This window comes from Lemur catta, chromosome 8, assembly GCF_020740605.2.
Source record: "Lemur catta isolate mLemCat1 chromosome 8, mLemCat1.pri, whole genome shotgun sequence".
In the NCBI taxonomy this organism is placed as follows: domain Eukaryota; kingdom Metazoa; phylum Chordata; class Mammalia; order Primates; family Lemuridae; genus Lemur; species Lemur catta.
Genome location: NC_059135.1, coordinates 59,599,959 through 59,708,268, shown reverse-complemented (window position 1 = coordinate 59,708,268; position 108,310 = coordinate 59,599,959). Strand labels below are relative to the sequence as shown.

Here is a 108,310-nt window from a genome sequence, read left to right as displayed (position 1 = left end):
CACACATACAGGCTGAATTTCCTCAGAGAGTGTTCCAAGATATAAGAAATGAGAGCCCAGGTGCAGAAATTGTCATAACATACCTTCTATTGTAATTTATTGGTCAAAGCCGTCACAGAGCCCATCCCGACACAAAGGGAGGGAACATAGACCCACTTCTCAACAAGAAGAGTTAAAGGAGTTTGTGACTATCTTAAATCTGCCACAAATAGTGTGACCTTACATTTCCCCAAATCTTACAGATTCATTTTCCTTGTCTACGAAGTGGGTGTCATAATAGATCTTACCTTATAGGATCTCCATGAGGATTAAATAATTTAATTATACAACCCCTAACATTGTGTCTCTTAAAGAGTAGAATTCATTAAGTGTTAAAAAGCATAATCATTTTTTACTTTTATTATTTTTTATATTATTATTTCATAGTAGGCAAAAATGAGCCACTATTTCGTATGGTTTCAATTCAGCTTATCCTTTTAGAATTTCCCCAGTTTCAGATTTTTGGAAATAAATTTTTCCTTCCTTTGCTTAGCTATCATATTCGAATGAGTTTTCTATACCAGTTATTCCAACAGAAATATGGAAGACTGCTGCAATGCTGGAAAACAGGCTTCCTTCCAGGCTATACTTCACTGCTGGTGTCATTGTATTTGTAGTTAACAGCAAGTAAGTCTCAATCCAGAAATTGCTCAAGGAGCTGGATGTGACACCTGGGTCAGGTCCCAAATCAGAAACTCTGATGTATCTTGGTAAACTTGCAGTAATGACAAGATCTTGTATATGATGGCTCCTGCCCTCCCGGGTCAACCCTCCCAAGAATACTTTTATCATTTTTTTTAAAATCCTAATTTCTGCTTTACTTATTAGTGTGCCATTTGACAGTGATGCTAACATACCGCAACTTGGCAGCCCCTTCCTAACTTTTACTATGGAGCTCTAAAATCAAAAGTGGAAAAAAAAATAAGTCCTGTTCCATATATGAATAACAAGTCAGAGATAATGAAATTTCTTCCCCAAACTGACAAATGCAGAAAATAACCCACTTAAACTTCCCTGTCTTAGATAAGTCACTTATATCACTTTACTTAGCAAATTTGAGTACTTCATCTCTAAGTACAGAAAATTTGTGTCTTTTCTTTCACAAAAAGACGAGGACAGGATAGTGAATACTGACAAAATGTTCAAAACTAAATTTGCCATTGTGTTACAAACAATTAAAAACCTGTGTAGAATAAACGCATATTGCTACCCATAACAAAGCATGCCTCAGTATATTTTTGCCTTCACTAACCTTAGTAAAGGATAGAGATGGATTGGCCTACACCATGCCCTCTGGGTCTCATTCAACACTTATTTCCAAGGTTAAAATTTTTAACTTCTCACCAACTAGCAAGGTAGCATCCAGCCTCTACTGCAAAATTCCCTTTCCAGGAATAAGATTTTATTGGAAATACTACAAATACACTTGTAAGTATTTGTATTATAGTAACAATTTTCAAATTGGCCTCTATTTAGGTAGTGAAAGAAAACCACAGGTGTTCAACAAAACGTTCTATTGTCACCTTTTAAAAATATGTTTTCAGAATATATAACCTTAAGTTTCCTTCTTAATAGTCTCACCAGTTATGATACTGTCTTCCAGTATTTAAAAAATGGGTAATAAATCTTCTATTTAGATGCCGACCTTTCCACATTCACAATTAGCCAAAATCATCTGTAGGTGTGTATCTTACTTCTGTTGTCCTCTCACACTCTTGGATGCTTAAGTCTCTTACCAAGAGATCCTTCATTCTCAGGAAGGTGCTAATTAGGATAATAGGGGTAATGAACTTGAGCAAATCAAAGTGTTCTCTTAGAAGATTGGTTCTACTTCCCTAGTAGCTTGGAGTGGACTCAACTATTGTCCAAGACTATGGTTTGGTCTTCACTTAAAATATAACAGACCTTAGATGACTTCATTTTCTGACACTGGGTACCTGGGGGAAAATGTTATCTGGTTGGCTAGTTGGAGTAGTAACCTCATGTATACACTGTACACAGAAGGGTGAATCTGATTAAAACAAATTGACCTAAACTGAGATTTAAGTCTCAATTTTAAAAGAACATTTTATCTTATTTTTCCTTTCATATATTGCATAGTTAATTAGTAATATCTTAAGGTACATTCATTAAGATGCAAAGATAAAGTAGACATATTTATGAAGACATAAACTAGCACTTCAAAGCATAATTTGTTTTACTTTATATTTTGTCAAATTATTTTTATAGCATTATGAGAAACCTGAACGATACAGTATAGTCTGGTGATTAAAACTATGGGCTTGGGAGTCACCTGGGTTTAAATACGGTGTCTGCACTAACTTCCAGTAGTCATGTGACCTCTGTTCATTTTCTAAACCTAAACCTCAGTCTCTATGAAGTGGGGATAAAAACATTGTCTCCCTCATAGGGTTGTTGTAAGAATCAACTGACATATTTTATACCAAGCACCAAGTATGTGGATTTTAAGCCTATAAATGTTCACTATTCATACTTAACAAAAATTAAAACACTAAGTTATTTTGAAGTTGAAAATGGAATATCTCCAGCTTAGTACAATTACCAGTGATGTTTTTTCCTTTCTTGTATACTATAAAAATAATCATTGTCAGAACAGGAGGCACTTAAATTATTCAATATAACTAAAACCATAAACTTAAGTACCCCAAATATATTTTTCATCAGTACATTGTGCATAATGATTCATTAAAATCAGCATGCATATTTGAATACTTGTTCCGTGTATGTGTGTGTGTGTGTGTGTGTGTGTGTGTGTGTGTTTGTGTGTGCTGCTTGAGGACACATTATAGGAATTTTTAAAAATCAGAAAGATGAAAAAATCAAATAAAGAAATAACCATTGCAAACGTATTGGTGCTAATAGTACCAATTTATTTTAAACGTATACCCATAAAAAATACCCTCACATACATGTGTAGTTATGTTTATGTACATGTTTCTATAATGCAAAGGTATAAATTACTTGTATATTTGTTTAACAGACACTGATCATAGAGTAATATTATTTTATATCCTGCCTTTTCTTTCTTTCTTTTTTTTTTTTTTTTTTTTTGAGACAGAGTGTCACTCTGTTCCCCGGGCTAGAGTGCTGTGGCATCAGCCTACCTCATAGCAACCTCAAACTCCTGGGCTCAAGCAATCCTCCTGCCTCAGCCTGCCGAGTAGCTGGGACTACAGGCATGTGACACCATGCCCAGCTAATTTTTCTATGTATATTTTTAGTTGTCCATATAATTTCTTTCTATTTTAGTAGAGATGGGGTCTCGCTCTTGCTCAGGCTGGTCTTGAACTCCTGAGCTGAAACGATCCACCCTTCTCGGCCTCCCAGAATGCTAGGATTATAGGTGTGAGCCACCATGCCCGGCCCTGCCTTTTCTTAATGAACAATATTTGCTGCCAGGAATTTATACTATAAATATCCTGCAAAAGAACATTACATACACAGACAATTAATCATTGTGACATTGTTTGTAATAATGGAACAGTAACTCCTTATTTTAAGATTTTAAATATCAAGAGTAGAGTTAAAAAATAACCATTTAGCAACCTCTTCTCAAATGTACACTCTTACATTGGCTTATCATTCCTGCCTTCGTTGGATTGAAAATGATCTTCCTCTTCTTTCACTCATTCGATCAGTTTGGCAAGTCCAAAATATTATATCTACCGTTTGCCAGGGCTCTATGCCAGGCCCTGTGGCCTTAGGTAATCTGTTCCCTCAAGTAGCTCCTTTTCTGTTCCCATAGCACTCTGCACTTCATAGCCTTATCACACAGCATTGACATTGGCTGCTTGCTTCTCTGTACCTCCCAGTTGTTGGTAAACTCCACGAAAGCAAAGAGTATGTATATGCTTGGTCAATATTGTTTTCTCAGCATTTAGCACAGTGCCATGCACAGCAGATGCTCAATAAATGTGTTAACTGTGAATCAAAGGATTATTTTGCCTGAATTTTGCTTTGACCCCTCCACTGTCCTGATTCATATACTTTGTCTCATTTTTTTTACTGTATGTGTTTATTTCTTCTGTGTGTGTGTGTCAGTGCTGCCTGACCCTAATTGGGTAAGACATTGTCTATTTAATCAATCTTTTTCCATGCCCAGAACAGAATTGTTCGTGTGATTAGGCCTTTAACTTCAGAATAAATTGTTCTGAAATTAAATTATTTTAAGCTCAAGGGCAGGAAGTATAGAGTTTTATATTCTCTTGCTCATGATTTCTACATAAAAAGATATTCAATAAATATTAAGCAATGTAAAATGTGACTTCAGAGAAAATGTTGACTAAAGATACCAGCGGAATAGCTAATGTGCCTGATAGTTTTAAAGAAGCATTATGCTAAACAGGGTTGTAATTTGAACAGGTTTGGGCACCTGCCAGACCTGCATTTGAATGTTGGCTCTGCCACTGACTTTGTGGTCTTGAGTCTCAGTTTCTTCATTTTTAACCTGGGGTTAATAAAACTTAAATAAACTTAACTCATTGGAATCTTATGAGGGATAAACAGGATAAATTTTATAAATATTTGGCACATAATGCAGTGGTCTGTAATAATTGCTTTACTATTTTCCTTCTTACCAATTTTCAGTCATTATTAATGTTAGGTAGGTAGAGAGGAATTTGGGTCTCCTAGGGATGAAGTTGGTCCTGCCCAACCCTGATTCTCCATACCTGGGGGAGGAGGGAATACCCTGTGAATCTGCCAACCAGAACTTGGTGTGCCAGCTGCAAAAGAATGCGGAGGACTCTCTAGCCCAGAGGCCAAGCCACATGGGTACCATAAAGTCTGGAAAGTGACCTAAAACCCACATGCCTAGTTAAGGCTCAGGTCATGTGACTCCCAACTGTCTAATCAAAGTGGTTGCATGGTGACCTCTTAACCACAAGGGAGATCCCTATCCGGACACTATAAATTAGGACGCAGACCCTAGCCAAGCCCTCTCTCTCTTTGCCCTTCCTTTTGCCTGCCCTGCAGTGACAATGGGTCCAGTCGTCATCCATGGCGTGTGTACCATGCTCTGTAAACCTATATCTTGCTCTTGCTCTATAATCCTATCTTTCTCTCCTCAATAAACCTCATTTTTGTGCTCCTAACTTCGGCATGTCTGGTCATTCTTTGGCCATGAGCATGCCAAGAACCAGTGGTCTCAGACTAAAACCTAACATTAAGACAAAATAAGAGATCTTTACATTTGCAAATTATGCCTGCATATCTATTGGCTTATTTTCTCTACAACAAAAGATATTCTTAAATAAATGTAAAAGTTTCCAGGCCTATATAATTCCGGACAAATAAAAGTGCATGCAGTAAACAAACTTTATACTGCAGCTTCCAGAGATGGAGAGATTTAGAAACTGAACCGGAATGTAAGGAGAGGATACGACTCTGCAATAAATCCCCGGCTGGCCAGTAAATTGGCTGGCCAGTAAAAAGCTCAATTCTACGATGTTGTAAAAGTACTATTAAGTTGAGGAGGAGGGTTGACTACCTTAAACCAGAAGGCAGGATACACCATTTTATTTTATAGGAAATGATGCTTCTATCATATGCTTTTCAAAGCACAATGTTTAAAGTTGAAAATGAAATCTTTTAAAATATGTATTTTTATTTTGAAAAAGGCAGGATTGAAATCGTGTTATTTGGAGTGAAGACTAGAGTTGGGAATGAGTTGTCCTAAAGTCTGATTCTTGACCTCTATCACTATCTCTCTGTGCAAATGAATTATAATTCAAAATAATTTTGCATATAATATACACAAAAATGTAGCCTAAATCCAGTGTTCAGATTTCTATGGCATTCTCTGTTTTAGAATTACTTAAAAATAGTATCTGAGAGAACTGATTAATTTCTGTTATTTTATTCCTCATATGATAAATACAAATTAAGAAACCGATGAATATTTGAAGCTGGGTTAACTTCTTGGAGTAAAATTTGAAAATAAAAGAGGGGAAAGTTACACACACACAAATTTATGCATATATTTGAGATGGGGGGGCAAATTTATTCACTTCAATCACAGACACAACTGTACAGTTACAGTCCTTTGCTGGAGCAAAACTGATCTACAAAGTTCATTGTAGCTCATAGCAAATCTGAATGTCTCTTTGCAGGCAGTCACACCCAGAATTAGAGCATAGAAGGTGGAAGACAAGTTTTCATAGTCCCTTTTACTAAAACCCCTATCAGGGACTTCACTCCCTCTCCCCTGGGAGGAGTAAGAAAGTAAACAGAGGACAGAAATATTCTTTTCATACTTTTTCCTCTGGGAGAATGGGTTAGACATTTCCTCTATGAAAACATGATGAGCTTCTGTGTGCAGGTGTGGGTGATATTGCCTGATGCTATCGTGTAATAATTTTTTTGTTTGACCTCTCTCTATATATACAGATGGGTGTGTATGTATGTGTGTGTGTGGGGGTATTACATACACACATCTTCTCTTTAATGTCTGTATATACTTACATATATATTATATGTATACATACCCACACACATAATCCTCATGAGAAAAAAAGGGGGAAGGAGAATAAAGAGAAAACAGAAAGGGGGAGAGAGAATAAAAAGCTTCAAGGTAAAAAGTCAGAGTAGTCATAAAGTCCAGAGTGATGGAAAGCAGTATAAAAGAACATCAGCTGATTTATTGATGATAAATTGCCATCATTTTTATTTGTCTTCCATCTTTTATTGTTCTGATTAACAATATTGTGATAGGTTACCAAAGTCATGAATAATTTAAATATTGATTCATGACATCCCTTAAAAAGTGCATTTTTGTCTTTTCATGTAGTTTAAGATCCATTTTTATGTAACATTTATTTATTTCTGGTTTGCAATCCATATTTTGTCCAGAAAGGATTGGGTTGGCATTATGTTATAAATTCCTATATTTATATGCTTAATTGTGGACTCAGAAACTAGAGAGATAAATGTCTTCAGTGATAAATATTTGTTTCATTATTTAGAGGTCAAAAATTTCGTCCATATTTATCCATCTATTTTTTTCAAATACTTTGGTAACTTTAGTGTTGTATATAACTCATGCTTACTGAATAATATGTAAACTAAGACATTAAGAGTATTTGTGTATAAGGACTTAAAAAGATATCCTACAATGTGATTGTGTTAATTTTTTTTGGAATTTTTTTTCAAGGGAAGTAGCCTGAAGTAATTAAATAATAAAAATTGTTTACATATAAATTTATCATTTATTTTATTAATTTTATTAACTTTTTGCATTTACATACTTTTTCCTGTTTGCATTCTCTGCTGAAGGATACAGGATGTCAACATAAATTGAAGATGTCACCATAGATTTTCTAGACAAGTAGCCGTGTTTTGAATTTAATAAGATACAGAATAAAGGAAAAAACGTTATTTATACTTGTCCAGACAAATGAGATACATAGAATACTATTAAATATCACTGGCTTACATTTTCATTTTTAATTACTTTCAAAATTCTAGATTCTAGTTGAATTAATTTGCCATATTTTGTAATATAAACAAGGCATATTTATAAAATGAAAGAAAATTTTTTATAAGCACTAATAGGTTACCTATTTGTGTTGTATTTGTTTTAGTTATTCTGAATTTTAATAAATTTGTTAGCTCGTGCTTACCTTTTTGTACACATTACCGGTATTTAATGATGGAGGTATCCCAGTTACCACACTGGTATATAACTTTCTTAAAGAATTTAAACATTCTTCTTATATGTTATTTGTTTATTTTTATTACTAATAACCGTTTGTTTTCATATAGAAAGATTGAATTACATTGGAGTAGTAGTAGAGCTTTGCTTTACTGGACCTTAAAAGAAATAAATAGCTTTTCTACAAACAGCTTTTGATCTATTTAAATTTTAGCTAAGTAAATAGATGATTAAAGAATTTCCTATTGTCCCTAATGCTATTATGTCGTGGGGTGCGTGTGGCGGAGGGAGTTGTTTGTATTCCTTTTCTTCTCTGTCTTTCGGCGGACTGGGTCGCTGCTCGGTGTCCCCGCCAGCAGCAGAAGGGCCGCCATTGTGTTGGGCGGCTGCTCCCAGCCGGCGCGGCCGTTGCTGCTGCGAGCAGAGAGGAGGCGGCCTCTCCGGTCTCCATGACAACCGTGTGTCCCCCCCCCCGGGAAGCGGCTCAGAGCTAACGACCTTCGGAGAGCGGGGGGAGGGGCCGTTTCGGAGGAAAATCTCACCTCCTTTCCCCCCTTCCAGCTCAGTTTGCCAAACTGCGGCTGTTTTATTGTGTGTTTTTAATAATGCTGTTACCCACAAACCACACGCCCCAAACCTTATTTCGCAAACAAAAAAGCCACATCACTAGGATTTTTCTGGCGCCTGGCGCACGGTTTCATCTTCCCCTCCCCCCTTTTGTGTTAACTTTAACTTTGTCTCTAGTTTGCCAATTCCGTGAAATGATTTAAATATTAATGACCACTTGAAAGCCAAACACCTCCTTAGCCTGGCAATACTGTAGCATACATTATGAATATTGAAAGGAGAAAGTTTCTTTCTTTGTGCTTCAACAAACTTACTAGCATGATTTAAAATTGTTGCATTAAAAAAAAAATGTTTTGCCATTAGGTAGTATTATGCCATATATATTACAAAAATCTAAATTTACCAAGTTAATTCATTAGGGGGTGAGCAATTGATTTATAATTGCCACAAATTCTTAGCAATATTTTACACATATACTTTTTTTTGTAAATAAGCTTTCCTCCCAGAAAATTAATATTTTTTTATTTTGCCCCATGGCCATACCTGGTAATGGTTGTGCTGGTAGAGTTATATTCCCTCTGTTCTCTATACTTTCTTTCGTGGCCATCTCTTCAGTCTTGTGGCTTCAACTAGCATTCTGAATCATAATTTGTTTCAAGGGTGTTTTGGGCCCCTCCCTAGCCTTGTGTTGTAACCAGCTCTATGAACAAAAACGTCAGTGGCCCCTGTAAGTTTTTTATAATGCTCTCCCTCTCATGTTTTAGATTCTCAGAACAGTAGTAGGCCTTGATGACCAAAACTCTGTAACTGTAACTACTTGAAGTTTTTGAGTTGTTTCCCAGAAATGGTAGAAGTTCTACAAGACAAAGAGTTCAGATTCCAAAGGCCCCTGGCAGGCTTCCTGACACCAACACTCACCATCCCTCACTAACCTGCCCCAGTGCACATAGCCCCTACGCATTAGCTGGGGAGACAGATTGGAGGCTGCTTCCCTGTTCTCCTGACTAATGTCTTTTGTATTAAAGTTTCCTTTCTTCCTTGGCAATCCTCTTCCTCTCAATAACTGGCTATCTGTGCAAAAAGTAACCAGACCTAGGCCACAGCACTTTTGGGTTTGGGAACAGAGTGGTGGCTTTATGGAGTGAATTTAGATAGCTAGATCTACATTTCCCAGGATCCCCTTTCTGGTATGGCGTTGGCTTGGCCTGGTCCATGGGACAGAACGGAAGCAGCAGCCATATTTTCTTAACCCCCTGAGAGTGGCTCTTGACCCCAGGCAATGTGCTAAATTGCCTCTGTCAATGGAAAAGAACCCAAATCCATAAAATAATTTAAAAGTTTTATTGTGAGCCAAATATGTGCTATGATAGCCCAGAGAGCCACGCCCCTCAACCCTGGAGGCCAAGGAGGAGGTCAAGCCCTGACGGTTATGGGTGAACAGGCCTGAGGGGGCCTGGGTTCGACACAGCTTCTGTGTACACCATTCACATCACTCATGAAGAACCCTGGGTAACCTTGGATGTGGCTGGTAAGCAAACACTTTTGCTTATAGATATGGGAGCCATGTATTCAGACATGAAAACCCTTGGCGGGCCTCTCTCTTCCTCCTCCTGTGTGGTGGTAGGCATTGATGGATGCCCTGTGAAGCGGTACTACACTCCCACCTTGTTATGTAACTGGGAAGGAATATTAGTTACTCATCAGTTTCAACTAATTCCAGAGGTCCCAATTCCATTACTGGATAAGCACTTCCTCATGAAACTGGGCCTCCAGTTACCATTACATCCTAACACTGTAGATGGGAAATCCTTGAGAAGAATTTGAGGTAAAACAGGATCCACCTCCTGGTCTAGCAGAGGTGAACCCAACTGTCTGGGCAAAACAGGAACTAAAGGAACAGTAAGAGTACACCTGGTAAAAGTAACCTTAAGGCCTAGGGTCCCCTTCCCTAAAAGGGAAAAATACCCACTGTCCCTGGAAGGAAGGAAGGAAGGTGGAGGATAGCCCCCATCATAAAACAACTATTAAAAGTGGTGATGCTGGTAGAGTGTTTGTCACCTTGTAATTCCCCCATCCTGGCTATAAAAAAAAAAAAAAGGGAAGTGGAGACTGGCCCAGGATTTAAGATTACGCGGATTCTACCGGGATCAGCCTACTACTTCTCAGTCCTAAATTCCAAGGATTGGTTAAGCATTTATAATATCACCCCTTCTGAGTATTCAGCCCCAAAGGATGAACCTATTATATATGGGTGGTGGTTCATTTGTAAAGAGATAACAAATACTACTTGGGCTCTGGAGTGTGTTAAACCAGGACAAATAAATACATCACATATAGTAGGATTACTAACTCCATCAGACTCTTATTTTACTATTTGTAACAGTACAAAAACAAACCCCCATCATGCCCACTCTGCGAGAGCTAGTGTTGTGTTGGCTGCCCTGGGCCTCACGGCAGCCTTGGCATTTATTTCTGGTCTTGGAATGGGCATTTTCATTACCCAAGCCCAACATACCAATCTTTCCAAAATAGTACAAATCATAGCAATAGAAACCAGTCAAACAATAATGACAGTGCAAAGGTCTTTAGATTCACTAGCTAATATTGTTCTAGATCATAGATTGGCTCTTGACTCCATTCTTCTTAAAAGAGTTTGTGCTATACAAGGTACCACCAGCTTTTCCTAAATCAATTCCTCTAGAGAGGTTGATGTGAGAGTTAAACAAATATTACAACAGGCCACATAGTTAACCTCTACCCATACAGGAGGAGCTGAAGATCTGTGGGACAAAATTAAAACATATCTCCCCTCAATAACATAGTTTCTAGGACTGGCAGTAACAATTTTATTTCTCTTAGTCTTTGGACCATTTCTTTTTAACCACCTGGTCAAGTTTGTCTCTTTTGGGCTACAACAATTCCACATAAACCTACTACTTGCCCAGGGATTCCATCAGCTTCCTGCAACAGACCCTAGAACCCCCAAACCTTCCCCTGGAGCCATTGCACAAGAACACCAGAAACTTTTATATTCCTCACACATCTCAAACTTACCCTACCTGCCCCACACTGAATCCCCTTTAATAAAGCTGAGAGGATCCAAACCCTTCCCATATAAGAAGGTAGGAGGAAGCCACGAATCAAATAGTTAGGGCCACCGATCCTGGTTGGCAGGAAGTAGTTATGGAAGATCAACGATGCCCCTAACCCTGAAAGAAATCGGGTCCGTGTGTGCTCCTCAGGGGGGAATGTTGGGGTGCAATTAGGGGAGGAGAACAAGGAGGTGGGTAAAGGGTGAAGTTTCTTTCAGCCTTCAATAGTTGATTAAACAAACGACTCGGCCAGGCGCGGTGGCTCACGCCTATAATCCTAGCACTCTGGGAGGCCGAGGCGGGCGGACTGCTTGAGCTCAGGAGTTCAAGACCAGCCTGAGCAAGAGCGAGACCCCGTCTCTACTAAAAATAGAAAGAAATTATATGGACAGCTAAAAATATATATAGAAAAATTAGCTGGGCATGGTGGCACATTACTGTAGTCCCAGATACTTGGGAGGCTGAGGCAGGAGGATTGCCTGAGCCTAGGAGTTTGAGGTTGCTGTGAGCTAGGCTGATGCCACTGCACTCTAGCCTGGGGAACAGAGTGAGACTCTGTCTCAAAAAAAAAAAAAAAAAACTCCAGGGGCTTAAACAATAAGAAATGGAGTGATTAAACACAACAATGGGAATTTGTGACTTCCCCTGCGCAAATCATACACACCAGTAGGAGAATGGTGACTGAGTGTAACCTTATGACGTGGCTACACTGTGGTGGTCCCCCCCCCACCCCCCACCCCCGTCCCCCTCCGCCCCACCACACACACACACACACAGTGGGTTTTCAGAGAGAATTATGGAACACCATGATGCAGGGAGCAGTTTCCACCCCAAAAGCTAAAACTTGCCCATTCATAATAAAAAGAGCAAACCTTATATTCCACAGGATCATCTCCACTCATGGGGTCTGACCCATCCCTTCTCCGGGACATACATTTGCTTTGCAAATAAAGGCTGCTTGTGTAACTTGTGTGTTTGTGGCTTGCTAATTGCTCTGTCTGCTGTTCCTTGGGCCATGATTCTTCAGGTTGGAGATTAAGAACCAGTCATGGCCCTGACAAGACAAGCCACTTGACATATACTGAGACTCAAGTGATCTGTTAAGTACATTGATGACTTGCATGTGTGGTTTAACCTCTGTCTTACACAGCCTTAGGCTTGTTAGTGATTTTGTATCTTATTTTTACAAAGAACAACTCCAGGGCATAACTGCGTGTGTTTGATACCCCTGCTTCTGGCTAGCAACTCAGCTTTAAGTTTTATTTATTTATTTTTGATTGGGGTGGGGGCATCCCCTTGGCTAAGAAGGGCACTATTTAGTTGGCTCCGGTGCTTAAGATTTTATTTGAATTCACACTTCTGTGGCTGCTCATCTTGTGGCACAGGGCCACCATAATCAAGGTTGTGTTTTTAATGAAATTCATTTGTAATGCTATGAAGGGAGTAAGATACAAAAGATGAAAAAAGAAACAGGACAAAATGCAAAATTTATTACATCTGAGTGCTTGTTTTTGAGACAGATTTATTTTTGCACTTGCATTTTGGGAAGTCTAGCATTTTTGTTCCCTTAGCACACTGTATAGTCAGCAAGGGAGACAGCAGGCAATATGATTGGAAGTGTGGTGGAAAGGCAACATAGAACTCACAATTTACCACGGAAAAAATTTGATATAAAGGATCTCCTTTGACCTCAGCCTGGTCAATTAAAAGGAGATAGTCGTTGGCATACATTTATATGAAGATCATGGCATCTTACTGTTACAGCTGTACTTGCATCTCACTGCACACTGCTTACTACAACCATAAATAACCCAAGGCATTGTCAATTTGTTTTGCCAGGGATGGCAGCCAAGCTTACCCTCCTCCACAATGACCTGCACTCCAAAATTATCCATATTTCCACCTGGCCCCTAAACCATTTCCTCACCATAAATCAGCTCAAGTTTTAGAGGTGCAATCCTTGAAATAATCTACTGAGATGGAGGGAATAGAGGGGTTTTTAATCAAGATCTTTACGACTTTCACTTGCTCCAGCCTGACACTTGATCTCCCAGACACTTTGAAATCAAAAGACTTTTGCCTCTGCTTCTAAAGCATTGTTAAATGCTGCATATGCACTCTTTCTTTTCAACTTGTAAACAATAACATTAGTAATAAAAGTAGTTGCCATTTTTGGAATATTCATCCTAGGCCAAAAACACATTATCTATTATCCTTCCACAAATTCTAGTAAATATTATCCTTATTTTACTGATGAGAAAATTAAGGCTCAGGGAGATGAAGTAACCAGTTTAGGGCCACTGAGGAATTCAAACCCAAGTCTGTTTCAATCTTTATTTTTTGCTTGTATTCATTCTTTAAACTGTAAAAGAAGCACCAATGTCTAAATTTAAAACATGGCAATTCTAAAATATCTTGGGAAACAAGGCTTTGAATACTGTCCTTGATGTATTTTTCAATATAAATTATAATGAAGCAATAAATACATTTAATTTTTCTTATCACTGAGATGCTGTTATATGGTACTATTTTCTTTGTTTGAATGATTGTAGCACAAATTTTGTTCTAGCAGTGATAGTGTAAATAATGATAAATTCATGGTAAGACAATTTAGACCATATGCTAACTAAGCATTGTTTTGCATTTTTTTTTTACCTTTGGCATTATCTACTAAAATAAACTGTTTATCAAATTAACTTAGAAAATAAATTAATGTGTATTGCTCCAAAGTACCTAGAAAGATTATTAATTATACAAATTAGAATTGTGTTTTAGAAATTAATAATTGAAAGTGGTTGGGGGAGAGAGGTGGAGAGATGTTGGTCAAAGGATACAAAATTCCAGTTAGGAGGAATAAGTTCAAGAGATCTATTGTACAACATGGCAACTATAGTTAATGACAATATATTGTATTCTTGAAAAATGCTAAAAGAGTAGATTTTAGGTGTTTTCACTACAAAAATGACAACTATGTGAGGTAATATTTAAGACATATGTTAATTAGCTCAGTTTAGCCATTTTGCAATGTATGTATATTTCTAAACATCATATTATACATAATAATAATATATAATTTTGTGTGTTAATTAAAATATGAGAAAAATAAAACATTGAAAAGAATACCTATTCTTTACAAACTCAAAAAAAGAAATAAATAATTAAACTAATAATTGAAATAAATAATTTGTATTATTGTCTGGTGTAACTTGCTTTTAGTCTAAGGAACTTTGTTTAATATTTTTTGTACAGCAGTTATGCTTACAAAAAATTCTTTCAGTTTTTTGAGAGATAATTTTTCTAGAAATATTATTGTTTTAACAAATTTTTACCTTTACTACTTTGGATATGTTGCCCCACTGCCTTCTGGCCTCATTGTTTCAAACAAGAAATCAACTGTCAATCTTATTTGAATTCTGTACATGACAGGTTATTTCTTAATCTTGCTGCTTTCAAGATTTTCTCTTTGTTTTTTGGCTTCCAAATTTTGATTATATGTTTGGGCTTATAGTTCTTTGCCCTTATTTTACTTGGAAGTCATTGATCTTCTTAGATGTATAGATTTTTTTAATCAAATTTGAGAAGTTTTCTGTCACTATTTTCTCATATGTTTTTCTTTTCTTTTCTTAATCATCTCTCCTTCTGGCATTCCCTTTGCACCTAAGATGGTGTGGTTAACAGTATCTCTGTTTTTTTTTAAGTTTTTCTTTTTGTTCTTCAGATTGCATAATATCTATTGACCTATCCTCACATCTGTTGATGCTCTCTTTTGCCTTCTCAAATTTGAACTCCTCTAGTAAATTTTTCACTTCAGTTATTTTGGTTTTTTTAAAATCCATAATTTCTGAGCTCTCTTCCATCCCAAAGTTGTTATTGCTTGCTTGTTTTTGTTTTTCTATTTGTTTAACTATTTGGATGAACTAATTCTGTAGTTTATTTCCTCTACAGAGTGTAGCCGCTGATGTCCCCACTCATATTGGTTTCCTTTGTTTTTATCTCTTAGCCTGAATACCTTGATTTTGCCTTTGGACCAGTGTAAGGCACTTATTAGTCAAAGGTTGTGCAAAAGCCACTTTAGACAATTAGATTTTTACCCTTTAGCATCGGATGTGCATATGGCTTGGAAGCAACTACCCCAGACTGGGGAGGTTAGGTTTTTGGTCCCATGTCCAGCCAGGGATTAGTAGCTTGGAGTTTTCCTCTCTGATAGCTCCAGAGGAAGCACAACCTTGGGCATGCACACGCTGCTGAGGATAAGTCTGAATTTATTTTTAATCCTGACTTACGAGATCAGATAAACTTCCTGGGTCAGAATAGTTTATTGTTCAGCCAGTGTTTGGTCAGAGGTTGTGTTTAAGCCTCTTATGCAAGTGAGCCTCCTAATCCTGTGTTGATGGCTTTGTGTGTAGCTTGGGGAATGCTTTCATGTTTGCCATGTGTCTTGTTCTGATTTCTCCCGAATGGGTGCAGCCTATTGCATGTATATAGCCTTCCTGATCACAGAGTTGCTTGTGAACTCAGGAAAGGCTCTTCTTAGTTGTCTATTTCCCTGGTTTGCTCTATTAAACATCTGGCTCTTCTGCTGTTTTGCTTGTGTCATGAAACTAGCAGCCCCTCTTGATGTCCATCAAGATCTCTATTTTTTTTTAATTTAAATTTAGGGGTTACAAGTGGTTTTCGCTACATGAATGAATTGCATAGTGGAGTCTAGGCTTTTATTATACCCATCATCTGAATAGTGTACAGTGTACCCAATAGGTAATTTTTCATTCTTCATCCCCCACTCATTCTCCCCCTTCTGAGTCTCCAATATCCATTAAGTCATTCTGTTTGACCATACATACCCATTGCTCATTTTTCACTTATAAGTGAGAACATGTGGTATTTGGTTTTTTGTTCCTGGGTTGCTTCGCTTAGAATAATGGCCTCCTGTTCCATCCAAGTTGCTGCAAAAAACATAACCCCATTCTTTTTGATGGCTCAGTAGTAAAACTTTATTGTTTTTGGAAACATCTTTAGGCATGGAGTTCTGTACTTTCTGTTCCAAACAAAATCAATCTCCTCAAGAACTACTGGGGAGCTCTTTATCCTTATGTCCTGCCTCTGTCCTGGACAAACCCCCCACACCACTGCAACAGAATTGGGACAGAGTCCCGCTTTAGGAATAGGCGCTATACAGTGGGTGGCAGCCCCTGGTCTAGACTTTCTAGACTTTTCTGGTGTGAAAACTCTGTCCTATGAACCAGTTGGGGCAATTGGGGCCCCAGGATTCTTTGTCTTCCATGTCTGGGGTAGCACCTCTACTCTACAAATGGGGGCTGAGTGGAAGAAGAGACACCCAGTCCTATTGGTTGTACCTGCCTTTATATAACTCTTGTTGTAATATGTAGTTGGGGGAGGAAGAGATGATGATGAAAAATGAAGTCATCTTGTCCCTCCCCAGACTGGATGCTAGGGTCAGAAGGAGTCCCTCATTTTTAGAGTGCCCAGGATAAAGCTTCTCTAACGTAGAACTGGAGGGTGGAAAGGGAGTGAACTGTGGCTTAAACGCCACAGACCCTCACTTTTCTTACTGATCTTTAGTAGATTTTCTTGAATGAAAATCTGTCATATGCCCTTAGGACACTCTCTAGAAAACTTAAATAATTGTAATAATTTCCACCTCTTAAATTGTTACTTTGCTGGTGAGAGAGTGTCCTCTGAGTTTCTTACTCTGCCATTCTAGAAGACCTGTCTAGTTTATATTTTTTATGTGTTGCTTGATTTGGTTTTCTTATATTTTATTTTTTTTCCATTAATGTTAAGAGTAAAATTGTCAGTAATTTTTCTTTCTATTCCTGTCCCTGTCTAGGTTTAGTATCAGTATTTATTTTAGCTTCTAGGATGAGTTTGGGAATGTTTCTTCCTCTTTTAATTTTTGGAAGACTTTATATATGATTCTTTTTTCCCTGCCTACAAAACCATATGTGTTTTATCTCTCTTTTTATGGGGGAATGATTTTAACCATTGATTAAATTTCTTAAAAATTATAAAATTTTCAAACATTTTTCTTGTTATTTTATTATACTTTCAATGTTGGTGGGCTATTACAAGAAACTCATCTAGTACCATTTCTTTCTTCCAATTTTCTGGCCTTTTTTTTTTTTTTTTTGAAGTGACTCTCTAGTACTTTCAGATAATTGTATTTTGTTCAGGACTTATAGTTTTTATCTGTCAAAGGATTGGTCTGATATTAGCTGCCTTACCATTTCCAGGAGAGGAAACTAGAATTGCATTTTTAAGACTCCAAATACATTTCAAAAAGTTAAATTCCTAATTTAACTGCATTCAAATCAGAGAACATAGTGTGGTTCATATGATACCAATTCTTTGAAATTTCTTGACATTTGCTTTTTAAATTCACTCTAAAATGTAACGTGTTTTTTAAAAATTTGACATGTGAATGTGAAAAAAAATCAGTAGACTTTTTCAAATGTTGTTGCAGGGTTCTTTATGTGCCTAATAGGTAAAGTTGTTAATTGTAATAATGTTCAAAGCTTACACATCCTTTTAGGTTTTCTGTCCACTTGAGCTGTCAGTTATTTAGAGAAGTATGTTAAAAGTCTTTCATTGTAAGGTAGATTTGTCTGTTTCTTCTTGTGATTCATTAGTTCTTTGCTTTATATATTTTAAAGATAAGTTTACTAGGTACATGCAATTAAAAATGGTTATATCTTGGAGTTGTAAGCCTGTTTTGTCTTTAATAATATAAACGTGTGCTTATTTTATTAGTATTTTCTGGTATTTTTTCTATCCTATTACCTTTGTTCACTTTGGTGTTTTAGGTTTATTTATGTTTTAAATAGCTGGATTGAAAAAAATTAGCCTGACCTTTTTGCCTTTCAACTGGACAGTTCAACGTATTTAGATCTTTGGTAATTACTGACATGTGTTTTACAGATATCACCAATACCACGGCATCGCATTGCATTCTGTGCTAGAGTTGTTCTCCAGAGTAGACCATTATTATAGAATATAGTGTGATTTTTCCTCTGGAATTGTGCACAACCATCACCTGGGTATGAAGCATTATGATGGAATGATGAAGAGATTGGCTGTAGAACCAGATTTCCTGGATTAACATCCTTGTTGTGGCTCTTCCTAGTAGTCCATCCTTGGGCGAGTTAAGAATACTCCTTGGGTCTTGGTTTCTTCATAAGTCTTATCTTTATAGGGACAATGTGAGTATTACCATACAAAGGATTTGAAAAATGATTAGAACGAAGCAAGCACCCATTACATGTTGTTTGTTTTAATTTCCACCAGGTTACTTTGGACTTTTTTGTCTTACATTTTCTATTTATCTCTTCCTTCCTATGCTTTTGAATTTAGTGAATGTCAGTTTATTCAATTTTTCTCCTCCATTACTTTTTAATCATTTTTATTGCATTTCTTGTGTTTCTGTGTATACCCTTGACATTTTAGTAAGCATTTGTAGTAAAACTTAAAGTTAATATTTTTTGTCATCCTCCTGAACAAAGACCTTAGAATTCTTGAACTACATCAACATCCCTCAGAGCTTACATAAAAATATTTCACTCTTTTAGTTCTTCTAGTTTTAACAAACAGGTAAAAATTATTATTTCTTTTTGGCATTGCTGTTTATGTACATTATCCTGTTAATCACAGGTTTATATTTTTCTTTTAACTTTCCTTTTTACATATTAGAACTTTTTGATGAAATAATTTTCCTTTTTCCTAAAGTATATTCTTTAGATATTTCTTTTGTGAGAGTATGTTGGTGATAAAATATCTTTTTGTGTTTATCTAAAAATTTTTTAATTTTTCCCTTATCAATAAATATAGTTTTTCTGGGCTTAAAATATTAGTTTAAAAACCATTTTCTTGCGTCATTTTTGTTATTGCTGTTATAGTCTAATTGTCCTTTTGTTTGTCTTTATATTCTATTTATTTTTAAGATTTTCTCTTGGTCTTTGTTGTTCTGAAATTTTATTAAGATGTGCCTAGGTGTGGCTTTGTCTTGATTGGAATTTTTGATGGTTTCTGAATGTTAGGCTTTATGTCTATTATCAGTAATGGAAAATTCTTAGTCATTATGTATAATATATATTGAATTCTTCTCTTATTTTAATTCTCCTTTTAGGATGTCAATTGTGTTACATCTTCTCATACTTGCTTTATTTCTCAAAGTTTTTCTTATATTTCATATTTTTGCCTATGCTATTTTGTTTGTAATTGTTTCAGATCTTCCAATTCACTATTTCTGTCTTCAGTTCTATGTAAACTGCTATTTAAGTTCTCCATTTTGTTTTAATTTCAGCCATTATATTCTTTGTTTCCAGTAATGGTATAATATTTCCCTTCAATTGTGCCTTATCATTTTTTATTATCTCTCACTCATACTTCATACTTTAATCCCTTTTTTATTTCTCTAATACCATGAAACATTCTTAGGTTCTAGATCTGAAAACTTTAGAACTGTATATGTTCTTTCCCTCTCACTCTTTAGCAAATTCTTCTTTGTTTTCTTACTTATTATTTTTCTTATTATGAGTTCATGTTTCTTGGACTTTGTGGGGAATCTTTGAGGACCAGCTTGACGTGTGGCCTCTCAGAAAGGATTTCAGTTTCTTTCTATTAAGAGCCTGGGCTAGCAACTGGGGTCCACTTTAAATTAAATTTTTGGCTTGCAATGTTTTATACTAGGCTAAATGTAAGCTTTAACCCAGGTGAGTTTCAGGCCTATGGTTAAGAATTTTAAGAAAGACTTTGTTTTCCATAAACCCAGAAGTAAGACAAAAGTTTGTTGTCAGGTTTCCTGGCTGCCTTTGTATGATTGATTTTTAAAAATGCTTTCATTGAGTTGGGGAGGCATATACCTATAGTCTCAGCTACTTGGGAGGCTGAGGTGGGAGGATCTTTTGAGGCCAGGAGTTCAAGTCCAGCTTGAGCACCATAACAAGACCCTGTCTCTAAAAAAAAAAAAAAAAAAAAAAAAGAAAAAGAAAAAAATCCCCAGCTTTTGTCAAGGTTGTAGTCTTTTGTAGCTCCTGAATTAATTCAGGATCTCTAACTCAAATGTGATATCAAATCATTGTCTTCTGTTACCTGTATGCAGGCAATCAAAAGCAAGGGAGGTCACTGAGATTAGTAGAAGCTCATACAGCAACCTCTGACTTGAGTGTTTACCTTTCTTCATCAGCCCCAGAGAAATTCCTTTGTTTTCTTGTGGGTTGAACCATGCATTAAAATGGTCATTTAAAAATATTTTCTTCTCTGTTTTTAGATATTTTATGATAGGAAGGTTTTAGGACAGCTGTTTCCTTATATGTTAGAAAAATACATTTATCAAACAAAATCCTAAAGTTATCAGTGTATTACTAGCATACTTGTGAATTATTAAAGTGAAGAATACCTAGATGATTACGGTAGGGAAAGAACCTGAGTATGTTTTTATGTATGCAACATAATTCTAATTGAGGACAACTAGATAAAACTATTCTTTTACTGACAAGATTAATTGAAATGAGTTTTTTTGTTGCAGTCATTTCTGTTAGGTGATAAACATTACTTATAAACTACAATTACAAGGTATAGTTATTTCCAAAATATTTGTATATCTTTCAACTGATATACAAAAGTTGGATTATATGAATAGAGATGATAATAAATTTGAGAGTCACCCTCAGCAAGGACTGAAACAAGTTATTAGCATTTTTGCTTGATTCTTAAATATTTTTTGTGTGTTTCTGCAAGAGTTAATTCTACAAGCAATGTGTCTGAATACTGGCAGTCACACACTCTGCTAGTCATTACTGATAAAGAAAAGAGAGGTAATAAAATTAATGAAATGTGTCCCATACCTTAGATGCACTACAATCTATCAGAGAAGATAAATGTAAAGGAAGTAATTATAACACAGTATAATAAACACCATCATAGATGCCCATTAGGAACACTGAGAAGAAATGATGTACTCTACTTGGGTAAATCAGAGGACACTTCCTAAAGGATAATGACATTTGATCCACTTGAAAGATGAGCGATAATTTACTAGGGGAAAAAAGAGAGGGAAGAACATTCTAGGCAAAAATTGTAGCATGTCTAAAGACAATAGAGATATCAAAACACTGTGTAATTGGAGATATGATTTAGGGAGTGGGAAGGCATGAGTTGTGAAGTGGTGGTCAATAACAGAAGATATTAGTGGGATATAAGAAGCATTTTTCATATGGCATTTCTTCTCCCACAATAAGAAGGGGAAATTGATTCTCTGTGCAATGAGGTGCCATCAGGTTTAGAAGGTTTCAGATATTGACTTCAGTATATTAACTGGCAGAATTATGGAGGAAGACAGAAGGATTCTGGAGACAAGTGGTGGAAAGAGAAACACTACAGTCAAAATGACCCATGGAAATCAGTAATTTGGCAAGTTTGGATGCATCAAATCATTAATTATTTTCTCTGCAGTGCAATTAAATGTTATAGATGTTATGAGATAAAAGAATGATATACATCTTTTATTCTTCCGTAATATACACTTACTCTAGAGAATATAAGACAAGTTCAACTTCTTGAAGTACTTTGACAAATGTTATTAATGACAAAGGTATCAGTACACTTGTGGTTCAAGACAATTTTACAAATAAATAGTGATTTCTTGGTTTTAATATCTTCTGTTACATATCAGATATTATCTTTTAGAAATCTGTAACATCATAAAGAAAAAATAATAGCTACCCTTTCAATTACGTAAATCATCCTTCAACTTTGTGGTATAAAATCTTTGGGGCTAAGATGACTTTTTTCTTAATGGGGCTAAAGTCAATACCAAATGTGTTTCTATTTAATGTTATCTGAGGAAGGTTTTAAAAAGTATATTGATAGTAATACCAGAGACAACATCCCCAGTTTAACACCCCATTTTAATAGAGGAGGAACTGAGAGTCCAAAATTTGATTTGCTTGAATTACATAGCTGTGATACCAGAACTGAAACTAAAAGCTAAGTGTCAGGAGGATAATTGGTCCAATCCTTTTTCCATTTCCACAAAAATGGTCAACATGGACTTTCTTTATGATTACTGCTAAATGGTTTGAAATACATACAAATGGTTGTCATATTATTTTATCATATCCTAGTTATTTGAAAATTAGCAAGATACATACAGGTATATAGCCATTATCTTTCAGCTACAATATTTGAAAGCCAGAATATCCATTTTTCTCTCCATACAAATGTTTTCTCTTTACTAAAAAGCAGCCATTTAGTATTGCTTGATTGGTGAATTTGAGTTTCTTTAATTCCATAGTATTGTTTTTTCTATGGCCAACTTGATTGATTCTACCATTTTTTTCAAAACAGAATTCTATCATAGTGTTTAATAATGAGATATTTTTCTTACGGATGCAGTTATTCCAAAAATCTATCAAATTATATTAGCAACTATATATTCTGAACAGTATTTTCAAAATATCCCTTAGCTAGGTAGGTATATTTTAAAAAGTATTTTCTCTTTTCAACTGAAGCCTCTTCTGACTATTTTGGAAGATAACAATTTAGATATAATGCATACCAATTAATAGAGTGCTTGGCTAATGATTATGTAATAGGATGCATAAAAAGGCTAAGGATTTTGCAAAGCAATACTTGGCTTCTCTGTGATGTCACTTAAATCTATAAATTGACCTGAGCAGAAAGAAGCCAATGAATTCCAATTGGTCACCTTACATAATTTATTTTGGGGAAATTGTGAAATACATATTTAGACCCAAGTTGCCTTTAAAAATACGCATTACAACTGGAGTTTTCCATTGAGACTAAAAGTTTGATTTTGACCTCACATAAATCTGAGGAGCCCTGAACAAAATATAAATTCTCAATCACTATATCATTAATACCTTATGTATAAATAGGAATTCATAGCATGCATTTAAGTAACAAAGAATGTAATATTTTTTAGCCAGTAAGAAATTAGGAGATAGCATCAATTATATTGAGAGAAATTGAGATTTGAATGCTAATAGCCAAGGGAATTAATTGGAATTAACAGCCATTGTAGGTAGTTACTACTGTTATCAACAAGCCTGAAAGTCGGAACATGTAGCCTTGATTCTTTGCATAGACAGAAGTTCACAAAAACAGCTCTTGATTAGCCTTTATTCTGTAGTTGTAGTATTGCTTGGTGGATCACACATTGGATTGTTATAAAATTCCTGTGAACTTTTATGAATATAAGTGTCAGATCAAGTACAGTTTTTTTTATTTATACATAGTTTAAACCGCCAAAAAAAAAAATCAGAGGCCAATAAATGAAATACAATAAAAAATGAAATATTTATTCTTTTGGCTCAATAATGACGTAGCTCACCATTCTTTTTAGTAATAGCAATTCCCTGCATGCAGTTCATCAATACACTACAGTAAATAGTTTTGTAAAAGGAAATAACATTAAACTTTTGGTTTGTGAAAAAACAAAAATTTATATCATGTTAGGTAATTGCACAACTTTGCCACTTTGTTCATGGCTAAAAAGAACAGAGCCTATGTTTTATCTGTAGTAGCTTTAGTGTAGTAGGAATTAAAAAAATAAGACTAGTCTGCATACGTAAATACTATAAAAGTTGAATAAAAAAAACTTTCATGAATAAAGGGCTATATTGAAGCAACCATAGTTGGTAGAAAATGATCTAGGTTTGAGTTTTTGACCAATGCATCACCTATTAAAATGGTAGAAAATAATATTGTAACAAAGAAATCCACAAAATCCATTGTCTAACTTTTATTTTAGGAAATTACCCATTGAAAAGTCTTATGGATTCAAAAGTTTGGAATTGTGATTAAAAATAAAAAGCAAAAGCATAAAAGTAAAATAAGTTGCCATGTGATCAACCTGAAAATAATTTTCTTATGTACAAAATGCTGACAAATAAAATTGGTCATATTTTTACATTATTTATATTTAAACAAGTTTTAGACATATTTTCAGCAAAATTGACGTGTAGGTTTTGACAATAGGCAGTATGCAGTGTGTTTCTTTGAAATCTAGAGAGATACTATGTGATACTCAAGTTGAATTAAAAATGCAAAAGTAAAGGTGTTTTTAAATAACTTCAAACTGTTCTGCTGGACATAATGGACAGAGAGCTGGTTGAATTCATTCTACCATCAACATGTGACTTTTTCTAACCAAGACTTGTGAAGAATGGATTGAGTAAAATAGAGCAGCATAGGCAATATTAACATGCATTAGTGATAGCCTTCAAACTATTTATGTTTAATGAATGGTACAGGATATACCCCTGTTGGAAGCTCGCAAAAGACACATACACTGTGGTACATATTTGATTGAATAGAAGTTGTTTATCAGGCTATATATATATATATATTTGCCCAAACATGCACCACAGGATAAAATAACTATTTACATACCAGAGGGTATTTGACGTAAACTGTCAGCTTTGCTGAGAGCAGAAGACTGCAAAGAAATACTGCAGCAGAAAGTGGAACAACTATTCTAAAGTGATACTTTAGGTATACTTTTCTAGAACAGATTTATTAGATTACATTTTTGGAAAGCATTTAACCAAAATTAAATATAGAGCTCTGGAACTTAGAATAAAATTTGCACTTGCTGAAACAGAATACTTTGCATAAAAATAATCCTTTAAATATCAGAAGAGACTTTACAGGCACATAACTGTTCAGATATAAACAAACATAACAGACTCAACACTTTCAAAATTAAAGTCATCTAGAAAATGGAAGTAATTGAAATTATAGACATTAGAATTTTTTTTCTGGTTTGAGCAAAAATTTTATCTCTCAGGTAAAACACTTTTGTCTGATTATTTGAGAGACTTATGGAGTAGGAACACAGGGTTCTTATATACTTTTTCCTCAACGTAAACCTCATTTACAAAAATAGTAACATAGTATTATGAATAAACTATGAATTAGGGGCCATGGAAATCCACTAGAACAAATTTTGTAAAAATATGGCAGATATGGAAGTTAAAAATAGAGTGGATGCAAGTACTGAAGATGTTTGGTGTAGTTACAGCAATCACTTTGTACAACTATCCCTATAGTCTAGGTAGCCATTAAGTTTCTTCTCAGCAGTGTCAGCTGGTAATAAAAACAGCAACCTCCTGTCAATGTTGATACCCTGTCTCACAGAGTTGCAGTGACAGAGGTCACTGTCTTGTATAGGCACTGACCATGAGTATTTGTTAGAACAGTCAGTTTGGCATGGACCTCCTCAAGAAGTCCAGTTGACACATATACTTTACCTTCATAGGCTGTAAACAATTGATCATAAAGATAATTCTTTGTTTCTTTTCACTTTTGATTTTCTCTGACCTCTTTCCCTTTGCTTTCTTTTTCTGGTTTGTCTTTCTCAAATTTTTCTTTGTCTGGTTTTGTTACACTATCATAGGAAGGAGGAGAGGTGGTAGAGGAGCTTCCATCTGTTTTTTCTGGGGTCGAGTTACCGTTTAATTTGTCAATAATCATGTCTGCTTTAATAGGTAAGTCAATCCTCCCTCTGATTGTCTCTTTATCATATTTACTTACTAGCTTTTTTAACCTTTGCCTTAAAAGATAACTTCTGAAATTACGCTGAATGATAGCAGCAGACACCTCCTCTTGTTTACGTTTCAAAGTGGTTGTGATGGGCTCATAAGAGACTTTGGAGGGGTTCGATGCCATGAACCGGTCTTCCATCTGTATTCGAAGGGCATCCATCTCTCCACTCTCACCCAAAACACGCTTTGTAAAGGCAAATAAAATATCAAGGCAGTGGATCCGGTCGCCACTGACCATGGGCAGATCCATGGCAATGAGCTGAACTTTGTTTGGTTTTGCTATGAGAAGAGGAGGATCCAGAGCAGCTGCAAAATCTGAGAGCTTGCAGAACTCTATAAACTGGGTTGCATCAGGATCAAACTTCTCCCAAACCTCATAGAACATCTCAAAGTCATCCTCACTCAGGGGCTCTGCACTTTCTTCAGTAGCAACACTGAAGTTCTCCAGGATGACGGCGATGTACATGTTCACCACAACCAGAAAGGATATGATGATGTAACTGACAAAAAAGAAAATCCCAACAGATGGGTTCCCACAGTCTCCCTTGACTGAGCTTCCAGGGTGAATTGCGTCAGGGTCACAGTCGGGAGGCGCACTGTTGAGAATAGGTGCCAGCAATCCATCCCAGCCAGCAGAGGTGGTGATTTGGAACAGGCAGATCATGCTGTTGCCAAAAGTCTCAAAGTTGAACATGTCATCAATTCCAGCTTCCTTTTTAACATAGGCAAAGTTGGACATTCCAAAGATGGCGTAGATGAACATGACCAGGAAGAGCAGGAGGCCGATGTTAAACAACGCAGGAAGGGACATCATCAGAGCAAAGAGCAGCGTGCGGATCCCCTTCGCTCCTTTGATCAGACGTAGGATTCGGCCAATCCTGGCAAGACGGATCACACGGAACAGGGTCGGGGACACAAAATACTTTTCTATCAGCTCGGCCAGAAACATACCTGTGGAAAAATATAGAACACAGGTAAACTGTGAATATCTTGCACATATTTGAATGCTTTATCTTTGCAAAGTCTGTGAAAACAACAAATTTGTTATGAATACAAACCTTTACTAAATATTTGGACCCACTCTCTGATATTAGCAATTAAAGATTACAGAGTTTTATTCAATGATTCTAGAATGTCATCAACCAGTATAGATTTTTGCAAAATCCAAATAATCTCAGATAAAAGCATGGTAATTTAAAATTATATACACCCAATTACTATGAATAGTTATCCCCAAATTTGTTTGTAAGTGTGGAAATTGCAGCAAAGATTATTTCTGAAATTTCTGAATATATTTTTTCTATTTTTAATAATGATATTCTTCAGTTAAAGGAAAATGGACAATATTTGACTTGAAGGCAAAGCTAAAATTTCTAAATTTGTGTTCTATAATTCCCCATCTTCCCTCTTCTCTTATTAAATCTCAACTTTTCTTTAAAGACCTAAGATGTCATCATTCTTACCTCTGGAAGCCTGTGTTAACTCCTTCAAGCAGAGGTGGTCACCTTCTCTTCAGTGTTTCTTATAGTACCAACTTTACTGCATTATACTGATTATTTTAAAGCTGTCTGTCTCCTCCTTTAGCCTGTGACTTTAAGAGAGTGTCTGATGATGTTTGTTTCCTGTTTTCTTCTCCCATTCCCCAACCCAGTATTTCTAGCCTGGTTTCTAACTAGTAGCTTTGTCAATAAATCCAGGTTTCAGAGTTTTTATTCAAATGTGTTAGTATTGAACTTTAGATCTATAAGAATTATTATTCTCAAGCCTAATTTCCATGTTTAGAAGCCAGCAGGTCTTGGGGGAACCATTTCCCTACAACTGCACCTTTCTGTAACTAAACCATTCTTACCTACAATGGAGAGAATCACCACCACAAAATCAAAGATGTTCCAGCCTATAGTGAAGTAGTAGTATCTGAGAGAGATAAGCTTTAGCACAAATTCTCCAGTGAACAGGACTATGAATACGAGGTTGATCCGGGACAAAACTAGGGTCATATATTTGCCCTGGTCATCAGTTTCCACCATCATGGTGACCATGTTGAGGCAGATGAGGATCATGATGCTGATATCAAAGACTTGTCTGGTTACAAAATCAAAGACCATTCCTTGGAATTTGTTCTAGGAAGTGAGAGAGGAGAGAGATGGTGAATAAATGTATTTCATAAATAATGGTTCAGTAAAATTGCAGATAAGTTTCTTCCACATATGGCCATGAATGTGTACACTCCTTACATTACCCCAAACAATTTTATGTGCTCTGTTTTTCATGTTAAAAGAAATGAGAAAAAAATCATATGACAAGAGTCAATCACGCACATTTGGTTTATTTAGGTCCCATGGGAAGACAAAGTGGAATAACACATAAATTCAGGCAATCAACTGATAATAAAATATGTTAGGCTTTGCTTGATTTTAATAAGTGTGATCATTTTTATAAAAAATGACAGCTAGTAATATTTACAAAGTAGATTAATATAGACAGACTTTTAGATAGAGAAAAACTCCAACTGATTTATCAATATTTTAGAAATTTTGGTTTATACTTTATTTCCCTCCTTCAAAATATCTCATTCACTTTTCTACTGAATTTTACTTCTCCAGCTCTGTGAGTGTGTTCGTTAATTTATCTGTCTTTCTCTTCATCTGTTTTTCTTTACCTCTGTTTTAACAAAAATGAATGACTTAGAAAAATTTTTGTGTTAGTACAAACCATATCAGGAACCATATGCTTTTAAAGATTCCTATATTAATATGGCTGTTAAATATAGTCTTATTAGGGAAGTAAAATTTTAATTATTTAGAGTAAAACTATAAATGAATTGACGGTGTTTCCACATTTAAATGACCCTCAGTAATGGTGGTTCATTTCTTTCTGTGTACTGCACTCTACCTCTCTCTTTTCCTTGCCACCTCCCAGCTTCAACTACCTTAAAAATATGGTAAAGTGAAGTCAGTTATAGGATTCGTGAGACCTTGCCAACTCCCAGTTCTGGCAATTATGGGCTTTGTGACTTGGAGCATGATACTTATATTCTTTGGGCCTCAGTTTCCTTATTTACCTTACCTATTTCAGAAGATAGGGGAGTTATAGTACAGCTCCACGAACACAGTCATTATTATGCCATTCCATTATTATGAAACCCTACAAAATATGCATTTGGTGAAACAATAAACAATTTGGTGACACCCTTTTCCATTCTGCACAGATTAGGAATACTGTCTAGTCTTAAGAATGGAGAAAAACAAAGAGCATAGAGGGAGGCCACGGAGGATGGGATGTGAAGCCAGAGGAGGAGGAACCAGGTATGTTGTTGGCAGCAGCAGGGTGAAACTTGCTTGGAAGCACTTATTGGGAACCCTGAGTTGGAAGTTTTCAACTCACAAACTGTAAAGACCATTAATTCTTTTTTAAGAACTGGTAATTCATAATGAGTGTAGAAGTTGTGAACTGTGCTACTCAATATGGACTTTATAATTAGGTCTATATATTGGTGACATCACCTAATATGTTCTGATCCAGAGCATTGCCCAATTGGATCATATGGAAATACGGCTTTGGAACATTAAAGAAGATAAGTAATTCTTACTGCTGGCCGAGGTATGGGTTTCTGAGGTTTCTTGGATCCAAGTTTCTTCATTGCATTGTAATATTTTTTCTGTTCCTCTGTCATAAAAATGTCTTGACCTCCGAAGTAAAGATATAGTATAAAACTGGTTACAATCCCATACAATCCCAACATGTGTTACAATAGCATTTTTACAAAAAATATTTGTCCTTCCTTTAATCTTCCTCAAATTTTTAAGTGGATATTATTATCCTTCATAAGATTTATTCTGCTCTTCACATTTCTCTGAAATTCTTTGCAAAAATTTTTTTAAGTGAGACTGAGTCTCATTCTGTTGCCTAGGCTGAAGTGCAGTTACATGATCATAGCTCACTGCAGCCTCGAATTTCTGGGCTTCAGCAATCCCCCTGCCTCAGCCTCCTGAGTAGCTGAGACCTCAGGCATGCACCACCATACCTGGCTAACTTTCTTCATTATTTTTTAAGAGACAAGGTCTCACTATGTTGCCCAGGCTGGTCTCGAACTCCTGGCCTCAAACAATCCTTGGGGGGCCTCAGCCTCCCAAAGTGCTGGGATTATCAGTGCGGGCTGCTGTGCTCACCTAAATTCTTTGAAATTCTGAATTCTTTAACACTTTTTTCTTTCTCTTTTTTTTCTTGTTTTTTTTTTTTTTTTTTTTGAGACAGAGTCTCGCTCTTTTGCCCAGGCTAGAGTGCCGTGACATCAGCCTAGCTCACAGCAACCTCAAACTCCTGGGCTCAAGCAATCCTCCTGCCTCAGCCTCCCGAGTAGCTGGGACTACAGGCATGCACCACCATGCCCGGCTAATTTTTTCTATATATATATTTTAGTTGTCCAGCTAATTTCTTTCTATTTTTAGTAGAGATGGGTTCTCACTCTTGCTCAGGCTGGTTTCGAACTCCTGAGCTGAAACAATCCACCCGCGTCAGCTTCCCAGAGTGCTAGGATTACAGGCATGAGCCACTGCGCCCGGCCTGAATTCTTTAATACTAATGAAAAATTCCTAAGCACATAAAAGTCTGACTACTACAGGATCCTAATTTGATTATACCATGTTTAGAAGTGGGCACAAGGATCTCAAATATACTTTTTTAAAACAAAAAATGTTTCCTTAGTTCAGATTACTGTTGATAGTTTTACTTCTTCATTCAACAGTTTTGAACATTTTCTGTGTGCTAGACAATGTAGTGGCTATCAGAATTACATAGATATATAACATATAGTATCTTACTCCTAAATGGAGCAGGAAACTGAAAACATAGGTGGAGAGTGTATAGTGATATGCTAAAAAAATAAAATGCATTGCAGAGGCAACAATAAATTCAGGGACAGGCTTTACATAGGTGGGTGCCCTTAAGCTAGGCCTTAAATGTGATTAAGGGTTTGCTAGGCAAAGCATTCCAGAAAGAGAAAATATCACATAAAGTCCTAGAGATACAAAAAAATGACTTGTTCAGAGAAGGGCAGAAAACTCACAGAGCTGTATGCCTCGCAAGTGACAGTGGTGATAATGGGTGAGTGATAATGGGTGGTGACTGGGGAGTAGGGAAGTAGATATACAGGATGAAGCTGGGAGAAGACGAAGTTGGAAGACTGGGTGGAGGTAATTCCTGCAAGGCTCTGTAAAACAGGCTAAAGTGTTGGAAACCAATTGGATGAGTGTGAAGCAGTGGTCACAATTTGGGGTCAGAAAGACACTACACAGCTCTTTAGTGGATAAACGTGGAGAGGAGCCACTGACTAAAGGCTCAAATCCTTGTAGCTGAACTGACCACGTAGTAAAGTGAAAATAATCCAAACACCATCTAAGTCTGTCATGGCCACAGGTATCCTGGTTATTTGGTTGTATAATGGACAGAACCTCAGAATGGAAAAAGGCAAAACCTGGGGAATACTTATCTTCTTTTTCTGCTGGTTGAAGTTATCTATGATGACACCAATGAATAGATTCAGAGTGAAGAACGACCCAAAGATGATAAAGATGACAAAATATAAATACATATACAGATTTTCTTCATATTCAGGCTGAAGTTTAACCTAAATGATATTGAAAATATTAAATAATATTAAACAACACGATGAATACTTAAACTAAACTAATAATGTGGTGAGTGCTATTACTTAATATAGTGCTACTTTTGCCTTGCTCTGAGGTATTATTCTGCAAAAGCTATTCTTTTGTTGAAACTACCATGATCTAATATAAAGAAAGTTTACAAGTTTTATGATTGTTCTTGAAGCTGTTTTCCCATTGTGTCTTACAGGTAACATATTCTTTAACATCAATAACAATGATATAAACAGGGCATTTTAAGCCTCTTATTAGTCTCATTACTATAATTCTTTTTCAATATTTTCCATTTGGTTTTGGAAATGCTAGCTCTTGGAAATATGGCTTTAATAGCAGAACATCAACAACTAAGAGCATAAACAGATATATTCTGAGGAATCATTTTTATTTCTATTTTCAAAATTGAGTTTCCCTGAAACTTTCTTGCTTTTCTGTATCATAATATTAAAATATTCTTGGAATCTCCTTCATAGACTCTGGTTTATCATATACTCCATGGATAGGGAGAGACAAGTTACTCTCCCAGTGAAAACTTTCTCACTTATTTACTGGACCAATCTGATGTGTCATGATCCATGCAGTTAGATACATTTTCATATTAGCTATATATTATATATTAGACATATATTAACCAAAACATCATCTGTATTGAAGCACATTGGCATAAAAAGATCATTTTTGTATGCAATGGTAAATGTTACAATCCCATTATTGGGCATATACCCAGAAGAACAAAAGTCATTCTTTAACAAAGACACCTGTACCCGAATGTTTATAGCAGCACAATTCACAATCACAAAGATGTAGAAACAACCCAAGTGCCCATCAATCCACGAATGGATTAGTAAACTGTGGTATATGTATACCACGGAGTACTACTCAGCTATAAGAAATAACGATGATACGACATCTCTTTGGTTCTCCTGGAGAGAGCTGGAACCCATTATACTAAGTGAAGTATCCAAAGAATGGAAAAACAAGCATCACATGTACTCACCAGAAAACTGGTTTCCCTGATCATCACCTAAATGTACATCAGGGAAGGATACCAACTGGATATCAGACTGGGATGGGGGGTGGGGGGAGGGGATGGGTGTATGCCTACATGATGAGTGCGTTGCACACCCTCTGGGGAATGGTCATGCTTGAAGGTGCAGACCTGGGGAGGTGGGGGGGGGAGGGGATAGAGGTATGACTACATGATGAGTGCCAGGTGCACTGTCTGGAGAATGAGAACGGACGCGCTTGGGACTCTGACTCGGGGGGATGGGAGGGACATGGACAATGTATATGACCTAAACTTATGTACCCCCATGATGAGCTGAAATAAAAAAAAAAAATTCTGAATGTTTCAGTTAAATTATAAGCAGTGTTTACCATGAAAAATCTAGTAGCTATAAATAATTTTGAATGATACTTACATCTCTTGAATCAACAGCTGCATACATAATATCCATCCAGCCTTTAAATGTCGCCTGTAAACAACATATATTTCAATTGTGCATAAAAACCTCATGCAAGAATGTGATATTTTACTGCATGAAAATCTGACAGTATTATTACAAATAACTTTTTGTATAATATTGTGATATTTCCTATGAAGAGATTGAAATGAAATTAAAATAGAAAAATATTTGTATTTAGAGTCTGGAACTTGTTTTCTTTATTTCTCTTGGAAGGCAGTCTATTTTTTTTTTTTTACACAATTTTTTTTTGTGTTATTGTTGGTACAGGATTTTGCTATGTTGTCCAGGCTGGTCTTGAACTCCTGGGCTCAAGCAATCCTCTTGTCTCAGCCTTCTGAGTAGCTATATACTAAAATTTTACTAGAGACTTGATTCATAAAATTCCCATTTCAGTCTCAGCTCCCTTTCATATCAAAAGGTAAGCTCTATGATTCAAACCTAGGGTTGTGTTTAAACACAATTCAATCATTTTCATCAACTAATTATTGACTAGTTAATATACTATCAAGTTAAAAAAATTAAACATTACATATTTTGAAATCTACTCCATAAGATTTGCATTTTCACACATACTAGAATCACACTTCTTAGACATTGGTATAATAAATTATCTGGCTAAGAATTCATACATTTTAATTCATCAGTACAAATATATATTGTCAGTTTAATACATGAAATTGCTCCTTTGGCAATGATTGCTACAGAAAGCTAAAAATGACAATAGAGTTCAATAATATGACAAGAAAAAATAGGAAGCAGAAATATCAGACTGGGATGGGGGGTGGGGGGAGGGGATGGGTGTATGCCTACATGACAAGTGCGTTGCACACCCTCTGGGGAATGGTCATGCTTGAAGGTGCAGACCCAGGGAGGTGGGGGGGGAAGGGGATGGAGGTATGACTACATGATGAGTGCCAGGTGCACTGTCTGGAGAATGAGAACGGACGCACTTGGGACTCTGACTCGGGGGGATGGGCAGGACATGGACAATGTATATGACCTAAACTTATGTACCCTCATTATGAGCTGAAATAAAAAAAAAAAAAAAAATCACATTAAAACATACTAAACACTGAGGAACACTGGGGAAAATATAAAACAACTGCAACATCTTCTTAAGTCAAGCTGCTATTATAGATGTTATAATCAACTACTCTTCCACTGTCACATATTAATCATTCAAATAAAGAACATCAGAGAAAGAATCTTACTTGAATCACTTTGAAGGTGTTTTCTAAACTCATACAGTAGCCACTTACCACTTGAAGCAATGCGAGATAGCCAGCACCAACATTATCAAAGTTTACTTTCACATTTTTCCACCGAGCTTGCTTGCCAAGAGCCTGACAGTCGCTAAAATTGTTGACTTCACTAACTTCAAACATGTCACCCGTTGTCGTGTTAACACAGTGGTAGAACTTGCCAGCGAACAAATTCACACCCATGATGCTAAAGATTAGCCAGAAAATGAGACAAACCAACAGCACATTCATGATAGAGGGAATCGCTCCTACAAGAGCATTCACCACCACCTGAAAGAGGGAATGAAGAGAAAGCAGCTTATGAATTGTTAAAATGGAAATAATTTATTTATTTAGTATTACTTAGTACTAATATGCATTTGAAACAGTTAAATAAAAAGGTAGGTAGACACATTGTTTCTTCTAATATTTTCTACCACATATATCATAAGGGAAAACAAACAGTGACACAACTAAAGAGCTAAGGACTTAAGGAAAGCAAAATATGCCAAAGTGTGAAAAGAAATAAACAGAAACCTGATATAATAAGATGGAGTCAGAAAATGTTTGCATGCTGGAGGAAAAAGAAAAAAAAGATGCATTAAATACCAACAGAAGAAACAATCATCTTTCTGCAAAACTTTTTAATTTTCTAGAATGCTAATGAATGAATGATGATTTGAAAGAGTAAACAAACCCTTCACAAATGAAGTATTCAAAATGCCTTAAATCTGTTCCCTCAGATCAAATTAACTTTTTATGACTATGAAGAATAAGACTAGGAATTTAAGTTACTTTTTTCCTATAGCTAAATCCCAACAAAAAGTATATTACATTAGGAAAAGAGGTGGAATTTATCTCTGGACATAATAATATTGAATATGTCACCATTATTATTACTCCATAATCTCTTACATGTTCACTTTGGGGCACATGCTAGTTTATCAACCCAAGCTGACCTATTTTGTGAAAGGGAAATTTAATCACTTTGCCTCTCATTAAATTCAGAAAAGATTAAAATGTATTTTGAAATCTTTAGGGAGGGTTACAGTAATTTTCTTATCTAATTTAAATGTAGTTCATATTGGACTATTCTGTTAAGCATTTATATTAAATACAACTATTATTTTAAAACATTGTAAACATTATTTTAGAAATCAATACCAAGGAATTTTAGACTGATATCAAACCTCGAATCTAAAATTGTAAAAATTTCCTATGCTACTTGAATTTTCTTTCTTTTAGAAATTAAGCCATATATATAATATTTGCCAGGATTTTTCCTACTGTGTAAAATACCTATACAAGTTCTTTTATCTTCAAATAAATGCATAATGCATTATCATATTTTATAGCTGAAATATTGGTTCTGCTATATTACTGAATTAAAACTTTTAAATTTAAGGATATTTTCAGATTAGAACAATTGATAAGTTTTAAATTTTGTTCAATTCCTATCTCCCCTCAAATATGAACCATCAATATGAAATCATGAAACTGATGAGGGCTTACATAACATCAGTAATGGTAAAGATTGGTTTGAAAAGAACTTGAAATTGTATTGTAATTTTTATGAATTTTATCTTGTAACTCTCTTTAGCAGTAGCAACAAAATGAAACTACAATGTAACCATCAAGTATTTCTTGGATTACAATGCTTCTGGAAAGTCTGGAGAGTGGTTTCATTCTTCCTGATGAGTGAATTTTGAAGTCAAGGCTGAAGTGTTTTTATTGCCCCAAATGAATTGCCTCCTTACAAAAAAGCCCTGTGGCCTAGAAGAAACTCAATATCCATGTGTATTTGAGAGCCAGATTAAACAAAACTGGCCTTTGTGCAAAATAGTATTGAGAGGGGTGTGGCAAGTGGGTGTGTATCTATACAAGTGTGTATTTTATGTTTACATACATAATATACATATGAAGGAAGAGAGCTGGAGAGAAAAATACGAGTGCTATGGAAAAAGTGAAGCTCATTCAGCATGCTCACTTAAAAGGGAGATCCATAAAACAAACTCAGGGGGTTGCCTGAAATGCTTACTTAATTATCCTAACCCCCTGCTTTGGTTGCTTAGACCATATAGATTTTGTTAGAGGCTACAATTTTTATTACATTTATTATATTAATCTAAGAAGTAAAGCACACAAAAACCATTTTACCTTTCATTCATTACTACTAATTTTGGAGAAATCAAACTATTGAAAGGAAGAAAAGTCCCCTTCTAGGATGAATGTCAGTAGTCAGTAATCATTTCAATGTGTGTAAGCAACAAAAAGAAATAACTGGAAGCACACAGTTTTAGGGTGTTGTGTAAATAGCCTTGAACTGTGACCAGAAGACTTGGATTCTAGTTTTAGTTCTGCCACAAACAATTTCTGAGGGCCTGTTTAAATAAACTTTCGTTTCAGGAGGCTAGGCTTTGTGATCCCTAAGATTCTTGCTCTAATTCTGTAATTCCATGAAGTATGTGTCAGAAGAGTATGGCACCCTTCTGTATCTAAATCAACACCTACATGTAATTTTGACATGAATAATTAGAAAGCTTCTATTCTTCTTACCCTCATGCCTTCAAAGCGGGATAAGGCTCTTAGAGGTCTTAAAGCTCTTAGTGTCCGTAGGGATTTGATGGCACCAAGTTCTGAGTAGCCAAGAGCAGTGGCTACCAAGCTAACCAAGGAAACCTACAAAAGGAAAAAAATATTAATTAGTGCACCAAGGAATAAACTGTTGACTAAAGGCATAGGATGTGGTGTCTACTTAGTACTGACCAAATAAAGGTTTGGATATACCATGGCAAACTTCATCTTCCACATAGTGGGATCATCTCACATTGTTAGCGTCAATTCATATTCTTGCTTTTCTTATCAGTGAAACTGGCATACCTGCCCATATTTATAAGCATTTATAAACACTTCCAGATAGATATTTTACACGATGGATCTTTTTTCAACCAACAATTTGGGATTTAGTTCAAAGGCCAGATCCTTAATATTATTGATTATAAATCATGTTTCTTTCTTAATTGGTTAGATATCTTCTCTTCTAGGTCACATAAGCTTTTTATCAGCTAGAATGAAGTATTCTTCTCTTCACATGTCTAACACTGTCTGGTTGGCTATCAATATGTGTTGGATAAATAAATAAGGGAAAATTTTTATCTAGAAAGTTTTTATCCAAACTACTGGACTTATGATTTAGAATATAGTATCTCTCGTTCAGAGTGGTCATATATCTCTCTGATACAGGTTGAGCATCCCTAATTTGAAAACCTGAAATCCAAAATGCTCCAAAATCCAAACATTTTTGAGAAACAAAATGATGCTCAAAAGAAATGCCCATTCAAACATTTTGGATTTTTGGATTAGGGATGCTTAATTAATATAATGCAAATACTTCAAAATCTGAAAAAAATCCAAAATCCCAAACACTTTTGGTCCCAAGCATTTTTGATAAGGGATACTCAACCTGTATTTATACATTTGCTGAATTTTACTTAAATTTGTGAAAGATTAAACAAGACATGTCTTTTTGAGGGGAGGGAGGAGGTGGGTTCTGAAATTATTTGCTTTGATTTTCTTTATATAAATCCAAGGAAGTACTGTCACTATTGCATCTTTAATGGGGAGGAAGTTGAGTGTCATCCCCCCACACACACCAAAAAAAAACCCCAAGGTTGCACAGCTAGTAAGAGGTGGAGCTGGCAACTTGAACTCAAATGATCTGATTGCAAAAGCATATCTTAACCTTTTTGCATCCATTATAAAAAATTTGTTCTTCATTTGAATCATAGAGCATACACAATAATTTTAATGATCATCTTCTCAGGGCTTGCAAGGATGGTAAATAAGCAGTGCTTTCCTTGATGCATAGGAGAGAAGTTAATTCATTATATCCATTGGATGGCTTAAGGGCATTAGGGTTTAATTTCCTGTGAAAAAGGTTATTGAAAAATGGACCTAAGTGAATTCTCCCAACAACCTTGTGAAGTAGGATGAAATCAATGATCTGCTCAAAAAGCATGATAAAAAGGGTGACACCCAAACCAGAACCTAGGCTTTAAAGGCATATGAAGCCACTGTCCCCTCATTGTTTAATTTAGCATATATCTCACAGAATTGAACAGAATAATACATGACTTGAATGTTAAACTTGATTAGTGGCAGGATAATTTATTAAGCTATTCATTTCTGTCTTGGATTCGCTGGTACAGAAGACTGGAAAGATTGGAAAGGTTATTATATTAGAGAACATGCAGGCTTCTATGTTTTGGGCTCCTTTTCCTCAGGAGGCATTAACAACTTCTTTATGTGTCTGGAATTACCACCTGAAGACTTCCTTCATCCTCCCAACCAAGTCTTTTATTTGAGAACTGGGATTTTAAAGAGAAGTGGCTAGAAATTTCTCAGAACCTTGAAGCAAGGAAGTTCATGCTTTGAAAAGAAAAGAAAGGTAATATCCAGAACCAGTGCGTGCTGGACGGATAGAAAGTTGTGGGTTCAAAGGCTGGGAGGCATCACCTGTTTATAACCACCCTACATGGGCATGGAACTGTGTGGTTTTAGTGAAGCGGGGCATTAGTGAAACTGCACTTTTTTAATGGACCTCACATCCCAGACAGCAAAGTGCCAAAGTTGCCGCCATGATATATTGAGGATCGAAGGAACTCACGACCATTTTTCTAGATGGCATGTGTCCTAGAGTTTCTACAAGCTCCAAAAAGGAGACCATAAAAACTTTCTGACATTGGATTTCCTAAACTTGTGCTGGGATCTGCTGCATATTTGATTTATTTAGGAAAATAAAGGGACTTTAAAAGATATTTTAGGATTTGGGGAATATTCATTGCAGATTGGCTTAATTAAGTAACCTAAAATGATTATTTTTTCCTTGCAAATTACTCAATAAGATTATCAAAATCTGCTCAATCATATACTTTTTTTTTTTTTGAGACAGAGTCTCTCTCTGTCGCCCTGGCTAGAGTGCAGTGGCACCATCGTACCTCACGGCAACCTCCAACTCCTGGGCTCAAGCAATCCTCTTGCCTCAGCCTCCCAAGTAGCTGGGACTATAGGCGTGAGCCACCACATCCGGCTAATTTTTCTATTTTTTGTGGAGATAGGGTCTCGTTCTGGCTCAGACTGATCCCGAACTCCTAACCTAAAGCAATCCTCCTGCCTTAGCCTCTCAGAGTGTTAGGATTACAGGCATAAGCCACAGCACCTGGATAATATTTTTTTCTGGTTTATATTTGACTTGTAAAAGACGTAATATACTTTAAGGCAATTTTGAAATAAGACCTTTCAAATCTATTACAAGCAGAGGTAGCTCCTTGCAAAAATTTTAAAGATTTGCAACATACTGAAAAGTTAGGAGATAATTTCCTATATTGCTAGGGTGATTTACAATTTATAATAATCTTTTTTACTCATTATCTTTGTGTCAGAATGGTCAAATGACTAACCCAAGACAAGACAGAAATAGGGAAGATATAACTGGAATTTAGATCTTCTTTTTTTAAAGTCTAGTGTTTTCACCTCAGCAAATTTGTCCCTTATCTTTCAATACAGAGTGTTTTCATCTTCATCTCTTTTGTGCTAAACACAAAAGGAACTCTTGCTAACATGTACAAAATGCAACAGACACCCATTTTAAAAAACTGAACTTTTAGTATTAATTTACATGAATCTAGGTACTGTACCGCACTACACAGTAAATAAATGAAAAAGTGTGTGGTAAAGGTTTCAGGGGTGATTCAGTTGTCATTCACACCTTTCCACATTCCTATGGCAACTGAGACTGAGAAAGAAAAGAATAATGTAAGTAAGGGAGTCCATGGTTCTGAAGAACAGCCTGGAAATCCTGTGATTGGTTCATGAGCCAAGCAATAGGAATGTATTTCCCTTAAAAATGGCTAAAGATAATTTTTAAAGTTAGACACGAACAGTTAAAAGATAAAAACGACATATCACCCCTATACATTCTAAAGATACATTTCAATCTAAAAGCTTGTAGAATTCATGATAGTGAAATCTAGAAGCATTCTCATGAAAAACAGATAAAAGAATATGCCTATCACTGAGATTATTATTTAACACTTTCTGAAATAAAGAAGAATTGTAAGAATTGGAAAAGTGGGAGAAGTCATTATTTGTGGATATATGGTTGTTGACCTCAAAAAACCAAGAGAATCAAGTGAAAAACTATTATAAACAGTAAAATAAATTATTTTAGGTAGCTGACTAATGTATTTTTTGTATTAACTTTTCAAGTTTGTGCAGAAGTCTCTTTGAACTATACAAACTTTAAAAAAAGTAACATGAAAAAAATAAAAGTATAAGAATAATCTGAAACATTATTGTTTTAAGAAGAAAAGCAGAGAGGGCAAATTCCACCAGATATAAAAATCAATTATAAATCTACAGTAAGTAAAGCTATCATATTAGTAGTAAACAAAGAAATGAATGAAACAAAAAATAAAGTTCAAATTAGACCCAACACATCCTGGGATTTTGCATGTGGTAAAGGGGAGGGTTTTAAATGAGAGGAGAAAAAAAACCCACTGATTATTCATTAAATGAGAAACCATTTAGAGAAAAATAATATTGAAGCTTTACCTCACCTCTCACACCAAATTAAATTCCAGATTGGTCAAAAATTAAAACATAAAAATGAATGGACAAAGAAACAAGAAAAAGCCCTTAAACTATAAAAATGGAAAAAAATTAGAGAATATTTTTCATAGTCTTGAAGTAGGCCTTCATAAGCATGAGAAAACCAAGGAAAAAAAAAGGCCTGATAAATTGGACTAAAATCCATATGAAAAATTTCTGTATGACAAAAATAGTCAAGAGACAAAAGCCCAAGTATGGAAAATATTTATACCACATGTGACAAAATATTAAATTTCCTCAGTGTAAAAAGATCTCCTGCAAACCAGTAAGTAAAAGATCATTAACCAAATAGTAAAATATATATTCTTTCTAAACTTTCATTGTAATCTATCTGTTTGAACTACATATTTATACTTCCTATCAAAATTCAACTAGAAGAAAAGCAAAGGAATACAGAGAGAATGAAAAAAGGACGATAAGGAGTAAAGTTTTAAAAAAGCTTGAAACTACAGAAAGCACAAGGAATGATTACTTTCTCATCAGAGAAAAAGCAGCAGAAACTCTGGTGCCTCTAGAAGCGAGTCTAATTGTCTCAATCAATACTCAAAAGGTTCTGGACCAACTGGCACCTGGTTCCTTTAAAACAGGGAGGTGCTGTGGATGGAGCTGGAAACAGAATTGACTGAAAGTTTGTATACAAGAAAGCTGGGCACTTTTGAGTCCCTTCGCCAAACCTCTCCAACCCTGCAGGAGAGCAGAATGAAATACATCATCATAGCTTACACAGTAAAATCTGTACTTACTACAGAGGTCAGAACGTAGAAAGAGTAATCCACATTGTGGCAGGGCTTCCTTGTCAGACCACAAGAGCCCCTTTCAGTATATCCTGCAGTTGAAGTACCATATTAAATAGCATATGCATTAACTCAGTATTTCTTAGGGCAAGGGAACCTGGATTCAGATTGCCGTGTGCACACCTCCCCACTTCCACCCCAGAGCAACCCTATTTCCTATCTGCTAAGCAGCTCCTAAAAAGGGGCTCAGGTCATGGTGAGGAACAGGTACAAAGCTACCATGGGAATGGTGGCAGAAGATTCTGGTGAAGATGGGAGCCTGGGGATACTGGTAATGGAGGGATTTGGCCAGCTGGGGTGGGTCAGGTAAACAGCAGGAAGGGAGTGAAGATTTCCAGTAGCTGTGAAAAGTAGAGTATTCCCTTTGCAACATCAGTCAGAAATGGGACTTCATTTTTATGTAAGCAGAGTTTGTAACTCAGGGGCTGCCTCTTTGCCTTTGACATCTCTTCTACTTTATCTTAGATTTTTACAGTTTATTTATTGATATTTAACTTTGTACAAGATCAGAAAATCCACAACGCTCATTGCTGTAGAAGAGCATCTTGGTCACTGTGACATTGTATGTGGTAGTGGGAAGCCAGAGATCTAAGCGTTCGTCTCTGAGGAAAGGAGGAGTCAATTCTGGTGTGCACAGCACTGGGGACCGCTGTGTGGCACCTTGAAGCCATGGTTCCACAGGAATTTCACTTAAACATTTCAAAACATCATTTTTGGTTTTGGTTTTCAAATAAGGACTTTGAATCAGATGACCTAAGTTTATTCCTTTGTATGGAATTCTTAATTTAGTAATTTCAAGATGATTAAATCAAAATAACACTACATGTTATTTATGCTGAAAAGAAAAATCACAGTATCTTTGTTAGTGGATGCATCATCTTTAATCAAGGACACTACTAGAAAAATATTTGAAGTGCTGGTTTGATTGATAATGAGCATGATTGTTTCTGTTTATGGAGTATATAATTACAACTCTATCCTCAGGTTTAATTATTTCTTCTTGGACAGAGGTGAATTGTTGTTGACATTTTACATAACTAATACATGTTACATATTCACTTACCAGCTAGACAACTACTCTGTGCCTCAATTTACTCATGTAAAAACTGGGATAATAAAGTAGATACCTCATAAGTTGTGACGATTAAATGAATTAAGAGGCATTAAAGACATAGAACAATTTATGGCTCAATAAAGGTTAGCTGTTAGTATTACAAATGAAACTCCTTATTTCCCTTTACTGTCACCATTTAGAATACTGGCCTATGAATTGTATCTCATGGAGAGGCCTTTAAGAAGAAAAAGGGTCATGTGCATTTTCTTAAAGAATATATTTGAAAAGGTAGTGACAGGAGCCAGGGAGAACATTTAGAGCCACTGCTTGGTCCAGTTAGTTTTGGTGGTGTTGATGTGGTGTTGGAAAATGGGATGAGACTCCTAACTCATTTATTAGTTGTTAACACTGAGGAGAACTTGCTGATTGATTGGCTGTGAGGGTAAAGGAGAGGCTAAAGATGATATCTGGTTTGGCTTTGTAGAAATATTAACACCAGACTAGGGAATTTAGGAAGAAACACATGACTGGAGGAGAAAGATAATGAATGTACACAGATAGGAGATGTGTCACCAGGTATTACCTAGGAAGAAATAGAAATTTGGGTTGGAGTTTCAGGAAAGACCAGAATTAGAGGTTAAAAGTCTTTATGTGCTGAAATTCATAATCTTTCAAAGAATGGGACATAGAAATTTGTAGTTAAATTAATAGGACTATCTTTTTAAACCTGGTCAGTGAGAAATGTTTCTTATTAATAAATTAATAATGGTAAAAGAAAGTTTCCCAAGAAATGGACAAAGTGAATCATTCCTACTAGGAGAATTTATCGGAAAAGTTAAACCACATTCTAGACTGTTTCCATAGAAGTATGTCTAGAGAGAGATCAGAAATTGATGTGAAATGACCATTATAGTTATTCAGTTCCTTTCTCTCAAAGTTCTTTTAATTTAATCTAATTCGCTCCATAAGAGCTCCAGCTAAAATGCAAGGCAGGTGTGTACATATTAGCACAGCCCCATCTCATAGTTTGCATCCACTACCACTTACAGGCAATCACCTTTAGAGTGTCAGGTGGGAACTCGGACTAGTTCAACACAATATACCAAACAGATCTGTGCCCTACTGCAAAATATGGAGCAAAGAGCCTAGTGCTAGATAGAGGTAGCTCTGCCACTTACTAGCTGTATGACATTTCTAAACCTACAAAGTAGAGATAAAACCTGTAGCAAAATAGAGATAATATTAAGACACATCATCATAGGATTGTTAAAAGGATTAATAAATACTTTATAATTAAAAGAGACATTTATAACGAAGTTTGGAATGTACAGGTTAGAAAGACAGTCATTAGAGCCAGACTACGTAGGTACAAAATCCAGCTTGGCCACGTATAAGCTATGTTAACTTGGGAAAGTAACAACTTCTCTTTGCCTTAGTGTCTCCATCTGCAGAATGAGAATACTTACTGTTTATAACTCATAGAATATTGAAGATTAGGTGAGTTTACATATGTAAAGTGCTTTTAGTAGCACCTGTACACACTAAGCATTAAATCAGGAATAGTAATTTTCATCATTATGTAAGGGTCTTAATTAGTGGCATTTCCACAGTAAGTGCTTAGAAAGTGGCAAGCATCATATCATGCTACTAATACTGCCACTAATAACAACCTAGCTTCTTTGTTGAGGATGCCAATGTCAGCAATAAATGTCAAGAACTAAGGAAGGAACCATCAGATTCTAGAGTTTGCTGGCAATTGGAAATACATACTGAGATCAGAAAGTGTCCCTGTGCTGCTTTTGTTCACCTCAACAGAGCAGCTGGTCGGGAATCTAATGAGCCCTTGAGTAAGCCGGGAACAGGATTCCACAGCTGCAAACACTGAGCATCTCCATTCAACCTGTGCTGTTTGTTAAGTGGAAATCACCTGTGGGCAATAAATATTTCATGATGGTTGAATCTTTTCCTGGAGTTTGTTTTGAACACATCAGCACTGTAGGATAGTTTAGAACCAAATTTGAAGTTGTTATGACAGATGCTCAGATAAATTTTCTCAGGGATGACATTTGTGCAAAAATGCTTAAGGACCACAAGAAATATGATTTTCAATAAATTTTAAATAAATAAACTGGATTTAGTTCATTGTGTGGCCAAAACCAGCATCTATAGTATAGTTTATGTAGTTATAGAATAGCATATATATTTAGTTTTTTATATAAAGATAGTATCTTTTTGACCTTCTGAAAAGTTTAAGAAGATTTAAATGCTAAATCTCAAAGCCAGTCTGATACACACTCATACATACACACACAATTGCCTATTACGACTAATGCATTTATACTGGATTAGACAGGCAATCTTCAAGAGTGCTGAATTGAGAATTAGGAAATCTGGACACTAGTGTCAGCTTTGTTATTAAGAAGCAGTGCCATCTAAGGAAAATTATTTAAATTGAAACTTCAGTTTCCTAATGTTTAGAATAAAGGCTAGATATTCCTTAAGGTCCATTCTAGCCACAGAATGTGAAAATATTAAACTTCCGTTTGTAGATAGCTTTTCAGAGCAATATTAAAATTCATCTCTATTATTCATGAAAGGCCAGCCATGGAAATTGAAAGTCATTTCTGGTCTATTAAAAGCTACTTGGCAGCAGATTTCTTATCAATTTAAAGGGTTAAACACATTTTGGTTATAGAATTATGAGTATGTATGCATGGGAGGAAGGCGAGTAGAATTTGGATAGATCCAGACTTGTTAAAAATGATAAAAAGAATGAATGCACACATGTGGCAATCATTGATTCATGTTGGCGAGTGTTAGAGCTAAAAATAAAGTGCTTTATGATTGCTAGGAAACAGCTAGAGATAGTGCTTGAAGCATCTTGTTTTGTTGGAGACTCTGAAGCCTGGTGCAATGGAATATCACAGACTACAAAGAACCAGAAGACTGTCATTTTGCTCCAGTCCTTTGTAATTAAAAAATAGGCTGCAAGTCAGATAGATTCCATAACTGGCAACATTCCTATGACTGCTCACCCCAGGGTAATCAGATTCAGAACAGACCTACACCTAACTCTTTGTATGGTAAGTATCTGATTAGCTACCAGGATATCCAACAACAGATTTAAAAATGTAAATGCATTTTGTTGTCACTGTGGGTATGTGGCAAAATGAATACAGTAAATGGGTTCATTTAACAGTATTTGGTCATGTGTACTCTAGTAAGGGATTAAAGTGCAATTCTCACAATTCCTGGCCCCAAATCTGTCTTGATTTTGCTTCCTGGAGGCTTTTTTTTTTTTTTTAAATTGAACTGTTAATAAGCTAAGTGCTTAGATTTGTCAATTATAGATTGTTTAGCTATTCCTTAGCTTGAGGTCCTTAACTTTCAGAAACAAAGAGCTTTCTGCTTGTGGTATAGAACAATTCTCCATGTGTGTTTTCTCTTACCACTGTCCACATTTTTAGGACCTCCCTTATTCTTTTCTATGAGCCATTCTTCATTGTTGCATTTATTATAATTTTTTTAAAAAACAATGCTTAATTATGTCAGCATTAGTGAAACCAGGTACTCAAAAAGTCAAGGTCTTAATCATAGAAATATATAAAATGTCAACTTGCTTCTTTTAAAAATAATTTCATAAACATCATTCAGGATACTTACATCAACGATCAAAAAATCTAGCCAGCACCAGGCATTAGTGAAATATGTTTGAAATCCATAAGCTACCCATTTGAGAAGCATTTCCAGAATGAATATATAGGTGAAGACCTTGTCAGCATATTCTAGCATGGTTTTGATAGTCTTTCGCTGTTCAATGTATATATCTTCAAATGCCTGTGAATCAAGAATATTTTATTTTACTTGAATGGCTTGCCTCCTCTAAATATTTGGGAAAAAAAATTCTTAGTATCATATTGAGTACAAAGCAATAATTTGACAAATATTACTATTTCCCACAAACAATAACCATCAGGCAAAATTTAAAGACTAAAACTAGCTGTGAAAAATGCTGGCAGGAAAATGTCACTGTCTTTATCGATTTAGTATGTGCTTTCTTCCCTACTTTTAACCCAAAAGTCTGTATCTCAATTACTGCACAAAGATATGCTTTTAGTAAAGTAATATGAACTCAAAAAAATAACTAGCAGTTCTGTTACTGAGGGATAGCATTGGCCTATTCCAACATTACGTTCTGTGATTCCCTGAATGATCTGGCTTATTTTGAAAGAATAAATTGATTACAGATGAAGAAAACAAAAAACAGTTTTAGTCCATAAATGTTAATATGATTATTAGGGAAAACTGGATGGGTTTGACAGGGAAGGTAACGTAGTTACAGCATGTCTCTGAAAACGGTTGTCTCAGTGAGGAAAACATCTGTTACGTAAACACTAGATGAGAAAATCCATCTGGCTGTTTCATGGTTCTGATTTGTTCTGGACTGAATTTTGTACAGTTAAACCCTGGGTGCCAAGCTCTGCAAGGCACAAATATACCTCCTCTTTTGATTCTTAAACTCAGTGTATACTGTCTGGTATTTTTGGAGAATAAGTTATTCCGCTAGAACCTGATTCTTGCCGAAATGCAGTTCACTTACCAAAGCACCACTACTGAGAAGGATCATGAAGACAATGAAAGTCTCAAACCAGTTGTGCTCAACAATGCTGTAGCAGGTTTTCCGAAGATTCCACCAGATCTTTCCTTTGCCTTCTTCTGTACTTACTTGACAGAATGGAAATTTTTTAATACATCCTAAATAAAAACATCAAATACAATAAATTAGAAAAATATATTTTAATCTTAAACAGGAAAAACTAAACTTGTTCCCTCCCCATCCCAGTCCCAGTTCATCATTTTGTGGGGTAACTGGCTACTTCTTTCCCTAGTTATCTTCAGCATCCCTCCTATAAAATAACTGATTCTCAGACTTACAAACTCAGCAAGCTACTTAGAATTCAAGGAAATACTTTACCTAGATTTGCTCAAGTAAAAATAGTTTCATTCTTCAACATCAGACAGGATCTCATTACCTCAAGGCCATTGATGGAAACAGTGTCCAGGTACATCTCTCAGGTTTGGGGCAAACTATACGTTCGTGTTCATTCATATTTTGATGTGATCTTAGATTTTTACTCCCTTTCCATGCACAGAAAATCCTGCTGTCTTCCCAGGTATCAGCCACTGTCAATTTTCCCGAGCTAATTTATTTTCAGCCTCAGTGCTTTTCTTAGTCACACCTATGACTCATCTTGTCAGTCATTGTCTCCTATTCCTTTGTCCTCTTCCTCCTTGCTTTCATATTATTTCTAACTTCCATCTGCTCTTCTGCTCTCTCTGAGCTACTACTCATATTAGATTAAAATTGCATTGAATTAATAAGTATTTATTGATTTGTGTACAAGACACTGTGCTGGTTGCTGTGAGGACAACTATTGCTCTCCCTGCCGAGGCTCTACAACACAGCTACGTCGCAAAACAGCTCTGGCCACAGCACAAATTAACCATATTTGAAACTGTAAGGGATGAATGTAATTACTGCAGCATCTGTAAATCAAATTACACCATTGCCAACGAGTTCTGAAGGGATTGCAATATCAATGACATGACATTCCAGAATGCCATTTATCTCATAGGGTCAGCTTCCTCACATTCTGGGAGATGAGACAAAAAAAAAAAAAAGATATATCACATCATCTTAATTGTCCAGGCATAGTCACTGCTATAGTATAATCTGGAAATATAGATAGGTTAGCTTTTTAAAAGAAAAGAGGAAAACAAAGATAAATATGCCTTCACCATTTCTTTTAAACATTTTCTTTAAATGAAGTATATTCGGTCTCTGTAAAGAACTATGGGAGATTGCATTTAATCACCTCAGAGCTCATTTACCTTCAGTAAAACAAGCTTCTGGTTTAAGGTCTTCCTCAGGTTCAATTTCAGCTTGTTCACCTTCTCTGGGTGGAGCAACATCAACTGTGCTTCCTTCAGATGAGCTGGTTGCATTTAATTTCTGGAAACAAAATTCCATTTTAAAGATGTGATTTTTCTCCCCTTTTGTTCAACTAATTGGGAAACACTCTGTCACAGTGTCAAAAATGATAAAAATGATAGATTTGACTCTATTAATGTTACTGATAATTATGTACTAAAAATTGAACATAAAGTCCTACTATTCATGTGGCTACTGACCTGATTCAGACAAAAAAGGTTAGATAGCATTCAACGTGGGTAATTTGGAAAGTATGGATTGCACCTGATTAACTTGTTTTATGATCTCTGTTTTGTATATGAAAATAACCTTAGGCCAAACCAAGAATAGTTTGATAAAAGTAGTATGCTGACATCTACTAATGATTATATTAATTAAAATGCATCCAATCAAATTGTAATTTCCACCTCTTCAGATGGAAATTTTCAGAAGTCAAAGCACATTACCAGTTGTTTCTAAGTACTGTCCATGTTTCTGTAATTTTAGAAAGGAAGAGCGGCACATTAACATTAGTCACAGTCATTATATTTCAACTTTGAGCTATATTTTTCACTGGCTTACATAATTTTCTTCTTACTTTACTAGCAGAAAAATGATGGATCTCTGTCTCTCTGTCTTTTTTTTTTTGAACTACATAACTGAGCTCAGTACTTGCCAAGGAATTTTAAATGAAATGGAAATTTCTTCTTAAATGGCATTGTCCATAATCTGTATAGACTTTCATTAGGAGCACATTCTGAATTCAACATGTGATCAGGCTGTGGATTTTTCCTTTAAATAAATCATTGTGACATGCCACATTGCTAGAAGAGCCACTTTAATGTTATAAGAATAAATATCTAATAAGTACTCTGAGATCACTTGGGAAGACATTATGAATGTGCAATGTTTGATGAAAATTGATACAAAGACATGACATACAGCACAACCTAGATAATGTAAAGCTTTTATGATGAAAGAACAGTGCATGGATATGCTAATGGTTTCAAAGCCCCACTAACTTTAGGAGCTAAGTGTTAGGGTCACTATGCCCTAGTCTTCTGAAAGAGTTAATGTGTTATTTTTAAAAAGACCTAAATGACTCCCTAAACTCAGGTCATTTTGGGGAAATTTGGCTCAAAATTCCTGATTTGCAGAAGTCATAATGCAAATATAATTTAATAATTTATAATGTGAACTAATTGAAGAGTAATATCCAGATGATACTTTCTGTGGTGTTACTATGAAGGTGGCATTAACCATATCCAATTAAATATGTTGTGAAAATTACTTTAAGTCAAACTATGATTTTATAATATAGTACCTCCTAGTATGGGATATGCTTATGACTCATGGTTCTTAGGATCATCATAGAACAAGAATTTTTACCATTAAATTCCTCTACATTTTGGAGACACGGAAAAGCCAAAACATTTTCTCCTCCTAGGATTTTCCTTCTTACCGACAGGATATCTTTATTATTTTAAGAAAGACATAGGAAAGCTACTTCTGGGTAGAACTGTAGCAGCTTCTGGTATAACTAAGAAAACCCTGGATAATTGTTTGGTCTCAGCAACTAACTTTTCCCCTCTGATTTCACTGGTAGTTTACGGGTTGAACACCATGACTTTTGATGAGTGACAGCAAGAACATCCACTGCATAAATAACACTAGTAAGAAACCAAATTATTTTGAGGTTATAAAAAGTTTCCTGTTTCTTCTTCCTCTTGGCTAATCCAAACTCAATAACTTTTTCTGAAATTGGTCATGGTTCACCTCCTCCATGAAGCCTTTTTTTCTTGCATGATTTCTACATGCTAAATTTCATAGAACATTTAGTTCATTATACTTGTTTCCTTTCACCAAATCCTACCATAATGTATATATTTATGTACATATACATATATACATACATATATACACACACATATATCAAGTACATACACACACTCACATATATATACACAAAAAGATCCAGTATATCACAAAGCGTACAATAGAAAATAAATATTTATGTTGTGTTCATGAAGAGTGAATAAATGATTAAATGTATTTTTGTATTACTCTTATAGATAGAATTCTGGTGTTCAGATAATTTCATTGCTACATTTTATATATAACTCAATCCTAGCCCTATCTAATCTATCTAATTATATTAGAAAATGCATTTTCTTATTGAATAGAAATTATTTAATTAATAATATTTTAATGATAAAAATATTTCTAAAGTGTTTCTCTAAAATATTAACATTCAATAAGGAAATCTGAGGGAAGAACGTAATAAAGTATATATGTCTACACACACGTACACATATACTTTCCCATGTGAAGACTTCAGAAAATATACTCACCCTTCACTTATCATTTTACCACTGTCAATATAATTGTGTAATGTTTTTCACATAATTTTCTGCTATATATTCTGCAGCTGTCTTATATTTAAATACAAATACTACTTAAAACAATCCTTCACAGCATAAGTCATAATAGCCACTAACCTGAATAGCAATTGAATTAATTATTTACCAGGTTTGGACCTCATGGTATATTTTTGTTATTTATATAGTCTTTAGATTATAAACCTCTTTGTGAATGTGGTTAACAGTTTGTGTATAAATAATCTCAATATTCCAATAGCTTTGGAGGTTATGCATTTATACATCTTAAAGTAGAGAAGGACAGGGTTCAGTTAATTCAGCTCTCTCTCCCTGACATTATGAGGCACAGGTCTTTTGAAAATAGACAAGGAAAAAAATCCTGCCCTCTTTCTGCTCTTCTCCGAGGAGTAGAGTCCATTTACATGAAGAATGCTTTACGGTTCCCCAGCTTTTCTGGTTATAAGGATAAGCTTTTTTAACGTAGGCTTTGGAAAGCTTCTCAAGGAATGTTCAGAGGGGGTCTTATAGGCAAAGTGTTTCCAAGCCCAATGACCCTTGTGAACCAAAGCTTAGACGATGGTAAGCCAGTGTTCATTTTACTAAAAATTGTTTTATGGGAGGCTTCCTTCCCTATGAAGGTTGACATAAAGTCAACTCTCCCAAGTTGGAGAACCAGGCTTAGTCATGATTTAATATGATTTGTCAGAAATGGTACTACATTATTTTTCAACTCAATAGGCCACATTTTTATCATAGGAAATCTTTTATTCTATGAAGTTATGAAAATATTATATCAACTATGTAACATTTCTAAAATTGTGAATTTACCTACATCTAGAAATTAAAATGTGAATTGTGCTCTTATTAAATTACACAACTTACCAATATGATATACTGCCTGACATGCTGTAGTTACTGGATACCTAAAGAAGTTTACTGCTGCATTTTTTAAATCACTAATTTACACCCGGGAAAACTATTTAAGCATTTGAAATTTTATACATTCATATAATACATATCTATACTAGTTCTATACATTGATATAATCTAAATAATCTAAACATTTTTAAATTATGTTCAAAACTTTGATATTCACACTCTAGTCAAGGGAAGTTTGTGATACATCTTATCATAGCCATACCAAAATGACTTCCAAATTTATTTGAAAGCATGTAACTGATTTAAAAACAAGTAACCAATGATAAATATGAAGAATAACTTACTTTCTTTCTATTGCCATAGCTGTGATACTACGATATAAAAAAAAGCAAAGAAATCTGAAATAAAATTTACCATATTAAGAAACTTGATGAATATACTAAATAACCTAAATTAATACTTGTTGTGAAGTACTTAGAAAAATATAATTGGGAATATAGGCATAACAATAGAAAGCTTCCATATAAAACCACATAGTACAAGTTCAAACTTGTTTTCTTGTACTCTTTTCTCCCTACCCTTCTAATATTTTACGGCACTTAGAAGTTAGATTCTTCCATCCCTTGTAGAAACTACTAGGTCTACAGAGGGATGATGGCTTATGCTCTACAAATGCACGCTGGAAAGCAGGTTTTAAGATGCAACATTCTCCAGGCCTAATTCAGCCGCAGAAAACATGCCTGGCTGTAGCGGAAGCCCGGCGCAATGCTGTGGAAGCCGCACCCTGATCCAAGAACCATGTTCTCAAAGACATGGTACCTGAATATGAGGTTTTCAAGAAGGTTAACTACAAATACCACTCAGAAGAATGGGTTATCTCAACATAAGAAATGATAGAATTAGCACCCAAAAAGGCCATGAGACCATTTCCCCCCCCAATAACATGACCTTATATAGACATTCCCCCATATGATGAATATTGCTCTTGATTTTTATCCAATTAAATAATGAAATTTAACTTTCAGAGATAGAAGAGAATGTTAGCAACTGGCCTACTTCCACTGAAATGCGCTCACATTTCATTTATTTTCAATCAGCTATCAAATGTGTGACTCTCACAAACTGCTGTGTGACTCAAGAGGCAAAACAAAAGATTCAGCCATTACAGATTACCTTTAAAATCTAGCCATTTTTTTTTTTCTCAAAAATTCTGGATTTTATCTTGCTAGTAGAAGACAGAATGTCTTTTGGTGCCACGTACTGTCAGGGCCTTAGTCTGATCTTTTGGATATGCATATCCATATCTTGACTCATGACATTTCACTTGAAGAACAGGCAGCCACACAGTGAGGCCATTTGGTTGCTTGTCCAAGGCAGGAAGAACAAGACTAAAACCAATAGCTTTTTTTTTTTCTGACCACTTATCAAATAGTTAAAAATATAAACCACCACCATCTAGTTTGCCTCAATATATGTTAAGTATACAACACCCCTGATGCTTTTTTCATTTTAAAATAGCCTTAATATTAACAAGAACATTGTATGTGAAACTATGAATAATTATGTTGTAGTTGAAGAGCAGGGTAAAAGGGCATCAAGAAAGTGAAAGAAAAAGGCCATTTATCTGGAAGAAGGGACACAAAAATTCCCATCTGAACTAGCCTTAATCAGATTTTTTTCAGCAGAAGTACACTAAAGCACCAAGATTGTTCTTTAAAGGTCAAGATGGGTTTAAAATGGCTATTCACACACTCATCTGTGTTTCTAGAAGAGTAGCCTTGCATTTAATTTCACAAAGAGCATTTGGAAGACACTGGCAGTGTAATGGAGAAATTCAAAGCTAGAGCCTCTCTCTCATTGCTTTCCAGATTCTGAAAACAGAGCACGACACTTTTTCCAGAAAGGCACATGCTCAGAACCTTAGTCAAGTATCTACTTTCAAATTTCCATAAAGACTTTGAAAAGGAGGAGGGAATCCTGTTGTAAACATGGTGTAAATCAATAATTTGCCAGTACTATTTAATTCTATTCTGCTTGTGAAGAAAAATAAATCAGATTTTCTTCAATGACTAATAATGTTGTTTTACTCCTAAAACTAAAAAAGTTAGTACTAAGTAAAAATTGCAGAAATCACCAGGGACTGTATATTTTTTTCTATTTTTCATTAATAATTTAATTCCTGAATTTATTTCATTCTACAGCTAATTCTCAATAATCTTTAAGGAAGAAGAGAGTATGTATAAACTAAACCTGGAGACCATCCCAAACTCTAATTAGATATTCTTTGCCACCAAAAGCCTTGAAAACTGCTCAATACTTATGAACTTTTCACTTTGGCTTCCTGATTTCCCTCCCAGAATCTGCACTCTGGCTGAGATTCCAGTAAGCAGTGAAATTAACAGGAGAAAGTTGAGTTAAGAAAATAAACTAAAAGCTTAATTAATCCACAAATCTATAATAATATTGGGAGATGCCCTTTACTCCTCATAAAACTATAATAATTAATAACCAAAAATTGTAAATTTTCCAAGTCTCTTTTTTGCCTGCTCAGTTTTGGGTAGAATATTTAGAGAGAAATTAATGTAGATCATGAAAATTCCAAATCAAAAGTGGGTACACTAGACCAACAGCTTAATGATCAAGATGCAATAAATTTTTCCTAACCCATATGATGATGCTTTCTTTGGATTACTTTACAATGATGACTATGGTTTTGCAGACACATGACAACTTTCCTAAGCTATTAAATACATAAAAATCCAAGATATGTGGTGCCCAAATGCATACAGACTATGGCCCTTCATCTCCAAAAACTCATGATCACCCTACTCTTTTTTACAGAGCCTTTCCCCCAAAACATGAAAGCAAATATTTCCATCTGGATCACATGAATTGGATAGGTTGAAAATTATATTCACAGATCTGAATATAATAACCTGAAAATGGCAGTACTATCAGAAAAAAAAAACCACTGTGAGGCTCATTTTGGTAATAAAATTTACTTATATAAGGGCTGAATCAACAACAAAAGGTGTGGTCTTATTGTAATGAAATAAAAGCAGAAAAATAAAAAATGCATGCTCTCTTAAGTCCTTCACTATAGTGAACCTTAAACATTCCTACCATGTTTTAAAATAGGTATTACAGATCTTACAGAGCATGCAATTACTGATTTTAAAAGGCTGAAAGCCTAAACTGAAAACTCATTAGCAGAATTAAATACGATGTTGGGACTGTCCGTCTCGCCTGACCATGCTGTGATGTGTCACACGATTCAGCAGAGAGCAGCTGGACAAGTCTAGCACTTCCTTGCCATGGCAGGGGAAGGAACATAGCTGAGTAGCATGCAGGCCAGTCAAAATTCATTTAGAAAGTGATTGTACATGTACAACTTGCTTGGGTAACCTGGGTAAAAGTGGTGGCCTCTGGCTGGTTAAAAAACACCAGAGCTGCATTCCTGATGGCTCCAGCTTGATTTTATCCCTGTGAGAAGTAAGAATGGTAAGCAGTGAAGGTCACAGTATGATATTGCTAGATTGTGTTTGGAATTCAACTTCAGATATGATTGTTAAAAGCATTTATTTTATATTCTTCACTTAGGAAGACAAACCAATAATCTTTTCAGAACTAAATTGTAAAAATCCATAGTTATAAAAAAATTTCAAGAAGTCATGATTATGTGAACTTTAAAAATATAAAAACAAACAAAATTCTACATTGGAGCTTGTCAAAAGATTAGTATAATTCCAAGTTTTTCCAAGATAAAAATATCACTATTTTGAAATCCATGCCTTCAATTCCCTTCCATTTTTTCATGCAAAGGTTTACATTTGTTTCTGCATTAGCCTGCTTATGTTAGTGATATCTGTATACACAGATATAATATACACACATAATATATATTATATAATGTAAAATAATAGCAATTCATATTTTTATCTCTAAAAACTTCTAGGGATCATTTCTCTTTAGCTGCACTAGTCAGGTATACTTTTTATGAAAATAAATGGAAGGAATTGAGTAGCTACAGTTTTCAAATACCATCAAAATTAATGATTAATTTTCTGCTTCCTTTTAAAACAGAAATTTCATGCAGTTTTTTTTTTTTAAGTGAAAAACGTATAACTCTGGTGGGTTTAACTTACATGAGTGCTCACTTTATCCCCAAAGAGAAAGGACACTCTGTGCTCTCCAAAGCAGAGCTCAGTGTTCTTTTGCTACTTGTGATTACGAAACATGAACCAAAATGTCACTTTATGGAGAGGATATCTTTTAATGTGGGTGCATATGTGTGTGATAGCTATTAAAAAAGAATAGCCCAGCCAATATAACTATGCATCTGAAATGTGACCAGTGTTCAATGCCAGGAGTTTTTGGAAATTTCTGATCAAACTGCATTTTGTTAGAGTTTATCTAAATCTGTTCTGTAATATTAGAACTTGCTGATATTTGCTTTTATTTTGAATAACTGTTTACTTTTTATCTTGTGTGTGAGCATATATGAGAATTGCTCTATTTCTTTTTTGAGGACACTAGTTTTACCAAATCATCCACATAAAATTTATTATTGAATTTAATATTACTGTGCAAGATAATTCGAAATTTTATTCTAGATCTATAAAATATATAATTTTATATTTAATTTGATGACTTTCCCACTAATCTATCTGCACATTTTAATCAATTTCATTACATTCTGTAGTTATATTCAAAATTAGCTTGAAAGAAGATAGAATGGTTATAAAATATCACCCAATAAGGAATTTTTGTTCAGGTAATAAAATGTTTTCCAGGACTTGATAATGAGGGAGAAATTGTATCTCATTATTTCAAATTTATGATGTTTACATCATTTAAAACAAATGACAATGAGGTAGTAGTCTTCTAAGCAGTTATTTGAAGTATCTGTGGACATTATGAAATTTTTGAAGTATTTTGGAAATGAACCACTTGGCAAAAGGAAATTAAGATGTTTACTTTCTATAAATCTGATGTGATACAATCTATGGTATTAATCTAACAAAAGTTTTTTTTTTAACCTCTTTGGCTTTTCAACCTCTTTTTGATCCCAAGCTGTTTATGCTACTTTGTTCCTAGTCTTCTCTTATTTTCATTTTATGGTTACTTCTTCGGTGAGCTCCTCCATTTTCAGGGAATCAGATAATTGCAAAATCTGCCTTATCAAATCCATTTTAAAATCCTGACCTCTCACCCAGACTCTGGGTCCCAGCACCGCTACTTCTATTTCAGTATGTCTCATTTGAACTCCTCTTACCACATAAACCTGGTAACTCTTTTGAGAAAGCCTTTCAGACAATCACATAACCGTTTTTCCAATTTCCTAGATTCTTTAGCAGGCTTGTCAAATTCCCAATTAGTCTTAGTTCCCATTACTTATTTCAGCAGCCCAGAATTTCATCACCTCATTGCTATCAAATGGTTATTATTATATTCCCCAAGATAATCTTTCTTATCTTTCACTCTAAACTGTTTTACTCTTTGATATCAAATAGATGTTCATAAGACATCACTTTCCTATTGCCTTCCCCTGCTTCGGAACAAGCAATAGGTCCTTATTGACTATGCAGCCAATTCCAAGCTCTTTGACTTAATTTAAAACTTTATAATCTGAAACTACCTTACGCATTCAAATATATTTTCCACCATCTTCTCAACCGATACTTTACTCATGCTGATTATTTCATTGCCTCCCCTTACTACTAAGCTCACTCTCAACTCTGGCTTTCCTTTAGTAGGTTTCAGTTTTTTGTTTTCTGTTCATCTGTATAGGACCCAAACTTTGAGGCCTATTTCAGTTTTATCCCTTCCATTTAGCAACTGCTCTTGCTGTTCTCAACACGTATACCATGCAGTCCTACAGGATTTAATAGGTCTTTAATGATTTTGTGAGGTAGTGTTAGCTTACTCAAAGATGTTGAGATTTCCCTGAAGGGGAATTACGTTATGGAGATATCCTTTAACTTTTTCTTACTCCTAGTGTCCAGTAGAGTGCCAAATTCACAAAAAGTGCTCAATAAATGCTTGTTAATTGATTGGTGTTGCTTCTTAAATAAATCTATGTCAGGTGATGGAAAATAAAATTAGATTTGGATTCTTAGTTTGTCAGAATGAGCAACATAAATTAGAATTGAACTCACTAAGCAGACTTTGAGTGGAATTCAGAGAAAGAATATTACTACCTCATTTTGTATGTATTTTTACCTTTTTCAAAATATTTTCCAATTTACTATTATATTATATCTCAGCAACTCTGAAATTCCTGAAAAAACCCAGGAAGCTATGAGTTATTGTCAGCTACTTATTATAAGGATTTCAAACCAAATTCTGTTGGTACATTTATTAAAAAAAGAAAGTTCCAAAATATGCTCACAAAATCAACCATGATTGGTCTGATCCCATGGTGTCAACGTTATACTCTAAAGCTAAAACATATCTTCTATAAATCTATCTGTGCTAGACTTACTTCCTGCTAGTGTATTTAAAGTCCATACATAAATAATAGTAAAAAAATGTGATCCCATTCTCCACAACACAGAATTGGAGAATTAATGCCATTAAAGTTACTATTATGGAAACTTACGAATTCTAATCATATAGTAGGACTAATTTCCTATTTTCCTTCTTTTTTCTTTCTTTCTCTAATTTAAACAAATAGTAATGCCAGTAAGAGCATGTTTTCCATCTACAGTTTAATTATAATTTTCAAGTGGAGCTTTTCTAAATAGTTCTTAGTATTTTCAAGTTAATCTGGAGGACTTTATGGATTTTTTCATCCTTGACTGGGCAAAATATAATCAGTCCTACTTGTACTTTTCCAATATGGATAACACTTTCATAAATGAATCATAGTGAATAAAACTCTATCATAGTGAATAAAACTTTCAGGGGTTAACAAAAACTACACAAAACTTTCACATTAAAAACATCATAGCAAAACCTAACATGTTACAGAGAGTAAGAAGATGACACTTCACAGTGATGAATATAAATATAGTTCATTGATTTTTTTTATAGTAATGTAGTTTCATAGTTTAGAGTAGAATGTATTAAATAAATCTTTTTTTTGAAAGCCACACTTCTTACTCAGATGTTTTCAAACTACCAAGAAAATGAATATATTAATTATTCAGAATGATGATTTCCTGTGGAAAGCTGGAATTTCTATAAACAGATTTACCAGTAAAGACTATCTCATGATTCTCCAATATCACTATATATATGATTTTCAGTATTACTTTTTAATGATGCATATATACCCAATAAAAATAATAAATGACCATAGTGTATAGTTATTACAGTAGATCCAAAAAACTTTAAAAGCATTCTTACCTCTTTGCTTTCTTCTAGTTCCGATTCACTGCTGAACTCTTCAGTATTTAAGTTTTCAAAGTCAGACTCTCCAACAGCAATTGGCACTGTTACAGTGAGGCTGGGGTTGTTTATGAATGACATATAATCATTTTCATCGATTACATATTTTTCAACACTGCTTCCGGTACCTACACCACTGGTGGTTCCATTCCCATCTTTAAGATAATTAAGTTCTTTGCTTATTTCAATTCCAGTATTATTGGACATGCAGCTATCTATTTTGTTGCCTTCGTGGATTTCTATAACTTTTGGCTTTCTAAAAAAGGCCTTTTGGAAACACTCCCGTATCTGATTTTTCACATAATCTATTCCCTTTTGCATTCTTCCTACTGCAATCTGGAGATTGTTCATTTCATTATCATCATCAGTAGCAGCAAGGTTGTCTGAGCTAAATGAACTCAACAATAAGGCCAGAAAGAGGTTCAGAACCTAAAAGAAAAATTTCTGTATTAATACTGAATTATGCATTAAAGTAACAGCCTAAACAGGGAACTCACAGATCTTTGCTAAATTATTTCATGCTTACTATGTTTCAGACAATATGTCTAAATCACACAGTATTTAAAGAACCCAATATTCTATTCCAAGGGCAAAATGGTACAACAAGCATCTCTTCTTTCCTGCTGAGGACACTAGGAAAGCAGAGCTTCTAAGATTTAAATTGTATCTGCTCAGACTTGCTGGTGAAAAGACAAAACCCCACCTTTATGGTTTTTGCCCATGAGAAAAAAAGAGATACTTTCATCTTAATCATTTTGGTTCATCTTGTCAGCTGGTCTAGGGAATTTCTAGCTTCATGTATGTAAATAATGAATTCATTTATTTAATAACCTGATGATAGGTATAAAAATAACAATACAAATTCCTTTGGTCTAACAGCCACAAACTTTTATAACAGCAGAAGTTTCTAAATCCAAATTATATAAGGTTTAACATCAAATATACTTGGAAATTTATGTGTTCAAATAGCTCAACAGATGGAGAAAAATCTAAAATTATTCCAGGGTTTAGGCCAGACCCATATAATGTAAGTTGCTTTTCTCTTTCCTTTATTTTGTGGAAAAATATGAAGAAATCTTCAATCTTAGAGTATCATTGGAATACATGGAAAAATTACCCAATTAACTGATGAATTATGGTTATTGCATAATAATTCACTATTTCTGATATAAAAGGAAATTTATTTGTAAGAATATTTTTAGCTTGAAATGTAGTTACTAAGCTTCAGAATACGTTACATTATAGGAAGACACAGGCAAAGCAAAAGCCCAAGTTTGTTTCCTTATTTCTGTGTCACATTTTTTTTTTCAGAATCTAGAGCTCCCTAAATTTACTATTCTGGAAAAAAAATGCATGTTCATAGGTATCCCACTAGCATTCTTTTGAAAAATTTCATTTGAAATGTACCCCTGAATGAGAAGGCCCAATATGATGACATAAAGAAATGCTTTGCCCACAGGTGATTGAGAAACTGAAGCATTAAAACATGGAAATATACACATTGTGCTTTTACGTTAGTGCTTTTAAGGCATAATTAAAACTTAAGCCTTTTAAATATGTACAGTTTCTACAAATATGAATAATTTAAACTGCAATAATTTATTTTCCTTTAATAATACAAATTAAGGGAAGAAAATATTTAGTCCCCTTCCAAGTCACCTGGATAATTACAGTACCTAGCTAAAATATAATGCCCTATTTCACTGAAATTTGTCTTCAAAATTTGGTACTATGCAACCTATGCCTCTGAGTAAAGCAAGCCAATACGAAATATGAACATGTAAAGAACATTTGTGATATAGAACAGACAGTTAAAGTTAGTAGAGATTATTATTTTGTAAAAATTGTATTAGAATAAAATTAGTCTTGGTGATAAAAATATATTTTCTTTGAAAAAAAAGGAAACTCTAATATTTATGTCCACCCATCATTCAGAAATATACCTCATTTAATTCTCACATCAACCATATGATTTCAGTTTTCTTATTCATTTCAGTGTTATAAATGGGAACCTGAGCATCAGAGAAGTTAAACAACTTGCTCATGCTCAGAGTGCTAGAAGGGGAATTTGAGTCTACGTCATTTACTACAGAACCAGACATACGTTTTCAGCCCACGTTCCTAGCTACGGTCTGATCTGATTCTAATTTATGAGTGTTTGTAAAACATACATACCACTAGATTTCCAATGACCATGACCAACATGAAAACAATAAGGCACATGGTTTGTCCAGCGACTTCCATACAATCCCACATGGTCTCTATCCACTCTCCACACAGCACGCGGAACACAATCAGGAAGGAGTGGAAGAAGTCGTTCATGTGCCAGCGTGGAAGTTGACAGTCACTGGAGATCTTGCAGACACATTCTTTGTAGCTCTTACCAAACAGCTGCATGCCAACCACGGCAAAAATGAAGACAATGATGGCCAACACCAACGTGAGGTTTCCCAGAGCCCCCACAGAATTGCCAATGATCTTAATCAGCATATTTAGTGTGGGCCAGGATTTTGCCAACTTGAAAACTCGAAGCTGTAATCAAGTGGAAAGATACTCTTAGTAGTAATCACAATATAATCTTAGAAATTAGACGTTATTTTATTAGTGTACCACACTAATATACCACAATAATATTGTAGAACCACACCTGAGGGATGTAAAAACTCAAAATATACTAAACTAATTCAATTTCTAATACAGAAAAAGTAGCGTTAATATTGGAATTTTAAATCCAATCATAACATTGTTTAAATGCAAAAATAAAAATGATAAAAATTTCAGAAATAGTAGATAAAACATTTCTGATTTATCAAAAGATATACCCATGAAAACAAATTAATATTTTGATTGGAGACATTTTCAAATTTAGCAAACTAATGTCACCTTCAGATTCTATTTTAGAGAGTAAAAAATATTAAAAGTGTCAGTTATGTATTTTTAATGAGCCATTATAAAATAAAATTAAAACACTCTAATTTGATTAAAAACGTATAGAAAGGCTTCCCTTCAATTTGAAAAAATACATATTTTTAAATAAAATTTTTTGCTATAATTCAAAAAGTTGTTATATAATTGTTTAAGATGCTAATAACATCAAATAATTTCCCAAATATTACTTCGAAGTAGTCTCAACTAATATAAGTAGAATTAATAAAAACCTAAAATTAACTGGGACCTAAAGTTTTTATTTGCATTTCTTAATAGACTGTAAGGCCAAAAAATATTTCATAGGTTTAATATAATTTTAGAAAGCACATGTGTTTTTTTAATGTGCCCTATATATCTAATCATGATAAAGTGTCTCAACAGTTTTATCATTCCTAGAAAATAGTTTACATTTAGCTCTAAAAAGAATGTTTATATATTTTCTTAGAATATCACATATTGATGTAAATTTAAAATATCATTTAAATTAATAATTATATAAATACACATTTGTTCAATTTCAAATGTTATGAAATGTTAATAAATGTTATGCCAATGAGAGGCAGGACATAAACAGGGCCAATGCAGATACCAGTCTGAATGATCGCAGTACAGACAATCCTTCCACATTTGACAGACCAAGCTCCATTAAACTGAGGCTGACAATAATTCCATCAAAGATATTCCAGCCCTCTTGGAAATAATAGTAGGGATCCATGGCAATGATCTTGAGAACCATTTCTGCTGTGAAGATCCCAGTGAAGACCTAAAGCAAAATAGTTCTACTTTTAAAAAAGCACTGAAAAACCTTGGTGCTGCAAGAATTTATTTAAAAAGAATATTAAACAGCCATGAATAAAAATATCTAAAATTTAAAGGGACAAATCAATTCAAGTTTAGCAGTTTTCCCCCAGGAAAGTATTTTGTTACGTGGATTTGTCTTAATTAATTAATTTGCTGGATTTCCAGGAAAAGCACTAATTTTAAAACATTTCATTGTCTGCATTTTAAATCTGATACTGGATAATAGCTTCTAAATTATTGCTCTTTCCGGTACACTATTCCTCTACTATAATCACAGCCAAATTTATTTTTTGTACATTATTACATCTGGGACAAATCTATATATTATTGAAAGTTATTAAAAATTACTTGAAATTTGGTAAAAATCATATTGTGTTCTCAATTTTGTGCTTATTTTAAGGAACATCATCTCATTTCTATAATTTTATAAACATTCCTGAAACAAGAGTAAGTTTGCCACAAACGGTTTATAATTATGGTCTCTGGATGCATGCCTCAGAATTAAGGTTAATGGATTAATAGAGTAAGGAACTGCAGATTTAATTGAAACCAGCAGGAGAACATTCTCAGTATGTATATACCTACAATTAAGATTAATAAATCACTCGAGTGGCTAAATAAATGTGTATTTGACAATAGAGAGAAAAACAATGAAGCAAACACAACATTTGCTTTTTAACTCAAAACTGCAGCCTAAGAGACACAAAGACACGAAGAGTAATGAAATCACTCTTGCAGAAAGTCTTTTAAAGCAATTCTCTTAACATACTATAGTTAAAAGCTGCGTTTTATGACTATAAAGTCAAGATTTTACCAAGATAAATCAGCCTTTACTTTGAAGGAATTCTGTCAAAATAACAGTATTAAAATTACCTCGTTTCCTAAAACATCATATTCATTAAAAGAAATCTTGAGCCACTCTTACAAATGTATAAATTCAACTAACACCTCATTTTTTCAATCACAGAAAGATCTAAGGGAAATACTCATTCCAGAAAAAATAGCTGAACTGCAGTTAGTCATCCATTCATTCAGATAGAAATAAAATGTATTTTAAGCAAGTCTAGTACGTGAAGATCCACATATATGGCAAAATGCACATTGAAAAATAATTTTTTCATTTTACAGAATAACTCACCATGGAATTTTTCTCAAATAATGAGTTTCCCTGGTACATGTAAAATAAGTTCTAACTTATAAAGATTTTATTTCACATATAAAACTTTTATAAGCAGCTGTTATTTGAAATAGGCACTCTGATGACAGAAATATATTATTTAAAATGAGCTAGAAGACATTCAGGTTAGATCTACAAATATCTCTTTCTACAGAAAATTATAAGGTCATCTTTTCAGCTCCTCTGAAATGAGCAGATCTCCTGAATTTAAAAATCTGTACTCTAAACTTACACTCATCTAAAATATAATCTCACCCTGAAACTTCTCTTTAAAAATAACATCTTAATTACAATTTGCAATTCAAAATCACAGCTATATCTCATTAAATGTTTTCAGTTTAGGCCCTAAAAATCAGTGAGAATTATTTCTGGTACATTTTAGTCTAGTTTTAGCATTGTTGAATTAGTTGGAAATGTTTGTTATGATGAAGTTGTCTAGCCTATTACGGCTGATGGACTGTTTCTTGCTTATTGAATCTCTAAGATGGTTTTATAATGGTTAAAAGGGTTAAGCAAAACAAAAACAAAAAGTACCCCATAAAACAGAGTATATTAGAGTAACTCAATGGAGATTCAAGGTCTCTTGATACTCAATTTAGTCAATTCAATCAACAGAGAAGTGATGTAATTTTTATGTACCACAGAAACAGGATACAAAAAGGGTCACATTGATCCAAGTCAAGACTGAAAATTCCCCAACTCTTTTATAGTCTTTTATTAATTCAACTAAAACCTTGATGTTCTCATCTATAAGGCAGTATACAGTAATTTGAGGAATAATAAACTAGTCCATAGAAATTCTAAATTTATCTTAATGAGCAAATTATAAACTCCCCCCAAAATATGACATGCCACCATCTATGGTGTATAACATAGTCCAAAGTTAGCTAAGTGCCTGTTAACCTAAAAAATTCTCTCTCTCTCTGTCTCACACACTCTCTCTGCATATGTATTAAATATATAGGTTATTTTTCATATGTATAAATATTTATTGTAAAATTGCTATAGGTATCAAATAAGATATTATATAAGAAATTACTTTGTAAACGATGCCGTGCTTTATTGGTATAAGACATTATTATTAATTATGGTAAGGAGGTTTCAGCTGATAGAGACAGTCAGTTTATATATTCTCTTATTCTTGTGGTTAGAAAGAAATAACTCAAGTCTGCTCCCTGTCATGTATGCTCTGTATTGTGATGAGCCTTGTTTTCCCAACACTAACCTGAATTTACCAATGATTCCCTCACAATCAATCTACCAGTCATGAGTCTCCCATTCTACTTTCCTACCTCATTATTTCGGTCACTACCCATAACATAAAATTTTAGAACTGGGAGGAACATAAAAAGTCATATAGTCCAACAAACTCATTGTTTATGTGTGTGTTGGGAAAACAGACCCAAGGATCTAAGTAACTTTTTCAGGACCACACAGATAGTTAGCATGAACACCTAGACTAGGGCCAGGATTTAGTGCTTTAGTCTAGTGATTTTCCACTCAATCATCCTATAATCCAACCTCTTATCCTGTGCTTCCATATTCAACTGCTTCAACATTGGAATTCTATAAAACTTCAATTTCCTGTTTTACTCTGTCAAATTTCCAAAATCTTCCTTCATTTGTTCAACTTCCCTAACTGTCCAATATCCTGGGAAAAATACAAGAACTACAGCAGAAATATTTTCCATCAATATTTCAAAGAAAGGTCCAAGAGGTTAATAGCATATATGTATGAGGAAGGAAACTGTTTATTGAGCACATGCTAGATGTTTCACATGACCTCATTTGACTTTCACAACAAGTCTGGGAGATGGGTATTATTATACCCATTTTAGTAATAAAAAACAAAGACTTAGATTGTTTATCAGACTTGGCTAAAGGCCATATCATTAGTAACCATTGGCAACTGAGGTCAAATCCAATTTCACCTGACTCCAAAGCCTATAGTCTTTCACAAAAACATGCTACCCGAAGCAGGCTTTTTGAGTAGGAAACAACCAGTGGTTTTGTATTGAGTGACCACCATGTAAACACTGGGAGAGACAAGAGAAAAATGGGACACAGCCTTTGCCATTGAGTCATTTATAAAGGATTTGAAAACCAAGAATCATACAACAACAAAAAAATGTTTAATATTCAACCATTTTTTGTTCACAAATACTTTAGGAGTTAAGAAAAGTATGTTCAACATGGGTTGAGTGTCATGTTAGATGAAATAAGGCTGGAGTTGGACCTTGAAGAATATGAAGAATTGAGTGAGGTGAGTTGAGTCAGGATACTCTAAATGTGAATGTAGAAACAGTGAACTGAGAACTATTCTCTTATATGTAAACAAATAAACATTTGTGTGGTATTTGTGTGGTACAGTGACAAGGCTGTTTTGGCAAGGCTGATGGTGGCCAATTAAGAAACAATGAACAATAAGATGGTATAGGAAAGATGGGATCAGGTGAGGAGTCTTAAAAACCAGATTAAAGAGTGTTGAACCACAAATGCAGACAATAAATATTTTAGTAAGGTGAACGCATACTGAATGAAGAGTACTAGAAATATTTTAATAGTAGTTATAGGATTTAAAAACAGGTATCTTCAGAGAAAAATAATGGGTCTTCGTATCAAGCTGTGTATAAGAAATAAAGGAAGAGTAAAGCAAAATGGCTGTACTATTTCTATCCTTGAGGCTGGAAGGCCACTACTAGAGGTAACATAAGACTTAAGTTAGACTTTCAATAAACTATGGGAAAGATGATCTTTCAGTTGTGTATATGTTGTGCTTAAAATACTTCTTGAGCAATGATCTATAACAGTTGGAAATATAGGCCTAGAACATAGCTTATACCACTAGAGTGAATAATTCCTACAGTTGTTGAGTATATAAATATAAAATACATTGACTCAAAAACATGATCTTACTAGGCTTCAGAAGAGAAGTCCAAAAAAGGAAGCAGATGGAGTGATTAGAAATATCAAGGAAACAATCAGGAAAAAAAATAATATTACAGGTGCCAAAGATGGAGAAAATCTCAAAAATATGGTGAGTGCTCTACTGAATCAAATAATACAGAGAAGTTGAAGTTACTTATTAGGATACACATTTATGCAATCCTATTGGCAATTGCTCCTCCACCTGCACAATTGCTCAGGACAGCCATATTTTCATGTGATCTCTGCCCACACTGATTAAATCAGAGGTGAGCATCTGACCCAAATGATGCCAGATGAAATCCTATGATGAGAGTCTTTGAACTGGAACCCAAAAAGAGATCCAGTCTTTTTCTAGTGCAGAGGTTGTAATAGGTAAAACAAGTGAGTTATGACTGAACGTTTCTTGACCTAAAGACAAATGCTGCAGTGAACTTCTGAGCTATATCTAAGCCCTTGATTAAAGTTGTTCCTGAAACCTGTGATATTATCCTTTACATGATTTGGTAGTCCACATTTTCCTTCCATTCCATGAGTCAGTCTTCCTACTACCCCTTGCCCTAAGTTTGTTTGAGTTGGTAAAGAGAAAGGTCTTGATTAATAATCCAGGTAAAACAATTTTCTCACATGTTCATGTATTTTAATTTTTCATATAGATTTAGGAGGAAATGTAAATTGGTATGCACAGATACAGACACATGCTCAAGTAATTTGAACCAAAAGTATGGCTAAATTACAAATGAATTTTTACCAACTATTTCTTCTCTTGTATGAATGTCACTGAAGCATTTTATTAAGTAATTCAATTAGAAATAACTATGCCTTTTTTTAATAGAAATCAATCCTTGGATTGTCCCTTTAATGAATGTGATTTCTTTAGAAGCTGTGTGGGTTAAAATTACATGTTTGTGGAGCAAGGATTAGATCTCACGGTTTCCCTGGATCTACATTTCCAGCAAGAAGAACTGTAAAGATTTTGAGGAGTTTACAATAACCAAACACCATGATCAATCAACACAGACATTGGCCTAAACAATCAGCATCGAATTATAGACCGTATCTCTGAAATTCCCTGCAATATTCCCTTAGACATTTCCTCCTATGAAGAAAGATAATGTAATTTTTGGGTTCAAAACTGTAAAAATGGATTTTTCCCCTTTGTTCTATTTCTCCCACCCCTTCCAAAGGAAATAAATAAACTTCAAATGAACTTACCAGGTTTCCTACAGTCAGCACACTACTGAATTGATCAGTCATGGGGTAGTGCTCCATGGCCATAAACAGGGTATTTAAGACAATGCAAATAGTGATGGCAAGATCAACAAATGGATCCATAACAATTAAATTCACAAAATGTTTTACTTTTAACCATGCATCACAGCAGTCCCAGATCAAGAACACATTGGCAAATCTATACCAGCATGGTGGACATTTCTGTCTAGATTCTTCAAGTTCTAGGGGGACAATAAAGAGGAATAGTAGAAATTACAATAAAATGAATTACTGTTGCTAGTAGCTTATACATTATTTGATAAAATTGATGCTTACACCTGCAAATAGACATTCATATTACTCATATTAACAAACTCAAGAAGACAATTGCATTAAATATTTTCAGAAAATGCTCATTAAAAATGTCATGTAGACTGACTTTTTTCTCTCTCAAATATAGAAAGTAAACACTTTGAATTTAATATTTTGCTTCAAAATAACTAGGTTATGATAGATTAAATTACTATATTCTATTTCTCAAAACAAATTTTTAAAATAAGCTTTATAGGACTATTAAATTTATTAAATATTAGTAATTATTGTTTCTTCTAAAAGTACCTTTTATGAACACTGTCTAAAGCTGTGATTCTTATTAATATGTGTGACCCATTCTCTCCTCTGATTGTTTCCATATCAACATTGATCTTACACACAACGAATGTGGTATATCCTCCTTTTTGGTATAGATTCAGACCCAAATCTACTTCTGTGGTTCACTCATATCTTGTAGAATTTTAGGTCATATATAAAAACATTACTAAAAATTTTAATGGGTGAAGCCTATTATAAAATAATTATTATGTGACTGGATATCCAACACAACAAGAGGACATGATACAAAATGTAACTGATGAATCTAAAGAATGTATGTCAGAGTTGACATATAATTGACTTACAAAATTGCAATACTAATGTAATATCTCCCCCAACTTCAGGGAGCATGGACTGTTTAATGCATGAACAAGGAGGTACCAAGGAGGTAATAGTTGCTGCCCGTTCATGTGTGTCAAAATCAACAAGCATTTGTGTTAGTGGTCCTTTGGAGCAATGTAATGGTTTCTATGTAGGTAGAAGATGGAGGAAAGAACTTTTTTAGGGTCTCTGTTGGAGTGGATTACAGGTTTTGATTTGTCCAACTCATTCATAGCCATCGTCCTTCTCCACCCTCATTATCACTTCTATGCCTGGAGAACAGACTAAAGCCTGAAGGAGATGTTTCCTTGTGTTCTGTATACCAAGACTTAAAAAGGGAGGAGTGTTTACTCTATTTGCACATGAGTAAGGTAACATAAGAATAAATATTCACTGATAAAATATCAAGTAGTGAAATGTCACTCTGCAGACAAGATAAGGACCCAAGTTAGAAAGAAGTAAGGCCAATATTAGTTTTTGTAACCTATGTGATAATAATATACTCTATCATGTACTTAGGTCTATTATACAGTTCTGATCTTAGGTAGTTCTGATCTTTAGTAATTCTATGAGAAGAGGGTCTAGTTCCACAAAACACATAAGCATAGAAGGTTGACTATGCTATGGCTTGCTTCTTACCCTCCATTGTGTTGGTCAGAATGCTGGCTATACTCATGGCTCTTTGCCTTCCAGAGGAATCCTCCAGCATCTCCATTGAAATCTGGTAAGAACTTAGCCTTCTCTTTCTGACTTCCGTTTCAGTGGTGGTGCCCTGCAAAGCAAATACTGATAGCTCAAACCACCCTTTTCAATGAGTAACATAACACCACATAGCATTTCTTTGGAAAATCATACTACATGCAATTGTTCCAAATAACAATTTCAAGTAATAACAAATGTTGAATTATTGTTAAGTTATGAACTTAAACTTTTTTAAAAAGTTATCACAGGTGATACTCTTTAAGAGGAATTCACCAGTTGGATGCAATTGTATAACACAATTATGCTACACAAATGTTTTAGTCAAACTGTCAGAATTTTTAGGAAAATTTTTCATAAATATGCTAAAGTCATTTATTGTTTTGTTTCATTCAAACAAAAATTATTTTTTCCACTTCTATCAATGACTAAATAACCAGATCAACTTTCCCCCCAAATAAATACTATGATTATATAGTCTCAAGGCTGAATTATTTTTTTTGAGGCTATATTGACAATATTGACATATATGGGCCAATTTTTTTCCATGCACAAACACAGATGTACAATGAAATGTGTGTGCTTTCCTGAGATTTCTTTAATCATTTTTGTAGGCCATCCTATAAGAAATCAACATATTTTATTTTAAAGTCATTTTAAAATAGGACTGCAATATTGACAGTTGTATGAAACTGCCCATTATCAATAAATTGGTTGTTACAATATTTAATTTTAAGAATATGAATTTTTCAGAATATGAATAAATAATCATACAATTCTGGGTGAATATACACCTATAATAAAGATTTAATTGTCAAAGTGCCCATTATTTTGTGTTGATAGGTCTACTGAATTTGCAGATATATGTTTCATACCAGACTCTAAAAATTGGGCCCTTTTAACCTAAAGCATTTGAAAGCTAATGGTCCCACACAATTTTCAATTGGTTCTCAAGATTCTATTGTTTTCCATTTCATTAATTATGTATTATTTTTAAGGACTTTCACTTTGGGGAAGTAGGACATATATTAGGCTAAACTGCCCAGGCTTTATTTCAAATTTGTGCATACTGTCAGTAGTAGCTAGGTTATCTATTATCACCTCTGGCTAAAGTGGTCCAGTAGGTGACGTTAGAGCTGAAGGTCCACCCACCAAGGAAACCACACCATTGCAATCCACAGTGCTGTGCATCTTCCCATTTGCTGGAAGCCCTGGCACCATCCTGGATGACATACTGGCCTGACTAACGTTACTGTTGCGTCGCTCTCCATGTCTGTGCGGCACAAACAGTGAGTCTCTCCTGCTTTCGCTGTCTTCAAATGTGCTGTGCTCATCATCAGCAAAGTCATTTTCAGACCCAACATCCTTTGCCCGACCTCTGAAGCTGAAAATGCTTGTTTTGCTATTGCGTCTTGGGGAAAACAGGGAGCCACGGATACTCAACAGAGACTGAGGAGAAAGCAAGGAAGAAAGGAATTGGGGGGTTGGGAACACTATTATTTAATAAAAGTCTTAATATGGCAGAATTGATTTGCTTTTGGGTTAGAATAGTCTTGCTCTTAAACATGGGTAATCAAGTATATAGAGAACACGTATGTTTTGATATTTTTATTAAAGCAAATTTAAGTATAAAAAGTGTTTTTCTGACTGAGAATCCTGGTTTGCAATTTACTAGATACACAGCCACTTCATTTAATCTTCACTTCCATATTGTGAGGTAGATTGTGTTACCATAATACTACAGAGGAGGGGCCAGAGGCTGGAAGGGATAAATCATTCTTTTTGGTGGGAGTGGTGGTTAAACAACTATTAGGTAGCTTCCACTTCTCAGTGCTGTGATCTGAAGGGCATGCAACCTGGACAATAAGTTTCGGCTCAAGTGAGACTGTTGGCTCAAATTTTAAAATATTTGTAGCAAATAGTTTACTCTGAACAAGTATTTTTAAAAACTATCATCTTTTCATTCTCTTCTTTTGGATTCTGAAAAGAAATTAGTTTATTTTTTCTCTGGAACTGTTTGTCTCTATACACATGAGAATTAAAGTCACAAAACTTACCTGTGATGTTGTCTTCCCAATTTGCTAACAGTTTTCCAAATGGCAACTGTCTTATTTGAGAGACTATAAGTCATAGCAAACACAACAGAGAAGATTTCTAAACTGCTACATAAATTACTGTTCTGATTTGAAAGTTAACACAAGCTTTAAAATGCATGACATATAACACGACTTTAGCACAGAAGATGATGTAGAAGACAGCTTATTCTTCTAATTTCATTTTAATTTATTAAAAAGAACTAGAAGATTCAAAAATTTTTTTATTACAGATATTCACAAATAAATCAAGTAAACTGTTTTCTAGTACCAGAAAATGAGGATTTAGCTTGAAGCTCCTTCTTTCACTTTCTGAATGAATTTTAAACTAGCAACGCCAAATAATTCTGTGTTGTTCTAGTCTTGCAGATAGTTTTTAGAAACATCTCTACTCAGTCTCCAGAGTGTTTGTTTTCTCCCCTCATCAATAATGATATTCCTCCTTGCTCCCTCTCCTTGGTCTCTCATTCTCTTTCCTACCTATCTTCACAGCCAAGGAAATCTACATCCCTACATGTACATATGCATATGTGTATACATGTCAGAAGTAAACATTCCTGGACCTTCCCTTTCTTCTTTAAGCTTTAGTGTAAAACCAAATAAAATAATCTTAGTGGGAAAAAAACTGGGAAAGGCAGGCTCTAGCAAATTTATTTTTGGTTCCTCTGCCTAATTAGGTCATGCCGATTTTCTTAGGCCCCATTTTTAGCTTTTTTATGGCTTTTCCCAAGACCGTAAGGTACCAGAATAATCTGTGCTGCCCTCTGTCTCAGTGATATTCTGGCAAGATATATATTCATTAAGAAGTGCACTGCTCCTTTGGATTTGGTTAGATGCTCCACAGGAACTACTGGCTACCCGGCTTGTCCAGCCTGAGGCTGTGTCTGTGAGACAATCAATTCTTGTACCAAGTCTGTCTACTCTGAATGCCAGACAGTAGACTGATTTCTCAGCAAAGTGACCAAGAGATTAGACCACGTGAAGAAATTAATTCACCCCTTCATTAATAAAGAATGCTAATGCTTTTAATTTCCTTAGACTCAATTTAAATTATCAATATAATATTGGTTATATTCAGAACTATTAATACTATTTTGCAACTTTAGTGTGTATGTGAATCACTTTGAGAGTTAAAAATACATATTTTTAGGTCTCAGCTTTTTGGAATTGGGATTCAGTAAGTAGAGGGTAGGATACTGGAACCTGAATTTTCCACACACATTCCAGGTGATTCTAATGCAGGTGAACCTCATCCTACACTCAGAGAATACTAACTGGGTCATACACTAATCTGTAGGATCATTCAATGTAATCGCCTTACTATACCTACGTTCTGAAACTGTCTCTGTAAACTGAAAGTCTGTCTACACAAATTGGTTGGGGTTCAGTGGTATGTGTGTACATCAATAATGTATTTGGTACGTGCCTTTAATTTGCATGTTGTTATGCCAGGGTATTTTCAAAAGCGTTCCAGATCTTTGAGCTTATTTGAAACTTCTATTCACTCTCTGGAATGTATAATAATGGGTGTGAGCACAGCTTTCAAGGCAACAGAGACCGAAAAAGAAGATAACAAAAATAGTATTCAGAAAAAATAAACCAAAAATAACACACTAGAAGATGCAGTGGAGAGGAGGGAATACCCACAGCTGTGGCAACACTTTCTCTAGGGAAAACCAGCTTTTATACTTGAAGGACTGAAAGGCCTATTTCTTTGCCTCAGACATGCCAAAACTTATGTCACAGGTATATTTTTTATCTTGTTCCAGGAAAATAAATACAGGCTTTTTTTTTTAATTTTCAGTAACAAAAGGGAAAATAGAAGAAATTAAATATGTAAGACTCAATCCTGCATGTAGGGCTTGACTAAAAGTGGGTTGGGAAGAGTCAAGATGCAAGAAGATGCAGGGAATTTTAAGCTGTTCTGGTGGAAATATATAAAGCGAATATTTGTTGGAAATACTTAGTATTTTCAGTGTTCACTGTATACCTTTAAGTACTTTTTTATTTTGTACTATTAACTTGTATTATCCATTTAAAATAAAATAATGTAATAAACCTAAAATAACATTTAAAATTTAAATTTATGCTCTCTGCTTTGACGTTTTCAGAAGATGCATTTTTTTTGAGCAGTATTCCGTGTCTATTTTATGCTTCCTGTCCTCACCACCTTCAACTGATTCTCTTTCCTGCCAGGGAGAGTCCTTTTGTGTTTACAAAACCAGAAATTGGAAGCTGCTTCTGGCATATTTCTGCTTGTTTGTTGCATTAATGCTCTCTGCCTGTCTTTACTGAGATATGCAAATTGAATGCTAATAGATTATTTCTTTTACTTTTGAAATGATCTATTTATCATCTATCTACAAATATAAAATGAACTACCTATAACATATGTATGTGCTGATTCTGTTTTTAGTATTAAAACTCTGGCCATCATCTATCCTCCCTCTTCTTTGCCTCTCTGTTGTTCATTCAGCTCTAGCGACCCAGGCCTCCTAGTTGCTCCTTGAACATTCCAGCCATACTGCCATGTCAGGGCCTTGTACTTTCTTTATCATCAGCCTGGAATGCTATTCCATAAGATAGCCCTTTCCCTTGCCTCCTCTAAATCCTTGACAAAATGTCTCCTTCATAGTGAGACCTTCCTAAAACATTCTATTTAAAATTTTATCTCCAATTATGGTCCCTGTTCCCCTTTTCCTACTTTTCCCCCCCATAGCACTTATCACCTTCTAACATAGTCTATAACTTATTTATATTGTTTATTGTCTGTACTTATCACCTTCTATCATAGTCTATAACTATTTATGTTGTTTGTTGTCTGTCTTTTCCTTCAGAAAAAAGTTCCACGAGGTCAGTGAATTGAATCTCTTTTGTTCATTGAGGTATTTTCAGCATCTAGAACTATTTCTGTCATGTAGTAGGTGATCAATAAATATTTGATTGAATGAACTAATCTACAAGTTTTCCTTTGAGCACAATATGAAATAATAAAGGAAATAATACTATTGTCAAACTCAAGTAAATATGTTCATGTAAATATTGCTACTATGCATATCCATTTGTGAGAAATTGAAGCTATTCAAAGTTTTGTTCACCCATTTAGAATTCATTCACCCATTTTAACCCAATAAGAGACTTATTCTTTGTTACAAAGATTTTCTATATATTGCTTAGTCCCTCAAAACTCTGTTAGGCATTATTATGTTATCTTACAGAAACCTTACAAAGTACAAGTGACTTGACCAAGGTCACAGAACGAGTTTGGAGTTGAGATATGTATGCAAACTTTTGTGATGTCAATCATTATGCTACAGTACCAAATATTCCTAATCCTAATAGTTCGTAATAGTTTTAAGAATGAGAAAATATCAAGGATGACTGGGTAAGCGAAAAGGAAAAAAAAGGTCTGAGAAACTGAGTTGCCCTCCAGATCTTCAAGTTAATCCCAAATATGTTATACTGATATAATATCATATTTTATATTTGTATCATGCAAGATAGTAGTAGTTGAATCTCTTGATATTGATATTATCTATAGGAAAATGGTTTTTATCTTTAACTCTTTGTGTGTTCACATGTATTTTGTGCTAACATGAGAATACTAGCTTTAAGTTATTAATATATTTTCTTTAAAAATTTGTATTTACATATTAAATATAAATTATCAAATAAACAATCACTGATAACATGCATACCCCGTTTCCTTCCAACCAAGAGCTAAATACTATATTGAATTTTGTGTTTATCACTTCTACAAAAAATTTTTTTTCTTTATAAAATGGATAGCGTACCTTTTGGTTGATATATAATTTTTTTGATTTAAATTAATCAACAGAGTATCTCTCAAAGCATTATTTTTAGGGTATAACTCTGAATAAGACTAATATGATTAGAAGAGTTTGTAATTCATAGCACATGAAATTTTAATGAAACCAAATAGTATTCAAGGTTTTAATTATGCTTATCACAGATTTTATAACTATTTATTCTTTACATCATGCAAATGTAAAGAATATATTAACTTACTAACCCATAACACTTACTAAACAACAAAAAGTTGAAACTCATCTTTCCTCTTTTACTTGAAAATATATTGAAAAATTGGGTAGTTGGCATTAAATCAGAGCAAAAATAGACTGCTTTCAATGTTGTTCTCTTAAAGAGCATTAAGGTCATAATTTCATTCCAATGTATCATGTTATGACCCTGTACCAGAAGAATGGAGACTCATCACAGCACAGTTCTCATATCAAAGGATAAAGGCAAAATCCAAAGAGGCATTTCCTTTCAAAATTTATACATAGGTTATAGCTACAACCTCAGATGATAAAGGCAGTCACCCACACACAAAGTAGATAAGTTTATCTGAGGTTTCAAAATGAAAAATATAAACACAAGATCCCAGATCTGTCTCACTGAAAAATCTGATAGGTAGGTTGTACCAAAAAGAAAAAAAGAAGAGATTAAGAAACATGGTCTCAAAATAGTAAAACGTATAAAGCTGAATACCTTAAATTAAAAGTTATTAACAGTTTAATAAAAAATCCCTTTTGATTTAAATTCTTATCACAAGTTATCACAAGAATTTAAATAACCATACTAAATGTTAGTCCCTGTAGCTCACTGAAATCAGATATTACAAAAAGGTACCAAGACAAACTACAGCAATTCAAAAGCAATAGCAATGACAACCCAATCAGAACGCTTACCTGATGGGGGGAGCAGAATTTCTTATCGCCACTCAGTCGGTTTCCATCCATGGAGAAAAGGAAGCTTCTTCTTTTGACACTGTCTTCAGATTCAGATTTGGGAAACCTGTCTCCCTCTCCTTTGTTGTTCCCTTCTACGTGTTCCCTCTGTCTTCTTTTCTTCCTTCGGTTCCTCCACTCCTTAGCACTTTTGGAGCTTAACTTTGATGCTTCTGAAGAACTTTCCAAGAGCTCTCCTAACCCACCCATTCCACTGAAATCTCTTGAAGCAGCTGATGCTGCAGCAACTGCCTGTTGTAAAACAAAGCCAGGCACTCATTAGAACATAGAACTCTGAAAATAGTTGATTATGGTACAAATGTTGCCATTTAAGACTATTAACTGTAAGTGAAAATTAAGTCTTCTGGTCTTTATTTTGTCTTACCACAAGAGTTTATACATCTCACAAACGGCTGATAACTAGAATCTGTATAGAACTCAGAAAAATCAGCAAGAAAAAAATCAAACAACCCCATTAAAAAGTTGGCAAAGGACATGAACAGAAACTTTTCAAAAGAAGATAGACTAATGGCCAATAAACATATGAAAAAATGCTCAATATCTCTAATCATTAGAGAAATGCAAATCAAAACCACAATGAGATATCACTTAACTCCAGTGACAATGGCTTTTATCAAAAAGTCCCAAAACAACAAATGTTGGCACGGATGCGAAGAGATAGGAACACTTATACGCTGCTGGTGGGACTGCAAATTAGTACAACGTCTATGGAAAGTAGTGTGGAGATAACTTAAGAACTAAAAGTAGAACTACCATCTGATCCAGCAATCCCACTACTGGGTATCTACCCAAAGGAAAAAAAGACATTCTATAAACAAGCCATCTGCATTCTAATGTTTATACCAGCACAATTCACAATTGCGAAGATGTGGAAACAACCCAAGTGCCTATCAGTACATGAGTGGATTAATAAAATGATGTGTGGCTTAATAAAATGTGGTATAGGTATACCATAGAGTACTACTCAGCCATAAAATGACAAAGTACCTATTGTATTATCCTGGAGGGAGCTGGAGCCCATTCTTCTAAGAGAAGTATCACAAGAATGGAAAAACAAACACCACATGTACTCATCATTAAGTTGGTACTATTAATAATTGATCAATGCTAACATGCACATATGGGAAGTAACATCCATAAGGTGTTGGGTGGGTGGATGGGTAAATCCACACCTAACGGATGCGGTGCTTGTTGGGCAGTGCAAACAAAATTTACGTAACCAAAGCGTCTGTACTCCCGTAATACTCTGAAATTTAAAAAAAAAGAATCCCCCTTACATTTTAAATAGCATAAAGCAATATGCAAGTCTATACATTAAGGCAAGAAAGGTTCTGGTTTTATATATCACCTGAATTGCCTTTTTTAAAAAACTATGTTGAGATTAATTTTGTTCAGGAGACAATTGTTCTCTTAAAATTATCTTCTATACTTTAAAAAGCAAAACTTACCCTAGTGGTGGTTGCTTCATCTGATTACCATTCTAATTTCAACCACAGGATTTTTCCTTCCTGTACAATCATGAATAACTGAGTGGTATTTTTCCCCTCTAAATCTGGGGCAAAGGGTTTTTTCTTTTCTTTTTCATGAACTCAAAACATTTAAAGTCTATTATTTTTACCTCTAGATGGAAGTAGTGGGAATGAACTGGCTACTTTATCCTTGTTTTCCATTTGAATTACATTTAGGACTATAGTTCACATCTCTGGGGTCATGTTATTCCCAGAGAATTTATTACAAAGCATTTTTAGTTTTAAAATTTTTGATGTTTAAAAACTATTATTAAAAATAGTAACAAATGATCAATGAATAAATTTCTGAAATAATAATTCAAGGTGTTATGAGAACTTCTTCAGATTTCTTTTTCTATATTTCAGACCTAAGCATTTTTAAGCATTTTGAGTTTCTGTACCTATTCATGAAACACAACCAGCTCTGAGGTGTTTTGTACTTTCAGTTTTATGAATAGTATTTTTAGACTGCAAATGATCTAACCATGACATAGAAAGGATATGAAATAACAATATGGTACATATCAAAGCTGAGTTTTCATTATATATTCCTGTTTTTAAACATAACTTCCTGTATATTCCTGTTTTTAAACATAACTTCCTGTATATTCCTGTTTTTAAACATAACTACAGAAGTGGAAATAATTAAATTATGAGAATATTGATTAAACTTTTTACATATGTCATTACTGGATACAATCAACCCTACTTTATCTACCATTTTGTCTATCTTCCCCACCAACTATAAGCTAGATCAGAATTGTGTCATTGTTTGTATGTTCAGTGCCTGGTATGTTACCTGACATAAAAAGGGCTCAGTAAATGATTGGTGAATAAAGATTTAAAAGGTATTTTACTGTCAACTGTCTCAGACACTGGAGTAGAGGTAGGGGGAGATCAAGACATGCTTGGATCTCATAAAAGAGTCTATGTCAAAATGGTCTCTATAACAGCAACATATTTTAAGAGGGAATAAAGATAAAACCCATTTATAATGCTTTGACAACACTTTGTGCTTTGTGTTTCTTCCTTATTCAGAAGAAGAAGCAAACCCTCCTAGTAGCTTTCATTTTTGAACCTCATTAACTAAATTTTTTTAAAAAAGTTTTTAAAACTAAAGGTACTATGCTACAAATTCTCTAGGATTAAAATGACCTTAGGGAGCGAATCATAGTACTAAATTTATGTGTTGAACTGTGTAACACGTAAAATGTGACACAGGTATTTGTTGATATTGAGCATTATATTCATTATGGGAACCCAGATCTAAAGCTTGATATAAGACAACACCCAGCATTTAAATGAAACACTAACCAGAATTTAGATATTTTTAAAATTTCATATAGTCATATAGCCAGATTTTTTATTGCATTCTTGATCATCAGTATAACCTCTAATATAATCCATGAGAGATGAAAAATATTAAGGACCCTTTATAAGTATGATTATATATGTAATATAAAGTGAATAAATGAAGTACTAATGTGTAGCAAGTTAAATATAGTTACACAGTGCTTGGTACATAGGAGGTCCATAATATGTATCATTTGTTGAAAGAAAGAATACACATATATCCTTTTTTATCCAAATAAAGTCCTTAATTCTCGTTTCCATTTTGTATGGATACAAACACTCAACACCCAGTGTTAATTGTTTATTGACTTGTTTGTCCCTAGAAACAAAGGAAGTGGTGATAATATTCCCTTACCATAATCCTGAAACTTATGTTCATTTAAATCACTTCCGAACTTTGTTTTGCATAAGACATGATTTCCCTACCTATTCTGAATAACAGTTCAAATAGCTCAAAACCAAAACAGTTTTCTAAGGCAACAAAGGTAACCTCCGACACAACACATTTTATGTGTCACTCATCAACTCAAATCTGTCACTTGTTCCACTTCCAGTGATTTGCAGATTCCCTCAAAGGCAGATGTTTCCTGTCATCTCTCATGTTTGTGTACCTGTTTATACCCAACTCCGTGACACTGCCAATGTCCTTCTTACTCAGAATAATAGTGTTACTTTCACAGCGGACTTGCTCAATTCCTCTTATACAAATAACAAATATGTGCTTAATATTTACATAGAGAATAACATTTTCTTACAACATTTCTGTATGATTCAAAATAGGGTCTATAACTCACTGTATCTGTTATGTGCTTAAAAATATAACCACATGACTAATTTTCCACATAAAGTCCAGTTAAAATCCTATTCAAACCTACAAGACATTGACTATACCCGTTTCAAGTCTATCCCCAATTATATTAGATCTTTTAAATGCCACTATTTCTAATTTTGTCCTAATGTTTACTCCTAAACTTTTTCCTATAAGACCAATATAGACAGCTATGGAATATGCTAAGCTAAGATTAGCATTTAAAGATCACAAGTTAAATGTCAAACACAAGATGATCCAGGACAAAACATTTTTTCTTTGTAGAGTTTGTCTTTCTCCATGTCATTTTTTCATTTCTACACAATGACTGGCACTGGGAGGCCCCACACAGACATTAAATAAAAATGGAAGTGATGCTAGGCTTCATGAAGTCACTGGCTAGACAGTAACTTGTGAAGAGTCATACGTGGTTAGCAAGGCTTAAGCTATACTGCAGCACAAATGATCTCATAGTTGCACTATCTCTCTCTCTCTGCCTCTAACTCTCTCCTCTGTTTCAACGTTGCCTATTTACCAGTCATCATTACCTGTGTCATCAATAAGAAACTAAAATAGATTTGGCACTGTGCCATCTCAATCATTATTAAAACACTGTACCTTGGATCAATTTAAAATTTGTACATATAAAACTAAAGCTGAGTCCAGTCATGATGATTTGGTCACTGGAATCCAATAACAGACTATTAAGTAACAGAACTGATGTTTTCTAGCTGACCTAATCATGATATGGATAATTAGGTTCTTTAAACGTTTATTAGACATAGCGTACTTTCACTTCTAAATTCAGAATGATTATACTCTTTTGAGTATAATCATTGATGCCATATTTTACTCTAAAGTGGCTGCATTTCACAATAAACTTATTCCTATACTATGTTATCTGTGTAGGATTTTCAAGCACAATACTTTGTCTGATTTGACAAATGATAATAGAATAACCCAGTGCTTTAAAATACAATTATATGTCATTTATAAATATTATTTCCTATAATGTTTATTTAAAACTTTGAATTAAAAATTGTTTTTGCCCTGTAAATAGCTATTTTATTTCATTATTTTACAAATGTGCTTTACTTATAGTGATATGAAATGAAAATCCTAAATAATTGAAATATAGTAGAACTTTCTGGCAAGCATGGGGGGTATTTTATAAGATTTTTAAGTATCACTAAATTTGTTTATAGTTTTTCTTATAAATTCAATAAAATATAACCATGTTACTATTCTATACCCAGTGGTAAGATGAAAATAGCAAAGCCAGAATATTCAGTAAATGCTGTCTATTGTCGAGCTCAATAACTAGCTAAGCAACTCATAGCTATATCTCTGTTTCACCAGCAAATGCCTCAAAGGACCTAGTGCTATATGTTGTGCATCTTCAAAGTAACTCAGAATTGTTAAATTTTGAACCTACAAATTCCAAGTATATACTGTCATTCAAATAATACTTCAAGTATCTGGAACCATTCATCTGAAAAAAAAAATTGCAAACAAGTATGTAAAAAAATTATTTGGACTTTTACTTCTGGCCAATATAGAGTAACAGGAACCAGATCTGCACTCTCTTCTGAAATAACTAATAAAACAGACAAAAATACATGTAACAATGGTTTTGAAGAAACTGAACATCTGATCAGGATGTGATGAGATACTGGGAAATGAGAAAGAAGGAAAGCAAGCTTCATGATCTTCTCAGCTTATGGCATTGAACTTCCAGACTATGGTGTGGAGAGAGAGTATCTCTATAGACACAGAGTTTACAGAGAGGAGGAGATGAAACTAAGAGTCCAGGGAAACCAAGGTGGCTTGGTTCACAGGACAGGGTACTATAGACGACAGAGCTGAACAGGAAGAAAACTCTGGAGATCTTCTGAGGTCCCCCTTGAGTACTGAGAAGAATATTCATCAATATATGTATGTTAGGAAACTACCTGAGGCCAAGGATTAGAGGGAACACCACCCAGCATGCACACTGTGCCCAAATATTGTCTGTTCCTACCAGTTACACTTGGAAGGCCTTCATTTTAAGTGGAAATTGGGTAGGGTATTTGGAAGGGTCTTCACTCACTATTGGGGCATAATTAGCCTTAGACTAAATGCTACTCTGGTCCTAACAAATATTTAAAGGTTTGAAGGTATAAAAGAATCAGACTGTTTATAAATGACATAACTATATCCCAAAACAAAGATCAAGAATTTTTATAGGAATACAAAAATATCCAGCACCCAAAAAAGTAAAATTGACAGTGTCTGGAATTCAATTGAAGACTGTCGGGAATGTAAAAAGGCAGGAATGTATGACCTATAATAAGGAGAAAAATTAATCCAAACTGACTAAGGACTGACAGAGATGTTAGAATTAGCAGACAAGGAATTTAAACAGTTGTTATAACTGTTTTCTGTATGTTCAAAATATTAATTAGAGACATGGGAAATATATAAAAAAGAAGCAGATCAAGCTTTTAGGGGCAAAACCCACAACGTCTGAGATGAAAAATATACTGGATGGGCTTAGTGGCAGATCATAGACATTGCAGAAGAAAAGATGATAAACTTGAAGCCATAGCAATAGAAACCATCCAAACTGAAACTGACAAACTGATTCTAAAAGTCATATGGAACTGCAAAGGACCTAGAATAGCTAAAAGAGCTTTGAAAAAAAAAGTTGGAGGGCTACACTATCGGATTTCCAAACTTGTTGTAAAACTACACTAATTAAGGGAATGTGGTATTGGTGTAAAGAGAGACAAATAAATCAACTGAACAGAATAGAGTCTAAAAATAGACACCTACATTCGGACAATTGATTTTTGACAAAGGTTTAAAGGAAATTTAGTGGAGAAAGGATATTTTGTTTTACAAATGGTGCTGGAATACTAAGATACTCATCTATCAAAAAAAAAGTGAATCTCAACACATAACTTGTATCTTACACAAAAATGAACTTAAAATGGGTCATTGATCTCAATGTAAAACATAAAACTATATAACTTTAGAAGAAAATATGGGAGAAAATCTTTATGGTGTTGGTTTTGCAAAAATTTTTCAGATGTAACAACAAAAGCATGATTTAAAAAAAAAGCCAAAAAAACAATTAGCTTCATAAACTGTACCTCATCAAAATTTAAAACAACTTTTGCTCTTAAAACATACTGTTAGGAGAATTAAAAAGTAAGTCTCAGACTGGGAGATAATATTTGTAGAGCGCATATATGATAACTAATTCATACTCTGAATATAAAAGAATACTCCAATCTCAAGAATAAGAAAAAAAAAACTTAAAAATTATGGGCAAAAGATTTGAACAGCCACTTCATAAAAGAAGCTATTTGGATGGAAATACAAGTAGGAAGAGATGCTCAACATCATTAGTAATTAGGAAAATGAAAATTAAGTCAGCAATGAGATAATTAGAATGACTAAAATTAAAATAATTGACTATACCAAATATTGGAAAATGTAGAAGAATTAAACTGATATGAATCAGATTTTTACTATGTCTCCCCAAGATCACCTTTCAATATATGGATTTTTTTCCGCTTTTAGTAAAATTGTGGGCTTCCCTCTCTTCTCAATACATGAATATCCCATTCACTATACCCCTAACCCAAACAGTTTTTAATATTAATAAAAATCTATAGTTGGCATCTAACTTCAGATGCCTTCCTGATATCCTGATATGGGCTGTAGCAAATACCTTTTGTACTAGAGAAATCCCAAAGAATGGTTAAACATACGTATGCATACAGTTTTCTTGTTAACATTTGAGATCAATTAACTTCAGAATAAAATCTCAAATGTCATAATTAGGGGTGAAACACTAATACTTGGAAATATCACTTATATTTCTTTTCTAAATTGAACTTGAAATTAAATCCCTCCCTTAGGTTCCATAAGACAATTACATAGTAAAACTTATCCCTGATGTATTCTCTACCCACCAGCTGATTTCTTCATGTATAATGTCTGAAAAGTTCCTTTGAATCCAACTTCAGAAACAATTTTAGGTTTGAATAGCTTTCTCTTTTCTAATGACAACGCTTGTAGATAAAATGAAAAGCCAATTCCAATTTGACCTCTACAGTACAACAATATTCCCACATAGAAACTAAAAATAATAATGAACTTTTGTTATTACCATTCCGTACCTGAGCTTCTTCCTGTTGCTTTTTAAGCTGTTCGAGCATCTGCTGAAATTCAGCCTCTTTCTGTTCTGCCTCTTCCAGTGTTGCCTGGTTCTGTTCCTCATAGGCCATGGCCACCACAGCCAGGATCAAATTCACCAAATAAAAAGAACCCAAGAAAATAACCAGGACAAAAAATATCATGTATGTTTTTCCAGCAGCACGTAACGTCTAGGGAAAAAAAGGGATAATTCTATAAGTATATTCGTATAATGTACCCAGACAAAGATCTGATTATGACAGTCAGAAAACTGATGCTTTTTAGTATCCAATTTATTTTGATCAAGATATTTTTGGTGTTAAAATGCTCAACACATGAAAATAATAATCAAATTATCTAAAGCTTGATTACAGTCTCATTTGATATAAACATATTTCAAATTAGTATTTATTGGATATATATTTGAGCCTCACTAAAACACTTTTTTGGGGTTCATAATGCAGAGCAATATGACAAGTGAAAGCACTATATCCTTCACTGCTGCCAATGGAGTTCCACTTACATTGCAGCCCACTCTCCGCATCATCTAGAGATATCTTTTTCTTCCTCTTCTAGACTTGATTAGCTATAGCTTTAATTTGAGATTTTTATATAATTTGTTTTAAAAATCTTTTAACATGTTGTTTTTATCTCCACAACTGGATTATAAACTCCTCAAAGTTGTGAACATGCTTTTCATCCCCCATACCCCCTAGCAGAATGCCTTTCATATAATCAATTAGGATTGATTAGGATTCCTAATGATCAATTAGGATTCTAGGCATAGCCCCTCTGGATTCCAGAGTGTTATGGGCAAGTATCCACACTTGTCATTTCATATATGATCATAAAAATAAATCCTATGCATGTTAATTTGGACCTTACCAACTGGTAAAGATTCTCCCAGTAGTCTTGAGTCATGAGTCGAAATAGTGACAAGAAAGCCCAGCTAAAGGTGTCAAAGCTTGTGTAGCCATAATTGGGGTTTCGACCAGCCTTCACACAGATGTATCCTTCTGGACACTGGCTGTAAGAGAGAGAAATGGAGGTAGGGTCAACATAGAAACTATAGCAATTTCAGTTGATTTGATTTATAGGAATTTTCAAAACCCAGAGTTGTTATCTGTGATGAATTATCTTCTTTCATTTCTAGAATATTTTAGGCTGTTGTTTACAGTGAAATTTATCAGATTAAATTTATTAGGAAAAAAACCCAGAAAATTTAGGTGCAAAAGAGTCAGATTCACAGACATTTACAATGGCAGAGAGTTAGCAATCACATACTTTTGGCTCTGACACCATCATTATTCTACTCTTTCCAAAGTGGTAAGAATAAATAATTAAAAATTAAAAGCCAGAAAACAGCTCATCAAGTGGGGAACCACTTAATAAGCTATTTTATCAGCCAGATAAGTTCTGTAGAATTTTCTAAAATAAAGTTTTTATTTTAGAGAAATTTTAGATTTACAGAAAAGTTGTGAAGATAATATAGACTTCCCATATATCCCATGCCCAGTTTCCAATACTGATACATTATTACTAACTGAAGTCCATACTTTAATCAGATTTCCTTAGTCTTTTCCTAATAATCTTTTTCTGTTCCAGGATCCCATACAGGATACATAGTACATTTAGTAGTTACGTCTCTTTAGGCTTCTCTTGTTTGTGAAAGTTTCTCAGACTTTCCTTGTTTGTGATGATTTCAACAGTTTTGAGGAGTACTAGTCAGGTATTTTGTAGCATGCCCTTCAAATGGGATTTGTCTAATATTTTTCTCATGATTATATTTGGTTTAGGAATTTTGGGGTGGAAGGCTACAGAGGTAAAGTAGCATTATTATCAAATCATGCCAAGGGTATATACTTATTGCTATGACTTATCATTATTGATGTTAACTCTCATCACCTGACTTGAGGTAGGGTTTGTTAGGCTTCTCCACTATAAATTTATACTTTTTTCTTCCTTTTCCATACTATACTCTTTGGAATAAAGACACTATGTGAAGCCCCCATTTAAGGAAGAGGCAGTTATGATTTCCTTAAGGGTAGAGTATGTACAAAAATTATTTGAAATTCTTCTGCATGGGATATTTTTCCATTATCCCTATTTTATTTATTTATTGAATCATTTATTTATATTAGGTAGTCATGGTTATTCATTTTATACTTTGAATTATGATCCAATGACATTTTATTTCTTTTCTTGCTCAAATTGCTGCATCTTTGGTCATTAGAAGTTTTTCAGCTGACACCTGTATCAGTTTGACATACCCCATAGTTGTGTGTGCTTTGTTTTTATTTGTTTGTTTCCTTTTTAGCACTTTCTTACTTTGGGACATTATAAGATGCTCCAGGTTCATCTTTTATATTTTCAACCCCAGTCCTAGAATCAACCATGTCTCCTAGGAATACAGGTTCCTTTTATTGGGGAATGGTATGAGAAAAAAGATCTGGGTATCAGCTATGTTTGTTGCTCCTGAGGTGTCACTGTTCCTAGGCCCTCTTAGCTGAATGAACAAGGAGAAATATGTGTGTAAACTTAATCGTTCAATGTCAATATACATACATAATGTTTTCAAGATTGTTAATTCATACTGTCATGGAAAACAACTTTATCAACTAGAGCACTGTTCTTTTTGCCTTTAGTCTTACAGACTCATTTCCAAAATTACTTAGGTTAGCACGTTATTACCCCACCTGCTGGGGTGAAGTTGTTTTGTACATTTGTAATATATTTAGATTTTTTTGTCACATTCTGTCTTTCACCCTGTGATCCCCAAACTTCACAAAAGATATTTTTAAAATTTGTACACATTAAGATCAACTCTTTTGTGTTACAAAGTTCTATGAGTTTAAAAAAAAATACTTAATGTTTCCTATTCACCATTTTAGAATCCTAGAGAATAGGCTCTTCAGCCTAAAAAATCCCCTGCACTTTACCTTGTCAACCCCTCACCCTGAACTCCAAACACCGATCTTATCATCTCCACTGTTTTCTCTCTTCCAGAACATCATGTAGTTGGAATTATACAGTATGCAGCTTTTTGAGGTTGGCTTTTTTTTCAATTAGAAACATGCATTCACGATTCATCAATGTGTTTTTGTGGTTTCATAGCTCATTTCTTTTTATCACTGAATAATACTTCATCATATGAGTATACCAGAGTTTATTTATCCATTCACCCATTGAAGGACATCTTGGTGATTATGAATACAGCTGCTATAAACATTCACATGCAGGTTTTTGTGTGGACATAAGTTTTTAGAGTGGTTGGCTAAATACCTAGCAGCACAATTGTTGGATCATATCGTAAGACTAGGTTTATTTTGTAAGAAACTGCCAAACTGTCTTCCAAAGTGGCTGTAACATTTTGCATTTTCACCAGCAAAGAATGAGAGTGCCTGTTGTTCTGTAACCTCACCAGAAGCTGGTATTGCCTACTTTTCTTGGATTTAGTCATTTTAATAGGTGTATAGTGGTAATTCGTTGTTTTAATTTGCAATTCCCTAATGACATATGATCTTGAGCATCTTTTTATATGCTTATTAGCTATCTGTACTATATACTTTTGTGAGGTATCTGTTCATGTTTTTTGCCAGTTTTAAATTGGGTCATTTGTTTTCTTATTGTTGCGTTTTAAGAGCCCAGTCTGTGGCTTGTCTTTTCATTCTCTCATGAGTGTCTTTGTAGAGCAGAGGTTTATGATTTTAATAAAATCCAACTTATTATTTTTTTCTTTCATGGAGTATTCCATTGGTTTTGTATTAAAAACTCATCACCAAGTCCAAAGTTATGTAGATTTTATTATATGTTTTCTTAAAGAAGTTTCGCATTTTACATCTAGGCATATGATCTATTTTGAGTTAATTTTTGTGTAAGGTACAAGATCTGTATCTAGGTTCATTTCTTTGCATATGGATCTCCACTTTTTCCAGCACAATTTGTTAAAAGACTTTTCTTTCTCCATTAAATTGCATTTGCTTCTTTGTCAAAAATTAGTTGATTATATTTGTGTGGGTCTACTTTTGGGCTCTTGGTTCTGTTTCATTGATCTATATACCAATTCTTTCACCAATACCATACTGTCCAGTTACTGTAGCCTTGTAAGAAGTCTTGAATTTGGGTAGATACATTTAGAATTTTATTTGACATTTGACATTAGAGGACTATTCATTTTGCCATGTAAATTACTTGACCCATAAGAGAAACTCATTAAAGGGAAGTGATTATTATGCTTCAATAGGAATAAAGTATGCACTGTAACCAAATTGATCCAAAATTCATCTGGGCTTTTATAACCATAAAAATAAAAATAATAGTTAACATGCAATAAATTCTTATGATAAGGCATGTGCTAGTATAAATGCTTTATGTGTATTCAAAAATTAATCATCACAACAACTCTAAGAGAGAGGCAATATTACTCCCCCCATTTTTAAAGATGAGTAAATTGAGGTACAGAGATCCTAGAACGCTTTTCGAAAGTCAAAGAGTTTGCAAATGGTAGAGTTAGGGTTTGAACCCAGGCATACATGAACTCTAGAACCTATGCTCTTACCCACTACACTCACCTCACAAATGCTGGGAAAACTATTAGGAAATAATTTCCCTAAAGCTCTAGCTATATGACTAGTATACATTTTCATTAACACTTAGATTTTTATGGACACACCAGTTTCCTATATTCTAGGATGATTCAAAATTTATTTAAGTTCTATGGCCTAAGAGTCACTTACTATTGCTATCCTTTGGCTTTTAAAAAAATTCTGTCTACCTTGATTTAAATTTAACTTAAAATAATCTTGGGAAAATATGTTCAAGGTGAGAGACTAGCAGGATGGCTAAGATATTACATCTCTTATTGTAGAATGTGACTGAAAGGAACTATTAAGTATGCAGACTCAGATTTGGACATGCCTTTGGCATACATGTGCCATTGGCTTCTTTGCACACAGGGATTTATGCTATTTCAAGAATACTTAAATCTTTCAAAGCAGTTCCCCAGGTAGGCTTGCACCCTGAAGACCATGTTATATTTTGGATCTTTTCCAGTCATAACAAAACTCATCTCATTAGTAGATACCCACACCAGTAAAATTGTGCCCATCTTGTGTTCCCTTCCTGGATTTTCTAGAGTTCTGATGGGTTTACAGAAAAGACAGATTATGGACCTTTACACATTGGAGCAATAATTTAAGTACAATTTTAACGGTGAAATTCTGGGGAAAAGGTCTTCACAAAGGGATGTAGTGACTGTGAGTTTAGGACCAACAGCAATCCAGTAAGTCAGACAAGCACTTCCCAGGTAGGCAGCACCACTCTTCATTATATACATGTAAGGCTACACTTGTATATTTTTCCCTACCTACTCTTTTGCAAAGAGTTCTATATCTTAAAAAAAGAAATTGCATTTCTCACCCAGCATCTGAGCCATTTCCACAGAGTAAAGGGTCTTTTTGTCCATCCAAAACGTAAAAGTGACCTGTTAATATAAAGAACAAATTATTTTATTTCATATTAACCCTATTCACATTAGGAATAAATCAGTTTGACTATCTCAGTTATTTCCAAAGTGGATATCCATAATGCATATTTACAAAGGTGGCTTCACACCCAGTTTATAGCTGAAAACTCATTCAACACTAGGGTTAATGTAATGAGGCAATACTTCTTACTTTCATCTCCAATGTAATCCTTCCAGTTAAATGTGCTCATTGTTACATTAACAAATGTCCCGTTTGAATCCATTGTGCCATTAAAGTAGGAAGTAGTGTTGGTTTCAAAAGCAGAATCGCTTGGGGGCCATTGTAAACATTTATTCCTCAGGTTGCCCATGAACAGCTGCAGCCCAATTAGAGCAAACACGCTCAGACAGAACACAGTCAGGATCATGACGTCAGACAGCTTCTTCACCGACTGGATCAGGGCCCCCACAATGGTCTTTAAACCTGAATAGAGAGAACTATAGGTCAACAAAGGAAGAGTACCAGAAACTACGATTTCTTCTTGTCACACACATTCTCTTTCTCCTACAAACAATTATTTGGCTATTAAGACACTGAAGCTGTATGGATAGCCTGATGGTTTGGAAAATAGATGAAGGGCAGATTTTATGTATGAATGATGTGCTTTCTGAAGGTTTAATATGAAAGTTTAAATAACTAGGCAGGAAGTTTTGTTTGTGTGGTTTTACGTGCTGAATGCACATGTACTGACAAACTTGCAGTTATTTTTCATTTCACATTTTATGTTGTGTGAGGCTGTTTTCCTCCATCCATTCTTTACACTAGCCTCCAAGTAACAGTAATTTAGAGGAGAAAAGAATTTTAAGATAATAAAAATCCCATGACATGTGCATGCTGTTCAATAGCAATCTTTTCTCCTTTGTAAAAGGAGATCCATTTTTGAAATAGATCTACAGTGAATGGTAAAATCCAAGTCAGTTAGTAAAGCCATGGTAGCAAAAGAAAAAAAAAGAAACAAAGAGAGTGACAGAGAAAAATTAGTATTTTTAATAGATGTCTCATGCAATTTTCTGTTAAACTCAAAGGCTGACTTTATAAATAAGCATGTAATTTCTAAAACTTTAGAAACTGAACTGACATTGAAATATCATTTGGCACTCTTGAAATGCGGTGAGCAAGAATAATAAGCAACAAGCTATTATAAATTGATTTCAAACTCAGTAATTAAAGTCAGCCTCGGTGTTTAACCTAGCTCTCACCTGGAATGACTGAAATTGTTTTCAGTGCTCGGAGAACTCTGAATGTTCTCAACGCTGAGACATTGCCCAGGTCCACAAACTCTGTCACATATCTGTAATAGGGGAGTTCACACACAAACACAATAACACACAAGAAAAGTTGGAGATATAAGGGGCCTACTACCTTACACCAGTTTCTTCTTACCTGGAATTACAGAAATAGTTTTCAGAGCTCGCAAGACTCTGAAAGTTCGAAGGGCTGAAACATTGCCTAGGCTTACAAATTCTGTTACATACCTGCAGAATTAAATCAGAGTTACTGATAGTTTTGGCAAAGTTGATACTAAATAAGGAATCAATGCTGGGTTTGGCATATAGAGGCCCTTTGGTGTAACAAATGGAATTGCTATAGACCTCAGGGTGCTATATGCTGAAAGCTGCTTTTAAGAAATAAAATTTTGCTGCTTTATAACAATGTAATTTTCACTAGTATGAACACATTTGTTTGCAAAACTAATCAAAGTACAGTTGTTGCTATTAAATTGTGGTCAATGAATAATTTCATTTTGATGAAGAGAAAGACCAAATGAATGAAAGTAATCCCATTTCTTGTTCATTTACCAGCTACATTTACCTGCAACATACATTCTAATATGTATTTTCAAAATATATGAGGTATATAGTTAATATAACTAACAAGAAAGCTTTAAGTTTAAAATATGTCATAATCTGGTTTATGGTATGACTATTTTCATTCCTTTGAGCTTATCAAATTTTGAAAATTACTCACGCCATCACAATGACACTGAAATCCAGCCAGTTCCATGGATCACGAAGGAATGTAAAATCTTCTAAGCAAAACCCTCTTGCCAAGATTTTTATAAGTGACTCAAAGGTATAGATTCCAGTGAATGTGTACCTAGGAAAAGCACCCAAGCCAAAATTAATAATTTCATTTGTACTGTTAAAATAGATGTTTATGAGCATAGCAAATCCTATCCTTTTGTGAATTTTCCATTCACTAAGGTCTTGTTTCTTATTTCTGCTTGCCAAAGATTCTATTAGTCTAATTAATCTTATAAGCATGAGTAAAAGGTTAAACTGAAGAGAAAATATATTTTCCAAGAATCTGATTCTTTTTAACTATTTAGGTTTTAGAATGATAGTTTCATCTGTTTTATGGATAATCATAATCAGCAAGCTTGACCCTCTAGAGCAGGAGTGTCCAATAGAAATGTAATACAAGACACAAATGTAATATTCAAAATTCTAGTAGCAAATAAAAAAGTAAGAAGGATCAAGTGAATGTAATTTTTACAGTATATTTCATTTAAACTAATATATCCAAAATATGATCATTTCAACAATTAAGACTAGCCAAATTTCAAGTTTCTATAGCTACATGTGGCTAGTGGCTTCCTCATTGGACAATACAACTTTAGAGGCAACATAGCTTGGATTCATTTACTTAAATAATAAAGTATTTTATTCAAATTTCTTAATGATTAAACTCATTTTAAGGCTATTTTGCATGTCTAGTAACAAAAATATATTTCATTTTTTTTGATCCTTAAGAGTCAGGCACAGAGTTACAAGCTGCTTCTTTCTCTCTCTCCCTCCATCTCCCTCTCTCTCTCTCTCTCTCTCTCTCTCTCTCTCTGTGTGTGTGTGTGTGTGTGTGTGTGTGTGTGTGTACTGTATAGATATATGTATGTATAATCACAAGAAATATTTCAATTAACTAGCACTTTATGTGTGTTTACACAATACCAAAATTCAGGGATAAACAAAATTCTTAAATCTAACTTTGCATTAGCTACTATCTCTATGCAATTGGGCCAAATTATTTAAACCTTGATCAAATTCAAATTTTAGGCTCCAAAATAGTGTAAGACTTCTCCATTTGCTATTTAATGTAATGCATTCCTAGCCTTTTTTTGTGTGTGAGTGTTGACAATATAAGTTATTTCTGTTTCTGTTTCTTCCAAAAATATAATAGTTGAGTACTTGTTTTTCAACACTGTGTTCTTTAACAGTACAAATTAAGTTTGTCAATGTACTCACCCAAGCCATAAAGATTTGACTTACTCTTATTAAAATTCCTTACATTTTACAGACTACCTGTATTTTATATGTGAAAAATTTTAGGATTGTTATTTTTGAAATGTTTTCTATAGAAATTTCTCTTATATGAGCGAACAAAGAAATCAAGGATAATGTATGCAGAAATAGTCAAATCTAGTTTTCTTAAGTACATTTCCCTCCTTGCCCCCTCAACAATTCAGTGATTTTTGTGAGCAGTAAGTATAATTGCTATCTTTACTTATTATGAAGTAGCTGACTATGAGGAAGAGATATATTTCATAGTACCACGCTGATGTTTATGTTTTAGTTTGAATATTTGTGTAATACATATAATAACCATGATATTTCTCTTTGGAAAGACAGCTGACCTTTTACAAGGCCTAGTGACACCTCACATGTATGTTCTGTTTATCATATCAGTGGTTAGTGCCCTGTGGTTTGTGTTGAAGCAATTCTGTATCTACAGAGTTACTAGGAGTAAGATTACTTCTGTTCCTGTTTTTGGAAAGTAAGAAAATGTGTGGGGACATTTGGAATGTATGCTGAGTATTGACAGCTGTCCACAGAAGAGAGTTGTAGAGCTGTACATCTGAGACAGAGAACAGGTATTCAAAAATGCTTACTAGCAACTAGATTGGACAAGTAAGTTGGAATGAGAGGACCTTGATCTTTCTTGGCTTTGCCCCCGACCAGCCTCCTAATCAAGCTGTCAATTCTGTCTATGTCACAGGTTTTTGTTCCGGTAACTTTGATGTCTATGGAAGTGCTTTGCCTTGCATAATGCTCCCTTCACTATACAATATGGTTCTTAGGTCATTCTGTGTATGCCACATCTTTGTAGTGTTTCTGATATCAATGACTTCTGTTTTCATCTCAGAACTGAGCTATCTTTTCATTGAACTCTGATTTGTTTTTTTTTCTTTTTTGCCGGTAACCACCACTATTTTGCTTGTTTTCCTGCTGTCTTGCTCTCAAGTTACTAAAGATAATTGATCACGTGCAAAGTTTTCCAACTGAAAGATGAAAGACAAAAACTTTTGTAAAGCTAAGACTACTTTTGTAACAGGTATAATCATCTATAAGTTAATACTGTTACTTTAAAAAGAGAGACCTACATATTCAAGTGTCGTCTTTGCTTATCTTTTAATAATGTTATACAAATAAATGAAATTGATACGTGTTTAAATGCTTCAATAATTTCTGTTGGCAAAAGCACATACAGAATTGTTTTATGTAGGTATATCCATTTTGTTAACTTGAAAATCATACATAGTGATGGACAGTTCTATTAAATGGCCTGCCTCAGTATAAGAACTGGGTTCTCTACTACAATTTCCAGGGAGCATTTTCAAGCTACTGTTTAAAAACAAATTTTTTAAATATTTTAAAAAATGTGTTAAATCACTGACAAATAATGGCTTAGAATGGTACAGTCAATACTCATAGAAATCTATAAAAACAAGTAAAAAGTAGCAGTATTTGTTATACTATCTTATGTCCTTTTGTATGTTACTTTAAAAAAATAACAATAAAAAGAGCATATTAATTTTCTTTACTTAACCAAATACCTGATCATTGTATTATACTGTATATAAATAGCCTATATAACCTAAACACTTTCTATTTACTAAAAAGCATGTTTCTTTGACATAAATAACCTCATATGTTACTGACAAATAAGGAAATGTTATGATGCAGAAATTACATTAGCTCATGCACAATTTTCCCCTGCATATTGATGTTTTGAAACAATGAGGGACATTTTTTTCTCACACTTAAATAGAAAATTCCTTGCAATTAAAAAAATGACCTTAATATTAATGCAGGAATTCACAAAAGTGTCTTCTTTTAATGCAGCTAGGGGCTGGCTTAGCATCCTGAACAACTACTGAGTTTAGATCTTTCCCCCTGTGTTAAAATACTCAATGAAGCATTTTATTTTGGTGATGTCATACACATGCCCCCAGTCTCCATCTCAAGGGACAAAGGATGAGGCCCAGGATCTAAGGCTAAAAAGGACTCAATGGTTGTGATTGTAAAAGCAAATGTCATGAAAGACTTCACTGGGCAAGCATCTTTTTATTGGGCTTGCTATTGTTTCTATTAGTGTTCTGGTTACAAAGTTTCATAAGCTTTGATTGTTCTGCCCCTAATCATGTTTCCTCCTTAAACCCTGTTATTTTTTGAGCACAATTTTGCAGAAGACATTTCATTTCTTTTGTAAAACACATCTACAGTGTTTTAGCACACATATTGTATCTAAATAACCTACATATCTAAATATAACTTAGACATCCAAAATATCTGAGTTACTTAACTCAAATACTTAAATCTATTTTTCCTAAATATAATAGCATATAACCAAAATGCCTAATATAGTAATATAGTACTAAAACCTAAATCTATTTTACTAGAATATAACAATAATAGCAATGTACTAGCATAGAATAATTTTATTCATCAAATTACTTGATCATTGTATTTTTTAATTCTTTTTCTTTTCAGATAAAACCCAATTTCTGAAATCATTGTATTTTATCTAAAATGCCTAACTATGACTGAGACTTAATTTTAGGCCAAATTATCAGCAAGTATATACTAACTTAAAACCTCTCTTAAACAGATACTACAATGAATTTGTTTGAAAAAATACTTACATCATAAAAGAAAAACTCCCCCAAAGAACTTCCCTTATCTTCTTTCATATCATGGAAATAACTTTTTCTTAGAGAAGTGTTTAGCCTGACTTCAAAAAGTGGAAACTGTAAGTCAGACCATAACCATAGGAGATTGCTAGAGAATTTGAGAGTGCATTTCTCATTCCAAGAAGTTATTCCTACTTACTCTACATTCTTGGTCCAGTCTGGAGGGTTACTCAAGGTCATAAATACACAGTTGGTCAAAATAGTGCACATGATAAGCATGCTGAATAAAGTAGATTATAGTTAAGGAAAAAATGTTAGTATGTTACCATAGCCATTTACATATGATCCAATATACACAAAAACATTTATCAACATGAGTTAACTGTGAAATTAATCTTATTTGTGTTAAGACAATGGTAAAAATAATAAGAAACTTCAAAGCCTGGCATATGGTCTTGGTCCACTCTTTCTTAATTTTGTATCATATATTCACAAAACTGAATTTAATAGAAAGCAATCCCTATTAGAAGCAGATAGGAATTATTTTGCATTCTAATCAGCTGTGTGAAATTGCATTCCAAGGCAAACTCACCATTCTTTAGTAAGTTTACAGTGTAAGTGTAAAATTATACTTCAAATATAACTTAAAATCTCTGCTGTCTTACAAAAGGTTAGTGGATGCAGTATAAAAAGCCTGAGAATGTATAGCCTAGTATATTTAAAGATTACATTGATTGAGAATTCTACTGTAAATACTCTAGCATCTTGTAGGGATGTAATTATTTCTATTATAGTTTACTACATAATAAAGAGAGATGATACAACGTAATAAAGAGAGATGTGCTGATAAAGCAACATTATTTTTTAACTTGTTAATTTTCACTTTAGACTGCAGGGGAATCCAACAGGGCATCTAGCTATCCTTCTGTATCTAGTCCACGTCATACCTAAATAGACAGGCACTATTTTGAAGCTCTCCTGAGAACGAGCTATAATAATTTCTCTTGGGATGTCGACCTAGACTTCAACTGTTAGGAAGTTTATGATTATTTTGAGATAAATCTCTTATTTTAAAATGTAAATACTTTCCAACATTAAGCCATCAAATGAGAGAACTCAAATGCTCTTCAAAAGGTTATCAGTTCTATTTGCCCTGTCTCTAGGTTAGTCAGTCTTTTAGTTTATAAATATAAACCTGTTTTGAATCTGCCTATACAAAACGCCCATTCATGAACACTGCCTCATAAAATTACCTTTCTCTTTTATCATTACTTGAGAATTTTCTTGAAATCCTTATCTATTCTGTCTTTTTATATATACTTTTTGACTATCATGGTAAGTAGTTTTAAGTTCAACTTTTTTTTTTTTTTTTTTGAGACAGTCTCACTCTATTGCCCTGGGCTAGAGTGCCATGGCGTCAGCCTAGCTCACAGCAACCTCAGACTCCTGGGCTCAAGCAATCCTCCTGCCTCAGCCTCCCGAGTAGCTGGGACTACAGGCATGTGCCACCGTGCCTGGCTAATTTTTTCTATATATTTTTAGTTGTCTAGCTAATTTCTTTCTATTTTTAGTAGAGACAGGGTCTCGCTCTTGCTCAGGCTGGTCTCCAACTCCTGAGCTCAAATGATCCACCTGCCTTGGCCTCTCAGAGTGCTAGGATTACAAGCGTGAGCCACTGCTCCTGGCCTAAATTCAACTTTTTGATGTATATTAACCAATAAAGGCACAAAAGTTTGAACACTGGGTAATACAGATAGTAATACTAACCACAATAAACTATGTTTCTTTAGCAATGATTATTTATGATCTAATCGAAGTTAATAAAAGTGTAAGCGGTTTTACTCTTGTTCCTACTATATAATGTATTTCATTTACACATTCATTATCATGGCTGAGTATTTTCTTCTATTAATAGAATCAGAATAGTCATTCTATGATAATCTCATTGTAAATAGCAGAAGACCAATGAGAACAAATTAAACTAACAATGTTACCATTAATCTGAAAGAAATTTTATAAGTATTTAAAAACATGAATGTCATTTTCTTTAAAATTAACCATTAGAAATAGCATTTAGACAATTCACATAAAAAGGATATGAATGTACCAAAATCTTAATAGCAATTTTCCTAACAGGGTTTAGTGGAGTTAAAATATACAAGGCAGAGGTGGCACTGAATCGGAAAATTGCCTTCCCTTTATTCATTACTATAAAAGTCTGAAAAAGAAAATATAAGAAATAAATTAGGAAATTAGACATTCGGCTTATTTGAAGAGCTTACATACATGGAGAACTTTTTAAAAAAATTTGACTTGTTTGTTCCAACTTTTTTGTTTAAACCAGTTGATATATCATAATTATAAACATGTTAGGAGTTTCTTGCCTAAATTAACACATAGTTACAAATAAAGATACGATTTACTAGTATCTAATCCATCTCTAAGGCTCTAGCTTGCTGATACAAACTGATAATTCTACACAAAATTTTTTACCAAAGTGTAAGGTGGCTTTACAGATTCCAATTCTATTTAAAGCTCACCATCTGTCTTTAGCTTTGGTAACTTTTCGGATTATTCTGTACACATTGATGCTAAAATAATCTTTTATAAATATTTTAATTACATCAAGTCTTTTAACTCCAAGGTTCATGGTGGCTCCCTATTGTCCCTGTAGTAGTTTAAAATGTTCAAGCAGATTGAATAACCTTGTTTTCCTGGTTCTATAGGTCTGCTGAGAAGGGATCAACTTCTCAGCTCACACTGAGGAGGAACAGCTGCAGTGAATATTAGTCTGAAAGACATCATTTCAAAGGGCACTGCGTAGCCAAAATCCTGTGATCAGAAACCTATAATCAATCCCTTGGCATTAGCTATGTTGCCCAGTGATTACCTACCACGTCCCAGGATCATCTTCTGTTGTTTCCCACCAGAGTCATATGTGCTCCAGCCAATTCAATCCACTTGTCAATCCCACTCCCACCCTGCCAGACCCTCCCTCTGACTCTCAGAATGAATGGTCCAGAATCCTAGAGGAAGTCATTGAGAGGTCATTGAAGGCAAAGTCCCTCCCATTTCAGGGAAATGTCTCCATAACAGAGCTCACAATAAGGTCCCACCTACAATGACTTTCTATTATGTCAGAGGTTCTTAGTCCTGCCTGCATATTAGAGTGTCCCGGAGAGATTTTGAAATTGCTATTTAGGTCCCACCTCAGACCAACTGAATGAAAATTGCCGGGGGATGGGCACAGACTTGGGGATTTACGAAAGTTTCCTCAGGTGATTCTAATATGCAGTCAGGATTGAAAATCCTTTCTCTCTGGGAATGTTCTCATCCATCAAAGTCACCTCCTTCATCATGTCTTTCCAGATAAATCGCACAACATCCTGATTACTCCCCAATTGTTTCTTTTTACTGGTAAGTCATAGTATATTAATTTGCACTCTTTTTCATGTTGCTTGCAATTATAGTCAAGTAGCAATTTACATGTAGCATTCATTCCAGTGAGAACTAGGTTAGAAGTTGTTATAAAAACCACTGAACATAAAGGGCCTATAAGCTACTTTTCCCCCATTTTTTTCACAGTATTTAATAGCACGGTTTGCAAATAAAGATTTGTTTTAATTAAATATGGGTTTACCTTAAAGATATCATTTACCTTTAAGACATCTATATAACCACTTCCTTAATAATATGTTTTTCCCCTTTAACTATGGGCTATGTCTCATAAATTTATGTTTGCTGACAACATGCTCTGTTTGAATAGGTAGATGGAAATATTTATATTGTTAGTATAAAGGGCAGGGAAAACAAGTTCTATGTTCATTTCCCCTTTGTATTTAAGACCATGGAGCCAACCATTACTTAGCTATTTTCCATAAACTGCACTCAATAAATGTACACGATTTTAGGAAGAGGACAAGTAAACTATTCTTTGCTAGCAGTAGGATTCTCTGTAAGGGACAGTGGACCTTGGAAGACTGCCCCTGAAGCACAGAGATGGTAAAAGATTGTCTTGAATTCACAGGATTGGATCATTTACTATTACAGTCAAACAATCAAGATCATTTAGGTATTCAATGACAGTAGTAACTTGGAAAAGTTCGCCATAATTTAAGGTGCATTTACTCATGCTTTTTTGAAACAATTTCCCCGAAAAAGCAATTTTTATTTGCAACATTAGCAGAGGATTTTATTTTGAAATACCTTCAAAAACAGAGTGAACAGGCATGAATTATCCATTTGAACATGAAACCCTTTCCTCCTCCTGCAAGATTAGCCATTGTAGTACTAGTGGAATTAAAGCTGACATGCCAAGAGCATCTTCATTGAATTTATAGGGTTTGAAACAGCAGGCCTTAAGACCACAATACCAGTTTATTTCTGGAGAACAATACTTGACAAAAAGAAAACCCTGAGTTCTGAGAAATGAGGAATAAAATACTAATGTCATGTATAGTTAAAGAACTACATGATAAAAGTTGGAAATTGGGGCTCTGATGTTTTGGAAAGATGTACCTAAACTGAAAATTAATTGAGAAAATGACAGATGATTGGGGGAGGGATAAATAGTGCCAATTCTAAAGTCAGGTTTCCAAGTAATAATGTGTTTTTCCCCTTTAAGTAAGGATGATATCTTATAAATTTATTTTCATTGACAAGGTGCTTTGTTTGAATATGTAGACAGAAATAATTACATTGTCGGTATAAAGGGCAGGGAAACCAATTTCTCTGTTCATTTCTCTTTTATATTTAAGACCATGGGGCCAACCATTACTTACTTAGCCATTTTCCATAAACTGCTCTCCATAAATGGTAGATCAGATCCTGGATCTACCATTTACAGTTTGTGACCCTGGGCAAGTTACTTAACCTCTCAGGTTCACTTCCCTATTTGTAAACTGAGGCTAACAAGAATACCTGGTTCACCGAATATTAAATGAGTTAAAGCACTCAAGCAGTGTTTGACACAGCATGAGCACAACATATGTTAGCTATTATTATCACTTTCATTGTTCTTAAGCTATTACTCTGTTCAATTTACATGCCATTAAAATACATTGTGATGTTTCTCATTTGGTTAAATGTTGTATTTAAAATGTATTACTAATTAATAGCAGCAAAGAGTTACATAATGCTTTAGAGTTTTTAAATGCATTTTACCTGCATTATTTCATATATTAATAATTAACTTAGCTTCATAACATGTTTTTAAATTCCAGAACTTCTTCCATTAGCTTCTTCCATTACTCCTTCTATCCTAAGAATCACAAATTACCTATTTCTTTAATAGCAACTTAGTCTTCATCTTTATATTAATACATACTTCATAAAGGAAAGCAGCGCAGCCAACAGTTAAGAGGCCGGCTAGATGTCTCCCAAGATGGTTCATGGGTACTAGGAATAAATCAGGGTCCAAGCCTGGCTTATAGCCATGTAGGCAATAAAAACTGACTTCATCAACAACAGAGGACAATTCTCTTTCCTAGTGGCAGATTCACATTAACCAAATTTGAAAGCCTGGCATATAAAATCAGAATGTCAATCTATTTATTTGCAATGAGGTATATTACTTTTATGTAACCAGTACATTCTTTCCTTTAAGAAAATCTATGGGACAACAAATTATAATCAGAAGGCTTCTTGCTGAGTGTGGATCCCCAGCCAGCTGACTTAATCAAATGATGCAGAATGTTTCACTGTGTCTGGTAGGCAGCCCAGTATAGTCTTGCCATTGGGAGGAAAATGCTTTCAGTACTACTAAACATCTGTTTCCCTTGGAAAATACTAATGGTTGTCTCTATTAGTCTCCTCCAAGCCCCCCCCTTAATCATACCAGGTTGATCAATTCCCTTTCTTAAGGATACTTCGTTTCTGTAAGTAGCAAATACTTTTCATCATGTCAGAATAAATCATGCCTCACTCTCTCGAAGGTATCTTTGCAAATATGTACTTCAGATCAATAGTTCTCAGGGGAGAATTTTGTTTTTCAGTTTCTTGAAGGATATCTTATTGTCATCATCATGACTAAGTTTCAAAATTTCCTTTACCAATTCTATAGTAAAATATGGAAATAAATTATTGAGAAATATATGAATATACATTAAATAGCCACCTTTGATGAAACCACCTAAAATGGGAAAAAGAACTGTTTAACTGTTTTAATTTGTTTTTATGACTTTAAGTAAAACATATTAAAGCTTTCTACTCAAAGTGTGGGCCATGTACTAGTAGGATGGATATCACCTGATGGCTTCTAAGAAATGTAGTATCTCTGGCCCCATCCCAGATCTATGGAATCAGAATCTAAATTTTAATGAGATCCTCAGGTAATGGTATGTATGTGCAAGTTTGAGAAGTACTCCTTTAGAACAATAGGGTAGTTCCATGTCTGAATGGTTGTTGTTTCCTTTAGTCAATACTGATCTGATAAACGGTGCACTGCTTAAAAAATGCGATTTCTTCAGCCATTATTTTTAAAAGGGTGTGCTCTGACTAATAAAGGTGTTCAATATATTCTATGATCCATAAGCCATCAACTCGGTGATATTAATTTATCTTCAATTTCTACATTGAACGGTTTTTATGCTTGTGAACATAAAATATAAATTGTGGTTATAAGATGCCAAAATACCTAATTAGAAAGTGTGGAGTTTACTATCCATTTTTTATATTTCCTATAAAATAATACCCCGCTGGTTTGACTACAGAAATTAGCTAATTCTGACAGAATTATGCTCTTATTTTAGCTTTAGGAAGACAGTCATAATTGTTGTTTTAAATCATGTATAGATGGAGAAGAAAGCTTTTATTTTGGTCTCCTAATCTTGACTTTCTTTTCCTTAGGGTGATGTTTTAACAATATGTTGGTGTTCCAGAATCTAGCCTGTCAAAAAATAAGTAAAATTTAGAGAAGATCCTAATCATATTCCAGGTCAGCAGGGAAAAAACAAACAAACAAACACATGTATCTTTAGGTGAATGTGCTTCTCCAAATCTACTTATAGCAGGATGCTAAGTAGAAGATTATTTATTGTCCTCTAGAATACAAATTATTGCGAAGAAACCTCAGGCCAAACAAGAACTAAAAATATAAGAAGCACATCTTCCCATAATTTTTTTTGCATAGCTATTATTCTGATCATCCCATGTTTAAATAACAGATATTTCACTTTGTTGATGTCAATTTTAATTTTGACTATTTATCACAATTACCTTGAAACTGTAGAAATTGTTCATCTATTCATATTTCCTCCCTGTAGCCAACTCTTGACTGCATTTCTAATAAATGTTTCTGTTTATTATATTGTGCTTAAAAGTAAGTGGTGATAAAGAATATTATAAAATCTTTAACAGGAGAAAAATTATGTTGCAGTATTTATATAAGCCCCCGAAGTCTATTTTGAAATTAGGTGTTTAGGTAAAGACTTATTGGAAGTATAAAATCAACACTCACTTTCTTATTGATATAGTAGGGGTCCAGGTCCTCCAGAGGCTCTGACACCATCCCTGGAGGAATGTCTCCATAAATAAATGGAAGGTTCTTCCCAGCTTCCAAGTCACTGTTTGGCTTTGGTTTGTTTTCGTCATCATTGTCTTGTTCTTTTTTGGGCTTCTTGGCTTTCTCTTCTGCAGCACGTTTTTCAATAGCAGCAAGAGATTCTCTAGTAAAAAGGCGGAAGCTTTCGGGTCCCGGGGGTACCAGCAGTGCCTGTGCCATCTTTTCATCCTGCACATTTAATTGCGTTTAGCCTCTTGCATAAGAATTGCCTGCCATTAAAGAAAAAAAATGCACAAGAGTTAGGAAACCAAGTGATAGGGAATAAGAAAATCAACCAAAATGTCATTTAATGTTTTTTAGTAATTTATTAAAGCTATAAACATTAAGTTGTGCTTTTAGGGCTGCACTACAAATTTTAACTTGGAAACATCATCATTTAATGCAATTTTCAATAAGCCAACTTTATATATCTATCAAAAGTCAGTTCTGATTATTAATTAGCTCTATTTAGCCATTCCACAGTGTATAGTATGTATATTTTAAAACATCATATTGTACATGATAAATATATACAATTTTGTCAATTAAAAAAAAACTTTTTTTTTTAGACTAGTCAAGTGAAATAGTGAGAAGAGGGGAAAGTAATAGAACAAGGAGTTCAATCTGTGACTGTGAACAATCAAGTGAGGTAACTCACCACCTTGGGACCAGCCTAAAAAACTTTTAAAGGTTTGTTCTGAGACCTGCAAGCCAAAATATATTACAGCATGCTATTGGTGAGAGTAATGCCAGTAATGTTTGTCAATAAAATTGCTTAAGGACCCATTATCCCTCCCCACCTTCTCACAACTTTCTAACTCCCTAACTAAAGAAGTACTGGTGACAGTGATTATGATACATCCCTGATTCATAAAATCCCAGCATAGGAAAGGAAACTTTGCCTAACCTAACCACTGTTCTGGCTGTCAGCATCACTGACAACTGCTGTTCCAAAAAAGACCTAATCATCAGCAGTGACATGGAAGCCACTGCCTCCAGAAAAATCTATCCATCTCTGTATTTACTTTCTTTTATTAAGCCAAACTCTGTTTCCTGTTAGCTTTTCATCTTGGATCCTTCTGAGACACCTTCTGAAGCAATGGTGAATATGTTTACTTCCTCTTCCAGTCTGCTGCCCTTCAACTATTCCAAGACAATTTTAATATTCTTCCTGAATATTGGTGTAGTGATTAAAAGCATGGACTGTGGCACTAGACTCCCTCTGTTCAAAACACTGGCTCTGCCACTCATGAGCTGTGTGGTCTTTGACAATGTAGCCCCTCATTGCTTCAGTCTTTATCTGAATGGTAATATTAGATAGATCATTAAATATGAAATGTCTGATTTTGAATCAAAAGTTTAGTTTATTATATCTGAAACACGAAACAGTACAATTAGTCAAAGTATACGCCTAAACAATTTTGCCATCTTAATGGTAGCTTGTTTATGCCAGCAGCAAAGAAGCCTGGAGAGCAAGTGGCAATAAAATCATGAAAAGCATTTTCCATGGCTTGTTGAGAATTGAATATTTTTCCTTGCAAGAAGTGGTCCAAAGCCTGGAAGAAGTGGTAGTCAGTCGGTGGAATGTCTGATGAATATGGTAGATGACAGAGAGTTTCCAAGTCCAGCCTCTGTAGTTTGAGCAGTGTTGTTTGTGTGACATGTGGTCAAGCGTTGTCTTGCAAGAGCATTGGCCTGTCTCTATTGACCAATCTTGGCTGCTTAATTGCAAGCATCCTCATCATTTCATCCAACTGGTTACAGTAGACATCTGTAGTAATTGACTGACCAGGTTTCATGAAGCTGTAATGAATTATACCAGCACTGGACCACCAAACACACACCATTAGCTTTTTTTGATAAATATTCAGTTTTGGACTGTGTTTAGGTACTTCATCTTTTTTAAAAAAAATTATTATTTTTTTAATTTCAGAATATTATGAGTACAAATATTTTGATTACATGGATTGCTTTTGTACTGCTTGAGTCAAAGTTATAAGTGTGTCTATCACCCAGATAGTGTATATTGTACCCTTTAGGTATGATTTCACTCATCTCCTCCTCCCCTCTCCCACCTGCATGATTTCTGTTGAGTTTTATTGCCATCTGTGCACATGAATGCTGATCAGTTAGTTCCAATTGAATAGTGAGTATGTGTGGTGTTTGTTTTTCCATTCTTGTGATACTTCACTTAGGAGGATGATCTCTAGTTTCATCCAGATTGTTTCAAAAGGTACTAATTGGTTTTTTTAATGGCTGAGTAGTACTCCATGATATATATATACCACATTTTATTAATATACTCATGAATTGATGGGCACTTGGTTTGATTCCACATCTTTGCAATTGTGACTTGTGCAGCAATAAACATTCTAATGCAAGTGACTTTTTAAATGACTTTTTTTCCTTTGGGTAAATAGCCAGCAATGGGATTGGTAGATCAAATTGTAGGTCTGCTTTTAGTTCTTTGAGGAATCTCCATACGATTTTCCATAGAGGTTGCACTAATTTGCAGTCCCACCACAGTGTAAGTGTTCCTTTGTCTCTGCATCCATGCCAGCATCTATCGTTTTGGGACTTTTTGATAAAAGCCATTCTCACTGGGGGTAGGTGGTATCTCATTGTGGTTTTGATTTGCATTTCCCTGATGATTAAATGATGTTGAGCATTTTTTCATGTTTATTGGCTACTAGTCTATCTTCTTTTGAAAACCTTGTGTTCATGTCTTTTGCCCACTTTTTAATGGGGTTGTTTGATTTTTTTCTTGCTGATTTGCTTGAGTTCTTTGTAGACTCATATTAGCCCTTTATCAGATGTTGACCCCTGCTAAAACAGCAACCTTGCCAGCTTTTGTGGACTGAGGGCAAGCTCACCCAACACAGCCACACCCAGCTACACTCCCCTGCCTGCCTCTGCTGCGGCAGTTCCAGGGCCCAACCCACCACCTGGGACATTTAAGTGCTTCTCCTGAGAGACTAGAGCTGGTGACAGGATGCAAAAACAACATTGCAGCTTGTTCATTCTTCTAAGTGCCACCTACTGACCAGGAGGTCAATTTGCATACCCTCTACAGCATCTACTGACTCAATCCTACAGGGTATGATTGAACCTCAGCCACAAGCACCACCTACTGTCTCAGAGATTAAACTGGGTGTGCCATCACAACTCACACTGCTGAGAAGACCATAGGGCTGGGGAAAGAGAAATGATTTCAAAGACCTCCATCCTTTCTCATCGAAGAGAAGCAGGAAATCTGCTCACTCACAGAGCTCACCACTCCTACAGCCTACAAACAACTAGCAACTGAGAAAACCACTACATCAAGCATATCTATAACCAAGGCATCTGTCCAGAACCTAGATCACCACCAAAACACCCACAAGAAAAGCCAAAGGTTCTTACCCAACATATGCTACAAACACTCTCATCCAAGTGAGGTGAGGGGAAAAAGCCCTATCTAAACAAAAGAAAACCCAAAAATAAGAAGCAACAGCTGCTCCAGATGAGAAGGAATCAGCAAAAGAACTTTGGAAGTATGAAGAATCAGAGCAAAAATTCACCCCAAAAAGGGAACACCAGCTTTCTAGCAATAGAAAGCAACCAAAATCAGAATATTGAAATGACAAAAGAATCCTTATTCAATAAATGGTGCTGGGAAAATTGGACAGCCACATGCAGATGACTGAAGCAGGATCTGCACCTCTCACCACTCACAAAAATTAATTCAGGATGCATAACAGACTTAAACCTAAGGCATGAAACCATAAGAATTCTAGAAGAGGTTGGAAAACTCTTATAGATATCAGCCTGGGCAAAGAATCTATGAAGAAGACCCCAAAGGCAATCACAGCAACAACAAAAATAAATAAATGGGACCTGATTAATTTAAAAAGCTTCTGCACAGCCAAGGAAACATCAATAGAGTGAATAGGCAACATACAGAATGGGAGAAAATATTTGCATGCTATGCATTTGATAATAACCAGAATCTACAAAAAACTCAAACAAATCAGCAAGAAAAAAAATCAAACAACCCCATTAAAAAGTGGGCAAAACACATGAACAGAAGCTTTTCAAAAGAAGATAGACTAATAGCCAATAAACATATGAAAAAATTCGCAACGTGACTAACCATCAGGGAAACGCAAATCAAAACCACAATGAGATAACACCTAGCCCCAATGAGAATGGCTTTTATCAAAAAGTCCCAAAACAACAAATGTTGTCATGGATGTGTAGAGAAGGAACACTTATACACTGCTGGTGGGACTGCAAACTAATACAACCTCTATGGAAGGTAGTATGGAGATACCTCAAAGAACTAAAAGACCTACCATTTGATCCAGCAATCCCACTACTAGCTATTTACCCAAAGTAAAAAAAGACATTATATAAAAAAGATACTTGCACTCAAATGTTTATAGCAGCACAACTGACAATCGTAAAAA

The 108,310-nt window shown here is 34.6% G+C and overlaps 1 protein-coding gene across 4 annotated transcripts; it reads right to left on the bottom strand.

The window, feature by feature from the left end:
* Positions 1 to 25,545: 25,545 nt before the first annotated feature.
* SCN3A (sodium voltage-gated channel alpha subunit 3) lies at positions 25,546 to 104,042 on the bottom strand. 4 transcript variants are annotated; one of them, XM_045559384.1, is made up of 26 exons: positions 103,779 to 104,042; positions 98,422 to 98,540; positions 96,522 to 96,611; positions 92,383 to 92,511; positions 91,798 to 91,889; positions 90,565 to 90,837; positions 90,308 to 90,371; positions 85,775 to 85,916; positions 84,874 to 85,080; positions 76,976 to 77,266; positions 71,419 to 71,619; positions 70,111 to 70,243; positions 68,503 to 68,741; positions 62,974 to 63,147; positions 61,632 to 61,988; positions 59,415 to 59,885; positions 48,729 to 48,849; positions 47,437 to 47,591; positions 46,500 to 46,673; positions 36,876 to 36,998; positions 34,338 to 34,610; positions 33,034 to 33,087; positions 31,441 to 31,578; positions 29,542 to 29,646; positions 27,802 to 28,072; positions 25,546 to 26,903 (listed from the first exon to the last, which is right to left on the bottom strand). In XM_045559384.1, the coding sequence occupies exons 1-26, from the start codon at positions 104,040 to 104,042 to the stop codon at positions 25,708 to 25,710; spliced, it is 5,856 nt and encodes a 1,951-aa protein (XP_045415340.1). In that variant the 3' UTR covers positions 25,546 to 25,707. The 4 variants fall into 4 exon arrangements, with proteins under 4 accessions (XP_045415340.1, XP_045415337.1, XP_045415338.1 ...); XM_045559381.1 differs by lacking the exon at positions 91,798 to 91,889 and adding an exon at positions 91,614 to 91,705 and having other exon boundaries at positions 71,323 to 71,619; positions 76,976 to 77,262; positions 84,864 to 85,080; XM_045559382.1 differs by lacking the exon at positions 91,798 to 91,889 and adding an exon at positions 91,614 to 91,705 and having other exon boundaries at positions 71,323 to 71,619.
* Positions 104,043 to 108,310: the final 4,268 nt, after the last annotated feature.

What these genes read in the sequence shown, in the direction of transcription:
- SCN3A (XM_045559381.1), bottom strand. Translation starts at nt 104,042, where the DNA reads ATGGCACAGGCACTGCTGGTACCCCCGGGACCCGAAAGCTTCCGCCTT. An exon ending in GACTGGACCAAGAATGTAGA is followed by an intron (nt 92,512 to 96,521) that starts GTAAGTAGGAAT and finishes TGCTTTTCCTAG; the next exon opens with GTACACATTCACTGGAATCT. An exon ending in TCAACCAGCAGAAAAAGAAG is followed by an intron (nt 29,647 to 31,440) that starts ATAAGTATTCCC and finishes CTATATCTTTAC; the next exon opens with TTCGGAGGTCAAGACATTTT.